Below are 138,819 nucleotides of genomic sequence, written 5' to 3'. Positions count from 1 at the left end.
AAGCGGAGTATATATACTGTGAGGTCAAAAGGTGAGGCCCTCTGAATAGAGTAGCCTGGTATATGAGTCACAAATAAGTCTGTACCCTGGGAATAACAACCACTACGTCAGACTACACAGAGAAGCCATTGAAATTCACAAACACATGGACAACTTCAACCGGAAGGAAGAAACCATGAAAATGAACAGAATTTGGCTGCCAGTGTTGAAAAACTCTAGAATCAAGACAGTGACAAACACAGGACAACTATAGACAATATCAATCAAAGGAAACAAAGACCAGGATACTTCGATTCAGATCCATTCACCTATTGACCTTGCTATCTTCATTGTTACTCCCAGGCTACAGACTTCTTTGTGACTCACATACTAGGCTACTCTATTCAGAGGGCCTCACCTTTTGACCTCACAGTATACATACTCCACTTGCTTTCCATTCCTACTAGCCGATCCTCTGAAGATGCCAGCCACAGATGCAGGCGAAACGTCAGGAGAGAATGCTGCTAGAACACGGCCATACAGCCAGGAAACCACACAGCACCCCAGTGATTCCGGCCGTGAAAGCCTTCGACAATACAGTATCTGTAAAGTTCACATAATTTAACCTAATATGCATAAATACAAAACATTTTGCTTTCCCTTTAGATAAGATTGCTTACTGAAACACACCAAGTCATATTGCCAATTGCACAGCATTAAAATGCGTGTTGACTTGACCTGGATGGGCCAGGCCGGCCTGCTCTCATTAGATCTTGAAAGCTGAGCAGAAAGAGAAGCTGAGCAAGATGGGAGACCACCAGAGAAGTCCAGGGTTGCTACACGGAGGAAGGCCAAGGCAAACTGTTGGGCTCTGCCCTGACCTGGATGGACTAGCCTAGTCCAATCTTCAGATCTTGGAATCTTGGAATCTTCAGATCTTGGATATCACTAGGGAAGTCCAGGGTGGCTACATAGAGGTAGGCAATGGGAATCCACTTCTATTTGTCTCTGCTCTGACTTGCATGGCCCAGGTTTGCCCTATCTTGCTAAATCTCCGAAGCTAAGCAGGGTCGGCCCTGATTAGTATTTGAATGGGAAATCACTAGAGAAGTCTAGGGGTTTTTAACACAGAGGCATGCAATGGCAAAACCATTTCTGTTTGTCTTTGTGCTAATCTGGATGGGCCACGCTAGCTGATTGTTGCCACATCTTGGAAACTAAGCAGGGTTGGCCCCAGTCAGTACTCGGATGGGTGGCCACCAAAGAAGTCCAGGGTTACTCCACAGAGGCAGGCAATGGCAAACCACCTCCAAAGGTCTCTTGCTTAGAAAACCCCAAGGGATTGCCATGAGTCAGCTACGTGTTTGTTGGCTTTCAGTGTGGTCAGCAGTTGCCAAAGTTTTTGTATAGGAACGTATGCAATAGCTCTTGAATTATTCCAGATCTGTTTCTTCTCATTGGAGAAGGTGATGCCCGTGAAGCCAGGCTTTGCGCTTTGCCCATGTTCGGGTGCATGAGGCATTTGCATGGGAATGGGCACAGCTGCTTTACACCGATAGTACTTAGGTTAGACAAGATGCTGAGCGTATGTAAGTTTCACTTTGTAACTTGCTGATTCACTGAATGTTGAAGCTGTATGCTGTTTTACTGAACTAAACGTACAAGAATAGAATTCAATCTCTATTACTACTATATTTACCTGAACGCACTGAAGAAATTACTGTTGAAAACGTGGACTAGCGCGCAACGCGTTCTGCGAATGTGGCTGCTGTCGTGGTGGTGTCTTCATCCACTTGCTGGAGCTGCTGCTGTCTACTACCGCAATTCACTTTAATACTTTTGACTCATAGGAGCAGCAGTGGTGTAGGAGGTTAAGAGCTCGTGTATCTAATCTGGAAAAACCGGGTTTGATTCTCCGCTCTGCCGCCTGAGCTGTGGAGGCTTCTCTGGGGAATTCAGATTAGCCTGTACACTCCCACACACGCCAGCTGGGTGACCTTGAGCTAGTCACAGCTTCTCGGAGTTCTCTCAGCCCCACCCACCTCACAGGGTGTTTGTTGTGAGGGGGGGAAGGGCAAGGAGATTGTAAGGCCCTTTGAGTCTCCTCACAGGAAAAGGGGGATATAAATCCAAACTCTTCTTCTTCTTCTCATTGAACATTGGTGATACCGACTCTTTCAATTTATGGGAACGCAATATGAATGTTACAGGTTTCTTGCCTTATGTACAATGTTTATGAGATCTTATACAATGTTTATGAGAACTTGTTACCAAGTACTGTCCCATTACGCTTCTTAGGTTGCCTAAGTGACCTCATTGTATGTTTTGTTATTACATTTAAATCCAGTTGCATATTATTTATAATATAATCACAATATATCTTTATGAATGGTGTATGACTTATCTATTGACTTTATACTCGAAGTAATTGCATATACCAATTAGTTCATTGCCTTGTGTCTCTATATCTACAGTCCATGCTTCTTAGGCTTGGCTGGCCTCAGAGTTTCTAGCATGTGTAAGTTTACTACAGGTTGTTGCCCACCCTGCATTGTTTTCAGGAAAGGGCAGGATACAAATAAAATAAAATTAAAAACATGTGCTCAGCCAGGTGGGCAAGCTCCTTGCCAGCATGACATTGGAGTCTGGCCTCAATGTCAGAGTTGCCTGTGATATCTCTATCGCTGTAGAGTCCATGGGACACAATGATGAAGGGTTAAAGGTAACACAGCCTCATTCTGGAAACCCCCAACAGAAAAACTGAAGCTGAACTGCTGTGAGGCAGACTTGAAAGGAGAGAGAATATAGCTTTGGATGTTGCAAAGCCCCTACGTAGAGTGCGGGATGGAAAAGCAGGATATAAATTTAATAAAATTTTAACAACTAGTGTGTTGTAAAAACGAATTCTAAACTATTAGGATTTTAACTTTCTCCAGTTGCCAATGATCGGGATGATTGCTAAGAAAGAGGATATGTAAGGAGGATAGAAAAGGAAACCGTAACGTGAATTTTCAGGGTTGATACCTCTGAATCACGCTATTGATAATGGGACCAGATTTTCCACCCCTACAATTAGTTGAAATTGTTAAGATGCCAGAAAGATGGTAAAACCAATCTGAAGTGAAGGAATATCCTGGGTTCAAGATGTTTGCCTGCAAATTTGAAACCTGATTTAGTTAATGAAGACTCCCTCTGTTGGATAGTGGGCTATGAGGGGGCCTGACTTGGATGGCCCAGGTTAGCTCAATCTCATCAGAGTTCAGGAGCTAAGCTGGGTCAAGCCTGATTGATATTTGGATGGGATTTGGATAATATTTGGATCACCAAGACATAGCATGGTTGTTGTCCAGAGGCAGACAACGGCAAACCACCTCTGTTTGGCTCTTGCTATGAAAACCCTATGGGGTTGCCATACGTTGACTGTGACTTGACGGCACTTTACTAATATGCAGGCCGAATCTCCACCATGGAATTCAATCTAGATCAAACCAATTTTGAAAATAAACTGCACCTTTTCATAGAGGTTTCAACCTCCCCACCGCAGCATGTTTCCAGTGAAGACATCTAGGCCTATCTCGGATTCAAGAAATGTAACAATCCCCACTACCACGTGATTGGCTTGGTGGGTCTCTCCTGATTGGTTGTCGTGCCAGGTTGGGGTGGGACCTTTTTTTCTCCCGCAAAAATGTGCTGACGTTATGACGTCAGCACGTCAGCACGACTCCCCTGCCCAAGTTACTGGTTGGTTATCGTTCTCTCGTGCTCTTGCGAGAACAGCACCGTGTGCACTGATTGGTTGTAAGGCATTTGCGTCACGGTCCGCAGCGGGAAATTTGAACCAAGATAAGACCCCCGATCCTCCCCTCCAAACTGGATCGAAGATGTGTTTTTTAAAAAGTAGTACTTTCAAGCAGGTTCGGCAAAGATGCGGGATAAGGGGGAGAATGAGCGCCAGAACCGGAATGAATCCTTGTTCATCGATGAGGCAGTGCGGAGTTCTTCCTGAATTTTTGATATTTCGTGTGAGTATCACGCAATTAATTGGCTGTGGGGAATCGGCAATTCATAAATCTGTCCAAGCCCTTTTTAAAGCTATCCAGGTTAGTGGCCATCACCACCTCCTGTGGCAGTATATTCCAAACACCAATCACGCGTTGTGTGAATAAATGTTTCCTTTTATTAATCCTAATTCTTCCCCCCAGCATTTTCAATGAATGCCCCCTGGTTCTAGTATTGTGAGAAAGAGAAAAAATTATCTGTCAACATTTTCTACCCCATGCATAATTTTACAGATTTCAATCATATCCCCTCTCAGATATCTCCTCTCCAAACTAAAGATTTCCAAACCTCATAAGGAAGGTGCTCCAATCCCTCAATCATCCTCGTTGCCCTTCTCTGCACTTTTTCTATCTCTTCGATATCCTTTTTGGGATGTGGTGACCAGAACTGGACACAGTACTCCAAGTGCGGTCGCACCACTGCTTTATATAAGGGCATGGCAATCTTTGCAGTTTTATTATTTATTTATTTATTTATTTATTTATTTATTTATTTATTTATTTATTTATTTATTTATTTATTTATGGGTTTTTTATACCGCTCTACCCCCGAAGGGCTCTGATCACCAAGACATAGCATGGATCAATTATCAATTCCTTTCCTAATTATCCCCAGCATAGAGTTTGCCTGGGAGTAAGCTGTCTACACCAATGTGCTGTAGAGTTGCCAACTCAGGAAGAGGAAGTTCCTGAAGCTTTAGGGGTGGAGCCTGGAAAGGGCGGGGTTTGGGGTTCTGAGCAGAGCAGTACTAACCTTACGTTGTAACAGCCCCTGTTGCCCTCCTTGGCTGTTTGTGCAAATTGTTCTTTTGTTCACAATACTAGAACCAGGGGGCATACATTGAAAATGCTGGGGGGAAGAATTAGGACTAATAAAAGGAAACACTTCTTCACACAACGTGTGATTGGTGTTTGGAATATGCTGCCACAGGAGGTGGTGATGGCCACTAACCTGGATAGCTTTAAAAAGGGCTTGGACAGATTTATGGAGGAGAAGTCGATCTATGACTACCAATCTTGATCCTCCTTGATCTGAGATTGCAAAGGCCTTAACAGTCCAGGTGCTCAGGAGCAGCAGAAGCAGAAGGCCATTGCTTTCACATCCTGCATGTGAGCTCCCAAAGGCACCTGGTGGGCCACTGCGAGTAGCAGAGAGCTGGACTAGATGGACTCTGGTCTGATCCAGCTGGCTTGTTCTTATGTTCTTATGTTCTTGGGGAGGGATTTCAGCAGGCTATAATACCATAGAGTCCACCATCCAGAGTAGTCATTTCCTCCAGGGGACAGGATCTCTATAATCTGATACAAGCTTTCAGGGAAAGCTTCTTGACCTCCTTTTGGCAGGCCGTGCCACCAGATTGGAGCCACCACAGATGATGTGTGTGAACTGGCAATTGTCAATCTTATCCATCCATAGAGTTGCACATTCCAAAGGCTTTGCTTGGAGAAGTCAAGCTGTTGTGGTAGAGCCCAATGGGAGAGGGGGTCCTGCGGATATACGAGTCCAAGGCTGAAAAAGGTCTCTGTAGCGTTGCAATGCCAACACCACATCCGTTCAAAAAGCGATGGTTGTTTCTTATCATGTTGTGGTGACTGGCTGGTTTGAAGAGTGGCTTTATCAGGACTAACTGCCCTTGGTAACTCCATGACTGTGTGCTTCTGCGTACCCATAGAAGTGGAAGCAGAGTATGTCAGTACAGGGAGATGTTCAGCTTAAAATAGATTTCCATGACTTTCAGACCAGCCTACGCTTTTCCTTGGAAACAAAAAGGTGCTTATGAGCTAGGCTTCCTCTCACACAAAACAGGAGATCTTGGCTTATATCCATACTCATTTGTAAAGTTTTTGCCGGAGCAAGTGTAACCCCCATGCTCAGAATGGGTTGACCCAGTAAGGGGTGGAGACTCAAAGCAGCAAGAGGCTGCAGACCTCGTGTAGTTTGGGGGAGACAAGGCTACCAGATTTGGACCTTGGTTTGTATAAGCCCTTAACACCTTGTTAAGGTAACTGCAAGGTTGTTGGGAACTACTGGGAAGGTGGCAGTTTATTTTTGCTATGTTGTAAATGTTGGAGTTTATTGTTTCAGGGTTGTTTGTGTTTGTAATGGGTGAGAGTTCTCCTGGAAACCTTCATCATGTTGAATCCTGTTCACCAAGCCCTTGGAGTCTTCAGGAGCCAACCCACCAGCAGGAAGAATTGGACTTGGCAATATCAGTAGACTGTAAATATAAGGACTTGAAAATGCAACCTGAACAGGACCTTGAAATGTGACGTTAAATGTTGATGTTTGATGTTATATGTTAAGAAAGTAAACCATTTTGTTTTTAAAAATTGCTGTTGCAAACTCATTCCAAGTTCTGCCCCACAGAACCCACAAGCTGAGGTTACGCAAGTCACTTGCTCACCTTTCTCGTGGAGTGCCTGTTACAAGTATGAATTAAGGCACGTCAAGCAGGCTTTCAGTCAAAAAGTAACCAATAACAAAGCTCCATCTTGCAATAGTGATGCCTGCACGCTATGGCCAATACCCCATGGTCAATTAATCATGTGAGACTCACATGAAATATGTGCTGACATTCTGACATCATAACATGAGCACGTTTTTGCGGGAGAAAAAAAGGTCCCACCCCAACCCGGCACGACAGCCAATCAGGAGAGACCCGCCAAGCCAATTGCGCGGTAGTGGGGATTGTTACATTTCATGAATCCGAGATAGGCCTAGATGTCTTCACTGGAAACATGCTGCGGTGGGGAGGTTGAAACCTCGATGAAAAGGTTCAGTTTATTTTCAAACTTGGTTTGATCAAGATTGATTTTCCCGGTGGGGATTCGGCCAAGGAGAAGTTAATCTATGGCTACCAATCTTGATCCTCCTTGATGTGAGATTGCAAATGCCTTAGCAGGCCAGGTGCTCGGGAGCAGCAGCAGCAGAAGGCCATTGCTTTCACATCTTGGGTGTGAGCTCCCAATGGCATCTGATGGGCCACTGCGAGTAGCAGACTAGATGGACTCTGGTCTGATCCAGCGGGCTCTTTCTTATGTTCTTAATTAGGAGAAAAACGAACCAGAGGAGCCGTGGTTCAGTGATTGAGCATCTACTCGGCGTGTAGAAGGTCCTTGGTTCGTTCTCTGGAACCTCCAGTTAAAAGGAACTAATAGTAGGTAATATGAAATATCCTGCTTAGTCCACTGTCCATGGAGTCTTCATTAACTAAATCAGGTTTCAAATTGGCAGGCAACATCTTGAATTCCAAAGGAGTTGCTGCAAGTCTGAGTATATAATACTGACTTTGATAGACTAATGGTCTGATTTATTATAAGGCAGGATTTATGTCATAGGTGTCAAACTCGTGGCCCTCCAGATGTTATGGACTACACTTCCCATCATCCCCTGCCAGCACAGCGCTGGCAGGGGATGATGGGAACTGTAGTCCATAACATCTGGAGGGGCGTGAGTTTGACACCTGTGATTTATGTGGTCTCTCTGGGAAGATTTAGCCACACTAAAAGGTAAGAGTTAACACATTTGGACTGCATTTTATGCTTTTCCTCTTTTCTTCTTGCAACTTTGCAAGACGATTGTTGCAATCGACACAAATTCCTGTGCAGTTTTTCTTTTTTTAACAGTCAGCAATGGTACTATGGGAATTTTAACCATCTTGAAATGTCCTCATGGTTGCTTTGAAAAAACACCAACTGGAACGGAGTCAACTGTCTGCTAAATCCTAATGATAACGGTACGGCTCTTGCAGTCCATCTTTTACCATATATGAGAGTTATTGCACATCTGCAAATCATCAAAGCCACATGCTTTCCTGGCAGGATAACAGCTGGGCTAGATCCCAGCTGCATTTGAAAAGAAAGAGAGCGGTTGGAGGAAAGAGCAACAGCGCGCCCTTGGCTGCAGAGGTACGTCCTGCAGCTGCTTTCTGAAGAATACACGAAAACACTTCCCCGAGGGTCTGTTCGCTAGAACTCGGGCGAATACCTGCATTTCTAAAATGGAACAATCCGAACAAAATACCTTCAGGTTGACCAAATCCATTCCTGTTCCGCATAAACATTTCCAGAGAAAAGCATTTCCCTGTTCAGAAGTTCAGATGCAAAAAGAACAGGAGGAAATCAAATGAGTGTGTGGCCTCTTTCTGTCCAACCAGGCATTTCTAGAGGGGCATTTCTCAAATAGATTGGAGCAGCAAATGAAGGAATATGTTGTGTTTGGGAGGCTTGAAGCAAAGGGACAGGGCTAAAGGTGCTAGTGGGAGCACAGGGGGTGGGCAAAGGAAAGGGATAAAACTTATATGCTTATGATCCCAAGGGTATCAACGGAAGGGAAGGATCCCACATTTGAACAAAGGCCCTTGCTGCACAGACAAAATAAAACGTTTTCAGGTAGGCAATGAAATGTTTCCTCGAAGGAGTTCCGCAAGGTTTTTAACCCAAAACGTTTGATTACTTGTCTGAAAATGTTTTATTTGCATGCTGTTCCCAAGAGATTCTTTTTCAAAAACAGTTTTCTGGAAGTGTTTCTTTTGTGGAAACGTATTTACTTGCTGTGTGGATCTCTTTAAAATGTTTCCCACACCACTCTGCATTACCTGGACTTTCTCGTTGGCACCATTTTCTGAGCTCTTGCCAGCTGTCTCATGCTGTATTTACATCCGTTTTTTAAAAAAAAATTGGGGAATTATCTCTATGCCCCTAGAGAATTGCAGCGCGAGGCTTCAAAGTCTCGTAGCATCAGATCCATGGAGGTTTTTTAAAAAGAAACAGAATGACCACAAAATGTTAGCCAGGAAGCATTTTCAAGGGGGGAAGTGCGGACAAATGAGGGGTTCTGAAATGATTTTGAAAACGTTGTCTGGGCTTGTGCAGAAAGGGCTAAAGACAAACATTGTTCTGTCACAATGCAGATGAGCGTGAGCAGAGCCGTAGCAAGGGGGAACTGCACCAGGGGCATGTGTGTGCCCTGCACCCCTGCCATGCCCATGCCCACCCCCAAAATGCCCTGGAACACCCCCGCCACACCGCATGCCTGGAACAAGATGCCCTCCCGTCCCCTGGATGCTACACCACTGAGAGTGAGCTATGTTTAATCTGAGATGTGTCATCCAGGACTATTTGTTCCTTCCACCATCTTCATGGTTGCCACCCTCTAGGTGAAAATGGCTACTTTAACAGGAGAAAATGGTGGGTGGATTCCTTTGGATAGAAAATGATCTCCATAGTGACACTCTAGGATTTTCCCCAAGTCTCTATGGTCATTTCCACAGTGATTAGCTGAAATTTGTTGTCTGTTACCCAGAAGTGACATCACAACCGCCTCAGGCACCACCCACAAAATCTCCTGCCGTTTGCACTCATAGCTGCCCACTCATTTGCCATCTTCCTCTGACCTCTCCAGGCTAAGTTAACAGGTAGATAAACAAGCACGGGGCATCTCTTCCTCCACCTTGGCTCTCACTGCTTTTACCCTTATGCCTCAGGAATGTAAAGCCGTAGGTACCTAGAAATTGACTTCTGATTGATTTTCAGGTCCAATGTAAAGGTTTAGATTAGCGATCCTCAATAGGGTGTCCATGGACAACATGGCTCTCACCAACACTTTTCCTGGCACCTGTCAAGTGTTTTGAGAAAGTGGGCAGGGTCTGGTGGGGCTTTTGCCCAGCAGAATCTCTGATAGGCTGATTTGATTGGCTATGCAGTTAAAAAAATATTTTGGCAGCAGCTGCCATCCCAGCATAAGGATCTTCCCTGTGTGACTGAAGGTAGGCGGTGACAGCCATTTTGTGGCTGCCTCTGCCTCCAGAGGTAGCCATCTTGTGTCAGACATTTTATGGCTGTGCTCTCTACCTCATGTCCGAATTCCAAAGGGGCCAGCAGGCTCAAAAAGGTTGGGGACCCCTAGGTGTAAATGGTGTCTCTGTGCCTAGGATATCTAAAGGACTGCCTACTTATCTATGAAGAAGAAGAAGAAGAAGAAGAAGAGGAGGAGGAGGAGGAGAAGAAGAAGAAGAGTTTGGATTTATATCCCCCCTCTCTCTCCTGCAGGAGACTCAAAGGGGCTTACAATCTCCTTGCCCTTCCCCCCTCACAACAAACACCCTGTGAGGTGGGTGGGGCTGAGAGAGCTCCGAGAAGCTGTGACTAGCCCAAGGTCACCCAGCTGGCGTGTGTGGGAGTGCACAGGCTAATCTGAATTCCCCAGATAAGCCTCCACAGCTCAGGCGGCAGAGCTGGGAATCAAACCTGGTTCCTCCGGATTAGATACACGAGCTCTTAACCTCCTACGCCACTGCTGCTCCTGAACCAGCCCACACACAAAATCTCCCCTTCTGACCACAACGTCATAACCTTCCTTTACAGTGGGGCGGACTTTTCTCGCCAAGAAGGTCTTCCCCAGCCCTTCTTTCCTGACTTTCAGAAGACAGGTCAAAGCTCTTTTCTTTCAGAGAGCTACCGTAGTGCCCTAACTTGCTTTAACTGAGGGGTCTGGTCTTTTAATTTGGTTTTTACAGTCTGTTTCTAGCCTGAGGACACTTGCGAGGATCATTTAGGCTGCCAAATGTTTTATGTTTCTGGGCTTTATTGGAGGTTTTTCTTTTTTTTAATTGCTTGTTCATTTTAATGATTTTATGTTTATATGATTTTATCTTATTTAGTGAGCTGCATCAAGGATGTCTCTGAGTAATCAAGCAAGCTGCATCAAACAAGTCTCTAAAGAATCAGGGCATAATAAATATGTAAGGTACCGCAATTTATTTAAGATCTTTGGTCTTCTGTTTTCTTTGATTTATTATTATTATTTTGTATGGCTTCCTTGGAAGTAATACAGTGAGCCAATCAAAAACAAATGTTCTTACTTCGCTGAGACTTTAGGATTGGACAAAAGATAGCCAAACTCTTTCTTTTGGAAATAAAGAGCAAAATAACAGATAATGAAGAGCATCTTCAGTCAATCCCTGGCCAGATATATATTTCTGCTGTTTCGGAGTTTGTGTTTAATAAAATAGCCACTAGCTAACATTTCAGGCCAGTACAAATATTCCCTAAGAACTGTAATGTCAAATCCAACTGATACGAGGTATCGGTTTTATAAGACAGAAGCCATAACTAAATCTATGCAGATGTTACAGTTTCTGTGTCTGTTAACGCCTCCTGTGTCTGTTAATGCCTCCTTTTCAAATTCAGTCCACTAAATATCTTAAAGCAGTGATGGCGAACCTGTGGCACGGGTGCCAGAGGTGGCACTCAGAGCCCTCTCTGTGGGCACGCACACACAGAGTTCGTCATGTGGGGGGTGGAAAATCACCCCCCACATACACATATCTAGCCTGGGCCATTGAGCACAACATGCGCGCACCGTGGTGACTAGGGAGGACTCGGCTGGTGGGCCTGGTGCCTGTGCTCCAGGTGGCTTCTCCCAAGGGGGGGAGGGGGTGCAGAGGAGGCAGAGATGCTTGAGAGGCACAGAGCGGTGCATGCAGGATTTGCTGGAGGCTAGAGCAGCCTGGCCCCTGCTCGAGCGGGTGGGGCAGAGGAAAAAGGAGCCAACTGTTTTTTTTCTAAACTAAAACCTCAGCATTCAGGTTAAATTGCCCGGTTGGCACTTTGCGATAAATAACTGGGGTTTGGGTTGCAATTTGGGCACTCTGTCTCAAAAAGGTTCGCCATCACTGTCTTAAAGGTATCTAGATAAACATATCCATGCGCAGATGATAATTTAAAAGAGTTGACATGCAGCTGCTGGCAATAAACTGAACATTAGGAGGTGATGTTGTGACAGTAGGGTTGGATCCAGACTAAATTTTCCAGTGACAGAACAGAATTTCCCTGCGTCCCACTTTAACCCTCTGGGGGAAGAATGACATGAACAGTGTTTGCAGTGGGAAGGAGGAATGCATGGGAACTGCCAATTTAGACTGGGTCCAACCCATTGTCTGTGAGGCAATAGTTTTGTGTTTTATCCCCTTACAAGGAAGAACAATAGATCTTAGCTCTGCAGCTGGAGTATCAAGCAGTTGAAACAAGTGAATTTTCACACACTGGTTCTGAGTGCTCTCCAAAGATTTAAATCTCTACTAACCCAAATTTCAGCATCAGATGAGATGTAGAACAGGATTTTCCCTGTTAATTTATTTAAGTAAACTGTTTCCTTCGTTTAGGGGAAAACTAAGCAAAGAACAGAACTGGCTGAGAAGCTATTAATCTGCGAGCTGATTTAGGGCTGGCCTTAGAAGCAAATCCACAGACCTTTCAATATTTGAACATGGTACCCTGCGTGCCTTTTGGAGAATATCTCCAGTTCTCCTTGGGTCATTGGGCCTTTCCCCACTCTCCACGATCCCCCCTATGCTACGCGCTGCTCTCAAAAGGCGCCATTTACAAGAGCGCCAGGGATGCCGTGCGCTGAGGGGGAGTGACAGCGGCAGCGTTGCGGCAGCTGCGCTGTTGCCGCCCCTGTCGTGGGGAGTGCCGGGGCACCCCGCGCTACTCTCCTCAAGTAGCGCAGGGCTTAAGGTAAGTGGGGAAAGGCCCACAGCTTATAGAAAAATGTTCACTCTTACAACATCCCCACACTTCCCCAAAAGATTCCCCAGACTACTGGGATTATTCACATGGGGCCGTTCTGCACAGCACAAATAAGATGTCCAAGTTAGGACGTCTTAAAAAGAACTGTCTTGGCTTTTTCTTTGTGCACAGCATAAATGACGGCACTTGAGTCAACAAGGCCCGTAAATGCGACAGGGGGCAGGGCATGTGGTGAACTCCGTGCACGGAGTATGCGTGGCCCTGCGCGGCCGTACAGCGGAGCCTTTCCACCCGGCAACGTCGTGCGTCACACACGGGGCGATGGGTGGAGCACGCGGTGACCTCAGCCTCTTTTGGCGCCTTTGGCAAACTGACCCACCCTCCCTCCCTTTTGGGACGGGGTTGTTAGATGTCCTGCCACTTATGTCACAGCCCTAGCGGCTTGGGCAGAGGAGCACATCCTTGTGAGGCCGAAATCACATGATGGACCTCCCTGCGGTTTGGAGCCTCTGAACGGGGCTTGCGATGGGTCGGGTTCCGCGAGCATGCCAGGAAGGCCTCCGCAAGGGAGCCCGACAACGTAGCAGTTAAGGGGCCGCAAGGGGCAAACGCCAGGTGGCCTGGACCTATCTGTTCACCCCAATAGGGATTGGGGTTGGTGCCAGGTCAGTTGTGATGCTGCCCGGCTGTTAAGATGCGCTCCTCTTGTTCGCTCAGCTTCAGCATTCAATAAAGGGCTTGTGGCCCAATTCAATCCAGAGCGTGTCCTGTGGTTATTCACCTAGATAAGTATCTGCACATCTGGCCGCAGATAAAGTGTCCCTAGGATGTTTTAAAAAGAATTCCTCTTGGCTTTTTTTGTCCGCATAGCAGACGTTTTGTTTCCCCCACCTTCCACCCCCTCCATTAGAGCACTTCCTTTCATTTTCACAGCAGCTTGCATGCGCCATTTTCTGCCGCTTGAGACTCTCTATTTGTGCATTTGTTTCCCACGAGGTTTCTTCTGCTTGCAGCTCATCCAGTCGCTATTTCCTTGTAAAATGTTCGTGAATAAAGCGTGTTTCCCCCGCCAATCCCACAAATTTGTGGGTTTTTCCTTTTTTTGTTTTTGTTTCGAGAGAGGTGTCTTCGTAGCTATACAGACACTGGTCGATTCCCCACCCACCATTACATGCGCTCTCCTCAAGGCTAATACCCCGGGGTCCTGCAGCACTCCCCACTACACCAGCAGTGACAACGCAGTGACAACGCAGTCGCCCCGATTCTGCCGCTCCTCCCACCCCTCAGCGTGCGTCATTTCGGATCCTGGTCCGAAGTACACCTTTTTGAAACTGCACACCGAACATGGAGCAGGGGTCCCCTCCACTTTCACTTTTGAAGTGGGGAAAAGCCCACTATCTCAGAGTCGCAGTCACTCAAGAGGACTGGTCTACCGCCCATTAAGAAGTGTTGGGTCCTCCATGGCTGTAAACCTCTCCTTTACCCAATGCTTCTTAATGCATGGTAATGGCCTTATTTATTTCATTGTGCTTATATTATTTATAGTTAGGGTTGCCAGACCTGGCTTGAGCAATTCTTGGAGATCTGAGGGCAGAGCCTAGGAGGCAAAAATTGGGAAGGGGAGGTTGCTCAGGGGAAATATGATTCCAGGGTCTACCCTCCCTGGTGTGCACTCTAATCTGGAGAACTGGGTTTGATGCACTCTAATCTGGATAACTGCGTTTGATTACCCGTTTTACTACTTGAGCTGTTGAGGCTTATCTGGTGAACTAGATTAGCTTGTGCACTCCAACACATGCCAGCTTGGTGACTATGGGATAGTCACAGTTTTTTTGGAGCTCTCTCAGCCCAACCTACCTCACAGGGTGTTTGTTGTGAGGAGGGAAGAGAAACAAGTTTGTAAGCCCCTTTCAGTTTCCTTACAGGAGAGAAAGGGGGGATATAAATCCAATTCTTCTTCTTCTTCTTCTTCCTCTTCCTCTTCCTCTTCCTCTTCCTCTTCCTCTTCTTCTTCTTCTTCTTCTTCTTCTTCTTCTTCTTCTATTGCCTGGCAATCAGTTGAAATTCTGAGAGAATTAACTAACCTGAAATCTGAAGAGAGAGCTGAAGCAAAGCAAAGCAACCCAGTTTATCATCCGCTTTTCTCACAGGGACTCACAAGTGGATTATTTAAGTAAATAAAGTCGGACCCCAGAGAATTCTGAGTCTTTGTTTACTTCATTGTATACTTCATTAAAGGTAAAGACAGAAAAATGTGTTAGATTTTAGATTATAGATGTTATTTTTTATTTTGTGTTCATTGTTTATGTTTGCATAGATGGAAATGTTGGTATTAGTGGATTTTTGTTCAAAGATCTGTACTAACTTTCCTGGATTTTGTGTAAATCTCCTAATAAATATTTTTATTTGAAAAAGTAGGTTACATTAGTCACTACAGTCAACAGGATGACAATTCAATAAACAATGCAACTGGATTTGTATCAGAAATCAGTAATAAACCAGAAATCTGAAGACAGAGCTAAAGCAAAGGATATGGATTAATGTGGCATGTTAATGATGCAGAAATTACAGAGTAGGATCTTACTTACAACAATGGGCAATAGAAGCTATACAGAGAAGCAGAGACTACAGTCTTTCATCATTTACTGATGTGACTTTTTGACCTTGCTAATAATTTTGTACAGACCAACCCTATGACCCATGTGAAAAAGTGTAAAAGTGAATCAGCCAGAATTCTGCTCCAACACAAAGACAGCAAATTCCACTTAGCTCCAAGAAAACAACATGAATCGTCAATCATCAAATTTTTGATCTACATTCCAACTCAGGTCTGGATTGTTTGTTGGATACGTAAAAGTTACCCCATGAGAATTTTGTGCGCTTCATGATGTTTGTATTATTTAGATGAAGTTTACATCTCTGAAAATGACCTAATTCAACTCAAGGACCTCATTGTTGTGATTTAAACTTATGTTTAGCAGACGTTCTACCTCTAAATTCAGGGTTGAAAAAAACAGACTTTGGCTTTGCAGGGTTTCGATGCTGACATAATCTCTCTCTCGCTCTCTCTTTTTGGTATTGTATAGATAAGGAAGGTTTTCCAAGATCAGCTGCTTCCAATAGCAACTTCTATTTTGTAATTTTTTGGGGGCGCGGTTTTTGCATGAAGTCAGACCAATGGTCCATTTAGCACACTGTTGTCTAATTTGATTGGCAAAGGATTTCCAAAGTTCTTGGTCTTTCCCTATTTCAACAAAAGGCTGCTATCTGAGAACCTTTAACTGGAGATGTCCGGAATTTAATCTGGGACTTTACTGAGCCCTGATTCCTTGACCAGCTTTTCTAGTTGTTGAAACCTTCTTCGATACCCTTGCATGCCACCCCTTACTCCCTCCCCTCCCTTGCATGCCACTCCTCCCTCCCCTCCCCCTCCCCCTGCTAAGGTGGGTGGGCCATGTCCAGATGACGGACCTCCTCCCCTCCCCTTCCCTCCCCTCCCTTGCATGCCACCCTCCCCTCCTTCTAGGGTGGTGGGCCATGTCCAGATGCCGGGCCCCCTTCCCTCCCCTCTGTTGCATGCCACCTCTTACTCCCTGCCCTCCCTTGCATGCCACCCCTCTCTCCCTCCCCTCTCCCTCAGCTAGGGTGGGTGGGTTATGTCCAGATGCCAGGCCCCTCCCTCCCTCCCCTCCCTTGCATGCCACCCCTCACTCTCTCCCCTCCCTCACTCCTCTTCCCTTGCATGCCTCCCCCTCCGTCCCTTCCCTCTCCCTCCCTCTCTTCCCTTGCATGCCACTCCACCCCTCCCTCTCTTCCGTCTCCCTCCGCTAGGGTGGGCGGGTCATGTCCAGAAGTGCTCTCACTTTCCGTGGGGAGAGCGAGAAGCACAGGTGGGGCAAGAGGAAGAAATCTTTCCCCAACGTGCTTCCTCTCACGGTGCACCACAGGGAGGAAGCAGGTCAGGGCAAGATTTTTTGCCCCAATGCACTCCTGGCATCCATCCAAACTCTTGACAAAACTTCATCAAAAAAAATAATGATCTTGTATTACTGATAATACAAATACATGGTTGTTAATAGCTGGTCTGTTGACTCAAATATTGTCATTACAAAAGTTGCACAGCATAATTGTTACAAGTATTTTTTTTCATTTTAATTTATTTTTGGATTTTTACCCCGCCCATCCCTGAGGGGCTCAGGGTGGCAACACAACATCATCAAACACTACTACATTAAACAACAATAAGTATCCTAACCAAATAAATATCCTAAAACATTATTGAGAACATTTAATAAGCAGATGGAGTAATGGTTTCCCAAGAATGTGACAGTGCTTTGCAGTAACTTTGTATCATGTCCAAGTACAACTGTGTGCTGATGCAAAACGCAATAGTATTGATTTCTTCCACTCAGATACTTTTTGCAGCAGACAGCAAGAAATAGCAATAACTTGTTCTCAGTCGGAAGTGCTGTTAATAGATAAAGTCTAGAGAGACTAAAGCCCCTTCCGCACATGCAGAATAATGCACGTTCAATCCACTTTCAATGCACTTTGCAGCTGGATTTTACTGGGTGGAGTAGCAAAATCCACTTTCAAACAATTGTGAAAGTGGATTGGAAGTGCATTATTCTGGATGTGCGGAAGGGGCCAGAGTGTGTAGTGGTTTGAGTGTCAGACTGGGATTTGTGAGATCCTTGTTTGAATCTCCACCGCGGTTGCCAATTGCCAGGTGACGGCTGGAGATCTCCTGGGATTACGGTTAATCTCCAGATGAAAGAGATCAATTCACTTGGAGAAAATAGCCACTTTGGATGGGGGTTTCTATGGCACTGAAGTCCCTCCCCTCCTCAAACCCAGCCTTCCTCAGCCTGTACCCCCCCCCCAAATAACTCCAGGTATTTCCCAACCTGGAGCTGACAACCCTACTCCCCACCCCAGGGAGGGGGTCATTTGTGGGTCGCTCTTAATAACTGGTATGACAAAGCTCTAAGAATGGTCTTTGTTGTAAAAGGTTCTCTTCAGTATTGTTAATAAGGGCCACATAAGGTTGCCAGATTCCAGGTGGAATTAGCAACTGATCTCTGTAGATCGCAGAGATTGGTTCCTTTGGATACAATGACTGCTTTGGAGGATGGACTCTATTGAGGTCCCTCCCTTCCACAACTGCCACTCTCCACAGGCTTCACTCCCAAATTTCCAGGTATTTCCCAAGCCAACGTTGGCAGTCCCAGTGCCAGAAAATGGAAGAGACCTCCCTAATATTTTTTAAAATAATATAAGTTAAATGACCAATGCAAAAAGTGAAGAAGAAGAGGAGGAGAAGGAGGAGTTTGGATTTATACCCCACCATTCTTTCCTCTAAGGAGTCTCAAAACAGCTTACAAACTCCTCCCCTTTGTGAAGCATGTGGGCCTGAGAGAGTTCTGAGAGAACTGTGACTGACCCAAAGTCACCCGGCAGGCTTCATGTGGAGGAGCAGGGAAACAGCTCCAGTTCAACAGATAAGAGCGAAAGAGAATTCTTTGGAGGATGGACTCCCTCTGAATCCAGTTCGCCAGATAAGAGTCTGCCGCTGATGTGAAGGAGAGGGGAATCAAGTCTAGTTCTCAGGTAGCCGGCTCAAGGTTGACTCAGCTTTCATTCCTCCTGAGGTCAGTAAAATGAGCACCCAGCTTGCTGGGGGTCAAGTGGGAACGACTGGGGAAGGCAATGGCAAACCACACCATTAACATAGTCCGCCTGTAATCCTGTCAAGCAGAGTAACGAGCAGAAATGTGGACTGTGAGGCACGTTACGTGCCGCACAATCCACATTTCTGCTCGTTACTCTGCTTGACAGGATTATATATTCTAAATATACCTGTTGCCTTCAGACATCACAACATTTATTAGGCAGACTATGTTAATGGTGTGGTTTGCCATTGCCTTCCCCAGTCATTTCCACTTGACCCCCAGCAAGCTGGGTGCTCATTTTATTGACCTCAGGAGGAATGAAAGCTGAGTCAACTTTGAGTCGGCTACCTGAAACCAACTTCTGTCTGCATTGAACTCAGGTTGTGAGCTGAGTTTTGACTGCAGTCAGTGGTGGGATCCAAAAATTTTAGTGACAGGTTCCCATGGGGGTGGGATTCAAACTGTGGCGTAGTGCCAATGGGGCTGGGCGGGGCACGACGAGGGCATGGCCAGGCATTCCGGGGGCAGGGCATTCCTGGGCAGGGCTGTGGCAAGGACGCAGCCGCTGCGCCGATCCTTGGGCGGGAAACGAATGCACGCAGGCGCAGGCTGCCACGCACGCCGGTGCACCTCCTGCTAGACTGCTTCAAGTTCTGCATGCTACTGCTGAGAGGAGGGGCGTAACTAAGGCAAAAATCACGTGGCAAAATCACCAATTAGTAACCCCCTCTCGGCACACACCAATAATTAGTAACCTACTCTCGGGAACCTGTGAGAACCTGCTGGATCCCACCTCTGACTGCAGTACTTCAGCTCACCACAGGTATCCCTGCTGTACGGACTTCTCCATCAAGACTGCTACTCTGAAGCAGTTTGAGTCTCTCAAGCGAATATCTTGTGCAGCACCAGGAATGTCGGGAAGCCATTTTAATTGCAGGTCCGTCCTCTTTTCCTGGTGGCCGAGAGTACCCCTGTCTTCACACCAGGGAGATCTGTGCGGTTGTGGACTTTGACGCGCTTTTGGTTTGGGAGGAGTTAATATTTTCCTCGTTACCTCATGTTGGCTTCTGGTTGAACGGAAAAAAAAACCCCATATGGTTATAATATATCTTTAATAGCTGTCTGTGTGGGAAAAGTCTGGCTTGATTTCCTACAGAAAGAGAGCAAATTCAGTTTGGGGGAAGGAATTCTGCAGCAGAGGAAACAACTTCAGAAGAAAAAGATCTGGGGTGAACAAAGAGGAATGAGGAACACAAGCAATTATATACCACCACCACCACCACCCCAAAGAAACAGACGAAGGCATCTTGCTTTTGGAAAGTGGGTGGGGATATTCTTTCAACACGCATAATGCTTATAAGAACAGCCCCGACTTGGAACCTGTTGTGAATAATGCTGTAGACTAGTGCTTCCCAACTTCCCAAGGGGTATGGTCCAGAGCACTTGGGGTACACAAAAAATTACATAATGGGTTTGCTCATATGGGGATACAATTTTAGAGAAATGGATTGCCAAAGGGTATGTGAGTGAAAAAATGGTTGGGAACCGCTGTTGTAGACAAAAACCAGCTCAGAGATCAGACATGCTCCTTTACAGTGGTGTAGCACCAAGGGGACGCGTGTGTGTGCCAGTGCAGGGGCATTCTGGGGCGAGGCGCAGGGCGTACGCGTGCCCTGGGCGCAGTTCCCCCTTGCTTTGGCCCTGCTCCTTTATTTCTAGAATTGCCAGCTCTGGATTGGGAAATTCCTGGAGAATTTCATGATGGATCCTGAGAAGGCCAGAACTTGGGGAGGGGCGGGGACATAGCAAAGTATAATGCCATCTGTCCATCCTCAAATCAGCTATTTTCTCCAAGGGATCTGAGTTTTGGCGTCTGGAGAGCAATTGAAAATTCTTTCAGATCTCCAGGCTCTACCTGGAGGTTAGCAACCATATTAATTCCCCAACTTTATGGGTGGTTGGTAGCAAAAATGATGTACATGTACACTGATGTACATATCACCTGTGTCATTATATATACACATTCTGAGCTGTAGTAGCACATGTGAACGCAGAACTTTGTGGTCCCTGAAAGAGTTAGCCTTTAAGGTGTGGCAAAAACTTTCTCTATTCTGTTTGCAGTTTGTTTGCTTTTGTTTTAAGCTTCATGCCCTTAATTAGGAACATCTCCTCGATATGAAGAAGTCTTGTTCGCAGCTTGGTTAAGTAGGACCCCAGGGAGTGGTGTAAAGGGATGTCCGAGAACTCTAGTTTCCCAATTCCTAAACTCATTATTGATCACAATTAAAGCTCTAAGTGCCGAGCAGTCTGGCCTAGCTTTGGTCCAAGAGCTCCTCCTAGTGTTATCCAAGCAATGTTCATTTCAACTTCTTGCAGCTCCAAATTGGCCCACCGACGCAGCCTGATTGTCTAGATCAGTGGTGGCGAACCTATGGCACGCGTGCCAGAGGTGGCACTCAGAGCCCTCTCTGTGGGCACGCACGCACAGAGTTCATCATATAGGGGGAGCAGAAAATCACCCCCCCCACACACACCCCTAGACTGGCCTTGCTCCTGAGTAAACCCTCTTAGGGTTGTGATTCACCCATTGGAAGCACAGTTGATTCATCAAGCTTACTCCTGAGTAACACGCTCCTTGGAGCAAACCGTTTTTTCTAAATGGAAACCTCAGTATTCAGGTTAAATTGCCATGTTGGCACTTTGTGATAAATAAGTGGGTTTTGGGTTGCAATTTGGGCACTCGGTCTCGAAAAGGTTCGCCATCACTGGTTTAGATTCTAAAAGGGACATTGTGCCATTTGCCCCTGGTGTCATTCTTACGTACATTATTTAATGGCTCAACACCCAGCACTGAAAGGCAAAGAGGAAGACAGTTCATCAACCCGTATGTGTGCGGCAAAGACCCACCATGTGGAAACTTCTCTCTATAATCTGGGGAGCAGTTCTAATTCTGGGAGAACTCCAGGCCATACCTGGAGGTTGGCAACATTACAGATTACAGACCGAGTCACACTTGAACGATTTGCAGAAAAGCATCATGGCTCAGCCTCCTCACACCTCTCAAAGTATTTCGGGCTTCTAGCAGTTTTAATTTCTCAACAGCGAGATGGCACATTTGTTTTTAAACTCTGGATATTGGGTTTTCCACAATCCATCAATCATTAATCACGGTACAGTGGAACCTCGGTTTTCGTTGGTAATCCGTCCGAAAAGAATCGATGAAAACCGAAACCGATGAAAACCAAGGCAAACTTTTCCATAGGAATCAATGTAAATCCAATTAATCCGTTCTAGGCACCCCCCCCCCCCCAACATATCAAAACCACATTTTTGGTGAATAAACATAGTGTTTAATGCTGAAAACAGTAACAAACAATAACACTAGCACCAGCTTCAGAGCCAGTGGACCAACGTCGCACCAGAAAGCTGTCCAAAGAGGTCTGTTTCTGACGCCACTTTAAGATTTGTCTGAAATGGGTCAAGACATTGTCATTAACCAAGTTGTGGACATGGCCTGCAACAGCTTTGTCCGGGTGATTGTTCTCCACAAACCCCTGCACCTTACTGCAAATCAATGAAAACCGAGGCAAATCGATGAAAACCGAGACAAATTTTTCACTGAAAAAATCAGTGAAAACCGAAACCAATGAAAACCAAAGGCAATGAAAACCGAGGTTCCACTGTAGTTTGGATAATATCCCAGGTAGATCAGAATAGACTGAAATGTAGGGGAAATAAGTTTGTTGGCCTTGGGTTACAGTTAGTAATGCAGAATATTAGTCAAAGGTGGTGCTTGGGGAATATGTCTACCAAGGCCTGGAGTTATATGCGCCATGAAAATAGATGATTGTGCTAGGGTTGCCAGTTTCCCACCGGCCACCAGTTGGGGGTGGGGGGTAGAGTTGCCAGATCCAGGTTGAGAAGCTTCTGGTGATTTGGGGGTAGAGTCTCGGGAGGACGGGGACCTCAATGGGGTACAAGGCCATATAGTCCACCCTCCAAAGCAGCCATTTTCTCTGGGGGAAGCTGATTTTTGTGGTCTGGAAATGAGCTGTAACTCCAGGGGACATCCAAATCCCAGCTGCAGGACAGCATCTTTACCTTGTATTACCTGATATGATAGTAATTGTGCAGGAACTGGAAGGTGGAGAAGGCAGGAGCCCATCCTCCCCCTCTTAGTCCATGCTCCTGCTCAGAATCAGGACCATCTTCACTTTTTACACAGGAGTTGCTACTGGGATTTGGAGCTGCAATAGAGCTGTAAGTCTCCATGACGTGTTAAAAAAATAGCATCTAGTTTGACCCTTAGATACTCAGGTTCATCCATTTCAGTTATTTCATGAACAGTGTCCTGTACCAAGCAGCTGAGTTAAAGCAGGAAGTAACTGGATTAGAAATTTAAAATTGTAATCTACTGTAAGGGCTGCCATCCTCCAGGTGCTGATTGGAGAACTCCCGGGTTTACAACTCATCTCCAGGTAGCAGTGATCAGTTCATTTCAAGAAAATGGCTGCTTTGGAAAGTGAAGTGTATGGCATTATATCTCATTGAAGCCCCTCCCCCAAATGTGACCATCTTCAGAATCCACCCCCCCCCCAAATCTCCAGGTATTTCCCAACCCAGAGATGGCAACCTGTGATGGAATTGTGCTGTAGACCTAGCAGCATCACACCTACATGTTAAAATGGACTTTGATCTCCAGATGGGGAAACTACAAAGGCCATGGAAACTCACCCAGGGCAGGAAGCTAGCCAAAAGGGGAGCTTCAAAGACTTTGGGGACCGCATGGCAGGAAGGGAAGCTTTCTTGGAGAGTAAAGGACAAAGACCAGGGTCATTCTATCATGGGCTAAGCTAAGAGAAGCGCCTCTTGGCAGGAAGTCCCAACTGAACCGTAAGAATGTACTCAGCTGAGAAATCTCTTTAACTGCATTTATGTTTCATTTCTTCGATTTCTGTTTTTCAATAAATCCTTGAGAACTCAGCTGGCCTGGAGTCATTGGAGGGAAAAGAACCCGAGATTGGGGTGAGATAAGCATGGCTCTCCCAAGCTTGCTCACAGCCTCAATCGTCATATGGTAGGTGTGATGCTACTAGATCTACAGCACAATTCCATCACACAACCCTACCTACTGGTGACCTCTCTGTGATCTGTATCTCTTTGCTTGGGAGGGCTTGGACATCTTCCTTATGGCACAAAGAACAGGTGTGAACTTCAAACTTAGAAGGAAGTTTATAAATCTACATGGAAAGTTGCTTATGTTGCCAACTTGGGAAATTCCAGCAGATTTGGAGGTAGAGCCTGAGGAGAGCAGGGTTTGGGGTGGGGAAGGACCTTGGACAGGATTTATACCTGAGAGTCCACCCTTCCAAGCAGTAATTTTCTCCAGGTAAATAGATCTCTGTAGTCTGGAGATGAGATGGAATTCTGGGACGTCTCCAGGCACTACCTTGAGATTGGCAGCCCCAATAGCAGCAGAAATTTATGCGTATATACCCCTCACTCCCCACTCCAGCTACAGTTCAGTTGACAGAGATGAGAAGCAAAATGTTTTCCTCTTTCCGCCAAGATCAGAGCCAGGAACCAGAAACCACATCAGAGAACTACAACATGTTACTTGGAAACCCAAAAATACCATGCATCCAGATTGAGTATCTCCATTAAAAGCTTAAATCAAAGCACAAAATAAGAGGAGAGACAGCGAAAGAATAGCTGGGTTTTTTCCCCTTCCTAACCAAAGCTGATTTATATGCTCTTTCCTATGACTAATCCTTAAAACTGTGGTAGTTCTGGCAGTTGGTTAGAGTCTGCATCCTGTTTCGCACAGCGACCCCCCAAAAGGCCCACACAGAGAAGCCGAAACCACCTCTACTGTTCCTCTCCAGCGCTAGGCCCCACTGGTTGAACACGGAGGGTTCGTTTATTCAGTGCCCATTGACATAGTGTTGCCAATCCCCAGGTGCAGCCTGGTGAACTTCCCATATTTAGAACTGCTCTCCAAGTGACAGAGATAACTTTCTCTGGAAAAAAAATGGCCGCTTCAGGGGGTGGACTGTATGGCATTATAATCTACTCAGTCCCATTCCTCCCCAAACCCCTCCCTCCCAGGTTCCATTCACCAAAATCTCCAGGTATTTCTCAACCTGCAGTTGGCAGCTCTAGCCAACAGTCATCGATGGACCTACCCTCTTTGCAATGTTAGTTTTAGTTAGTCTAGATTATTGGATTTACTCCCCTTTTGGGCTCGGGGCAGCTCGCACCATATTAACAACAATGTAAAGCAACATAAGAACATAAGAACATAAGAACATAAGAACTAGCCTGCTGGATCAGACCAGAGTCCATCTAGTCCAGCACTCTGCTACTTGCAGTGGCCTACCAGGTGCCTTTGGGAGCTGACGTGCAGGATGTGAAAGCAATGGCCTTCTGCTGCTGCTGCTCCTGAGCACCTGGTCTGCTAAGGCATTTGCAATCTGAGATCAAGGAGGATGAAGATTGATAGCCATAGATCGACTTCTCCTCCATAAATCTGTCCAAGCCCTTTTTAAAGCTATCCAGGTGAGTGGCCATCACCACCTCCTGTGGCAGCATATTCCAAACACCAATCACACGTTGCGTGAAGAAGTGTTTCCTTTTATTAGTCCTAATTCTTCCCCCCAGCATTTTCAATGTATGTCCCCTGGCTCTAGTATTGTGAGAAAGAGAGAAAAATTTCTCTCTGTCAACATTTTCTACCCCATGCATAATTTTATAGATTTCAATCGTATCCCCCCTCAGACGTCTCCTCTCCAAACTAAACATAGAACATTAATATATCAACAACAACACTGAATAAACCTATAAATACGTATTACAGCCAACAAGACGGCAGTCAACAGTATTCAACACCCTCAATGGATTGATGGTGAAACTCAGTAAAAAACTAGAGGCGGCGGCACAATCGTTTTGTGCCTGTTAAAATGACTAAACTGGCACTTTTTGACCACATTCACCAGCCAAGAATTTCAGCCATCCCTGTTCCATGAATCTGTTGCTCATGGATATACTGCCTGTTGTGGGTTTCCTTATTCTACTTCTACAGGCTCCAGTGTTTTGAGAGAGGTGAAAAGTTCTCTCCTGTCCCTTTTCCCCTCCTGAAGCATAGAGGGTCATATCCTTCAGGTGGGTTCTCGAATTCTTCTAGAGTAACAAGTGATCTCCACGCTACAGAGATCTGTTCTTCTGGAGCAAAAAGCTGCTTTGGAGGGCTTCCTGTATGGCATTGTGCCCTGTTGAGGTCCTCCCTCCCAAACCCCACTCATAAGAACATAAGGAAAACCATGCTGGAGCAGAGGAAAGCCCACAAAGTCCAGCAGTCTGTTCACCAGGTGCCTCTAGGAAGCCCATAAGCAAGGTGACTGCAGTAGCTTTATCTTGCCTGTGTTCCACAGCACCTATAATAGTGTCATGCCCCTAACAGTCCTGCAATATTCCTGCTATCCTCCTTTACCACAGGTCTGGGAGTCTTTGTACTGCTGCTTTTCCTGCCAAGAACTTGGGAACTGTTCTTGGTATCTGTATGTCTCTGTGTGTGTGTGCTTGCCTGCTCCTTCCCTTTTTCATGCCCTTACCTCCTTATCGCTCACTCTAGGCAACAAACTCCCAGTTGGCAGTGGCAGCAGTGGCGTAAGAGGCTAAGAGCTCGTGTATCTAATCTGGAGGAACCGGGTTTGATTCCCAGCTCTGCCGCCTGAGCTGTGGAGGCTTATCTGGGGAATTCAGATTAGCCTGTGTACTCCCACACAAGCCAGCTGGGTGACCTTGGGCTAGTCACAGCTTCTCAGGGCTCTCTCAGCCCCACCTACCTCACAGGGTGTTTGTTGTAAGGGGGGAAGGGCAAGGCGATTGTAAGCCCCTTTGAGTCTCCTGCAGGAGAGAAAGGGGGGATATAAATCCAAACTCTTCTTCTTCTGGCATTCCATATGGTTGGTGTAAAGATAACCTAGCTCGCTCTGCCCTGAGAACTCAGCTCCACCGTTATGTAAACATTAGATTATATTATACTGATTGCTTGAACCAGTTCCGCCTGGCACTGGAAAAGTGTGTGTACATGTGTGGGGCTCTTATATGTATATCAATGGGCACCTTGTGATGTATTTCCAGATCTGTCAATGGTTTCCTGCCTGTCAATAATTCCACTGGTTCTCTTCCTTCCAGCAGGCTTCTGTAATGCTCACTCTGGCCATTTATGCACTTGTGATATGGAGTGAGCATGTAGTCCCTTGGGGTCAGATTCTCAGTTGCACACATGTTTTCCCTGCTCCGGAACTCACTGTGCTGCAGATCAGAGAATCCTCATGGTTTCCAAAAGCGGGTAAAGTGCAACTCTGTCCCTGCCTGCACAGGAAAAGTGAAGGAAAACTGAGTGCAGGCTGTCTGCTTTGGGTTTCCCCGTTCCTTCCTCCTCATCCCCCCCATAGCAGCAGCAGTTTCGACCACTCTTCAGGCCAGCATTTCAGAAAGCTCAGAGGGGTTCCTTTTTTTAAAAAAATGCTATACACTGGGGTGCTGTGTGGTTTCCGGGCTGTATGGCCGTGTTCTAGCAGCATTCTTTCCTGACGTTTCGCCTGCATCTGTGGCTGGCATCTTCAGAGGATCTGATAGTAGGAATGGAAAGCAAGTGGAGTATATATACTGTGAGGTCAAAAGGTGAGGCCCTCTGAATAGAGTAGCCTGGTATGTGAGTCACAAAGAAGTCTGTAGCCTGGGAGTAACAATGAAGATAGCAAGGTCAATAGGTGAATGCATCTGAATAGAAGTATCCTGGTCTTTGTTTCCTTGGTTGCTATTGTCTATAGTTGTCCTGTGTTTGTGTGGAGCTGATTAGTCACTGTCTTGATTCTAGAGTTTTTCAACACTGGCAGCCAAATTCTGTTCATTTTCATGGTTTCTTCCTTCCTGTTGAAGTTGTCCATGTGCTTCTTATGTGCCTACTATCAGATCCATGTGCCTACTATCAGATCCTCTGAAGATGCCAGCCACAGATGCAGGCGAAACGTCAGGAGAGAATGCTGCTAGAACACGGCCATACAGCCCGGAAACCACACAGCACCCCAGTGATTCCGGCCGTGAAAGCCTTCGACAATACAAAATGCTATACAGTTTACGGCATGAGTGACAGGCCAAAATAAGCTTTAAAAAAAGGCAAACAGAAGAACCTAAATGGGATGCAACAAGGAATTGGGCTGGGGGGCTGCGGGAATGGCTGCTTGGCTCAGCTTGGCTGTCCCTGGAGTGAACAAGAGAACACGGGGAAAACAGGCTGTGAGGCAAGGCACTGCATGCATACATGGCTTTTCCCTTAAAAAGCAACTACTCTAATCCTCACATTTTTGTTTGGAGGCTTCTGGCACCAACATAGAAACATTCTCTTCCTCAGAGAAGGAGCTCTTGCCTCTAGCAGCTCCCTCAGAAGTCTCTTTATGTATTTACTGGCTGTAAAGGATGCCAGCTCCAAGTTTGGAAATTCCTGGAGACTCGGGGGCAGTGCCAGAGAATGGCAGAGTATGGAGAAGGCAAAGAGCTCACAGGGATATAATGCCATGCAATCTGCCCCTGACTCTGTCATTTCCCTCAGGAGGACCTATCCAGTGGTGGGATCCAAAAATTTTAGTAACAGGTTCCCATGGTGGTGGGATTCAAACTGTGGCGTAGCGCCAATGGGGCTGGGTGGGGAACAATGGGGGCATGGCAGGGCATTCCTGGGCAGGGCTGTGGCAAGGATGCAGCTGCTGCGCCGGTCCTTGGGTGGGAAAGGAATGCACGCAGGCGCAGGCTGCCACGCACGCCGGTGCACCTCCTGCTAGGCTGCTTCAAGTTCTGCGTGCTACTGCTGAGAGGAGGGGTGTAACTAAGGCAAAAATCACGTGGCAAAATCACCAATTAGTAACCCCCTCTCAGCACACACAAATAATGAGTAACCTACTCTCGGGAACCTGTGAGAACCTGCTGGATCCCACCTCTGGACATATCTCGGAATCAGCTGTAATTCTCCAGAACCGCACGTCCCAAGGGGGCAAATACGTTTTCCGAGAGGTAGAAGCACACTGTACCGAGTGCTGGGCCAATCGGCCGACTGTTCTACGCAGATACTGGAAATCCCGCAGCTGCCTTCTGTGTTACAGGAAAGTTTTGGGGTTTCCGTAACTGTGTCGTTGAAGCAGAAGTGTTGATTTAGAACTAGGAAGTTATCCAGTAATAAGCAGAACAGACTCTCAAGTACAGGCGCTTATTTCCTCTGACCTTTCTCAAATGCTTCACTGTAACATTGTTCTTATTTGTAGCACCAGCTAACACTTGGAGCAACGGGCATCCTCCTAGAATAGCTAATCACAGCAGCCAGGGCCTAGCTAATAAAACCGGGTGTGCTGGCAAACTATGATGGCTACCGATCCAGGGAAGAGTAATGATGAAGGGACATGTTCCCCTACAAGGAGCCAAGGGCTGTTCTGATTTGAAACTTGCCTTAACAATAACTTTTAGACTGAAGTCTGCAGTCTGTGGCTGAGTGTGGTACCAAATACGTTTCCGTCTCTCTAGAAAGGAAAAAAATGTTGAGATTTATTGGAAGGACGCTGGAATAACTGGTGCGTGAATGGAATGGCAGTCAAATATTGTGACTGAATAAAGAAGTTTCTGAAATATTAGAAATCTGACCCCATGTCGTTCCATTTAACCTCTTTTAGGCTGATTAGATACTAGCCTCCAGGCCATTCAAAATAAGCACTGTAGCATGGTGACTAGAGTGCCAGACTAATCTATGAGAGACCCAGGTTTGAATCCCCACACTGTCATGGAAGCTTGCTGAGTGACCTTGGGCTAGTCACTGTCTCTCAGCCTAATGGACCTCACAGGGTTGTTGTGAGGAGAAGAGAACAATATAAGCAGCTTTGGAACTGTGCTCTGTTCCTCTCTTGTCTGAGCTTTTATGGCACTACTGGGCTCTTGTATCTAAAATGGCGGGATTCAGGATGGGAGGAACAGATGGCGCCAACTCCAACCATCTCAGTGTATCCCATGGCAACCAAAGAGGCCTAATACTCCACTAGTTCAGATGCAGGCCTTCCTTGAAGTGATCTGTCTCAAGGTTCACACCTCAGCCAGAATAATATGTTTTTGACCCCACACATCCGAGCACCTGGTTCACTTCTCCGAGTGTGTCATTCTACCACTTGAAACCGGTGAAGTGCAAGGGAAACATACGGCCTAATCCCCTCTCGCAGCATCAGTGCCAGCACTATGAAGCACAACACAGAAAACATTTTTTAAGAAGCATTTTCCATGTAGCTTTTGGAAGCAAGTTGCTGTTGGCTCTGAGTGTGAAGTACAGATAGTCCTATTTCAGCAGACAAGCAAATGGAGACAGAGGCCCGGAGCCAGAGCAGGGATTGCAAAGTTCGCCTCTTCGCTTTGATCTGGATTCTTTGACCACAGGAAAGAAGGGGGAATTAAGGTTACCAACTACAGGGTGGTAAATTTCTGGAGATTTGGGGGTAGAACACTTGGGCTGAGAAGCAGTTCATTAGGGATGCCATACAGTGCGCGCTCCAAAGCAGCCATTTCCTTCAGGGTAGCCGATCTCTGGAGTCAAGAGATTGGTCGTAACTCTTGGAGAGCATCAAGCTCCACTTGAGGTTGGTAACTCTAGGAGAAAGCAAACTACTGAGCGTGCAACTCTTGAGTTTCCCACATGGCTGTGTGCTTTGCAGTGGATTTCTCCTGCTGTGAAGGACCCTCGGTCGTGCAGATCTGTCTGCCTGCCCACCCCACTTCCTGGTTCTACCTCTGCTGGAGGCACTGCAGTGGTGTGGGTGGGGAGAGCCAGGCCGAGCAAGAAGACTCGCGGAAAGCGAACCACGCATGTTTACCTTTTGTTTTTTCTGGAAAGGAGGGGGAAGAGTCGAGCTTTTAAAGGTTTTGAAAACCAGTGTGCTTCTCTCAGTTGAGGCACAGTGAGTTTGAAGGAGGGTAAAATTTGTGCATTACGGGGAGATTCCCCCAAAGGGAATGAACACTCACTACAGAGGAACACTACACAAGCATAAATGGCCATTGAAAATGAAGGCTTTGCTCCACCCAGTAGACACATAACTTTGCTGCCCATCATCTCAAGTAATCACAACCACTGTGAGGAGGTATGAATAGACAGTAATCAAACTAATTCTGCATCTGTTGGGCTTCTCAGTCAACTAACTGTATTTCTGAAACAAAAAGTTATTCAGCCCACACGAATGAACAGGGTAGTGGGTAAACAATATATTCTCACCTCTGGCACTAAGCAATTAATTTAATTAATTTAAATTATATTATTATTCATATTATTTATATTTTAACTGTTTAAATATTGCGTACAATTTTATGATGTGACCTGCCCTGAGCCCTCCAGGGATAGGGCGGGATATAAATTGAACAAATAAAATTAATAAATAAAAATAAATTACTGATCTGCAGGCAACCCTGTTCTTGTGTGAAAGCCTAGGAAATTCACACTGAGCATTTTGCCAGTTTATGAAGTTTAAAATCTAAAGCCTATAACATTCACATTGAGAATTTTGTGTGGGTGTTTAAGAAAGCTTATAATTTCACTCAATATACCCCAAGCCTTGTAAATACAGCAGCAACATTTATACAATAACTCGTCAGCTTGAGGGGCGCTTTGAAGCGCATTTTTCCACACACTGTTATTGCACAAAGGTGGTTTGTTACACTTTGAAGTGATTTTTAGAATCAGCTGTTTGCTTCGCTGAACTGCAGGCAGCATGTTCTACTGTACCATCATTAGTCAAAAGACAGCTTTTCTGCCCTAAGCTCACAATGTAGGGCCAAGTTCATTACGTTGATAATCCATCCCCCCCAATTGCTGGAATAAACTAGGACATGGTGGCGAACCTTTGGCACTCCAGATGTTATGGACTACAATTCCCATCAGCCCCTGCCAATTGGCCATGCTGGCAGGGGCTGAAGGGAATTGTAGTCCATAACATCTGATGGGAATTGTAGTCCATAACATCTGATGGGAATTGTAGTCCATAACAATTGTAGTCCATAACATCTGGAGTGCCAAAGGTTCGCCACTACTGAACTAGGACCATCAAAAACTATTTTTCAGGTTGTTGTTGTAGAAGGCCCGAATATCTCTAAAAGCAAGGCCAGAGCGAATCTTAGCTCTATGCTATCATTTGTATTTCGAATAATTTCACTTTGTGTGTGCATTTCGATCATTTGTGATTTCAAGCCTCATCAGTGGAAGCTCTAATCTGAGCCTGAAACAGGGTAGCTACTTGGAGCCCGTGTTTCACTCTGTGCTGGAAGTGTTTTGTCAGCAAGCATCAGAGTTCGTGAGCTTTGCTGTTGTGGTACCTTCGCCGGCCTGGTGGGAGACGTTTCCACTTGGCCAGGGCCTTGGGCTGGGAACGCAGAGTGGCTTTGGCCTGCCGGCCTTTGGCAGAGCAACCGGCCTGTGGAGCCCTGCTGTTCGCAGATGCTCAAGCAGACACTTCCTTTTAATTTTCGGAACATTCCAAGAGCAACACGAATGCTCCCAGGCCGGCGGCGGAGCCTCCTACGTGATTGCTGCAGAACAGTCGACTCCAAAAGGACAGGACAGCACATGCTGGAGAGTCCTTCCTTTGCCTGGAGGGGAGGCGGTCGCCACCGGCAGGCAGCAAGGCTTGATAGCTCACTGGGATGTTTCAATTAGAACCCCTCCAGTAGGAGGCTATGCAAGGCATGGGGCAGGAGTTGCTGAGTTTCTCATCCCCTGAACCTCCCTGGGTGAGGAGAAGAAGAAGAAGAAGAAGAAGAAGAAGAAGAAGAAGAAGAAGAGGAGGAGGAGGAGGAGGAGGAGGAGGAGGAGGAGTTTTGGATTTATATCCCCCCTTTCTCTCCTTGTAGGAGACTCAAAGGGGCTTACAATCTCCTTGCCCTTCCCCCCTCACAACAAACACCCTGTGAGGTAGGTGGGGCTGAGAGAGCTCCGAGAAGCTGTGACTAGCCCAAGGTCACTCAGCTGGCGTGCGTGGGAGTGTACAGGCTAATCTGAATTCCCCAGATAAGCCTCCACAGCTCAAGCGGCAGAGCTGGGAATCAAACCCGGTTCCTCCAGATTAGATACATGAGCTCTTAACCTCCTACGCCACAGAGTTGTAAGGAATTTTTTTTTGCCTTCAAGTAGAAAGTTTCCAGTCTACTGCTCCGAGGGTTGCCCGCTCCGGCTTGGGAAGTTCCTGGAGATCTGGGTGCAGTGCCCGTAGAGAGGGATATCTAGGGAGAATGTTTACCTAAAATCTATGGTAAACCCTAAACAATGCCGAAATTACAGAGTAGAAGTGTATTTACAGCAACAGGCAGTACACAGTAGAATAGTTCCCAGACGCTAGAAGCCAGCATGGTGTAGTGGTTAAGAGCAGGTGCACTCAAATCTGGAGAACAGGGTTTGGTTCCCTGCTCGGCCAATTGAGCTGTGGAAACTTACCTGGTGAACTAGATTGGCTTGTGCTCTCCAACTCATGCCAGCTGGGTGACTTTGGGCTAGAAGTCACAGTTCTTTGGAGTGCTCTCAGCCCCACCCACCTCACAGGGTGTTTGTTGTGGGGTTGGGTGGGGGAACGGAAAGGAGATTGTAAGCCCCTTCAAGTGTGCTTATAGGAGAGAAGGGGGAATATGAATCCAACTCTTCTTCTTCTTCTTCTTCTTCTTCTTCTTCTTCTTCTTCTTCTTCTTCTTCTTCTTCTTCTCCTTCTTCTCCTTCTTCTCCTTCTCCTTCTCCTCCTCCTCCTCCTCCTCCTCCTCTGTATTCTGCCTCTGCGGGGTGTGGTGGTTAAGAACAGGGTGATTCTGGAGAACCGGGTTTGATTCCCCATTCTTCCACCTGAGTGGCAGAAGCTTATCTGCTGAACCAGATGTGTTTCTGCACTCCTACATTCCTGCTGGGTGACCTGGGCTAGTCATAGTTCTCTCAGAACTCTCAGCTCCACCTGCCTCACAAGGTGTCTGTTGTGGGGAAATGAGCTTGTAGGCCGCCACAAGTCTCCTTACAAGAGAGAAAGGTGGAATATAAATCCAAACAACTCCTCCTCCTCCTCCTCCTTCTTCTTCCTCTTCTTCAAGGCATTTATCCAGCCATGAAGAGCATGGCAAAAGGCACCCGGTTCTGCAGGCTATAGCCATTTAACACTCTGTTTATGCTAGGGATGCCAGATTCGTGCTGAGGAGGGAGCTCCCATTGCCTGCCGCCGCTCAGCTGTATTTATATATCCCATAAAACAAGATAGGGATTATGTAAAGAAAAATGGCTGGACAGCTGAGATGGATTAGCCTGGCCTTCAGGTGATTGGACTTTGGCTCCCGTATCAGAGTCTGTGGATGGCTAAGTCCTGCAGAGACTCTCTTGCCTCTTAATACAGAACTGACCACTCCAACAAAGCAGCTGCCAGAATCAGCAAAGGGTTGTTTTTTCAGACTGCATTCATTGGAACTGAATTACATTTTGAGGGGGCCACGTCATTTAGTTTAAGGGAAGGTCTGACCTCCAAGAAATATTGTCCATCTGGAGCTAAAATCCCCATGTTTCTACAGAACACACGGTCATAGCCGAACTGAAATCACTTTAGAGATGGTGAAAAATGAATCATGTATTGCAATTCATTCCAAACCCCCTTCCTTGTGTGTCAGGGCAAAAGGATGAATAGGAATATTACTCTCAGCTGCCAAGTTGTACATTTTGGTGAATTAAACCTGGGAATTAAATTGACCAAAAAAAATCTGTCGAACAGCCCTTTTAACAGCAGTTGTTTTCATTCCCAGTTTTCATTCAACAGTTCAACATGCATCCCACTTATACAATTCACAAATAAAAACATAACTGAGGCCATTTATGTGCCTATGGTCTGCTTTGCATTGAGTGTACAGCAGAAACTGATGGGAATTGTAGTCCATGAACATCTGAAGTGCGAGAGTTGGACACCCCTGCCCTAGAGCATAACCTTCCTACTAAGTCCCTTCCCCCATGAATTTCCCAAGCCACAATTGGTAACCCCAATTTATGCCTACATTCTTTTTCTGTTTTAGCCCTTCACATCCTTATTGGTTCTGCCTTCTTTATAGGGTTGCCAACTCTTTATAGGACTGGGAAATTCCTGGATATTTGGGGATGAATCTGGGGTTTGGGGCGGGGAAGAATCTCAGTGAGCTAAGCACTACATTTCAAATCAACAAAAGTTACTCATCGATGAACTGATGAGATGTTTTTGCAGGTTTTTACCAATAAATGTAGAGATAATACAGAGAGAGATTGCATACAGATTTGTTAAAGTGCCATTCTTTTTACAGAAGATAAAGTTTTGAGTTCAAAAAGAAAACCTCCGGCAGACAAAACAGGGTCAGGACATTTAATTCCATAGCAACAAGTCCTCTCGGGGTTTCTAATTACTATATAAACTACTGGTAATTAGAGGGCTGATAAAATTGGCATCATCAACTAGCTGACATTCAGGCTGCAGACCAAACACCCATTCATACAAACGTGCATCTGGATATTTTTTGTTTCAAATATATATCTGAAAAAAATACTTTATCGGGATTTTTAGATATATCTGGTCACCTCAACTAATATTCAGGGTTCTTGGAATACTGATAACCGGGTCTGAATATTTTTGGGAATATTGAGGTCAGTATTTTAAAGCTCTCAGGCTGTTTTTTCTTCCAATTAACAGGTTTGCAGAGAAACAGGAAGAGGGGGAGAGAAAGGTAGCTCACACAGACAATGGGATCACATATTGTTAGGGATGCCAGCCTCTAGGAGCAGCAGTGGCATAGGAGGTTAAGAGCTCATGTATCTAATCCGGAGGAACCGGGTTTGATTCCCAGCTCTGCCGCCTGAGCTGTGGAGGCTTATCTGGGGAATTCAGATTAGCCTGTGTACTCCCACACACGTCAGCTGGTTGACTTTGGGGTAGTCACAGCTTCTTGGAGCTCTCTCAGCCCCACCTACCTCACAGGGTGTTTGTTGTGGGGGAGGGGGAAGGGCAAGGAGATTGTAAGCCCCTTTGAGTCTCCTGCAGGAGAGAAAGGGGGGATATAAATCCAAACTCCTCCTCCTCCTCCTCCTCCTCCTCTTCTTCTTCTTCTTCTTCTTCTTCTTCTTCTTCTTCTTCTTCTGCTGCTGCTGCTGCTGCTGCTAGGAACTGACCCTGTAGTCTGGAGATCAACTATTTCCGGGAGATCCCACTCAGCTGGCAATCCTAGTCCACTTCCCTCAGGCTTTGCTCTCACGTGCCCTACCCTATTTCTTTACATCTAATAGCATGATCTCTGCAGAGACTGCTGTCCTGTTCCACCCTACTGTATGAGCAATGGGCCATACCCTGCCCACTTAGGGCATTGTCACGTGTAGCAGATGGGGGTGGGGTTGTCCTGGGTCCAGAGGTGTAGCAAGGGGGGAAAGTGCCTGGTGCACTGGTGCGTCCTCTGCCCCCCGCCCTGCCCCGGAATGCCCTTGCCACGTCCCTGGGACGCCCTCGCCATGCCCCCACAGGGGCACGTGCCTGGTGCATCACGCCCCCCTTCCCTTTGGAGCTACGCCTCTGCCTGGGTCTGCTCCTCTCCTTTGTCACCTAGCTCTCTGTCAGGATGAGCCATCCGGACATCAAAGGGAGTTGTTATGTTATTAGATCTTTACTCTCCCTTCCTTACTTCCCCTTGATCTGTACAATGTAGCGTAGAGATGCCCTTATCTTTCACACTGTCCTTGAGAACAGTGAGGGTTGTAACATTCCTGTTCTATTTCACCCTGTCTTTGATATGGGGATGAGAAAGAGGGAGTGGGGAAGAGAGGAGGCCTCAGGGCGATAAAAGGTTTTACCCAAAGACAGTTCGCCAGAACTTGCTTTCTCTAGCCCTGCCACCTGATGTCTGTCAATAAAGGCTTCTGATTTAAAAATCCAGAGTCTGCTGATTGTCTCCAGATCCTGAGCTTGACATTATCCCAGTGCTCTTCCTGGGGCTACCCCATGCCCTTCTGGCTCCTCCACAGGTCCCCTGACTTCTGCCTCAGGCCGGTCCCATTCCATGGAATCCTCAGCCACAGATGGACGCCATACTGAAGTTTTCACTTCATTTGTAGAAGCACCAAGGTTGATATTGGTGAAGGCTAATTGCAAGATCTTTCTGATGGCTGCTTCTCAGCCTCCCAAATCTCTTGGAGGTCCAGCAAAACAATTTCCTAAGGTGACAGAAGATCTCTTTATTCTTGCCACTTTTTATTTATTGATTTCATTTGAAACTCACCTTGGTTTTTGGCAGTCAGAGTTTTTGTCATTTAAAACTCACCATAGTTTTTGGCATCATCATAATATTGGATAATTTTAATGAAATATTTAAGTCACTTTGACTTGCACAGGTTGAGCACTGTAATGTTTAAGAACATAAGAACATAAGAACAAGCCAGCTGGATCAGACCAGAGTCCATCTAGTCCAGCTCTCTGCTACTCGCAGTGGCCCACCAGGTGCCTTTGGGAGCTCACATGCAGGATGTGAAAGCAATGGCCTTCTGCGGCTGTTGCTCCTGATCACCTGGTCTGTTAAGGCATTTGCAATCTCAGATCAAGGAGGATCAAGATTGGTAGCCATAAATCAACTTCATAAATCTGTCCAAGCCCCTTTTAAAGCTATCCAGGTGAGTGGCCATCACCACCTCCTGTGGCAGCATATTCCAAACACCAATCACACGTTGCGTGAAGAAGTGTTTCCTTTTATTAGTCCTAATTCTTCCCCCCAGCATTTTCAATGAATGCCCCCTGGTTCTAGTATTGTGAGAAAGAGAGAAAAAATTCTCTCTGTCAACATTTTCTACCCCATGCATAATTTTATAGACTTCAATCATATCCCCCCTCAGCCGTCTCCTCTCCAAACTAAAGAGTCCCAAACGCTGCAGCCTCTCCTCATAGGGAAGGTGCTCCAGTCCCTCAATCATCCTTGTTGCCCTCCTCTGCACTTTTTCTATCTCCTCAATATCCTTTTTGAGATGCGGCGACCAGAACTGGACACAGTATTCCAAGTGCGGTCGCACCACTGCTTTATATAAGGGCATGACAATCTTTGCATCTCAAGTATAGTGTTTAAAATATAGTGTTTAATATAGTGTGTGGGTCTATTTTGCTTTGGTTGACCATGATTCCCAAAGGACCCACAACAGTTGTTTGTATGTACCGTATTACTATTGTATGGGACTATTTACTTTGGCTTCGTGGCCCTGGGTCCCTGCACTTAATTTCCATTGTGCTCATCCCACACAATCAGCAGTCAGACGATTGGCCTGGAGACAGAGACATGTGGTGTGAATCAATTCAGAGGAAGGCTCGATGCATTTACCAACTTTTCCACTGGCTTGTTAATTATAATAGCTAGAGGACAGTGACACAGGCTGGATCCAAGTTAGAACTTTTCTTAGAACCGGAATTGAACAGCAATGCCACAAGCTGATGGAAATCCAGCAAACGAAGTGGTTAGCAATCGCTGGGTTTCCATCAGCTAATAGCTGTCTGGCTTGGGATTCTTCTTTTCTCTGCAAAAAGAAAAATGGCACCTTCATCCAATAAAGGACTGTGGTTCAGTGTAGAGCAGGGGTCTTCAAACTATGGCCCTCTAGATGTTCATGGACTACAATTCCCATCAGCCCCTGCCAGCATGGCCAAGTGGTAGGGTTCATGGGAATTGTAGTCTATGAACATCTGGAGGGCCATAGTTTGAAGACCCCTGGTGTAGAGCATCCACTTGGCAAGCAGATGGTCACAGGTTCAGTCCATCTCCACTGAACAAAACTGGTAGCAGGTAATGTGAAAGACTGATATCCTGAAGAGTCGTTGCCAGGTGCTTTCACACATGCCAAACAGAGCACTTTGAATGCATTTTGCAGCTGGGTTTTACTGGGTGAAATGGCAAAACCCTCTTGCAGAACATCATTAAAATGCATTGAAAGTGGACTGAAAGTGCATTATTCATAGTGTGACCAGACGTCCCACTTTTGGCGGGACAGTCCCACTTTTTAAAATGACCCGATTTTTGGAAGGCTGCCGCACTGCCTTCTGGAGCGCTCCCGGTTCCAGGGAGCCGGGAAACCGGGGAGCGCCCCAGAAGGCAGTGCACTCCCGTGCGAAACCGGGGAGCGCCCCAGAAGGCAGTGCGCTCTTGCTGCCGCCCGCGCGCGCGTCCCGCCTTAAAAACGTGAAAATCTGGTCACCTTAATTATTCAGCATGTATGAAAGAGCCTTAAATGACTTTGATAGACCAACGGTCTAATTTTGTAGAAGGCAGCATCGTGTGTTCATGTGTCTATCTCCACTTCCTGCTTAAATCTGTTGCCCATACCATTTTAAGCTGCCAAATCAGTATATATTCTTGTTGAGTACATGGCAATTACTTCAGGGTAATTGAAGAAGAATTTGGATTTCCACCCCGCCTTTCTCTCCTGCAAGGAGACTCAAAGCAGCTTACAAACTACTTTCCCTTCTTTCGCCACAACAGACACCTTGTGAGGTAGGTGGATCTGAGAGAGTTCTGAAGAATTGTGACTGGCCCAAGGTCACCCAGCAGGCTTCATGTGGAAGCGTGGGGAAACAAATCCAGTTCACCAGATAAGAGTCTGCCGCTCACGTGGACGAGTGGGGAATCAAACCCAGTTCTCCATCTGCTCTTAACCACTACACAATGCTGGTTAATTGATCAATACTATGCTGACCGCTTTAGATGAGTCCAGCTGATTTACCTATAAATGTCACATGTTTCTGTCAACATTTTCTACTCCATACAAAATTTTATAGACTTAATCATATCCCCCCCTCAGACGTCTCCTCTCCAAACTAAAGAGTCCCAAACGCTGCAGCCTCTCCTCATAAGGAAGGTGCTCCAATCCTTCAATCATCCTCGTTGCCCTTCTCTGCACTTTTTCTATCTCTTCGATATCCTTTTTGAAATGTGGTGACCAGAACTGAACACAGTACTCCAAGTGCGGTCGCACCACAGCTTTATATAAGGGCATGACAATCTTTGCAGTTTTATTATTAACTCCTTTCCTAATTATCCCCAGCATAGAGTTTGCCTTTTTCACAGCTGCCATGCATTGACATTAAGAACATAAGAACATAAGAACAAGCCAGCTGGATCAGACCAAAGTCCATCTAGTCCAGCTCTCTGCTACTCGCAGTGGCCCATCAGGTGCCTTTGGGAGCTCACATGTAGGATGTGAACGCAATGGCCTTCTGCGGCTGTTGCTCCCGATCACCTGGTCTGCTAAGGCATTTGCAATCTCAGATCAAGGAGGATCAAGATTGGTAGCCATAGATCGACTTCTCCTCCATAAATCTGTCCAAGCCCCTTTTAAAGCTATCCAGGTGAGTGGCCATCACCACCTCCTGTGGCAGCATATTCCAAACACCAATCACACGTTGCGTGAAGAAGTGTTTCCTTTTATTAGTCCTAATTCTTCCCCCCAGCATTTTCAATGAATGCCCCCTGGTTCTAGTATTGTGAGAAAGAGAGAAAAATGTCTCTCTGTCAACATTTTCTACCCCATGCATAATTTTATAGACTTCAATCATATCCCCCCTCAGACGTCTCCTCTCCAAACTCAAGAGTCCCAAACGCTGCAGCCTCTCCTCATAGGGAAGGTGCTCCAGTCCCTCAATCATCCTTGTTGCCCTTCTCTGCACTTTTTCTATCTCCTCAATATCCTTTTTGAGATGCGGCGACCAGAACTGGACACAGTACTCCAAGTGCGGTCGCACCACTGCTTTATATAAGGGCATGACAATCTTTGCAGTTTTATTATCAATTCCTTTTCTAATGATCCCCAGCATAGAGTTTGCCTTTTTTACAGCTGCCATGCATTGAGTTGACATTCCCATGGAACTATCAACTAAGACGCCCAAATCCCTTTCCTGGTCTGTGACTGATAGCACTGACCCTTGTAGTGTGTATGTGAAGTTTGGATTTTTTGCCCCTATGTGCATCACTTTGCATTTTGCTACATTGAACTGCATTTGCCATTTCTTAGCCCACTCACCTAATTTATCAAGGTCTACTTGGAGCTCTTCACAATCCTTTGTGGTTCTCACCACCCTACATAGGTGTTGTTTTCCTTTTTCTGTGTATGAAATATGAATAAATATGAGAGCTATCATGGCTTAACCCAAGCAACAGGATATGATTCCATTAAGTAAGACTTGCAACCAGTGAAGAAACCAACAGTGTTGGACTGGGCCACTTGGGATAAGCGCTCCTCGAGTCTAGTTCCATTTATGTTATGGAGTCCCACCAGAGTGTCCTGATCTATTGTTGGAGGTGTCTTGGCACATAGCATCTTTTGGGGCTTTTACGAGGTTCCGCTGAAATGCCAGCTAAAGCTCTTCCTTGAAAAGTAACATTTGGCCAAAGTGGTCTATACCTGGCCACATCCAGGTTAGATTACCATATTGATCTGTACATGGGCCTTTGAAAGTTCTCCAGAAACTTCAGCTGCTCCCAAATGTGATGGCTTGACTACTGCCAGGGGTTGGTCACATGGATTGCACCACCACCCCTATGTGGAAAAATCTTCACTGGCTGCTGGCTGTTTCCAGGCACAGTTCAAAGTCTCGGTTCTTAGGGCAAGGGGGGGTGGAGTTCTGCTATGGAGTCCATCTACAAAGATGCTGTTTTCTCCAGAGGAATTGATATTTGCAGTCCAGAGATCTGTACCGGGAGGGCATGGTGTTTTTGGTGAGTAAAAGGATGACCCATGTCCAGTTCTGTGCATGCTGGCATGGTGGATTCGGCTGGTTCCACATGGGTTGATGCAGAGGTGGGATCCAGCAGGTTCTCACCAGTTCCCGAGAGTGGGTTACTAATTATGTTTGTGTGCCAAGAGAGGGTTACTAATTGGGTCTGCTTTTCCATCTCCACGCCCTCGCCTCCCCGAGAGGCATACTGCCTTTGAACGTGAAGGTTCCATATAGCAATTGCGACTAATAATGTCACTCCCTGAACTGGGTGAATCCCTTCCAGGTACTGCAATTCATTGATTCTCAGCCTTTCGTACCTTTTATCTCACCAGTCTCTATCAAAGAACCTGTGTGTTTCACCATTGCTGTGTTCAGATTTGTGAGTTGGGGCATTTTCTATAATGTGATGATGACTTAGAAATGACCTGGTGCAAAATTTGGGGTGGGGGGCTGTGGTGGGGTGGCTGCCCATGGGGGGCATCCAACTCAGGTTTTGCCCAGGGTTGATGTTTGCCTAGGTACGCCTCTGCCCCCTTTGCTGAGGGGGGGCTGGCGAGGGAACCTGTTACTAAAATTTTTGGATCCCACCACTGGGTTGATGTGTCTTGATTTCACAGTGGCCACGGGCTGAGGTGGTTATGAAACCAGACCCAAATCTTAACATACACTAGTTCCCTTTGGGGGATTCTGTCTCACAGAATTCTAATAACTAGGTGACTAAGTAATCTACCATGGTGGGCAATCTCTGGCTCCCATGTTCTGGGCCCCTACTGCCTCTTGATGGACTTGTTAGAGCAAAAATGGGCGAGGGGTTGTTGTCATGCAACACTGTGATATCTCTTCCAATTATGTTCCAGGAAGTGATGTTAGACCACCATATGATTAGGTTTGCCCTAGAGGTGGAGTGCTCACGGGGACATGTGGGGTCACATGTTCCTGGGCGCACGCCAGCTGGTCACATGGGGGTGCCCCCACACCCCTCCCATCGGCCTGGCTCCACCAGGCTGCTCCTTCAGCCAGTGGAGCCTCTGCCAGCCGAAGGAGCAGCCTGGCTGGGCGGCCGCGGGGCGCCCCTCGCCCCTGCCTCGCCAGGCTGCTCCTTCGACTGGCAGAGCAGCCTGGTGGGGTGGGGCCAAGGGGTGCCTGGCAGCAGCCCAATCACATAACTGGGGCGTGGGGGTGGGGCACCCACAGCAGGTTTTGCCCCAGGTGGCATTCCCCCCCACCCACCTCTGGTTGAACACTCTTGGTTGTGAAATTCCTGGGGATTTGGGGAATGAAGCGTGAGAAAGGTCAAGTCTGGAGGAGTGAGGGAACCAGTGGGGTATAGTGACATAGATCAGTGATGGCAAACCTATGGCACGGGTGCCAGAGGTGGCACTCAGAGCCCTCTCTGTGGGCACGCACAAACAGAGTTCATCATGTGAAGGGGAAATCGCCGCCCCCCCACACACATCTAGGCTGGCCTGGGCCGCTGGGCTTGATTATTAGCATTAAACCTAAGACCTAATTTTGGGGAAGCAGTATAAGTAACCCTATTAAGCGCTGTTAAACCCCACTGATTTTCATGCAAAGAACTAAAACGCGATCTTTAGTTCTTTGGGAGTAAGCTCGGTTGCTGGCAATGTGGCTTGCTTCTGAGTAAACCCTCCTAGGGTCGTGATTCACCCATTGGAAGAGTTGCACAGTTGCTTCAAAGCAAAGCAACCGACTACCACCAAGCTTACTCCTAAGTAACGCATGCCTCAGAGCCAAACATTTTTTCTAAACTAAAACCTCAGTATTCAGGTTAAATTGCTGTGTTGGCACTTTGCGATAAATAAGTGGGTTTTGGGTTGTAATTTGGGCACTCGGTCTCAAAAAAGTCCACCATCACTGACATAGATCCATCCTACAAGCTGGGGAAACTGATCTTTGTTGTCCGAAGATCAGTTGTAGTTCTGAGAGATCTCCAGGCACCATCTGGTGGTTGGCAACTCTACGTGTGATACCAATGTCTACAGCAGGGGTGTCCAACTCTGGCGTTTCAGATGTTCATGGTCTACAATTCCCAATTGGCCATGCCAGCAGGGGCTGATGGGAATTGTAGTCCACGAACATCTGAAGCGCCAGAGTTGGACACCTCTGGTCTGCAGCCTTTACCCTCCCTCAGTGGTCCTACTAATGAACTGAATTCTTCTTTCCTCATAGCCGATCCACTTATTGGCTTTATTGTAGTCAGAGTTTGATTTTGAGTGGAAAGCAGAATTGGAAGCATACAAAGGATCCAGAAGATACTAAAGAGAGCATGAAGAAGAACACAGAGACACAACGCAGAAGCTGTTACTAGCAGAGCTGCACAGACATTTATTGAATACAAACAATGGCAAACACAGCCGGCTCTGTGAGACTGAAGCGTCCTGAGCTAAATCCAAAGTTTGTGGGCTGTTGCTTTAAAAATGTTTTCAGCTGTCCCTGCCACACTACCAGAACCTCAATTCCCACTTATTTTACGTCAGTATTTAAAGAAATAACACCCACCCCATCCCCGTTCTCTGCTTGTTACCAATGTTGGCTCACTTTGGCTCTGCCACACTGGAAGCAACAGAAACCATGCCGGAACCTGTGGGGACCCCCTATTTGTATTCACCAGTGGAGACCACCTGTTTATATTCACTGGCTCCAGCATGTTCCGCTTCCAACAGGCCACATTCTTAGGACGTAATGTCAAATGTTTCAAAGTCGCCAAGGGCAAGGAGGGCTCGAAGGGGGCAGGAATATGGGGAAGAACAGGTGAGATGGCTATTTCCAAGCTGCCACTGCTCTAGATGAGGCCAGATCTCCCCTACTACAGGAGCCGTAAGCAAATTAAAAAGGAAAATGCTAAGATAGTCATCTTAGCTAAATAGCGCTAAATAGAGATGAGAAAGAGAGAGAGAGAGAAAGAAAAAAGCGACTGCAAGAGAAAGAACAATCAACCTTCTTCTGAAATCTTGCCAAGAGGATCCCTGGCAATGCCTATGGAAAATAATTAGCACTGTACATCTGAAACATAGACTGATCTGCAGCATAAATTAAAAATTCAGGAACAGAACTAGGAGCACAGAATGCAATTTGCAGAGAAACTCAGTATGTGAATATGCAGTACACGTGCATAGACATAGACCTATATGCACATATATACACATTCACATATATTTGTTACCAAAGAGAAGTATCCAAAGAGATAGAAGGGTGTGGATCAAGGAAGTATAGAGGTTGTAGATGCTGGGTGAAGTGTCATTGGTTGGATAGGGTCAGGTGGTGCACAGTGAAATAAGAAGAGTAGAAATTTAGAGTGCACCCATTCCAGTGACCTCAGACGTCAGCCTAGAATAGAGGAAGGTAAAAAGAAATTGAAGGAAAAGTGCTTTAGGTATCATCCACTATCCATGAGATGACATATTTACTACAGATCCCACATTAACAAAAAAAACCGTGCATCATAAACTTTGCCGATCATGCTAATCTGCAATCATGAGTCGTAGAGTTTCGAACTAGGATCTCAGCAACTCAGGTTCGAATCTCTACTCTGCCACGGAAGCTAGCTGGGTGACCCTGGGCCAGTCACATACTCTCAGCCTGGCCTACCTCACAGGGTCATTGTGAGGATAAAACGAAGAGGAGAATGATGTCAGCCTCTTTGGGTCCCATTTGGGAGAAAGGCAGGGTATAAATATAGTAAATAAAATAAATTAATACATGTGGCGTTTCGGGAAAAGTGGCCGAATTTTTTAAACAAACAACCTTATTGTAAAGTACTGCAATTAGCAATTTTGAAGGAAAAAAGGGCTGTCGTTTAGTCTTGACTGTCATAGTACCTTTTCTAACAAGAATGTTCATTTTTTCATGCTAGGAAGCCCCAGAATTCAAATGATAGAGACAGATGTTTCGTTGCTTAGGAAAAGGTGGTCTGGAACTACTTTGGCTTTGATGGAATCACTGGGTCCACCTACTTCTCCTAATTTGAATCCTTACTCCCCACATCACCGATTGCTGGGGATGTCCAACTTTCATGGGTTCTCGTCCACATGGTCCATCAAAGGAAACCAGATATGCTAGGCTACCCAGGAGATGCAGGTCATTGGCGGCCAATAGTTTTCCAAGAGTGCCAAAGTCCAAGAGGAACTGGCTCGTGATGATTAGTTTGACCCTGAGATGTTCCCCTCGGAGGGCGCTCGCTCCTTTTACTTCAAAAGCTGGTCATGGAAGTGAAGCTAGAGGAGCATCAATGTGGCCTTTGTTAGCACAGCTCACCTGGCATTGATGAGGTACTGGGCAAGGCTGATGTTTGCTGGGGTTCCTGTGATGGTAATTTGGCGTTCCGATGAACCTTCTGTGGCATTGGCAATTTTGATCTGTGCTCCAGACATCTGTCTAATTTCATTGATTTTGGTCCCTTGGCGTCCGATTATGCAACCTATTAGCTAGAAAAAAGCATTGGAGTGTTTCTTAAATCGGCCCCTCGAGTATTACAGTTACCATTTCAGAGATTGCTAGACACCTCAGAGCACGTTCCTTTTTATTCTAATACTCAGGGGAACTATGTTCCATCTCTGCCCCATGCACTCATCTAGATGTTTATTTTGTATTTATTTTAGATTTTAGATTTATATCCCACCCTCCCCCAGGGGTCAGGGCAGGTAACCATAAGTCAAATATACATTTAAAAACAGAAAAAAATAAATAAAACAGATTTAAATCCATAACACACAAATAATAAGATGGCACCCTATTGCTCCAAGCAAAGATGACTCTTGAAAATAACAGACCCTTGGCAAAATAAATTGGAATATGAGGGTCTCAGACTGCTCTCTCAGGCAGTTTCCCTATCACAATGAAAGCTTTGCACCCTGAGGTAACTGTTCACTTTCTAAACTGTGTTGTGTAGTCTGTCATGGACACCAAGCATTGAGGGATGAAAAAATATATGGCTTTGTCTCTTCGGGCATTTCCCCACTCTCCACGATCTCCCCCCCCCCCCATGCCACGCACTGCTCTCAGCGCGCGGCATCTCTGGTGTGCGCCCGGGCGTCCCCATCATCAAAAGGCGCCATTTACAAGAGTGCCAGGGATGCTGCGCGCTGAGGGGGCACGACAGCGGCAGCATCAGGGCGGCTGCGCTGTCGCCGCCCCTGTCATGGGGAGTGCCGGAGGACCCCGCGCTACTTGAGGAGAGCAGCATGGGGCTTAAGGTAAGTGGGGAAAGGCCCTTCAAATGTTTAGGGGTTCTTTAGGGTCTCCCCCCACTAGGACTTTGCTGGGTTTACTTGGCCAAGAGCTGTGAGGCACCAAAGTGAGGTAATTTCCATTTTGCCATCTCACAGGGATCGCCCAATTGTCAAACTAGCCAAGGAATGGGCAAGCAGATCTGTGCCCCATTGTTCACATTCTATGAGGCAAAGCACTGAATGAGGCAAGGGGGCAGGCTTGGATTGTGGGCCATAAATAGTAAATATGAGAAGATTGTGGATTCTTTATGCTCCATCGTGCCTTGGCTCTTCTCACGTAATCTACTATAATCAAAAGGGGATCCTCAATAATTTAAACAACTGCCATGAATGGACCAAGCTTCTTACATGCAAAACCCCACTAAGTATGTACAACAAACAGAAACAGGCCAAGTCTTATGAAGCATGAAACACACTTTAAGGAAAAGACACTGCCAAACTTTTCAGACACAAAGGACTTGCTAAAAAATATAGGCAAGTCCAAAGTACAGAAGGGTTATGGTTATTCTTAACCATAAGATATTAAGAAAAGGGCTCTAGTTAACAGCTGGATACCACTTTTTTATCCTGGGGTAAGAATTTAAATTGATCAGATAACCCTTTCTCCATTTTCTGAGTGTCAATCTTCTAGATTGTGCCTCACTGAATCTTAAACAGGCAGGGTGAAGTGAAGATCTTAACCATCAGTTTGGTCCACTGGACTGTGTGCCACGCTGGGACTTAGGAGACTTGGGTCAAAAATCCCTGCTCAGCCACGAAGAAGCTCACCAGGTGATACTTCCCTCTACTCATAGCCTGCCAGCCCTAAAATAAATTCGTTGAGCACCAGTTCATTTCTAAACAAATACAAGGTCTCGATTCATACATTTTTTACCCTACCCAGGGGTCTGCAACCTGCAGCTCTCCATATGTTCATGGACTACAAATCCCATCAGCCCCTGCCAGCATGGCCAATTGGGAATTGTAGTCCATGAACATCTGGAGAGCCGCAGGTTGCAGACCCTTGTTCTAGGACAGTGATGGCGAACCTATGGCATGGGTGCCAGAGGTGGCACTCAGAACCCTCTCTGTGGGCACGCACAGAGTTCGTCATGTGAAGGGGAAATCGCCGCCCCCCCCCCCCCCACACATCTAGGCTGGCCTGGGCCGCTGGGCTTGATTATTAGCATTAAACCTAAGACCTAGTTTTGGGGAAGCAGTGTAGGTAACCCTGTTAAGTGCTGTTAAACCCCACTGATTTTCATGCAAAGAACTAAAGCGCGATCCTTTACCTGGGAGTAAGCTTGGTTGCTGGCAATGGGGCTTGCTTCTAAGTAAACCCTCCTAGGGTCGTGATTCACCCATTGGAAGAGTTGCACAGTTGCTTCAAAGCAAAGCCACCGACTACCACCAAGCTTACTCCTAAGTAACGCATGCCTCAGAGCCAACCATTTTTTATAAACTAAAACCTCAGTATTCAGGTTAAATTGCCGTGTTGGCACTTTGCGATAAACAAGTGGGTTTGGGGTTGCAATTTGGGCACTCGGTCTCGAAAAGGTTCCCCATCACTGTTCTAGGATCAGGGGACTTCAAGGGCTGCCTAGTCTTGTAAGAGCCCGCATGTCAATTAAGGTCAGTATCAGAGGCCTTGCTGTGGGTCTCCTCGCTTCACCTCAGCAGGCAGATGTTGGCAAAGCCTTTTCTATGGCAGTGCCTCAGCGATGCGATGCTTGCGGCCTAGTCTGAGCGAAAAAAAAAGTGGAGGGCTGCGCCAAGCAAAAGGAAAAGCAAAAAACAATGGTGCTTGAGAGAATTTATTTATTGTCTATACACTCCAATAGACAATACATTACCTCAAGACACCCCAAATAAACAATGAATACATTCCTTCAAGCACCATTGTTTTACTGCCCAGTTTGCCAAGCTGCGGGCCCTTCTTGAAGTCTGCCCCGGTGTCTGGTTAATTTGTCATCCTTGACAGTTTCAAGCTCCTGATGTTCTCGGTGTTTCTTTTATTCTTTCAAATGCTGTGTTTATATTGTTTTTGGACCCGCTGTTTTATTTTGCTGCTCCTTTTGCGATTGATACTACTTTTGTTCTAGCTTTTGACATTTCCTGCAATGTTGAAAGCTTCCTTGAGTGTTTGCAACTGAAAGGCGGCCGCTAAATATTTCAAACAAAGACAGCTGTGAATCACCACGGGCTGCAGTTGCCGCTCGAGGTGGGTAGGTGAAGCTAAGCTGGCTGTTTCTGCCCAAGTAAGGGCGGAAGCAGAGCCCTGGCCATGTTAAGCCAGGGCAGACGTCACTGGAAGTGGGAAGGCTGGCCCGAGCCTTTAAAGGACCAAGCCCTCCTTTGTGCCGGCCATGTGCTTCGGCCGGCTGACCATTTGCCTGCCCGCCTCTCCCCATCTTTACAAGTTTGTTAATGCTTGTTATCTCTGTCATAGCCATGAATGGTTTGACGCATGGGTATTGATCTGGAAGGGCCAGGGGAAGGGGAGCTAGGGAGCTATCTCTTCCCCTTGGGAGTAGCCGACGGCGGCAAGAGGCAACCGCCCTGCCGATCAGGGCAGATGGGGAATACCTCTCGCCAGGAGCGTCTGCCCGGCAGAGCCCCACGGTGGAGCAAAGCTCCAGTATGGGGCATCCCCCCGCAGGAGCTTCGCCATGATGCAGATATGACCAGATCGAGACCCTTGCTACGCCTCACGCTTCTGCTTGATTAATAAAATGGCTATGACCAATTGGCTTAAACCAGCAAAAGGAGTGGTGGGGTTATTGGGAGAGGGCTTCGGACAGGAGGTTCCCACCCTCGGACGGCAAACAAATAGAAGACCAGAGAGGAGGAGAGACCGGGTATTCAATGAGGAATCAGAAGAGCAAGAAGCTGAATTGTTGGTAAAGGAGTTTCTAGGAAGCCTAGGGCACTGCACTATTCTAAAGAAAGAGGTCAAATTAGACCAAACGTCGGAAGTAACAGAAAAAAGAATAGTCAAAGATAATGTCAAGGATCAAGTTTCAGTAATTTTATCTCTGTTCAGACTGATGTGTTTGGGATACAATTTCCAGCTTGGGGTTTATACTACAGGGTCCTATATAATGGCTCATGCATTTTCATATTCGTGCAAGTCTGTTAATTAAGATGATCTGAAGCACTGATTTGTCCACACACAGAAACAGAAAATGATGGCCTGGAATTGTTTCAAAGGGTGAGTACAAACAAAACAGGGGATTAAAAATGTTTCAGAAATGTTTCAGGAGATTTTTGCAGAAAAGGCCTCTTAAATCGTGGCATCTTAAATCGTGTGCTGGGATTTTGTCAGTTTAGGAAAGAAACTGGTTATCTAAATAGGGTTGCCAACTCTGCTTTAGGAAAGTCCTGGAGATCTGGGGCAATGTCTGGGGAAGCTGAGGTTTAGGGAGGGGAGGGAACTCAGCAGGATGTGATGTCACTTGAGAACTTCTGTTTCTCTAGGAATCTATAGTATACCGAACAGTCCACCCTCTGAAGCTTTCATTTCCTCTAGGGAACTCTGTACAGTGCAGTCCAGAGTTGCGGCAGGTGGGGACGGTGCTGATTAAGGGTTTTCCCATAAAGCTCCCAAAAGCTTTTTTTTTAAAGACCACTCCAATTCCCTCATAGGGGAGAATAGAGACATGCCGTGAAAATTGCAGCATATCTCTGCTGGCAGTTCCATCAGCATATGGGTGGTGGTGGTGGTGAGAGGGGCTTGGAGCCCAACTAAGGTTGGCCTCACCTGCTGGAGCACCCGCAGAATGCCCCTGGAACTCTGGTGTAGCTGGAGGCGGCGGTGTGCAAGTCCCGGTGTGTGGCCAGGTGTCATGGCCGGGCTAGTGGGGCACTGCAGTGGCTGGGGGCCAGCAGATTTGTCACTCCACCAGCATAAGTGCCCTGGAGAGGCCATTTGCACCAGCAGAAGCCCACACCGCATCCAGAGGGGCATTCCCCCTGCCTCCCGGATTGCACTGCCCATCTTCAGATATTTTGTAATGCCAACAGAACCTCAAAGAGGAAGGAGGTTTCCTTGCTTTCCTTTCTCATTGCAATCTTCTGTGGCAGTTGTCTTCCCCAGGAACAATGTGCATTTGTGAAAGAGCAGAGTGTGAGACTGCAGTGAGAGGGAGGAATTAACAGAAGATGCCTCCTGAATCTTCCGCTTAGGCCCCTTCCACACAGCACTTGGGAGAGCAGGTTGCAGGGTTACCCGCTCTCCTGTTTTCCCATTTGCATGCCTCCGTGCAGGCAGTGAAAGGAACCCATGGAAGCAATGCGGGCTGCCGTTGTGCCTTCACACAGAGATGCGCCTTAAAAAAAACCCCTCACCTCCCATGCTGTGTAGCTGCGTGAGAAGGACCTTTAAGCCTGCTTCCCGAGACAGCCCTTTGCTTAGGAGAGGCTGCAATCCACGCTAAAACTAAAGACAGGAAGTGCCCCTTAGTGTCCCGGGGAGAGGGGAGGAGGGAGGATCTGGGGCGGACTCGGTTCTGTGCAAAGTTTCCTCCCAACACAGGTTTTATACCTTGGTTGTTAGCCCACGTTTATTGGCCTGTGTAGAAGGGGCCTTAGAGTGGCTGGATAAGAAGCTCAATTTCCCACAGTTGCAGAATAATGAGCCAAACAGCAGGATGCTTTCTTTGTGATGGATTTGGGGGTGGGGGTGGTTGAAGCCTATATAACAGAGGGCCTGAGTCCCACCCTTTCCTATTTTTGACCATTGATGAGGGAGACTGGTACACAGTACAGCTTAGGTGAGCACCTTGGGGCATCAATTGGTGGGAGAAGTGTTAACCCTCAGATCAGACCTGGGGTCTTGGGTGCCTTTGTGGACCAGGGACAGGAAGTTCTTGAGGGGTTTCATTACCCTTGACCCACGGACCCTGCAGCTGTGGGGACAGGAAGTGGCACACTTGAGCTACATCACAAAGACTTGGCAAGGAGGGGTCTGAGCTTTATGTATGTGATGGCTCATTGTTTGAAGCTAAAGTGGCCTCACACATAAATTCAGGGTTGTGCAATGAAGAAGAGACCCAATGTCCCAGGCTGCATCAAAGTTTAGAATAGGGTTTGGCCTGCAGGGCTGCAGATTCCCTTTGATCAATGTAAATAAATAAAAAAGACCAACTAGGCACATTTTATTACCCAACTGCAGTGTCAGCTCTTCTTATTTGGCATCTATAGGCAAATCACTCTCCTTTCTTCTGCCAATGGAAATGCTCTTCCTTCAGCTGAACCAGACTCGCATCTAGGCTTGGAGATTCGTGTGCAACAAATTCAGCCCAAATCTGAGCATATTCGGGCAAAAATTGGCCGAATATGTCCTGCCTGAATATGATCGAATCCGAATGCAAGGTATTTGGGCTTTTTTTGGGGGGGGGTTGGTGTTTTTTTGCATTTCGGCCTGCAGGGGGTGCATTTTTAAAGCCCAGCTGGCTCTGTGCTGGAGATTTGGGGCGGCCTCTGGGGGTTGTTCTGGGTAGGAGCTTCTGATGTGACTCTTCTGAAAGGAACCAGCCAACTTTGCTAAAGTTTGCTTGGGAGGGGCAAATGCTGTGGATATCAGGTTCACCTTCAACTGGGTGCCCACAGCATTTGCCCCTCCCAAGCAAACTTTAGCAAAGTTGGCTGGTTAGTTCCCATTGGTAACAATGGGAAATGGGGCACCCCCTTTGGGGGTCCATAACGTTGCCCCCGTAAACCAAACTTCACCAAACTTGGGTGGTATCATCAGGACAGTCTCCAGATGATACCGTGAAAGTTAGGTGCTGCTAGCTTTAAAATGCACCCCTGCAGGCCAAAACGCAAAAACCCCCCAAAAAACCCCCAAAAATCAGACGGACTCGAATTTTTTTAGGTATACCCAAATATTCGGGCATATCCAAATATGTTATTTGTCTTATTTGCGCATACAGATAATTGTATGCCTGAATAAATCCAAATCCGAATTTTTCTACATTTCTAGGGTATTGACCAAGCCTACTAGATCGATTTTGTGAATAGATTACTTTACCAACAACCTGGCTGTTTCTGATAACTCAGTTATGCAAGTTTGCCCCACCAGGACCCAGAAAACAAACCAGAAGACCAAGATTACTTGGGGAGATTTTTCTTATCTCTGGGGGGATTCCCACTGCTTTGAGATGGGACATCAGACAGACCAAACAGTAATGGCCTTTTCATTGAAAAAAAATATCAACATCACTAAGGGACACTTCCTGACCTCAAAGATGCATTACTTTTTATCCTTTATGGAGAAACTCACATGGAACCTGTTCTAATTCTGAATAATCATTCTTTGGACTTCTGTGCACCTGTTCCCAGGCTAATTAATGCTAATTAATTTGGAGGCAGCATCAAAAACATCAAAATCCTCAATTCAGCAGTTTCAGTGTATTCATGCCTATAACTTACACAGTGTGTGAAGGCACAGTGCACTAATTCACCATACTAGGATTGTTTTCATTTACTCAAAAACACACATGAAAATAGGGGACTTCTGACACATTCAAACTGAACTGATGGTTTGAGACTCAGCTGTAGAATGTAAAAAAATGACAACCCAATATAAAAGAACAAGGAGGATCAAGGGAGTTACTGGAGAAGATAGGCTTGTTTCGAATAGGACAGAAAAAGGAAATGAAAACGCTTAAGGTGACCTGAATGTGGGAGAGGGAGAGTGTATTTGTAAGGCATGGTAGCATGGTAGAAGAGATAAGCTTTGCCCTTCCTGCACCTGCAGATAATCTCTTGAAATATCCCCCCACCCCCGCCAAAATGTGGTTTTCCTCCAGCTAGATTTTATTCCAGGGAAGAATAAATACACATGGGAAGGTTTAAACTAGCAAAAAAAAGTCACTGGGTTTGTATTCCCATGGGCAGTTTCCTTGCATCGCTGCCCACGGGAATACAAATGCTTTATTGAAAATACTGCTGTTCTTCTATTTTGTCACGGATAGCCAAGACACTCGAAAACAGTGTAAACAAGACAAAAAAGACAAACGAAAAACCTCCAAAGCAAAACGGGTTTTCTAAATTTAGTTGGATGCACGTGCAAAGTGTTCCCACCCACTGTGCCTATACTTGCTCCTCTTCCTTTTCTCAAAGGCTCTGTCCTGCAGAAGGCTTCCTTCTAACTTGCTTTAGAAGGATAGACTTATAAGGTTTGAGTTTCCGATTGAGGAATGTGGAAATAACATGAATCCCACCCCTCATCAAGAAACAGCCTGATTTCTAGTCGTGATACAAGGCATGCCTCATAACACTGAAATGAGAAACAGACCTTTTCCATTGTTTCCTTCTGCTTCCCTTGCAAAATAAGGCATGACTTCCTCCCCGCCCCCGCTGATCATTTGTGATGGAGTTGTGTTTTTTTAATCTCTTTCAGGTCAGTTCACAACAAACCACATGGGTTAAATCATCACACAACCCAAAGGCAGGGATCAGGACAGGAAAGGACAAGAGAAGCAACTCTGTTCCCATCCCATAATGCCTCTTGGCGAGCTGCTGAGGAAGGAGCTACCAGGTTGTTACCTGAACTCACACTGGTGCTTCAGATGTGCATGGACTACAATCCCCATCAGCCCCTGCCAGGAGTGGCCAACCTGTGGTGCTTCAGATGTGCATGGACTATAATTCCCATCAGCCCCTGCCAGGAGTGGCCAACCTATGGTGCTTCAGATGTGCATGGACTACAATTCCCATCAGCCGCTGCCAGGTGTGCAGATGCTGATGGGAACTTATGGTGCAAGGGTGGCCAACCTATGGTGCTTCTTTGGCTATGTGGCCAGTTAATTCCTCCAGCAGCTGGGCTGTGGAATCGGTTTGCTCTAGGGGACAGCACTCATGTTGCCCAGATGCTTGGATCACCCCCCATGCTGCGCCATCTTGTTCTTCCTATGCTTTCTGTTAATGCTTTCTTTGGCTATGGCTCAGCATATTCCAGGTGTGGACAACGGCATCGCAGATGCCCTCTCCAGGTTTCAGATGGAGAGGTTTCGTCAACTGGCTTTTTCAGCATCCTTGGCTCCAGGACCCTTTCCACAGGAGCCATTCTCGAAGGAGCTGATGGGAATTGTAGTCCAATTGGCCATGCTTGCAGGAGCTGATGGGAATTGTAGTCCATGCACATCTGGAGCACCATAGGTTGTCCACCCCTAGAGAGATAGATTGGTGGGGTCATTCTCTAGACTTGTTAGCAAGGCAGATTTCAAAACCACTACATTTGCAAATGCAACCCCCATCCCACCCCCATGATCCCAATCTTCTGTTTCACACCTCACAGCTGAGTACTCATACTTCGCCCAAAGACCTTGAAACAACATGTCTAGAGTAACTAACCGGCTTCTCTCAAGCTGCCTCGCCTGAATGACCTTTGAAGACCAACAAGTCTATAAGATGGTAACGGAGATCATTGAGATGGGATACTCACATCATTGGGAATGGTGAGTTCATGAGTACTGGCCGGGGGACTGGCATCCAGACCTGGGCATATGCAAGGGAAAATGGTTATCGCTCAAAGAGAAAGCACTTCGCGCTGTCTGGTTTTTCACCAAAATAGCAGACCTTGTGAATGTCTCAGATTGCACCAGGGCCAGAGGGGAAAGGAAGGAACACACTTTGGTCAAATAGCCAGGAAAGCACGTCCTAACACTAATACCTTAGTCAGCACTTCGGACTCCCAAACTAATAATGCTTCAGTAAGCACTTATCTTGTCCGTTGGTTTAAAGTTTATAATCTAAATGCCAATAAAAAGATGAACTTTTAACTCTGTCCACCTGTTTCTGTAACCTCACCTCTTGCCTATTTGTGTGTGTGTGTGTGTGAGAGAGAAACAGAGAGAGAGAGAGAGAGAGAGAGAGAGAGAGAGAGAGGTGTGGGTGTGAGAGAGAGGTGGGGAATAGAACCATCCCTGCTCTGTGTTGTTGTTAATCAGTGGTGCTGCATATACTGACCAAACACCTAGAACCCTTGGGAAGCTTGGGGGTCTAACATGTTTAAGTCATGAACAATTGCATCAACATCCATTTGGTAGAAGGGCAGGCTACATCTACAAAAGTGAGGGTTGAACTAGAGTTGCCAACTGTGGGTTGGAAAATCCCTGGAGATTTGGAAGGTGGAGCCTGTGGAAAGCAAAGCTTGGGGACCTGGGTGGGGTCTAATGCTATAGAGCATAGGTGTCAGACTTGTGGCCCTCCAGATGTTATGGACTACAGTTCCAGAACATCTGGAGGGCCACAAGTCTGACACCTATGCTATAGAGTCCACCCTCCAAAGCAGACATTTCCTCCAAGGAAACTGATCTATGTAGTCTGGAAGTCAGCTATAATTCTGGGAGGTCTCCAGGCCTCACCTGGGGGTTGGCAACGGTAACCTCACCACACGACATTCTGCGTCTCCACTTGACAATTGTGTGGGTGCTGCCCCAAATGGAAAGTTGACATCCCCAATTACTTGCTACATATTACACAGATGCCAACTGCAAGCAGGAACGTGTCCTCACACCGCATCTGGTGTGAGAACAGAGCACTAGGAAAGAGTACCCTTCACTGAGGTGAGTCCAGAACCATCCATGGTACAACCTGAGGGAAAAATGGAAAGCGGCAAGGTGGGCGCAGAGCCTCCTGGGATGGCTTGGAGCAAGAAACAGGCTCTCTTGTTTCAAATTTGGTCAGGAAACAAGTTAACAACAAGCACAACCGAGAGCAGCACAAAAACTTTAGCCTGAGGGAAATGTTCAGCACCACAGAGCAGACAGTTAAGGCAAGCATGAAGAAAGGAGGGCTGGCAAATAGACCATGGCTTTCAGTGTCATCCTTAGCAGAGTTACACCCTTCCAAGCTTGCTGACAAATGGAGTTAGATGGGTGTAACTCCACATTGGACATCTCTATTTGTCCAGGAACTCCGATAGTGCCACATTTCTTGCATTTTTCTGAACCCTTCAGTTTTCTTCAGTTTGTGTCACAGCTACAGTTTTACAACCCTTATCTATTTGCTGCTGAACTATGTCTGGGAGGCAGGGATTTTCAGACTGACGTGTTAGGGGGAGTGTTCAGTCCTCACACACACAACACACACACATACAACCCTCGTACAATGTATATTTTCCATGTCAAATAAAAACCTGCATTCCTCTTTTCTACAGACATCAATCCCTGAAACTGCAAGTCCAAGACAAAACAGAGGGCGTTTCCCCACTCACCATGACCCCCCCTATGGTGTGTGCCCAGGCGGCCCCATGACCCTGCGCGGGGTCATCAAAAGGCGCCGTTTACAAGAGCGCCAGGAATGACGCGCGCTGAGGGGGCGCGACAGCAGCAGTGTCGGGGCGGCTGCGTTGTCGCCGCCCCTGTCGTGGGGAGTGCCGGGGGACCCTGCCTTAAGCCGGGGCTTAAGGTAAGTGGGGAAAGGCCCAGAGAGGTGTTTCTTAACTGAGTGAATCCAGTTCAGTCACCTCACTGTCTATACTAAGTAGCACAAGATGGAAAATGCTTCCAATAATCTCAGTCCTTATAAAATCCAGTGCCGCCTCAACAGTTGGCGAGCCACCGAATCCCCCTTAAGATAAAGAATGTTTACCTGTCATGATCTGCAATGGGAATGAGTTACATTAAGAACATGAGGCAAGTTTTCATCATTCACTTTTTAGTGTGCTTCTTCTGAAAATGTGGACAATAAATAGGGTTACCAGCACCAGGGTTGGGAATTCCTGGACATTTGGAGGAGGAGCCTGGAAAGCGGAGGCATAACTTGTTAGCTGCCCCATTGCACAGTGGGCAGTGCAGTGCACATGGGCAGTGCAGCTGAGCACCACGTGAAGATTGGGAGCAGGGCCTGCTGGGCTCATCCTGTCCCATTTCCACGTGGAGGTCAGATGTGAGGCCAACCACACCCAATCTCTTTGTGGAGATCGGAGCTGCAAGGGTCCGTTTGAGCCTAGCATTAGCCAGGCATGGCGCCAGCTCTAAGCAGCACAGCTGAATCCAAGGTCAGGCTCAGACTGAGCATGCAGCTGGTCCTCCTCTACATTTATCGTGTCGGCTCAGCCCTGGCAGTGCACCACCCAGGAAGTGGCACCCAGAGCATTAGGCCCCCTAGTGCCCCCTCACTATGCCAGTGCTGGGAAGAGCAGAGTTTGAGGAGGGGGAAAGACCTCAGTAGGGTATTGTTTGTTTGTTTGTTTGTTTGTTTATTGATTGATTGATTGATTGTTTAGACTTTTATACAGCCCCATCCCCGTAATGTCAGATAGTTCATGTTGGATTTAAGCCCAGGAGTTCTTGCAAGGAAAGAAGGACTGACGTTCAGTCCTAGCCACAGTACTGAATGGGGGGGGGGGTGGAGAGGTTGGTTCTTTTTCCTAGTGTTTGACAGAAGTTTGTTTTTAACAATAACAATGCAGCAAGTTTGAGGGGTGAGGGTGGAAGAACTCAGCAGGGATGTGATGTCACAGTGGCCATTTCCACACAGACATTTTAAAACGTTTTGGGGCACGGAATAAAACATTCCCTCCAAGGAGTTCTGCATTGTCCCCCCCCCCCCAAAAGCGTTTTATTTGCAGTCTCAAAATGTTTTATGTGTATCCTCTATTCTAGCAATTCTTTTGGCTGAAACCTTTTTAAAAAAGGCTTTGTTTGTGTGCTGCCCCTTTTAAGGTGCCATTTTGTGAATTCACTCCTTATCTCCCAAAGCTTCTTGCCCTGTTTTTGGAGTGTTTCAGAGTGCTTTAGAGATTTGCGGGGGGGGGGGGGGCTTAATCTTCACAGCATCGACTACAGAAGACTCGGGGAACTGCAGAATGAGGCTTGTGATGCATGAAGCACTGATTTGTCCACACACTGAAAAAACCCCAAGGAAAAACATAAAATGGCGGCCAGGAATAATTTCAAGGGCTGAGTGCAAACAAAAGTGGGGGACAGGAACTGAAAACACTTCACAAACATTTTACAAAAGTTTTAGGAGATTTGGGGAGGCCGACGTGAACTGCCCAAAAAGCTACCATTTTCTACAAGGAAACAGATCTCTGTAGTCTGGAGACCAGAAGATCTCCAGCTACAGCCTGGACATTGGAAACCCTATGGGGGAGTCAGCTGATGAGGGAAAGCATGCATGTGTCTTCCATAGCTACTTGATCTGCAAACACCAGCAGGTCAAGCCTTTCATAGCCTGCAGACAAACGCCCTTTGCAGGACCAGACTACTATGAAGAAAAGAAGTTTGGATTTATACCCCACCTTTCTCTCCTGTAAGGAGACTCAAGGTGGCTTACAAGCTCCTTTCCCTTCCTCTCCCTACAATAGACACCTGGTGAGGTAGGTGGGGCTGAGAGAGTTCTGAAGAACTGTGACTGACCCAAGGTCACCCAGCAGAAATGAAGGAGTGCAGAAACACATCTGGTTCACCAGATAAGCTTCTGCTACTCAGGTTCTCCAGATTAGAATCCACCTGCTCTTAACCACTACACCAGGGGTAGGGAACCTGCGGCTCTCCAGATGTTCAGGAACTACAATTCCCATCAGCCCCTACCAGCATGGCCAATTGGCCATGCTGACAGAGGCTGATGGGAATTGTAGTTCCTGAACATCTGGAGAGCCGCAGGTTCCCTACCCCTGCACTACACCATGCTGGCTAAGGGAATTGAGTCACAGAGGCCAGTGAAAAGATGGGCAACTGCACCAAAGCGAAGTGGTAAATGGGGTCTTCCCAGTTCTAGCAACACCATTAGAAGGCACGTTGCATCCTGTTCCAAGAACAGGTTTTCAAAGGGTTGATCTACCTTCATCTGGTACAGAGGAAAGCACAAAGCAGCTGGCTGTATTACAGAGGCACACCTGTTTCCTGGAGAGTTGCTCCGAATTTCCAAGGTAGCAAAGGAGATGTGAGACAGTATGGCGGGTGGTGGTGCTTAATGATTTAATCACAGTTTAGAATCCTGGTTTGTAGACAGGAAACAAATTACAGCCTGATGAGGACATCACACACATTGTGATTTGCTCTAAACCAGGTAGTAGAGTTGTCAACACCAGGTAGGGAAATTCCCATAGATTTGGGGAGGGAGCCAGGGTAGGCTGTGGTATAGGGAGGGACCACAGCAAGGGATAATGCCCAAATGTCTTCACGGTCAGAGAAGGCCGAAAGAAGGAGAGCACATGCAGTGCCGAAAACTTCCTATCTCCAATTCACAGCTTGTTCCTCACATGTAAAGGCAGCTACATATATTTATTTGTATGTATGCCCTAGTAATATTTAAAGCAGAGCATATATGTGTAGGGAGTCTTATTTCATATATTAAAAGAAAGGCACACTTCATGTCACTGGACTGAGTTGGTTTTTGGTGGGTTTCTACCAACCAAATTCACGTCAAAGCTGGTCTGGGAGAACAATGTATTGAGCAACTAAACCTTGGTCCATTCTGCACAAACGCTTGAAAACGTTTTGCAAACGTTTGCAAAACATTTTCAAACCCCACCCTCAAATTGTCTGCACTCAACGCCTTGAAAACACTTCCTGGCTGCCATTTTGGTGGCCGTTCCATTTTTTAAACTTATTCTTAGATTCAACAAATTCTTAGATTGAACAAAGTTCAAAGGCTTGTGCTGTGATTCTCTAGGGGTCATTTCTACATCGCTACATAGATATAACTCTCTGAAATTTTAAAAGAACCCTGATGGAAATACTGCGCAAGCTAGTAGGCGTGAGCTCAGAAAATAGTGCAATGAGGGAGTACAGGTGACTGCTGAGAGGCCTAGGAGACATTTTTAAAAGATTGCATAGCAAGTGAAAACATTTTCAAAAAAGAATCGCTAGGGAACAGCATGCAAATAAAATGTCTTCAGGAAGGAAACAAAACGTTTCGGGCTAAAGCCCATATGGAACTCCATGGAAGTGCTTTAGTTCCTGCCTCAAAACATATTATTTGGTTTGAGTAGAATGGGCCATAGTGATGTAAGGCTGGTAAAGGGACAGTATTCTTCTCTCACACCCATGCTCAGTTATCCTGACCCCATTTGAATGCCCAGTTCAGCTAGGGTTGCCAATCCTGGGCTGGGAAATCCCTGGATATTTGTGGGAGGAGCCTAGGGAAAGCAAGATTTGGTGAGGGAAGGGACCTAAGTGAGCTGTAATGCCATAAGTCCACCCTCCAAAGCTGCTGTTTTCTCCATGGGAGCTGATATCTCCAATCTGGAGATATAATTCTAGGAGATCTGCAGGATCTACCAGGCACTCCTCAAATGTAGAACTGCATGGGCAAACAGAAATTCTAAAAAGCCTTTACTGACAAAGCAGCATCCTGTGTAATAAGCCATGGCTGATGAACCAGCCCCACCACTGCAAAACAGAAGAATATCCAGAAACCCTATTTTGTCTTAGGTTCCACTTTGAAGAATGGGCATTCCATTAATTCTACAGAGCTTTGGAAACTTTACTGAACTCTGTTGGTTTTCATTAAAAGGCTGAAGTACTGGGATCTTCCTGTGTTGAGGCGTGTTGCCCCAGAACTTACCTGGCTCTGCTCAATGACTATTTTTTATCAGGCTCTGATAGATTTTTTTGTTCATGCTTGTAATTGTGTTTTACATTGTGGCATATCTACAATGGTTCATGTGTTTTTTGACACATGTTCACATAAAGAGTTGTTCATTAATTAAATCAGGACTTTTAGATTGGTTTGGCTAGGGTGTAGCAGGTTTTTTCCCCTTTCTGCTGGGCCCATAACCTTTTTTTTGTTAGTGTTTATCCCTGAAATGTAGTCAGGGCTTCAACCACGTGAAGGAGTGGGGAATCAAACCCAGTTCTCCAGATTAAAGTCCACTGTTCTTAACCACTACACCACGCTTGTTCTCAATATTCTCTCGAAAATGGCTATTTCAAGTCTGAAATTCCATTCTAGCACAGGGATGTTTTAAAGTATAAGAGGTCCCAGTCTTCTGCAGGACTCAGTATAAACTGGGGCCCATTCTGTGTCCCGTTGCTTTCTTCCGACTCACTGAAAGGCAATTACTTTATCTCACAAACACAACGAGGAAGGCAACTGGCAGATGGCTAACGACAGTGGCAGGGTCCGATTCAAGGAAGAGTTCCCATCGCACCAAAGAGCCTATGAATTTCCCTGCAGCCTTTATTTTACCTGCTGATTGGCCCATCAGATTTTGAGCTTCTTCGGAGGAATGTAAGGGCAGCTTTTCTCCTGAAGAGCAAAGAAGAAACAGATTTAAGGGTGTTTGCCTTCGAGGAGAGAAGCAATGTCACTTCATCTAGGAAGCTCAAAATATGATGAACAAAACTAGTAGAAGAACAGGCATTTTTGTGATCGTCCTTATGACAGGAAGATACATTCTGTGACACACACATGCTGTAGTCTCTGCCAGCATAGGGATCTTGTGGCTGAGAATTTACATTATGCTGCATTTGCTGGCATTTGCCAGGACACGGTGGCCCATGAGACCTTTGATGAATGCCCTTGTAGGCTTGCTTCAAAGAAAGGGCTTGCCCGCTAGAATCACGGACCTTTCCCGGCATTCCTCCTGAGCAACCCATTCTGCAGGTTCATTATCAACCTTCAGCACTGTTGAAGGCTTTCACAGCCGGAATCACTGGGGTGTTGTAGGGTTTCTGGGTTGTATGGCCATGTTCCAGTAGCATTTTCTCCTGTTGTTTCACCTGCATCTGTGGCTGGCATCTTCAGAGGATCTGATGATAGTAAAGCAAGTGCAGTATATATACCTGTGGAATGTCCAGGATGCTTTACTACCATCAGATCCTCTGAAGATGCCAGCCTCAGATGCAGGTGAAACGACAGGAGAAAATGCTACTGGAACACAGCCATACAACCCGGAAACCCTCAACAACCTTCAGCATCTTTGAACATATGGATGAAATGTTACAGGCAGTCACTAAAAACACCAGAGAGGTCTGAGGGAACTGCCACTCTTTTTCTGACTGTCCCTGCTGATATGCTTTCATGTACGGAGCTACGGCCACACCACCCTGGACACACCTGATCTCATCTCCGAAGCTAAGCAGGTTCGGGCCTGGTTAGTGCTTGGATGGGAGACGGCCAGGGACACAGCGGGCACCGCAAACATGTGGCGTGCAAGCATTTAACCCATTCGTTTCCCCACGAAGCAAAGCAATTTAAACTTCTCCCCCAGGAGTAGGCTGGACTCACGAACAATTAATCTGACATATCGATCTTGTGGCTTCAACCTTTCCCCCACTGATAGTTGCCACTTCAGTTTAAATATATAGATATAGATATAGATATTCTATTTCCTTTTCATTCAACAAAACGAGCTTAGAAAGAAGAGAGAAACTGCACAGGTAAGAAGAGAAGGAAATCCATAAAGGGAATCTGGGTACGTACCAGGGAAAGCAGGGGTGGTCTGTCCAAGGGGAGTAAAGGGGGTTTGCTGCATAGCCAACTGGTGGAGCTTGGTCAACTGCTGGTGGGGTAGGAGGGACATTAGAACTAAGAAGGTTATTGTTATAGAGTACAAGAACAAAATTATAATCAAAAAAATAACAACGACAGGAAGCCATTTGGGAACATGGCGAACACAGCTTTAACAGAAGGACTTGGCCTGGGTAAATACAATCGGGCCCACATTTGGGGCAAATTGTGCTCGAGCAGGGTCTGAAATACACAAGCCTAGTTTGGGTTGTCTCAATCGTGACAGGGATGAGAGGAAAAATGAGGTAAACCACCCACACTGGATCCCCACTGGGGAGAAAGGTGTGGTATGAATGTGGTATGTCAGTCAGTCAATCAATCTATAAAATTCTGCCCTTAGAATTATCCTTTTCTGTCCAGTTTGGCTACTCTGGCCGAGGAGCTCTGTTGCCACAGGCAAATAACGTGTGTCTAGTTACATGGTGATAAACATTTTGGGAGCTCAAACAATTGTTCAATAGCACAATTATTAGCACAAAAGGCCGTAATAAATAGCACAAAAGGCTGTAATAAATATCTATCTAATTATGGGGCAAGTGTGTGCCTTGGCCAAAATAGGTGTGTATTTCAGACCCTGTTCACCCCTTGTTGTGCTTGCAAATTTTAATCGCTCCTTTACAAAGACCCTGTAAAGAGGCCTGTATTTTGGAAATACATTTTGTGCTGTATCTCTGATTGTTATTGAAGTATCAAAAGAAATCGACAAGTCCCTTTCAAAATTCTCTTAGGTAGACCGAAGGAGCAATATCGATAGTGTTTACATGCTGAAACCTGAACAGAACGACAGAAATCAGCCAGAGGAACGCATCTCAAGTCTATACGGCCAGCCCTCCAAATTAAAAAAAAACAAAAAAAACTAAGATGGGGCTGCTTGTAATTGGAATTGTGGGCAAAAATATTTGAAAATCTCTTGCTCCTGCAGCATGTCTGAGGGAAGGGATGGAGGGAAATCTGACATCGGCGATAGTGAGGGTGGAACACTGGCAGGCAGAACAGCCAGGGACTGAAGACAGGTAGGAAAGTTGAGGGGAGTTCGAGAAACAGAGCAGCCCCCTCAGTGATTAGAGTTGGCAAACTGATCACCGGAAGCAGACGGCATGCAAAGAAAGTCCAGTTGAAGAAGCAAAACGGTGAAAGAAACATTTTAAAGGCACTGAAAGAGAGTTACAAGTCCAGTTTACATTCTAAACAAAATGCTGTCAACGTTGCTATTTGAAACTCTGGCGTGGATTCCTATCCAGATTTTTCATTTAAACAGTTCAATCCAAAGCAGGATTACACTATTCGAGGCCCACAGACGGATTTAGAAAGGGTAACTCTGCTTGGGACTGGCACTCAAAGTTGACCACATTACATCCTAAAGTCACATGCGACAAAACTATGTGAAAATCAGGTCATTTAGCATTTGTTCGCACGGCATCCCAGTTCAATTTGCCTCATTTCTGTTAATATCTCAACATTTGTACCACCTTTATAAAATTCAAGACTGCACCACAATGTTTGGCAGGAATTTGTTTTGGCAAGAGAGTAGAAGATCACATGAAAGGGGTCTGTGTGAACAGATGCTAACAGATGTTAATGCGCTAATCTTGCTTTTATAAATAAGAACCGCCTGGCTTGATCTCGGAACCTCTTCATTTCCAAGATGCAAAGTGAGACCCCCTACCTTTCCCCTCAGTTCCAGTTAGAACTATTTTTCCTTCCTGAAGTGTTTGGATTTATTCACAACTTTTCCCAGCCATACAGAGTCTCAAAGTGGCTTCCAAACTGCTTCCCTTCCTCTCCCCACAATAGACACCTTGTGAGGTAGGTGGGGCTGAGAGAGTTCTGAGAGAACTGTGACTGGTCCAAGCCCACCCAGCAGGCTTCACGTGGACAAGCGGGGAAACAAATCCCGTTTACCAGATTAGAATCCACGACTCTTAACCACTGCACCACATTGGCTCTCTGGCTCATTCCGCACATGCAGAACAATCCACTTTCAGTGCTCTTTGAAGCTGTGCGGAATAGCAAAATCAACTTGCAAACAGTTTCGAAAGTGGTTTGAAAACACATTATTTTGCGTGTGCGGAAGGGGCCTCTGTTTCCTGATGTGGAAAAAATCATCTTTTGTTCGTTTGCTTACTAGTACTGGGGCTTTGAAGAAAATGTGAGCAAGTGCTTGGGAAAGAGGAACCTGACCGGTGACTCATTCATCAGTCCATTTTTAAAAGTGTATATTTATATTCTGCCCCCCCTGGCCAGAGCCAAGATCAGGGCAGCGTACAAACACATTTGAAACAGTATAGGTAAAATACAACCCCAAGGCAATTACATTTAATTCAGGGCAAGGGGTATCATGTTAGAAGAAAAGAAAATGAACATCTGCAAAATGTATATTAAGAACAAGACTTGAGAGGCTCAGATCAATTCTCCAAGTAGAAGAAGCTTTGGGACTGAGGTGAATGCCATGCTGCATATTTTCAGCAGTAGAAGAAGAAGAAGAGTTGGATTTATATCCCCACTTTCTCTCCTATAGGAGACTCAAAGGGGCTTACAAACTCCTTACCCTTCCCCCCTCACAACAAACACCTTGTGAGGTAGGTGGGGCTGAGAGAGCTCAGAAGAACTGTGACTAGCCCAAGGTCACCCAGCTGGCCTGTGTTGGAATGTACAGGCTAATCTGAATTCCCCAGATAAGCCCCCACAGCTCAGGTGGCAGAGCGGGGAATCACACCCGGTTCCTCCAGATTAGAGTACACCTGCTTTTAACCACTACGCCACTGCTGCTCCCAGAAAGTCACAGAAATCTCATGGATTACAACCCTGTAAGAGAACTGACCGCTCTGGCAACCAGCTCTCAGGGTCTAAGGTCCAGTTCGGATGCTTTGAAACTGTGAGCTCAATCATACTGATGCACTTGTACCCACCTGGTTTCAGGCCTGCTTTGAATGGGACACAGGTAAGGTGAAAAAGCTCACCTGTTCCTTCTTTTAAAGTGGGTATCTACCCAGGCAAAGCTGCTCTGAGGGCTGAAGTTAATATACCAGCATAACACCCAGACTTGACAGGAATGCTAGAGAAGTAGGCACAGCTGATTGGATTGGAAGAGGTCCAGTTTAAAGGAGATGTCGGACACAAATGTAAATGAAGCCCCAGACAGAAAGCTGAATGGTCTTTGCACCTCACTAGTCTTTGCACCTCCCTAGTGTCACATTCAAATCAGTCCCCAGTGCCACTTCCCATTGAAAGAGTGTCCATTTTCCACCTTGACCCATTTTTTCACCTTGCTGCAGATGTACAATTTACCACTGGTTAAATTATTGGGGCTGACCAGACTTCCCAACTTTCATGCAGTCATGTCTGCAAGAACTAGGGTTGCTCACCCCCAGGTGGGACACGGAGATTTTCTGGAATCACGACTGATCTCCAATCTACAGAAATCAGTACCTCAGGGGAAAAAATGGCTGATTTGAGTGGACTCTATAGCATTTTCCCCTCTGGGGTCTCTCAGATTCCCAAACCTTTGTCTCCGAAGGCTCCACTATCTAAATTTTCAGAAATGTCTCGGTATGGAGTTGGCATTCCTCACAAAGGTTGAATCCCCACTACCGTCTTAGCCAGGTTTCAGAACACAAACTAACCAGGTTTGAGGTCGTTTGTGTGCTGAAACCTGGCTAAGACGGTAGTGGGAATTCGACCGGGGAGGTCATCCCTCAAACCTGGTTAGTTTGTGTTCAGAAACCTGGCTAAGATGGTAGTGGGGATTCGACCAGTGACTGTCCACATAGAGGATTTTAGATGTTTTGAAACAGCCAGATAGGGTAGTGATACAGTAGAGGCCATCGATAAAATGATCATTTTTCCTCTCATGGGCCAAATTTGCATATTTTTTTGATTCCGTAGCATGTAAGAAACTTTGCTGCCAAATGTTATGGTTCTGCTTGGATTGGTAATAATGGTTCACAAGTAATCCATTTTAGAGTACATGGCAATGCAGAAGAAGACTGAGAAACTGAGGCAAATGTGCCTCTTCTTGCAAACAGACAAACTTAAGTTCCATCGGTATATATGCACTGAGGAAAGCTAGGTATGTATAATAAAGGATAATGGATCTCTTAATTTAGTTGGTAGATAAATCAGTAAAAGCTTACATGTGAGGAGAAATTTTACCTGGCATAGCTGTGGATTCGGGAATTACCTCAGACTTTCTTTCGTTTCTCAGAAAGTTTGAGAGTTGGCTGATATGCAAAGTTATTGATTATCAAACTGTGAAAAGAACGTCGGTTTACATTTTTTAAAGCTATCCCGCCGGATATTTACTGCATATTGTATATACATTAATAAAAGCATGCTACGCCGGCTATAGAATGCTCGTATTGTCGAAGGCTTTCACGGCCAGATTCAACTGGTTGTGGTAAGTTTTCCGGGCTGTGTGGCCGTGGTCTGGTGGATCTTGTTCCTAATGTTTTGCCTGCATCCGTGTCCCGCATCTCCAGAGGCGTAATTCAGAGGGAAGCCCAGATATTATTAGGTCAAATCCCCACTTCGATCATTATCTAAATTTCAGAACAGCTGGGCTGGTTCCAGGTTTGAGGAACGACCTCCCTGGTCGAATTCCCACTACCGTCTTAGCCAGGTTTCAGAACACAAACTAACGGTCATGTGTGTTCTGAAACCTGGCTAAGACGGTAGTGGGGATTCGACCAGGGAGGTTGTCCCTCAAACCTGGTTAGTTTGTGTTCTGAAACCTGGCTAAGACAGAAGTGGGGATTCGACCATTGTGTCCAGTGAGAAGGGAATGTTTTAGTGGGATATAAATTGTCATGTCCCTAGATTGGTTCCCCACCTGGGTTCAATCAAAAGGCAGGGGTGGACATGCTTACACATCTAACGTTATTATGTGATCACGTCATGACGTGATCACGTTTTTTTGCGGGAAAGAAGGGACCGGCCCAAACATGGCACGACAGCCAATTGGGAGAGGCAAAAAACGGAGATTAATTTGTTGTGGGGAGTGCTGCATTTCCGGAACCCGATGTAGACCTACATTTCTTCGAAGAATAAATCGGCAGTGGGGAGGTTGAAACCCTGATGAAAAGGTGCAGTTTATTTTAAAACTTGGTTTAAACTATATTAAATTTCCAGTGGGGAATCGACCCTGCGCAAATATCTCACTTTCCAGCAACCAAGCAGGAACAGTTTATCGCTGGGGGCAAGGAATGAGTCTTTCCCAATGAGCCCTTTCCACTGCTATCATCAGTGCCTGCATAAAGGTCAAAGGCCCCTACTGGTCTGTATCTGTGACATCACAAATTATTTTCTCTCCAAATGTGGGGAGGGTGTATTATATGGGGGTATGGGAAAAGTAGAAAGCTTGCTTGTGGATTCTGTGATCTTAACTATTTAAAAAATATCAAATATTTTAAAATATCTAAAAGTATCACATGCTCTTGTCACCTCTGGTGGTATCTACACTATCTTGGGTAAAATCAAGAGGGAACAACAGTGAACAGTCTGCTGCTTGTGCTATTGTGGCCAGTTTCACCTCCTTCTTGTGCATAGAACTATTTTTCCATCAAGTGAGAAACACACAGTTCTTTATCACTTAGGCTCCTTCCGCACTTAGCTGTGCGGAATAGCAAAATCCACTTGCAAACAATTGTGAAACTTGATGAAAGAATAGTTCCATGCGTAAGGAGGAGGTGAAATTGGCCACAATAGCACAAAGGGGCTTAGTGCTGGAAACATAGTCGTGTATGCCTTGTATTTGTTCACTTACAGAAGTGAAAAGGCACTGTCCTCCACCAACCCAGAAATATCGTAACTCTGTGCATGTTCAACGTGTATGGAGGGGAAGCGAGAATTAGCACACCAGCCATACCTTCTCTTACAAGTTGGAAGTGAAGGACTTTGGCTGTCTCTTCACTCCAAACTTGAGAGTGGGATTGCAGGAGAGTCAGAGATAGGTCAGGACACTGGCCATCCTTTCCTGTATTGCTCTGATGGTATCCCTTTGGCATGTAGATCCCTGCTCTCCAGGAAAACTTCCTTCTGCTTTCACACCTCCTCTCTCCACACCTCTCTCTTCCCCATCTTGGGCACAATGAATGCAGGCAGTGGCGTATCTGCCAGAGGAACATGGGGGGTCAACCGACCCCAGGCACCACCCATTCAATCACGGGAGCCATTCCTCAGCCCGGCCCTGCCAGGCTGCTCCTTCAGCCAGTGGAGGAAGGCAGCCTGTGGCAGACTCCCGGCCCAGCCTCCGCCAGCTGAAGGATCAGCCTGGTGGAGCCAGGCCAAGGGGCGGCCCATGGCAGGCTGGGACCTGCCGTGAGACCACTGCATGCCCCCTCAGCTCAGCCCTGCCATGCTGCCCGGGACTGCTGCTGCCCTCCTCCGCCAGCTAAGGTAAGTGGGGCATGTGGGTACAAGGGTATGGGAGTGGGGAGCACCGGGCAGTGGGGGGCCCCAGGGCGCCATTTCCCCCCCGTAAGCCTCTGAATGCAGGACAAGAATTCTGCATCTCTATCCATCCCAGGTAGCCTAGTTTAGGAACCTACCTCTACCCCATAGGTGTCAAACTCGCGGCCCTCCTGACGTTATGGACTACAGTTCCCATCATCCCTTGCCAGCATGATGCTGGCAGTGGATGATGGGAATTGTAGTCCATAACATCTGGAGGGCCACAAGTTTGACACCTGTGCTCTACCCTGTCCTATGTAGAAATGGTGTTCCTTACAACAAAGGACTCATTAGTTTGCAAAAGAGGCTCTGTGTGTAAGTTTGTTCTCAGCACAGCACACAGACCACAATTTGTACCATAATTTGCCTTTGTATGCTCTGCTTACTTCGGGGAGCCAGAAATCCATCTCCACACATGTTTACCGACTATCGACAAAAGGCCTATGAAATGTACTTACTCCAGTTCCATCCCTGTGATCAGGTATGTAATTCTTTGCCAAAGATGGGGGCAGAGTTGACACATGTACAGCCTGCAAAGGCGCTGTATTTATGACTGGGTGAATATTCTGGCGGTGGGATCAGAATGCTAGGCTACAAGCTGGAGGCAGGACCTGTGCATTCGCTCCATTATTCTCTTTGTACATGCTAGCCCTGTATGCAAATATTCTACTGGCACAGAAGCCAGTGGGAAGAGTGTTCAACCCTGATTTTAAAACAACATGGGACTCTCTCAACGCTAGGGTTACTATCCTCCAGGTGAGGCCCAGCATTATAACAGATCTCCAAGCTACAGAGAGCAGTTTACTCGGCAGAAATGGCAGCTTCAGAGGTTGGACTCTATGACATCATGTCCCGGCTGAGCTCTTCCCCTCCAAACCTTGCTTTCTCCAGCCATTGGCCCCTGAACCGCCAGGATTTTCCCAAGCCGGAGTTGGCAACCCTATCTCATGCCTACCTGAGCCTCTAGAGAATGTGTCTAGAATTCTGAAAAGTGCTTCTTGCAGTTCTCAAACATGTTTTCTGAGTACAAAGGTACTCAGGCGTTATTTTCACTTCTTTCAGATGCAGGTGAACATAACTCGATAGTCATGATAGAGGTTTGATTTACACAGGGTCCTTCTCAAGCTCAGTGCCCTCTTCTACAGTTCTGAATAATTCCTGTGATTTTGTTGGTGTTGGGGTAGCCTTATGTCGAATGTACACCCCTAGCTCAATACCAGGGTTAGGGTTACAACATTGTCCAGTGTCTTTATCCCCACATTTGACTCCATCTTCCCCGCTCGCAAGCTTCCCTGCGGCATGTGGTTGGCCACTGTGTGAAACAAAATGCAAGACTTGATGGACCACTCAGTTGATCCAACATGGCTTTTCTTATCTTCTGACCTCTACGTCCATGTTGCTATAAACATGCCCAATGGACTCCTACTAAGATGACAACATCTGGGACTAAGTGCTCCTCCACAAAATAAAGCAAACAGCCTTGTCTATTGAAAATCCAGTCTGTCATAGCGAAGGCTTGGCTAGACCCTTTTGTACTTGTTGTGCTAGCTTTCTAGATGTGGGTGCGATTTTGGAACTAGTAAAGTGTTCAGCATGAGTCTCCAACTGCAGCTGATGTGGTATAGACAGATGACCAACTGAGTAAGAAAATAAAGGAAAGGTAACCTTTAATCCACACCCAAGAGCACTTCCAATAATATCTAGGCCTAGTGTCCTCAACATGGCCACCAAGTGTTTTTAGAAAATGGGTGGGCCCAGATGGGGCTTCGGCCCAGCAAGGCTTCTGGATAGCCACTGGCGATTTGACCGGCTGGTCAGATATTTAAAACTGTTGCTTCAACAGCAAATGCCACCACAGAACCACAGTGTGACTGAAGGTAAACTGCGGCGGCCATTTTGTGACTGGCTCGGCCTAGTCTGGCCGCTATTTTGTGGCAGGCCTTTTTAGGCTGCACTCATTATGCTGAGTCAATCTTCCAAAGGTGTCCACAGGATCTGACTTCTTCCCCCCTTGTGACTGAGGATCTGCTCATCAACAGACCAACTGGCAGATTCATCTTAGCAAGCAGTCCGAAAGAAACGCATCATGCACACAAACCCAGGGGTGTCTCTATAAGCACATGTATCATTAAAGCGATGCCTCTGATTGCAAGTTATGTTTCAAGAGGGAGGAGAAGCGGGCAAAGATTTTCGACAGCCAGTCCGTGAGGCACAAAATGCACATTTATCCAGAGAGACTTCCAAGTTTTAGCTTAGCAAAGGGATAGCACAGAAGAACACAAAGAATTTGACAACAGGCCAAGTCCTCGGTGCGAAATAAAGTTGAGCACTAATAGGTTAAAAGATCATTGCCAAGACTACAATTGGCCAATTACTCTGAGCAAAATAGTATTAATATTATGGTCTAATATTAATATTAGTAGTATTCAACAGTAGTAGCATGCAGGTGACATAAGATATCAACATACAAAAGGGCAACTCACATCTGGGTGTGGAATAGCATACTGTCCCTGAATTGTATAGGCCTGCAAAAGAAAAAGAAAAAATAGAGAGCGTCAGGATGGGGCCTTGGTTGGTCTCCTTGGGTAACTGCTTACTCTGGAGCAAAGAAATGGCATTCTCTCAGAATCCCACTGACCCCTTTGACTTTGGTATTTGCAGGTCTGATTCAAACAAGTACAGCGATCTATCATTACAGGGTAGCTGGAGATTTGGGGTGGGGCCTTGGGAATTTGGTGTTTGGAAAGGAGTGGGACTTTTATGGGATGTAATGCCAGAGAATCCACCCTCCAAAGCAGCCATTTTAGTCCAGGGAGCAGATCTCTATTGTTTGCTGGTGAGTTGCAATTCCAAGAGATCGCCAGGCCTGACCTGGAGGTTGGCAAGCTTTTCAAATGCAGGTCATAAAGAAAGAGTGATTGGCAGCCTCAAGTACTCATTTTCAAGCTGCTACACACACGTTTAGATTGTTTCACGAAGTCCGGTTTCACGAAGAATGATATATTTATTTATTTTTAGATTTGTACTTCACCGTTTCCCGCATGGGCTTAGCCTCAGCACTTCTTGATAAATACTGGTTTGTATCTTACCCCTTCTCAGCCTCAGTGGAGCGCGACCCAAGACTGTGCGGAACAGTAGTAGGATATAGGTGGTTGAGTTTCTGCCTGAGACAACTGTGACAATGCAAGGCCTAGGCCACTGGACAATTTGAGAGCTGTAGCCTGTTTAAAATGATGACTGAGTGCCCTCTGACAACCTGTAGGGAGCCCCTCTGTTGTTACAATTCCAGGGACATCTGCAAAGCTAATTTATTTTCCCCCTACTAGAAGAGGAGGAGGTGGTGGAGGAGGTGGTGGAGGAGGAGAATTTGGATTTATATCCCACCTTTCTCTCTTGTAAGGAGACTCAAGGCGGCTTACAAGCTCCTTTCCCTTCCTCTCCCCACAACAGATACTTTGTGAGGTAAATGGAGCTGAGAGAGGTCCAAAGAACTTTGACTAGCCCAAGGTCACCCAGTAGGAGTGAGGAAACACATCTGGTTCACAAGTTCCCCCCTGGCCACTGTTGGGGGAGATAGGGGGTAGGGTTACCAGATCCAGGTTGGAAAACGACTAGAGATTTGGGGATGATGCCAGGGTAGGGCAGGGACAGTGGATACAATGCCACAGTCCACCCTCCAAAGCAGCCATTTTCTCCAGTGAAATGGATCTCTGTAGTCTAGAGATGGGCTTTAATTCCAGTGCCACCTGGAGGCTGCCATTCCTGATTTAATCCTGCGTCCTGTCCCACCCAGTGGCCAGCGTTTTTTTAACAGGTGTTATCTATTTTCAACTGTTTTACATAAATTTTACTGCATTTATTTTCCAATAAAAAGGCACGGCACGAATATTCTAATTTAACGACAGGCAGAATTCCTTCCCTGATACGAGACCACAGTCGGGTGCCGCAGGCTTCTGTGGCTGAGGGGTGTGTTCTGTTGTTTCCTTTCGCTAGCACTGATAATAAGAAATAATGATCTCACAACCTGCTGAAAGGTGATTTGCTGACATATACGCTCAATGGCACAGTTCCCACTATTTTAACTTATTTTGTGTCCTCTTATGGTTAAATGTAGCTTCAGATGGGTAAAAAACTGCTCAACCCCAATTTTTATTGGTGAGCTACACTCCCTGTAACCGGAAGAAGAAGAAGAAGAAGAAGAAGAAGAAGAAGAAGAAGAAGAAGAAGAAGAAGAAGAAGAAGAAGAAGAAGAAGAAGAAGAAGAAGAAGAAGAAGAAGAAGAAGAAGAAGAAGAGTTGGATTTATATCCCCCCTTTCTCTCCTGCAGGAGACTCAAAGGGGCTGACAATCTCCTTGCCTTTCCCCCCTCACAACAAACACCCTGTGAGGTAGGTGGGGCTGAGAGAGCTCCGAGAAGCTGTGACTAGCCCAAGATGAAGACAGTTCGTTATTTACGGGATACCTTGTTCATCTATGGTATGTTTACTGCTCCGCATGCCTCTCCTGTTCTGAGAACTACAAAAATGTTTTTCTTTTCCTTTGAAACATTGAAAACAATCCACACACCCATAGAAGGAGCTATAAATGGAAATACCCTTATTTATGTAGGACAGCATTTCTCATCAATTAAAATGACTTCAAGACAAATGCAATATACATGGGATTACGAAACGGACAACCATTTGTTAAGGGAGAGTAAAGACAGTAAAGGAAAACAGATGTCTAAACCTTGACAAAGTACGGTTGGAGTGCAAAATAAAACAACCATGATACAGGAAACCCCCAAATGAGGGTCAAAGATGGCGCCTCAGGAAGGCTGAATGGAACTGAGGAGGCAAACTCTGCCAAATATTCACTTTCAAACACCCACCGCGACTTCTTTTTCTCGCCACTTTTAAATGGGCCTGTTTCTCCTCATCATACCTGTCGGAAACACTGTCATTTGGGTCTGTTTCCCAGCTTACACTGAGACTTGGTGTTTATAGGTCTCAGGCAGGGCACCCGACTGAGGCACTGCGGGTGGCAAAGAAGAAGAAAGAGAGGCAGTCCTACACTGCTCTCTGCTTTGCCTGGCCATATTGTGGGTTGAGCCAACCCCAGAGCCAACGTGAGGGGCCCTGAAATGAAGGATAGGAAACTGGGAGGAGAGCAGAAAGATTTTTTAAAAAATAACTGCAAAAACAAATAGGATGAATAAGGACCACAAATAATGTCTTTTTAAACTTTTTTTTTTTTAAAATCACACTGCTTTGCATGCTCTCCTGTCCTGAAGTCTACAAAAGGCTCTTGTTTAGCATTCAAGCAGGGGAAAAATGAGTTAAGATGGTGAACTAATTATAATTTATTGACGTTGTTGTCAAGTCACAGCTGACTTATGGCAAGAGACATTCAGAGATGGTCTGCCATTGCCTGCCTCTAGGTCATTCCTTGGTGGTCTCCCATCCAAATACTTGCCAAGGTCAAGGCTGCAAATGTGTGACTCACTAGCCCAAGGTCACCTAGCAGGCTTCAGTGGCAGAGTGGGATTTTGAACCTGGGTTTCCCAGATCCTAGTCCTGTGGTGGCGAACCTTTGGCACTCCAGATGTTATGGACTACAATTCCCATCAGCCCCTTCCAGCATGGCCAATTGGCCATGCTGGCAGGGGCTGATGGGAATTGTAGTCCATAACATATGGAGTGCCAAAGGTTCGCCACCACTGTCCTAGTCCAACACCTTAACTACCCCACCACACTGGCACCTCGGGCACCATTCTGAAAACACTAGGGCAGCACTTGAAACATCTTCAAATTGACAGAATTAACATCTGTCAGATTCAGAACGTGGTCCTGCTGGGATCCGCACGAATACTACACCGATACATTACAACTTCCTAGGCCTCTGGATGAGGCTCCAATTGCAAGGAAAGGCCAACAACCAGCTAAAGAACTGGCAGCTGTGATATCAAACATGATGATCATGTGCCGTTAAGTCACCCCGCAAATTAGGGTGTTTCCCCACTTACCTTTGCTGCCCTTTGCTGCGCGCTACTCTCAGCACGCGGCATCTCTGGCGCCCGCCCGTGCGTCCCCATGACCCCAAGCTCTGCGTGGGGTCATCAGAGGGTGCTGTTTCGAGGAGCGCCAGGGATGCCGCGTGCTGAGGGGGCGCGAGAGCGGCAGCGTCAGGGCAGCTGCGTTGTCGCCGCCCCTGTAGTGGGGAGTGCCCCGAGACCCCGTGCTACTTGAGGAGAGTAGCGCGGGGTTTAAGGTAAGTGGGGAAAGGGCCTTACTGAGACTCCTAAAGGGGTTTTCAAGACAAGAGAGGAGCAGAGGTGGTTTGCCACTGTCTTCCTCTGCATGGCGACCCCAGTCTTCTTGAGTGGTCTCCATGCAAGTACGAACCAGGGCCAACTCAGCTTAGCTTCTGACCTCGGAGAAGCTTACTGGTATCATTTTTGGTGGATGACAGAATTAATGCCAGGCTCTGTAATTTTTAGCCAGTGATCACAACTGGTTCCAAATTGGCGACTGTGAAACGTGAAAATCGATTTTGAGACATGAAAATCTAGTCGTGGGTAGCAGAAAAATGGTGAAAACCATCCCATTCCAAAGGGCACTGGATTGTTTGCAGTTCTGCTTAAAAGAGGGATGGAACCCCTTTGGCTGTTACTGAGTGTCTTAACCTACTGCATCTGTGTATGGTTCTCCAGTTGCACAGTGGCAGATAGGAAGACGCTCCAAAGGGTGATCACTACTGCTCAGAGGATTATCGGCTGCCCTCTCCCCTCCTTGGAAGAACTCTATAATTCCCGAAGCCTAAAGAAAGCCCAAAATATTCTGAGAGACCCGTCTCATCCAGCACACTCTCTTTTTGAACTGTTACCATCCGGCAGATGATACAGGTCTATCAAAACTAGGACAAAGAGGCTTAGAGACAGCTTCTACTCTAGAGCTGTGGCTATGCTAAACTCCATTGCTTCGTGTTGATGTGTTTGGGGCTGTGTAGGGATGGGTGGAGGAAGGGGAAAGTGAGGATGGGGTATGTCTGAAATTGTGTGCATCGAGGAATGCTGCTGTAAATTTTGTTGTGCGTGCACAATGACAATACAATGCTTATGCTTATGCTTATGAAATGGATTCTCCTCTTTCCTCACTGATTGGCATGCTGGTAGTTAGATAGTGTCTGGAAAACCGAGGTTCGAATCCCCACTCTTGCTGGGTGTCCTTGGGCCAGTTACGCACTCTCAGCATTGGCCCTGGCAATCGTTTGGATGGTAGACCTCCAAGGAATTCTAGGAGCCTGATGCAGTGGCAGACAATGGAAAGCCACCTCTAAACGTCTCTTGCCTACAGGGTCGCCATAAATCAGCTGTGACCTGACGGCAAAAAAAATATGTTCGCAATGTAGTTTGCTGCTTTGTTATGATGCGAGTGCATTTTCTGCTGAACATCAGGGCCAACTACAGCAGCCTTGGCTAAGAGGCCTCTCTATGATTGCTCTCCATGTCACATCAGAAACCTTTAGATTGGCCATGCCAGCAGGGACTGATGGGAATTGTAGTCCATGGACATCTGAAGCGCCAGAGTTGGACACCCCTGCTTTAGAGGACACTAACGGAAAAGGAGCCCTCATCTCCTCCTTAAGAACATAAGAACATAAGAACAAGCCAGCTGGATCAGACCAGAGTCCATCTAGTCCAGCTCTCTGCTACTCGCAGTGGCCCACCAGGTGCCTTTGGGAGCTCACATGCAGGATATGAAAGCAATGGCCTTCTGCGGCTGTTGCTCCCGAGCACCTGGACTGTTAAGACATTTGCAATCTCAGATCAAAGAGGATCAAGATTGGTAGCCATAAAACCTTGACTTGAGATAACTTTTTTTTCCACACTGATGTTGAAAAGTGTTCCTTCTGTCTTACTTTCCCTTTTGAAAAGCAAAAGCTGGACCCAAAGCTCTTTTACCCAGTTGCTGTTTGACAAAAGAGGCTGTAGATATAACATCGATCAAAAATTGGATGCCTTGGTATCACCAGTAACAAGCACAGCAGCAGCATTCAAAATTCAACTCTGATAATTTTGAGGATTATAAAGCATTCTTAACTTCAGCATATTTGTAGGACCAAGATAATAAATGTGCAAGACCCTGCTTAGGACTATAGAGAATGCTCTATCAGTGATGTGTGACTGACTCAGTGTCCCTCTCTGGCAACCCGCATTTGAGCAGAACAACACACATTTCCCCTGTGATATTTCTTGGCGACTGGTAAAAAATACATTTCAAACAGCTGCTCATTCTTACCCTGCTGTGAAGACACGTGTCTAGCTCACGTGCTTCCACATTTTGTTTTTTGTGGAAATAATTCATCGTGATTTTGGAGATATAAAATATAGGTCTGCTAAAGGGTGCTGGTTTTGATAGTATTTGCTCAGATTTTTACAAAAGAAAATCCTGAATTATAGTACGCAATGGCTGATTACACACAATGTGCTTGCTGCGTGGTTGGGGCGAATGTTTCTTGTACGGACCTATTTCCTGGAGTCTCGCTTTCACTTTCCATTCTTCCATAGCAAGGAAGACCACTTTTAGCACAACTTTTAATTTGCTTTGCCACCACAGGGGGGAGATTTGCCAGTGAGCACAGCTTTGCCCTAGAGATCTTCCCTCCATCCATGGCCAGCCTTCCCTCTCCTTTGCACTGCTGCCCATGCCTTCCCCCTCACCTCCCCTTTCATGTTGCCAGCTACTTCAAGTTAAAGAAAAGAGTTCACTCACACAGACTTAGCCAAAACACACTGATCTCTGCATTTCATGTTAATGGATTGATATCTCATCATATTATTTTTTAGAGAGTGCTTGGAAATAACACGCCTCTCTGTCCTCTGGCAGCAGCAGCAGCAGCAGCAGGAAGTGGAAGGGAGGGAGGTAATATCGGCTCCAGCAGGGCTCTAGCACAAAGTCTCCTTTGGCAGCGCCTCCACACATGTAAATAGAAAAACATAAAGAGACCCCTCTGCAAGCCCACTGCACACTGAGGAGCTCAAAGAGAAGTGTTCTATACATTATGGGCCAATCAATTCATTGGAAGGCTGAGCTAATGTCAGCTGTGGATGCTTTCCCAATGTGCATCACACAGTAAGTGGAAACCAAACTTAAAGTTAATTTTAAAAGTAAACAGGGTTTTCTACCTCATCCTTTGAGTACCAATTCTGGACACTTAATTTTTACAGAGTATTTAGTTTAATTTGATGGCATCTGAATTAGAATACTGCCTGTTCCATTTAGTCTCGAAATGATTGGCTGTGAGCAAGGGTTTCTATGCAGTGCAACCAATGGTGGCGGCAGCTGCCGTTCAACATTCAGTCCCTCTGGGAAAAAGAGCTTTGAATCCATTTGCTTAGGCACAAGATGAATTGGGACGACACCATGCAAGTGAGAAGACGAGAAAACCTGTGTGCACTAACGGGCAGCGGCTGGTGCTGCAGTAAAAGGCTGAGGTTGGCAGTGGAGGCCGCAAGCGGGTCGGCTCTTACCTGACCACCTGCAAAAATGACAGGGGTGGAGGCGGGCTTTGGGCGATAGGGGATGGTGGCACCTTTCGGTGGGGACTAGGAAAAGGGACAAGGAGAGGGAGAGAGAACATTAGGCCAACGTTCCTGAAACAGGAGCAGAAAAAGAATTAGAGCGCAACCAAACGCAGAAACGGCACATCGGACATGCTGCATGTGGATTTTTGCTAGAGTCAAATTTACGAAGCCCCAATCTGCACTTGGGTTGTCCTTGTAACAACTCTGTAAGGTAAGTTTGAGCCCTGCAGTTTTTAAGACATTTACAATTAAAAGGTTTATTGGTATGTAGCAAAACTAGCATTAACTTGCTTTTGTTACTGAGGCAGCTAGTTAACTCAGTGGAATTTCCATCCCCTCTGTTTCTTGAAGCAACTACTACCTTCAGAGTGAACTACATTTACTTCTTCTGTCGTAATCAGCTTGCAAGCTCAAAATCAACCAGAACTATCAGTGTGACCTCTTTCCTAATTTTGTTCGTCTAACCCAGGGGTAGGGAACCTGTGGCTCGAGAGCCGCATGCGGCTCTTCTGCCCTTGCACTGTGGCTCCACGAGCCGAGCTGCCAGCCCCATCCTTGCCTGCCCTGCAGGCAGCACGGCGGGTGCATCAACTGCCCGCGGTCGGCTGGGCCGTGCCACGGGCTTCCCCTCTCGCCCGCTCCGTTGGAGCAGGGCGGGTGCTTTCCCGGCGGCCGGCGAGGCCGAGCCACCGGCTTCATCCTTGCCCGCCCTGCAGGCAGCAGGGCGGGCGCATTCATGCGCTTCTCAGAATGAGCGGAGTAAAAGGCAAAAAACCCCAATATATATATAGTGTTATCTTTATTTTAAATGTCAAAAATTATTTGCGGCTCCAAGTGTTTTCTTTTCTTGTGGAAAAAGGGTGCAAATGGCTCTTTGAGTGTTAAAGGTTCCCCACCGCTGGACTCTAACCAAATGGCAACAATACGATAAAATTAACCAGGACCTTGTGAAAAGCGTTCCTATGGTTTAAATGAGACTATACTCAGCATTACAGTGATATTTTCATGATCTGTTCTCTTAAAGCTCTGGGCCCCTTCCGCACATACAGAATAATGCACTTTCAATCCACTTTCACAATTGTTTGCAAGTGGATTTTGCTATTCTGCACAGTAAAATCCAGCTTCAAAGTGGATTGAAAGTGGATTGAAAGTGCATTATTCTGTATGTGCGGAAGGGGCCTAAAAGATAGATGGAAACTATGGGCAATTCTAATGTTTGAATTATCTTCTAGGGATAAAGAATAAGTTGCAATTTTGGTGCAAATGTAGGAAGATTATTGAATGCAAATGTAGGAAGACTATTGAATTAATTCAATAACTTCCCACCTCTAATATTTCCTATCTGTTGCCTTGGGTTTAACATACAAGACATTAAGTATTTCACACACCCCACATTCTCTCTTACAGTGCCCCTCCCCCCGAAATGCTTAATTTTCTACACTTTCCTCTGGACACCATAAGAAAATGTTCTCTTCTCTGGCTGCTCTATCTTATGTGTCTTTTTAAATCAGAGGCTGATTATATCACTTTACATCTTTTCAGTGTCACTGAAAAGATGTATTACTTTACATCTTTTCTATGACACTTCCACCAACCAAGGACATGCTAAACCACCAGTAGTTGAAAGCTTCAGAAGGTGAGCACATGCGACGCTACCAGATAACAATCTAGTTACGAACGGCGAGAAATGCAGCTTGCCCAAACTTGGAGTCGGTACTGTTTTTCTGTATACTTTACCCCTATTGTTACAGACTGTACCTCCAGCATCACCACACAGATCTGTTTGACACACTGGATAATAGCATCAGGGGTTCCTGAGATGGTCACTGCCCTCTCTGTGGAGTTGGGCAGCATGTCCCCCGCCACTTGAACCTGCGCACCTGTTGACTGGGGAAAAACAGGAAGAAATAGAGAGAAATAAAGCGCTGAGTATAGACCCCGAACACTCTAACCCCGTGGTAGCGAACCTTTGGCACTCCAGATGTTATGGACTACAATTCCCATCAGCCCCTGCCAGCATGGCCAATTGGCCGTGCTGGCAGGGGCTGATGGGAATTGAAGTCCATAACATCTGGAGTGCCAAAGGTTCACCACCACTGCTCTAGCCCTTTGAAGGTCATGGGAAAAGAGGGGACAATCAACCCATGGAGAAAGGATTAGGATAAAGTCAGTACCAGTGTGTCATTCCTGCCCTCCACACATGGCCTAGATCAGTGTTTCCCAACCTTTTTGATGCCGCGGTACCCTTAACCTCGCTCTTCATATCTCAGGGTATCCTTGAGGTTCGTTTGATTTTTTTTGCATTTTTTAGGTTTTTCCCCGGTTTTGGCCTGTAGGTGGCGGGAGTGGCAAGCAGGGGGAGGGGAGGGGAGGGAAAACAGCATTGACAGCCGCGTTGTTTGTTTGCCTAAATTCGGCATGGATTGGGAGGATTTAAAGGGAGAGTTCCCTTTAAATCTACCCCCCCCCCCCGCTCCATGCTGAATTTAGGCAAATAAAACAATGCTGTTTTTCAATGTTGTTTAAAGGGAGCCCATGAGGCTTCCAACCGCCCCCTTCAAAATCCATTTGATTCTGGTGTGGGAGGGCAGACGGTAGTATTGCTCATGGCACCCTAGGGTACCATGGAACCTTGGTTGGGAATCACTGGCCTAGACATTCTGCTTAGAATCTGCACATCCCTACATGCCACTCCAGTGCTGAAAAGCTCGTCATGTAGAGAGTATTGCCATAGAGTGCCTGTGGGGGCAATCCAGTTGCCCTGTCTGGACAATGATTATCCCTGCTTTTCAGCCATTTGGCCAGGGAGAACAAAAATCATCATTCACCTGGTTTCTCCTTGCCAGAAGCTTGAATAGACTGCTCAACATGGTGTGAAGGCAATGAATAGAACTCGTGCTGCTGTGACTCTCGGCTCCGCCACACAGATATAGCAGATTTCTCATCAAATATCTCAGGCAAAAAGTGCCGTTAAGTCACTGCTAACTTAGGCCAACCCCATAAGGTTTTCAAGGCAAGAGACATTCAGGGTTATTGCCATTGCCTGCCTCCTCTCTGGGAGACCAGACTTCTTTGGTGGTCTCCCATCCAAGTACTAACCAGGGTTGATCCTGCTTAGCTTCCAACATCTGACAAGGTTGAGCTATCCTAGGCCATCAAGGTCCAGTCTGCTAAACAAACAGGATCATTTGCATTTTTGGAGTTTGGATTATTCCTCCACCTTTTTCAACTGTAAGAAGTCTCAAAGTGGCTTAAAAGTCCTTCCCATTCTCTTCCCACAACCAGGGGTGTATCGCCTAGAGGGACACATGGGGTCAGATTTCCCTATGCTGTGGCCATTTAGTCACATGGGGGGGCACGGAAAATCACCCCCCAGACCCCTCCTCCTTCCTCCTGGGTCCATACACTGACTTCAAGACCTGGTGCAAAAAAAGTTGTTTGGCGGGAGGGGAGGGTGGCTGCCCATATGGGGGGGGGGGTGGGGGGCATGGAAAACTCAGATTTTGTACCGGGCTACATTTTCCCGAGATACGCCTTTGCCCACAACAGACATCTTGTGAGGTATGTGGGGCTGAGAGAGTTCAGAGAGAACTGCAACTAGCCCAAGGTCACCCAGCAGGCTTCATGTGGAGGAAACAAACCTGGTTCACTAGATTAGAGTCCACCGCTCATATGGAGGAGCTGGGAATTAATCTGGTTCCCCAGATTAGAGTCCACTGTTCTTAGCCACTACGCCATGCTGGCTTTCTTTTGCCATTTTGGTTCAAGTCTATCACAACTGCTGTATGGATTGCAGCTAAAGGGCTGTGTCCAGACATTTGGTTCTGGTTTTTCCTTCTGAAGGATAGCTTCCATCTTCCCCCCACCACTTACTTTGGGATAGCAGCTCTATGTAAGGCTCATTCTGCACATGCAGAATAATGCACTTTCAAACTGCTTTCAGTGCTCTTTGAAGCTGTGCAGAATAGCAAAATCCACTTGCAAACAGTTGTGAAAGTGGTTTGAAAACGCATTATTTTGCATGTGCGGAAAGGGCCTAAGTCTCTAGCAGCAAGAGAATTTGCAAAACCAATTCTTTATGCCAGGCCTTGAAGAAAATGTGTCCAGAAGAAAGATGCAGACTTTACCTCCCTGATTTCCTTAATCTTGGAGCCTCCTTTGCCAATCAGTGACCCACACTGGCTAGCAGGCACGACCAACCTCAGTGTTACCGGTGGCTTACTTGTAGCTGTGCTGTTGCTCATGGAGTTGATTATATCCTTTGGAAAGAGAGAAAGAATGGCTTCCGTTAGTGAAATGCAGCATCATTTTTGTGGCATAAGAAGATCACCAGGCAGCGAGCGAACAGAATTGTCTTTCTTCTGCCAAACTGATAAGATGGGCAGATGAGCCCAGTGGTGGGATCCAAAAATGTTAGTAACAGGTTCCCATGGTGGTGGGATTCAAACAGTGGCATAGCACCAATGGGGCAGGGCAGGGCATTCCGGGGGCGTGGCCGGGCATTCCGGGGGCGGGGCATTAATAATTTCTCTGTTACTGTAAAAAACTCTTACTGTAAAAAAAAAGTTCCTAATTTCCAGCTGGTATCTTTCTGTCCATAATTTAAACTCATTATAGCAAGTCCTATCGTCTACTGCCAACAGAAACAACTACTTCTCCTCTAATTGACTGCCTGTCAAATACTTAATACTTTCAAATACTTAATTTTGTTTCTTGTGAAATCAAAAAGAAGTATACTTCCCTTAAACAAGGCACTTTACCATATTACTAAAACATGTTTTTTAAAACAGCCCAACAGGAAGAATTATCCCGCTTTCTACCTTCGCTAACCAGCCATGCCATAGGAAACAACAGGACTTTATGATTTTTGGACCTAATGGAATTTCTAACGGAAAAGCAGACCCAATTAGTAACCCCCTCTCGGCACACACAAATGATTAGTAACCCACTCTCGGGAACTGGTGAGAACCTGCTGGATCCCACCTCTGGATGAGCCCCATATCATGCCCTTCCCTTCCCTTTTCCTATTAGTGGATGTATGAATGTTTGAATTATGGGGAATTAAAGGCCCTTTGTGCACTTACAGTTTGCAGCGCACCTCCGTGCTGCACGGCGGGGTCTCACCATGTTTCTTCATTTACAAGAGAGGAGGTGCCCCACTGCTTCCCCCGAGCTTAGTCACCTTTTTGCTTGACTCCTGCTTCTGAGTCAGAAAGCTGTTCACTGACTATTTTTGTTTTTATGATCTACCACAGGAGTAATAGATCAAAATATCTTTTTAAAAAAAGAATCCCTACAGATCCTCCAGAAATGCCAGCAGGGGACTGGATTGTAAAAAAAAAACCAGTTTGGGGAAAATAACATTTTGGGGGGCAGGATTTGTGCAAAATTCCCCACCACCACCACCACCACAGGTTTTTTAACATCCTACACCCATGTTTATCGGCCCATGCAGAAAGGGCTCTAGTTTTCCATGACAGCCACCACATCGCACTGGCTGTCTAAAATGCTTCATTCTGAGAAGATTTCACCAAGGAGATGTCTGCAAAGTTACTTGAAACACAATTACTATAGCTGACTTTCTCTCTCATGTCCCACCCCTTCTCCTTGTCATACTGTTATAGTTTCAACAAGCCGGGAACTAGCTTGGTGGAGGGGGACGTGTGCAACCTTCCAGCAACAAGCTGTTTGTTAATCTATTGATTTCGAGTGGAATTGTTGATTTTCTTACCTCTTCGAATTTGTAAGCGATCATGGCAAAAGCTTTGAAGATGGCATCTGTGGGGCCAGTAATGGTCACGATCCTCTCTGGACAATTTCCTTCTGAGATATTGATTCGTGCGCCACTCTACAATGGAACATCCACATCTTGTCAAATCAATAGATGCCACATTTATACAATTCAGGCTTTATGTGCCACATTTAAAAATAAATGTCACAGGACTAATTTCTTTTGCATTCTTTTTCATGCTTAATCATGCCATAAGAACATAAGAACAAGCCAGCTGGATCAGACCAGAGTCCATCTAGTCCAGCACTCTGCTACTCGCAGTGGCCCACCAGGTGCCTGTTTGGGAGCTCACGTGCAGGATGTGAAAGCAATGGCCTTCTGCTGCTGCTGCTCCCGAGCACCTGGTCTGCTAAGGCATTTGCAATCTCAGATCAAGGAGGATCAAGATTGGTAGCCATAGATCGACTTCTCCTCCATAAATCTGTCCAAGCTCCTTTTAAAGCTATCCAGGTTAGTGGCCATCACCACCTCCTGTGGCAGCATATTCCAAACACCAATCACACGTTGCGTGAAGAAGTGTTTCCTTTTATTAGTCCTAATTCTCCCCCACCCAGCATTTTCAATTTTTGTCCCCTTGTTCTAGTATTGTGAGAAAGAAGAAAATCGCAAAGACATTATATTAAAACAAGTAAAACAATCATAGCCCCCCTCCTGCACTACTTCGGCCATTGGTTTGACTAAGGAATGTAGCGGCCCTGCAAGAAGGATAAGATAAGACCTTCAAAATCTCGGTGGTTTCTTCTAACCTTTAAAGTGAAAGCAACTCTTGAGCAATGGGGTATGTTCACATTCTGTGAATTCAGCCCTGAACACCTTCACAGGATTCTTCTCAGCCTTTGCACCCACCCACCTTAAGCAAAGCTTCTACTTTATGGGTGGGGCAGGACAGAGTTGTAGCAAGGTGAAACTGCACCAAGCACTGCGGTGTCTTCTGCGGCCTCTAATCTCACCTTTGGAATATTCCCGGAACGCTTCCTGCTACACCAATTAATCAAATGCGTGCTCGGGGCAAGAAACACCCCCCCCCCTGCCCCCTGGGCATTACGCCACTGGGGCAGATCTAGTCTGACCTGGGTATAACAAAAATCATTGCAATGGATCCACATGCCCACACTGAAGATGGCATTTCTGCTGTGCAGCTATAGAACATTTCTGAGTGCTAGAGGTGATCTGCTCTACAGGCGGATTGACTCTTCTGCACAGAATGTTTGGCTCAGCAGGTGTAGCTGGGGCAGAGGGACGGAAGGTTTCCGTTGGGGACTCGGGAGGGAAGGGCTTTTTGGAGGGTTTTTTCTTTTTCTTTTAAAACAAGTTGGGCTGTCCGAGGCCCGATTTGGTAATGGTGCCGAATCGGACACCATCGATTCAGATGGCTCCGATACGGACACCATTGATTCGGACCTGGTTCGGTCTGGATCTGTCCGAATCAGAGGCGATTTGGACCAAATCGTTGATTTGGCTGAGCTGAATCGCCAACCCTATTTGCCGCTTCATTTCAGGAACTATTTCATTGTAAAATTTCATCCTTGATGCATGCTCTTTGATGATGTAAAGCCTGTACTAGAGTAGTCCAATCCAATCCAATCCAAAAACCTTTATTAGGCATAAACCAGAAGTACCATACATTCCAAATACAAAAACAGGATCATTGTTACATATCATGTAGAACATGAATTAAAAATGTAGCAACTGCTTCAGAAATTTCTACATTAGGGCTGTTCAATAGCTTAGACATTTTTTGTTTGTCTGAGTGAAACATAAATTCTAGAGGTAGTAAAGCTCCCAGATCGGTTCTAATATAATTATACCTCGAACAGTAAAGCAGGACTGGAGTAGTCAATTACAGCCCCACAGGCATGGGATAGTGAAAAGTACAATCATAGAATCATAGAGTTGGAAGAGACCACAAGAGCCATCAAGTCCAACCCCATGCCATGCAGTTTAGGAATAATGTCCTGGAAGACATGGGTTGGAATTCATGGAAGCTCATGGGATGACGTTGGGGCCCAGCACCACCTATCAGCCTGGACTACCTCACAGAGTTGTTGTGAGATAACAGAGGAGGGGAGAGCAATATTCTTAGTTGCTTTAAGTCCAAGCTGGGGAGAAATGTATATAATATATATATATTCAGCAGCCCTGTGGATATCCCACCCACTCCATCTATTATGCAGAAATACTTTATTGCACTATAGCTGGATTGCTGGATTTAGTAATATAAGGAAGGTATTCAGGGATAAATCCCACTTTTCAACTCTTGGAAAGACAGCCTCCATTTTATTATTTTATTTATATTTATATCAGTGCTTACCTCTTCACGCATCTTTTTCACCGTTTCTCCCTTCTGAAATCAGACAAAAACAACCAACCATCAAAAGACGATACCGTTGACATTTTCAAACCAAACTGAATACAAGTTTCATCACTCTTTTAGTAAAGACAAGAACCTTAGCATGAGTCTGTCTTGTCCAATGTCCAGGTAAAAGAGAGTTATACCTTTTAGACATCTAATCTTCGCAGGCATACATCTTTGACCCCCTGTATGATGGAAATGTGGCAATATAATTCCTCTAAAGAAAACTGACCTCAACTGAAATGAATAGGTTTAAGATGGAGTAACTCTGTTTAGGATTGCACTTTTAGTGTTCATATTTTTATTTATTTATTATTTTATTAAATTTATAGGCCGCCTCATCCCCGAAGGGGATGTTCAAGGATTAGGAGGGAGTGTGTCTGTTCTTTGCCAACCCCTATGAATTTAGCATCTATGTACACATGGCAATACATATGTAGCTTCTGATGGCATGAACAGGAGCCCTTTAAAAGACAAAGTCCCCAAGTATACAGACTGTCCAGGCAGCATATTAGTTTAGCGGTCAGAATGCCAGATTAGAACTAAGGAGACCTAGCTTCAAATTCCTACAGAGATCACTGTATGACTTTGGGCCAGGCACGTTCCCACAGGATTGCTGTGGGAATACAATGAGAAAAGGAAGAAACACCTAAAAAAGGATTGAGACCACTTTACCACAGAGTTTCCAGTGTGTCTTCGAGCAGTATGATGTAAATTCTGACCATTTACCTGGGCATTCTGACCGCTAAACTAATATGCTGCCTGGACAGTCTGTATACTTGGGGACCTTGTCTTTTAAAGGGCTCCTGTTCATAACCCTAACTCATAACCCCACCAGATTCCTGCTGGCAACCCTAGCGATGATCACCACAGAGGCACAGCAAATGTATAACAGGTTGCTGTCAGGACTGCAACTCCCAACTAGGGTTGGTAAATGGGAAAAAAATTCGGCCCCGGTTCGGATTCGGGTCCAGTTCGGATGTATGGGGTCGGATCCCCCCATATCTGAGCCTGCCAGGCTCGGATACACCCGAATTTCCGAGATTCTCGGGTTCGTTTTTATTTTTTTGCTGTTTTTCCCTGTTTTGGCCTGCAGGGGGCGCATTTTTGAAGATATTGGCATGAAAATTCCCAGGGTATCTTCAGAATACTGTTCTGATTATGCACTCCAAGTTTGGTGCAGTTTGGGTCAGGGGGGCCTAAGTTATGGGATCTCAAAGATATCTACATATTCCATTGTTGTCAACGGAAGCCAATGGAATATAGAAGATATCTTTGAGGATCCATAATATGGTCTTCTGAACCGAACTGTAATAAACTTGGGGTGCATGATCAGAACAGTATTCCGAAGATACCCTTAATTTTCATAAAGGATACCTTTAAAGGTGCGCACTCCTACAGGCACCCTGGTAGGATTTTTGCCTAAGATTCTGGTGGTTTTGCATTGAATCTCCTTTCAATTGCTTTCAATGGGGAATTCCTGGGACGCCTGCAGAGGGGCGACATTTTGTAAAGGTATCATCACCAAACTTCTTCAGGGTGTCTCCCAGACGCTTATTCCTGACTCATACACCCCATGCTTTGGTGCAGTTTGGTTCAGGGGGGCCCAAGTTATGGACCCACAAACAGGTGGTCCATTATCACCCCAATGTCGAGGAGGGGGATGAAAACGCCAAAACCATTTTTTTTTTTTAAAGCCTTCGACAATACATTTTTTTAAAGCTTTCAGAGACACCTCAAAATTTCAGAGGGTATCATCTGGAGGACTTTCAATGATCCATAACCCCTAGGTTTGAATTACCCAGTTTGGTTCCCGAGGGGCCAAAGGATCCTTTGAGGAACCTTTGCTTTTTTAAACAGATTTTTGTGCTACTGTGCTTGATGTTTTGTGTGTGGATTTTGGGAATTTGACTAAGAGAAAAAAATCTCATTAGGATCGGTGAGGGATCCATTCTTTTGATCATGTTTTGGGGCAACTGTTGGGCCATGAAGCGTGGGATGTGTGACTGCTTTGTGCAGACATGTGTCTAAGGACTTTGTGCCATGATGTGGTGGGTGGATTTTGGGTGACCAAGTGAAAAAAACCATGCGGATCCTTGAGGATCCATGCTTTTTAACCATGCTTTTGGGGCACTGTTGGGCCATGAAGCGTGGGATGTGTGACTGCTTTGTGCAGACATGTGTCTCCCACAAGGACTTGTGCCATGATGCTGGGTGGTAGATTTTGGGTGATCAAGTGAAAAAACCATGTGGATCCTTGAGGATCCATGCTTTTTTAACCATGTTTTTGGGGCACTGTTGGGCCCGTAGCGAAGCATGGGATGTGCTTACTGTTTTGTTCAGACATGTGTCCTAAGGACTTCGTGCCATGTTGTGGTGAGTGGGATTTGAGGTGACCAAGAGAAAAAACCATGCGGATCCTTGAGGATCCATGCTTTTAACCATGTTTTTAGTGCATTGTGGTAAGAAACTCCTGCAGGCAGATTAGGAATTCACACATACAAATCTCTATTAAAGTTTTAGTTAGTTGTTCAGTTAAAGTAGTTGATTTTTTCAGTTAAAGGCATGCTGTTTTGCCACATTTCTAACATTGGGGATGTGGATTCTCTGCTTTGTTTCTTTTTCTCCCCAGCACTTTTTTCTTCCAGCTGCTTACTGTGCTGTCCTGCCTTCCACTGGAGTGGAGAAGCCACTGTGGACAGTGCGGCTTTCCCCACTCCCTTCCATCCCCTCTCTGCATGCCACGCTGCTGCTCCTCAGCCAGCCTTGCTGACATCCCAGGCGCGCGTCAAGGCGTCCAGCCCACGACCCACAGCGCCTGTGCTTGAAGTGCGTCCAAAAGGCGCTGCTCGTTCAGAAGAGCGCCTGGGATGCCAAGCAACAGCTTCGAGGGGCACCTGGCTCTATTAGCTGACAGCTGGTGGGAGGCGATCTTCGCCTGTAGCCGCCCTCCCTGCTCGTGTCAGGGAGGGAGGAGGAACCCCGCACTACCTCCCCTCAAGTAAGCCGTGGGAGCTTACGGTAAGTGGGGGAAAGGAGCCCAGCGGCAGCTGCAGAGCTGCTGTGCTGGCCGCCCCTGCCGTGAGGATGGAGGAGGAACCCCGTGCTACTCTCCTCAAGTGGCCCGGAGCTTACGGTAAGTGGGGAAAGGCCCAGCCCGGCAGTGGCCGAGGCGGCCCTAGCTGTGGCACGCCCCTGCCCGTGAGGAGGGAGGAGGAACCCCGCGCTACTCACCTCCAAGTAGCACGGGGTTCACGGTAAGTGGGAAAGGCCCAGCTGACAGCCCGGTGGGAAGCCCGGCTAAGCTGTAGCCGCCCTGCGTCGAGGAGGGAGGGGGGGAGGAACCCAGCTACTCTCCTCAACGAGGGTTGCAGTAGAAGTGGGGGAAAGGAGAAGCCCAGTGACAGCTGACAGAGGCCGGCTGGCGCTGTGGCTTGCAGCCCACCTGCGCCGTGGGGAGGAGATAAGGAACCCCGCGCTACTCTCCTCAAGTAGCTGGGGCTTCACGGTAAAAGTGGGGAAAGGCTCCAGCGTGACAGCCAGTAAGGGAAGCGGCTGTACGCCTGAGGAGATGGAACTCCCGCTACGCATTTCCTGCAGCAGCGCCAGTTTAAATGGAGGAGGAAGAGGCCCATTGCATGTAATGGCTGCGCTTCGTGCCTGCCGTAGAGATAAACCCCGCCGCTACTCTCCTCAAGTAGCCCGGGGCTTACGGTAAGATGGGGAAAGTGCCCGCGGCAGCAAAGTGACCGCGCTGTGGCCGCCCCTGCCGTGAGGAGGGAGGAGGAACCCCGCGCTACTCTCCTCAAGTAGCCCAGCGGGGCTTACGGTAAGTGGGGAAAGGCCCAGCCCGGCAGCGGCAGGGCGGCTGCATTGTGGCCGCCCCTGCCGTCAGGGAGGGAGGGAGGAACCCCGCGCTACTCTCCTGGCGAAATAGCGCGGGGCTTCACGGTAAGTAAGGAGAGGCCCAGCTGACAGCAGCGCGGCGGCTGCGCTGTGGCCACGCCCTGCCGTGAGAGGAGAGAAGGAACCCCGCGCTACTCTCCTCAGAAGTAGTGCATGGGGCTTCACGGTAAGTGGGGAAAGGCCCAGTGACACTGTGGGTAAGAAGAGTGGGGTCTCTTTGGGTGGGAAACTTTGTGAGGACCTTATTCTGTGGAGTTTTATTTTTGTAGTTTGAAGCCCCACTCGTCCCACCGCCTACTCTGCCAGGGAGCGGCATGGGAGTTCCGGGGGTCTTGGGGTTTTAGATGTCTCTGCAAGCGTTGGTTGGGTGGGAAATGAGGCTGGGTGGGGGTAGGTGCCCCATGTAGGACTTGGCGGAGTGGGGTGGGGGAGCCGGCAGCTTGGCGGGCGGAGTAGGGTTTATTTTTGTTTTTTTACTTGGGAAGCTGCTGCAGTCCCAAGCTTACTTGGAAGCTCCGCTCGTCCCAAGCTTGCCAGGAGGCGGAGCTGGGCCAGAAGGAGTTAAATTTTATTTTCCCCAGGCTGGCTCGGAGAAGCCGCTGGCTCGGGGGAAGGGCCAACTTCGGATTGCGTTTAGTGAGGAGGGGGCAGGCTCGGCTCCTCGGCCCTCCGACCCCCTCCGAACTGACTGATCTCGGCCTGATTTGCCGTTCGGGAGGGGCCGAACCGCCAACCCTACTCCCAACATGCACTGGTTCCTGCCTTTTCACAAAAAAGTGTGGGAAAACAAACTGAGAAGCTACATTCCACCAGAGCTTCGGAGCCAATGGGAGACCAGGAGCTGGGAGGAGGGGAAGAGTTCATTGGTTGCTGTCTGTTTTTGTAAATAGTTTAAATACTGGAACGGAAGACAAGAATCCTCAGTTCCAGCACCTGCACTTAGGGCGACATAAATCAATAAAGTTCTTCTTTTTTAAGCTGCTTTGTTTGAGTGTGCTCAGCCTTACAGGTTGCAGTTGGGATAAAGTAACCTGCTTTCCTGTTTTCGAATTCACATGCATCCGTGCAGGCAATGATTAGAGGCCACGGAAACAATGCGGGTTGCTGTCGAGCAGTGGTGGGATTCAGCAGGTTCGCACCACTTCGGCAGAATCGGTTGTTAAAATGGTTAAATTATTTGAATCTCACCACCGGACCCAGTTGTTAAATTATTTGAATCCCACAACTGCTGTCGAGCCTTTGCATGGAGGCATGTCTATTTTTTTATTTACCTCCACTGATGCGTAGCTACACAGGCATGCACAAATGAACCCCCACAGCCACACTGATGTCTCATGATACCACGATACGACCATCTGCACTTGCGTGGCTACGCAGATGTATGCTGGGATTTTTTTAAAAAAGGAAAACGCAGCTGAATAAAGTGCCTCCACCCCAGCCATTTGCTCGCAAGCAGCTGCAACCTGGGATTTTTCAAAAGACTCGTAGATAGTGCGATTCTCAAAAAGCCCAGTTTGGGGGAAATACAGGGCAGACTCGCTTTAGGGATGGGATCCATGTGAAGTTCCCCCACAAAATGGGTTTTTCACCATCCTTAACCTGCATTTATTGGCCCATGCAGAAGGGGCCTCAGTGAGATAACCTAAAGAGAGAGCAACTGGGAAGTCTATGACTGAAATTCCTAGAGCATTTGGTGAGTAGGGACAAGCACATGGGTGTTGGGAGTACCACTCTAGGATGTGGGATTGGTGTTTGAGGTAAGACCAGGTAAGGCCATGGCCCTTTCCACAAGGGCCAAATAAAGCATTCCAGGGATGGCAAAAATGCTGTCCCTGGGAGAGCGCTCGCACAGAACGCGTTGTTGCTGTGCAGCAGCGCCGTCCTGGCTTTCCCCGGGCGGCATGAAGCCACCCCTGAAAACCTCGCTCAATGAGGGAGGTTATTGATAAACAGCGTCTTCCTGAATCGCACCGTCTTCCCGAATCGCACCATCGGGAAGCCTCTGCTTTCCCCATTGGCTCCACTCACCTTCTTGTGCAGCATCCCTCTGGAGGGCTGCAGAGACCCGCCCACGCTGCCCTGCGACCTCTGGAGGTCACAGGGCAGGGTGGGTGGGTCTCTGCAGTCCTCCAAACGGACGCTGCACAAGAAGGTGAGTGGAGGGGGGCTTCATTCTCGAGAGGCCCGGCTCCGCTGCGTGGGAGCCGCCTCTCTGGCTTAACAAGGAGGACGATCAGGGGCTACTGCAGCGCACGCTTTGCGTCGCAGAGGCGGTCCCTGAGCCTCCACCGGTATATTTCATGCCAGTGGAGGTGTGTTTCTGCACATGTGTGGAAAGGGCCCATGTCCAGATGCTATAGTCTACCACTTTCAAAGTCCCCCTAAAGTTCCTACCATTTTCTTCCCACTTTTTGAAGCCAGCCGGAAACAACAGGGGTTAGCATCCCCGCATATGAGTCTACCACATTCAGTCTGCTCTGTTGTGCAACCACTCAACAGCCATCTTTGGAGGAGTGGGAGAGATGAATGAGATCTCAGTGGGGATCACCTCCTACATATGCTGCTGTTCTCAGAGAGTAGGATGAAGATGATGCACTTGGTAATCACAATATTGAAAGATTTAAAAGTACAATTTAAGAAATTACCTTGCCGATGATGCTTCCGACTTCCTGTTTTAAAAGAAAAATGGGCGTGAAATGAGCAAATTAAAGAATACTTCATAGCAAAAGATATTGCTTGCATTGCTCAGGATATGCTTGGTTCAACAAATGAGTCATTTCATTTAGCCGTGAGGGAAAATGCAATGTTTTTTTTATAATTAAACCAGAAAAGGGACTCCAACAAGCTCTTTTGGGGCATTCTCCAGGGGCTGGGTCCACCAGGGGGATTTCTGGGGTGAGAACCTCTTGCGGACGCTCAGGTTTTGCTCTCTGTAGATGCTTGGGTTGCCAACTTTGGGTTGAGAAATTCCTGGAGATTTGGGGGTGGAGCCTGGGGAAGAGCAAGGTTTGGGAAGGAGCAGGGCCTCATCTGGGTCTACGGCCAGAGGTGGGATCCAGCAGGTTCTCACAGGTTCCCGAGAGTAGGTTACTAATTATTTGTGTATGTGTTACGCCCCTCCTCTCAGCAGTAGCGCACAGAACTTGAAGCAGTCTAGCAGGAGGTGCACCGGCGTGCGTGGCAGCCTGCGCCTGCGTGCATTCGTTTCCCACCCAAGGACCGGCGCAGCGGCTGCGTTCTTGCCACAGCCCCGCCCAGGAATGCCCCGCCCCTGGAATGCCTGGCCACGCCCCCGTCGTGCCCTGCCCAGCCCCGTTGGCGCTACACCACAGTTTGAATCCCACCACCATGGGAACCTGTTACTAACATTTTTGGATCCCACCACTGTCTACGGCCATAGAGTCCATGCACCAAAGTAGCCATTTCCTCCAAGAGATCTGAAAACTGTAGCCTGGAGATCAGTAGTAAATCCAAGAGAACTCCAGGCCACACTTGGAAGTTGGCAACTCCAATATATACGGAGAAATCCACAACCACCATTTCTCTTTCCAAAGAAAAAGGGCACATCTAGTTACAGTTCTCCCACAGAGCATCTACAACACCATGTTTTATAATCAAACTAAGAAGTTATGTAGCGGGAGGACTTCTACTACCACTAGGCACTGAGTCTGTACAGAAAGGAAGGGCATGAATATTTTAAGTAACAATTTTACCAAGTCACCCCTCGCCGAGGAGGAGGAAAATGAGAACTCTTGTTTTCAGCTACTCCAGTAAACTCCCTGTGGAAACCTATTGTTCAGGACCAACCGTCTCCCAGTAGAGTTGCCAACTTCCAGGGGGTGGTTGGAGAATCTCCCAGAATTCTGGTTGATCTCCAGACAAACAGAGATCCATTGCCCTGGACAAAATTGATACTTTCAAAGTTGTACTGTATGGCATTATACCCTGCGGAGGTCCTCCCCATCCCTAAATGCCACCCTCCCTAAATTCCGCCCCCAAACCTACAGGAATTACCCAATCTGGAGCTGGTAGTCTTATCTCCCAGTCACCCTAGTCCAGTGGTGGCGAACCTTTGGCACTCCAGAAGTTATGGACTACAATTCCCATCAGACCCCGCCAGCATGGCACCTCTGGAGTGCCAAAGGTTCACCACCACGGCCCTAGTCTAAACCCTAGAACTTAACAAAGTAGATTTCACTCTTCCCATAAGGATCACAAACTGCGTTCGCCCTAAGTGCTCCGCACAACCACTGGGATCAATGTGGTTTTGTACCAGTTTCACCCCGTGTAATGGTCAAATTTCCAACTCCAGTTGGGAACTACTACTTTTTCAGGGAACCATGCTCGAACTCAGCTCGATTCCAGTAAAGTGCGGAATCTCTGGTGCCAGGAGTCCCCCATTCAGCCAATCACAGCTGAGTGTTTCGGGCATGCATACAGCTGGCCAATCAAAAAACGCCACCTTCATCCCTCCATTCCTGTGGCAGTTTTTTTTAATAATGTGTGTGGGGATAGACGGAACATGGCCGTAGAACAGTAGCCAATCAGAATGGAGCAGTGAAGAGGCACAGGATGATTCCGCCCTCCGAGCTGGGATCAAGCTGGTTGCAGTGGGGAACAACAATGGCTTCGACCTAGGTCAGTACCCTTCTCAGGGAACTGGGTTGAACCTATTTTACTCGTGTGCGGAATCGCCCTAAGAGAGGGAATTTCAGTAAGGCCCTGTCCCTTTAAGAAATTTCCCTAGAGGCAGTCTTCCTTTAATTATCCAGCAATGCCCTTTTTAGTTCAGTCAGTTTAAGGTGCCTAGGGAGTTGGAAGGCTGCAATATCTGTTATGTTTATGGTGCTTAGACTAAAGTGTATGGAGTCTAGAGAACATAAAGTTGAGGTGTCAACAGGAATTAGAATCCAGATAAAAGAGTGAAAGAACCAGGAGGAAGCAAGACAAGAGGACTTTCTTGAAAGGAGACAAGAAAGAATAAAAGTCTACAGCTTTAAGTTTGTTCACCAGTCAAGCAAGTGCCTTAGTTAGACCCTGGGAGGAGTTAGGGGCTCAATTCTTCTAAGCAGTAAACTTTGTTTTTGAACTGTTACACCCTGCTTGTGTGTCTCGGTCTCCCGCTCTGTTCCAGCCAAGAACAGGGCACCTTTAGATCATTTTACTTGGGGAACAGAACAATGCTTATGGTGAATGACTGCTTTGCTTATAAACCGTGGGATGTGGGCTAGGATTAATATCATTTTGCCATAGTAATAATAATATTTAGGATCAGTCAACGACAGAAAGGAAAGCCAAAGGTCTCATTAAACAGGAGCCTGACGAGCTACTGAACAGGTGGCAGGCAAAGGCCAAACAACTCCCGGGCATTGCTGGGTGAACAAGATGACTTTGCAAAGTGCAGGAAATCCCGAGTGCCACAGGCAACTCTGAGGAACACCGGCCCCCTCAGTAGGACAGCTTTCTGAAAGATACCATCTGCTCCAAGCTCTGTTGGAAGCAGAGAGAGGCTCCCATGTGACAAGGACTTTCAAAAGACAATGTTTTGAAATGTGCTGCAGAAAAGACGGCCGTGAATCACCACGGGCCGAAGTTACCTCTCCGTAACTTTGCTTGGCTTTGTTAATGCATGCTAACTTGTCATAGCCATCGGCGGTTTGGAGCATGGGTATTGATCTGGAAGGGTCAGGGGAAGGGAGCTAGCGAGCTACCCCTTCCCCTCGGGAATGGCTGATAGCGGCAAGGGGCAACCGCCCTGCCAAACAGGGCATCTGGGGAGCACCTCTTGCCAGGAACAACCGCCTGGCAGAGCCCCACAGCGGAGTGGAGCTCCAGTATGAGGCATCCGCCCACGGGAGCTTCGCTGTGATGTTTATACGATCAGATGAATACCCATGCTGTGCCTCACGCTTCTGCTTGATTAATAAAGAATGGCTATGGCCAATTGATTTACACCAGCCAAAAAGTGTAGTGTGATTATTGGGCAGGGACTTCATCCTGAATGAATTCCACCCTCGGATGGCAAAGCCGTTGCAGTATGGAGCCCTGAAACGAATTTGATGGGAATTAAGGTTCCAAATGCATGTACCAGAAGGTCAAGGGCATTTGTTAGAGAGCTATAACCTGTTTCTTTCTCTGAGGGTATAAAACTTTTAATAAACTGCCTGGTCCCTTTGAACCCTGTATCTAACTTTGCTGCCTTTCTGTCTTTGTTTATCTCAGGGACTGAGTCGTCTTCCATGTCAAAGAAGGAGGAGGAGGATAAGAAAAAGAAAAGGAGGAGGAGTTTGCATTTATACCCCGCCTTTCTCTTCTGTAAGGAGACTCAAGGTGGCTTACAAGCTCCTTTCCCTTCCTCTCCCCACAACAGACACCTTGTGAGGTAGGTGGGGCTGAGAGAGAACTGTGAGAACTGAGAGAACTGTGACTAGCCCAAGGTCACCTAGCAGGAATGTAGGAGTGTGGCAACACATCTGGTTCACCAGACAAGTCTCGGCCACTCAGGCAGAGGAGTGGGGAATCAAACCCAGTTCTCCAGACTAGAGTCCACCAGCTCTTAACCACTACACCATGCTGGCTCTCTGCTTTGATGCTGCCACCAAATCAGGTTTGAGTATGGGATTTCTCCTGCTAAGCCAGCCAGCCGCTACCCCAAAAGCTGTGTGTAGAAATGGCTCTGAATCACGGCACACAACATCCTTCCTGACAAAGTGGAAATTCAAGCTTGGGCATGTTGTGGGTCATGCACTTCTCATGGAACAAAACGTAACAGGTATGTTAGGCACACACCAGCTTGTTTTGCACCGCCCCCAATTTGAGTGAGAGATCATTGCCCGGAAACGCTGGCTCCTCCACTCACCTTGCCGTGCATCAGCAGTCGAATTGTGAGGGTCACATTTAGACCACCCTCAGAGACTTTGGATTCCATCTTCTACTGAGGTATGGTGACAATCAGAGTCTTGGGAGATCCAAGGGAAGACAATGTTTCTCTCACCTGGAAAGAGAGACAGAGAAAGACTGAGCAGTGCTTTTGTTTACTTGCTGAAAAATGATGAAAATGTTATCAGTTTGACACTTGACACCATTTTTTTAATGACATATGAGAAACCCTTCTTGCCCATACTTCCATTCTGGGGCATTGAAACTATGGTGGGTTCCACACAGGGCAAATATAGGTCGAATCCCCACTACCGTCTTAGCCAGGTTTCAAAACACAAACGACCTCAAACCTGGTTAGTTTGTGTTCTGAAACCTGGCTAAGACGGTAGTGGGGATTCGACCATAATGGGTGTAGGGTGCTGATTCACTTTCTCATATTCTGCTTCACTGTTCAAAATACAACAACATCAGAACTGATTTGAGAACTGTATTACCAACAGGATTTATGCGCCTTTCTGATAAGTTAAAAATGGCTAAGCTTCTAAATAACTCTAATGCTGAAATCTCTGAAGCTGTTGCTACATTTTTTTACTCTGTGTACTGCAAGTTGTGCAATAATGATCTTTTTATTGTATTTGGAATTCATGACACACACTGGTTTTATGCCTAATAAAGGTTTTGGATTTGGATTTGGATTTGGGTGTAGGGTGCAATAAAACTATTAATTTTGTGTGTGTGTGGGGGGGACACTTCACACATGTCCTGTTTCCAAAATGAGTCTGTCCCGTTTTATTTCCCTCAACCTGGGATTTTACAAAATCACTAAACCAGTGATTCTTCTGCAAAATTCGGATTGAAGCCGCTCTCCCGCATGAATGGCCGGGCAGGAGACACTTTATTCCCCTCCCTTCTACCTGTTCACTAGAAGTTCCGCACCATCCACTATCAGGGAGAATCCACCTGCCTGCCAGGTCACCCAGCAGGTTGTGGGCAGATTCTCTGAGCATTCGGCAGGGTACAAAGTCCCCCAATCATGTTCTCTCCCCGTAGCAGCGAATATGACCAATCTACGGGAGCACGTTCATTACTACCTAGCCTTTGCAGGGCGGTCCTTTTTTTTTTCCTTTTGTGTGTTGCACATGCACAGCTATGCAGGTGCAGCCGATCATCTTATGAGACGATCGGCATGGCTGCAGGGGTTCATTTCTGTATGCCTGCTCAGCTAGGCATGTGTTCTGGGACATAAAAAAAGAGAGAAGCATCTCTGTGCGAAGGCACCAAAAGCAACCTGGTTTGTTTTATGGGCTCCAATCACTGCCTACATTTGAACAGAAAAAAAGTAGTTCCTTTATGACAATTGCAACCCATTATACATTGGCTGTCTGGAATCCACCTATGAGAGACTGGAGAGAAAGAGCGGCCGCAATTTAGCGTGGCTGCCATTGCTGCCTGGAAAAGGGCACAGTGAAGAGGCCCCACCACACCGGGCCCTTAGAAGAAGAAGAAGAAGAAAAAGAAGAAGAAGAAGAAGAAGAAGAAGAAGAAGAAGAAGAAGAAGAAGAAGAAGAAGAAGAAGAAGAAGAAGAAGAAGAAGAAGAAGAAGAAGAAGAGGAGGAGGGGAGGAGGAGGAGGAGGAGGAGGAGGAGGAGGAGGAGGAGGAAGAGGAAGAGGAAGAGGAAGAGGAAGAGGAAGAGGAAGAGGAAGAGGAAGAGGAAGAGGAAGAGGAAGAAGGAGGAGGAGGAGGAGGAGGAGGAGGAGGAGGAGGGGAGGAGGAGGAGGAGGAGGAGGAGGAGTTTGGATTTATATCCTCCCTTTCTCTCCTGTAGGAGACTCCAAAAGGGGAGCTTTGGCTAATCTCCTTTGCCTCTTCCCCTCACAACAAACACCCTGGTGAGGTGGTGGTGGGAGCTGAGAGGAGGAGTCTCGAGAAGCAACTGTGACTAGCCCAAGGTCACCCAGCTGGCATGTGTGGGAGTGCACAGGCTAATCTGAATTCCCCAGATAAGCCTCCACAGCTCAAGCGGCAGAGCTGGGAATCAAACCCGGTTCCTCCAGATCAGAGTGCACCTGCTCTTAGTCACTGCTCTTAGCCACTACGCCACTGCTGGGAAGAAGGGAAGGGAAGAAGGCTGCCGCCGGCCACGCCCAGAAGGGGCAAGACGTTGTGACGCAGCACAGCGTCACAACGACATCAAGAGGGGCCTCTATAAGGCATTGCCCAGCCCTGGGTCCCTCCTTTCCAAGTGTGGCAGCAACAAGTTTCCCATGCACCTCTCCCCTGTTAGTCAATGTTAATGCATGTGTTCGCTGTCATAGCCAGGTCAGCGGGTTGCGCCTGGGAACTGATCGAATGGTGAGGGGAGCTGGGGAACTACCCTCTCTTGTGGTACCTCATTAAGAGGCTTGGGGCAGAGCAAGCCATGGGTCAGGATACCCAGACAGGGTCTACTGAGGCTTGGGCCGCTGAGCAATAAAACGGTTCTTCAGCATGGGGCCTTCTGCCCAGGTGAGTTTCATGGTTTGCTGCGCAAGGTTAATGGTTTCCTCCAACAGGGGGGTTGGAGGATTGCTTCATTGGGGGGCAGCACTCAGGCAGACCAGTGTACAGATCAGACCCCCATGCTGCGCCTCACGCTTCTTCTCATCCTTTGTCAATAAAACGGTTCAGCTATGGCCAATTTTTTTACCCGGAATGGATAACCGAGTTGGCACACTAACTTGGACTTATATGTCTATACCAATTGTAATAAATATTCAAACGTCCGTTTGTACAGAGTTATTATTTCGATTATTCTTCATATAAATAATAACACAATTATGCTAATACTGACCCTATTCTAATATATTCATGAGAATCATAAAGGGCAATACATTTATGTAAAGTGCCAGTGTCAATAAAACAATGTCAATGTACAAGTTTCATCATATCATTTGTCAAGTGTATATCCAAAAGTCCATATGAGACGACTAAATGCTGAATTTCAAGAAATATTTACATATCCATTTTCATGTGATTCCCAAATGGAACTTCGCAAATTTATCAAATGTATATCCAAAAGTCCATATGAGACTTCAAACTGATGAATTCCAAGGAATATTTACATTTCCATTGTCACGTGATTCCCAAATGGAACATCACAAAGGAGCTATTATATCCCATGCCTTGAGTCCATACATGGATGGTACATTGAAACTGAGAGACCTGTATTGAATCGCACCACGTGTCTGAATGCGTTTGCGAAGGTATCTTCGAGTGTTCTTTCATTATTGTGGGTTGGGGTTTCTGAGCAGGAACAGTTCCACACTCGGGTGGCAAATGAATTATCTTTGGTGCTCAGATTTTGAACTTCTCTTTTGTCTCATCCCCTTTATTCAAATGGTGAATCCTTTGGGAGACATGTGCTGCCACTATTAAAATATTTGTTTCTATCGTTCAGCAATGTGCTAGAAGCATTTTTTTCCTTTGCTGTCAAGTCACAGCTGACATGACAACCCTGTAGGGTTTTCAAGGCAAGAGTTGTTGGGAGGTGGGCTTCCATTGGCGGCCTCCAAGTCACGCCCCTGGTATTCCTTGGAGGTCTCCCATCCAAATACTAGCCAATGTCAGCGATGAGAGTGAGTGACTAATCCAAGGTCATCCAGCAACCTTCCACAGCAGAATAGGAATTTGAACCTGGTTTTCCCAGGTCCTGGTCTGACTCCTTCAGCACTACACCATGATGGATTTCTACGCTTGAAGCATAGCAATCAATCAATCAATCAATCAATCAATCAATCAATCAATCAATCAATCAATCAATCAATCAATCAATCAATGTTTATTTCTGAGTGTCAGTTAGCACTTGATATAAAAATTATAAAGATATGCTGGTTGCAAGACCACAGTTGAGAAATATTCATAGCTGAAAATACATTTTGCGGTTGCACTCAGGAAATCAGTGACTGAGTGCTATTGGAACCGCCATGTTGGCTATTTTGCAAGAACCAGCAGATACTTGCTTATGAGTGAAAGGGCAACAGTGAGCACTGACCTAGGAGTCTGAAGTATATGGAGATGGTTCACCCAACTGGTTAGGCTTTTTGCTGATCATACTTGTTGGACAGAAAACATACGTAGCCCCATACGTAACCAAGTCAGGTGATGCTGAATGTATTCTTTTAAAAATATATCTTGGAAATGTGCTGATTTGCAACAAGTCAAGATTGTGAGCCTGCGTGGACAGCCAGCCAGGATTGGCCAGAAGGTCTGTTCAGAAATGTCTTCAAATGAGCTGTATTGTGATGCAGACTTCAGAGAGTTGATACCACAGTGTTGCTCTCTCCATGTCTGCAGACATGTTAATAAACCTAGCTTGCTATTAGCCAACTTGGTTTGGAGTTTTCAATGGGTAAAAACTTCCATAACACACTCAGACAGCCCCATTGCCTTCAGAGCTCATGTGATAATTTACCTCACATTTTTGCCTGTTTTCCTTGCATAAAAGACAATCTCCCGTATTCTCAGTTCAAAACCAGATATCATGCAGAATCTTTTCTAGGTGACATTGGTTGCTTAGTTATTCCCTGTATGTCATTAAAAAGCAAAAACATGTGTACCTATTGTAGTAAAGTGTGGCTAAGTCGTACGTTTTAAAGGACTGTTCCTAACATTGCAGGTTTTCCGGTGGCGCGGCGTCTTTTCTGACTTCTAGTAATATGACTTCCCAGCCCTGCTGATGCCAAAATAATAATGATGATCGACATAGCAATACCTGATGACAGCAGGGTCGATGAAAAAGAACATGAGAAGGTCGCTAAGTATCATGATTTGAAGATTGAGATCAGTGGTGGGATCCAAAAATGTTAATAACAGGTTCCGATGGTGGTGGATTCAGACAGTGGCGCATCCGCACACACGCACCTCCAGTCCCTATTGGGCAGGGCGGTTGATTTAGTAACCTCTTCTTGGCACTCAGAAAAAATTAGTAACCCCTTCTAGAGAAGTGGTGAGAACTGGTTGGATCCCACCTCTGATTGAGACTCAGCAACTATGGCACAAACCAGTTGAGGTTGTCCAGTGGTAATCGGCACCCTGGGCACCATTTTGAAAACATTTTGAAAGCACTTGAAACATCTTTAAACTGACAAAATCAACAGATTCAAAAGGCAGCCCTGCTGGGATCCGCGCGAATATCACATCAATACATTACAACATTTTGGACCTCTGGGTGGGGCTCGAATTGTAATGAAGGGCCAAGAACCAGCTAAAGAACTGGCAGCTGCAATATTCAACAAAATTAAATAACAACAACAACAACATGAGACGGTCACTAAATACCATGATTTGAAAATCAAGATTCAGCAACTAGGACACAAACCAATTGAAGACGTTTCAGTGGTAATCGGTATCCTGGGCACCATTCCGAAAACACATCTTCAAATTGACAAAATCAACATCTGTCAGATTCAGAAGGCAGCCTTGCTGGGATATGCACAAATACGACACTGATACATTACAGTGTCCTAGGACTGTGGTGGCGAACCTTTGGCCCTCCAGACGTTATGGACTACAATTCCCATCAGCCCCTGCCAGCATGGCCAATGGCCATGCTAGCAAGGGCTGGTGGGAATTGTAGTCCATAACGTCTGGAGGGCCAAAGGTTCGCCACCACGGTCCTAGGCCTCTGGGAAAGGCTTGAATTGTAATGAAAGACCAACAGCCAACTAAAGAACTGGAAGCTGTGAGATTAAACAAAATAAAAATAATAATAACCTGTTTTTTGAAATACTTTTTGCTCAGAGTTTTTATCGTACAGTATTTTTAGTTCACTCCGTTTTCCTTTACGTCTGAATTTATTTTGTACTATCTATATCCTGCCTTTCTTCTGAGTTACTTATTACAACAAGATCTGTCCAATACCTTCTTTACAATACAACTCAATAAGACACAGCCACTAGAAAGTAAATTGAAAACACTGAACACCTTATCTCACGTTTCAGACAGAAATGATCTCCCACAGAGGGTCAGAGAGACTCTAATACGATCTATAATGCTGTTGGCAAGTCTGCATATAAATGGGGAAAAAAAACTATCTGGGTCCTAACTGCAGCCTACAAGTGAAAGAGGGGGGCAGCAGAAGAGGGGAATAGTCCTGTCTAGCCAGGGTTCTCAGGTGTGAGTTTTATTTTATGTTGTTAGAAGGAATGGGCAGATGCTGGGGTGGACACAAACTGTTTCAATAAATGATATCTCAAGATATCAAAAGCTAGTTCTCTGGAGAGGGAGGAGAGATCTTTTCAAAGTAAATAAATAAATGGTGGAAGGAATTTTAAAGCTAATCTGATAAGAATGGGCTAGAAAGAAGAAGAGGAGTAGTAGTAATTTTGAATTTATACCCCACCTTTCTCTCTTGTAAGGAGACTCAAGGTAGCTTACACGCTCATTTCCCTACCCACCAGGGCCAGAGCAAGGGGGAACTGTGCCCGGAGAATGCATGCACACTGTGCCCTGCCATGCCTTTGCCCACCCTGGAACGCCCCCGCCATGCCCCCATACCGGCGCATGCCTGGTGCATCGCATACCCCCCTTTTCCCCTTTGTGCTACACCACTGCTCCCCACAACAGACACCTTGTGGGATAGGTGAGGCTGAGAGAAGTGTGACTAGCCCAAGGTCACCAAGCAAGAATGTAGGAGAGTGGAAACACATCTGGTTCATCAGATAAGCTTCTGCCTAGGTTAGGTCAATACCTTAGCAATTCAGTAAAATTCAGATTTGGATTTATTCGGGCATAAAATTATCTGTATGCCCAAATAAGACTAATAACATATTCAGATATACATGAATATTCAGATATAACTGAAAAATTCAGGTCCATCTGATTTTTTTTTGTATTTTTGGTGTTTTTTCGCGTCTTAGCCTGCAAGGGGCGCATTTTTAAAGGTAGCAGCATCAAAATTTCAGGGTATCATCTGGAAGCTGTCCGGATTATCCACCCAGGTTGGTGAAATTTGGTTCAGGGGGACCAAGGTTATGGACCTCCAAAGGGGGTGCCCCATCCCCCATTGTTTCCAATGGGAGTTAACAGGAGATGGGGCTACACCTTTGAGGGCTACCCATTTGCCCCCCTGAACCAAACTTCACCAAACTTGGGCGATATCATCAGGACAGTCTCTGGATGATACCCAGAGATTTTGGTGTCACTAGCTTTAAAAATGCACCCCTGACAGGCACCCCAGGAAATTGCCCAAGATTCTCTGATCTGCAGTGCCTTGGCTCCATTGTATCCAATGGGGAATTTCCAGGCTTGGTGAACTTTGCTTCTAGGGGTTCAATTTTATGGGCCACCAAAAATACAAAAAAAGCCTGAATACCTTGCATTCGGATTTGTTCATATTCGGGCAGGACATATTTGGCCAATTTTTGCCCCAATATGCCCGAATTCACCCATATTTGGGCCGAATCTGGTATTTGTTGCACCCAAATCTCCAAGCTACCTTCTGCCACTCAGGTGGAGGAATGGGGAATCAAACCCAGTTCTCCAGATTAGAATCCACCGGCTCTTAATCACTACATGCCAGTCCTTGATTCATCAAATACAGGGAAGAGAAGGATTTTATATATCAACACAACAGCATTCGGGCCCTGGTCACATTGTAGACACCAACATTTTCCTACATATCCTTAAGCATCCCCTGGGTTGTAAAATTCCTGGAGATTTGGTGTCGGAGGTTGGTGGAGAAGAGTTTGAGAATGAGAGCAACCTCAAAGGGTATAATGTGATAGAGCCTACTCTCCAAAGTGGCCATTTTCTCTAGGGAGCTGATCTCTGTTGTCTGGAGTTGTAATTCGGAGACATTTTCTGGCCTCACATGGAGACTATCTGGGGACAAGTCATCATGACGAAAGCAGAGCAAAAGAGCAGGAAGTCCAGGAATGATGGGGACCAAGCAGGAGCAAGAAGGAACATGAGTAAGAGGGAATGAAGGGGTGATTAATCTGCTCCCAACCCAGACTGTGGAGAGACAGTCTGAAACAGGGAACAAACACACCATTGGCTTCTACATGTGAACATTTCTCCAAGTGTTAAGGGATTAGTAACTGCTACTCGTGGATACATACAGAGAAAGAGGAGATCGCAACCAGGCCTTGGTTGGCCTTCATCTCATACTCTGCTGTTTCCCACGTAGGGCTATTAATGTCCAAGTGGGGCCTGCAGCTTCCCTAGAATTACAGCTGATCTGTAGACCCCAGAGACAAGTTCTCCTGGATGAAATGGTGGCCTCTGAGGTCGGCTCTAAAGCGCTGCAGCCCCACTAAGTCCTCCCCTTCCCTAAACTTCACTCGACCTAAGGATCTACCCCAAATCTCCAGGAATTTCCCAAGTCAGAGCTGGGAACCCCATCCCAGAGTTCAGAATTACCTCCCCATCAATGCTGCCGCCAGTAAATGCCCCCATTTTTCCAATGCACGTTAAGTGGCTACACAAAATAAATCCAGCGAGTCCTTCATTGTGGGACTCATCGGCAATATTTCAACTTCAGGGCGTTGTTCAAATGGGCTTCGTTCCTTTCTTTATATCTAGGAAACAGAAAGCCTACATTAGACAGTTATGTAAATGTTTCCAATTGATTGAAAAAGTGGGTCATGTGTTAGCCAAATGCTCCTGGCTTTAAGATTTATCAGCGTTATTAAATTATACATGCTTCAGAGTGCAGGAAAGCTTACATTAGCCCTTTTAAAAATCATGCTGGTGAAAGGTAAACGCTTTGTTTTCGAATTTAGAAGAAGCGTTTTAAAAAAACTTCTTCTTCCACATATTGGTAATGGGAACGCTTTTCTTTATGTACCATTCAACATATTGGTAATGCCCTTCAGACACAGATGTACAGCTCAACACAGATTACACAAAAATACCATTTGGGATGCATCACAACAATAGCCCGGGTTCTTTTTTTCTTTTCTTTCTTTTTTTTGCCCAAAGCTGTCCATCTAGTTTTTATTCTTCACGGATTCTTTTGTCTTCTGCATATTTTAAAACATTTTGATTTTTTGATTTTTATTTCTTCAAGAGAGCCTGGAGGTTCCATTATATGCAAGTCAGTAAATATGTTAGAAACAGGATGAATGACAGTGCGATCGAGTCCAGCTCTGATTTGTTCAGCCAGGCTGCAGCAGCAGCAGCAGCAGCAGCAGAGTTTGGATTTATATCCCCCCTTTCTCTCCTGCAGGAGACTCAAAGGGGTTTACAATCTCCTTGCCCTTCCCCCCTCACAACAAACACCCTTTGAGGTGGGTGGGGCTGAGAGAGCTCTGAAAAGCTGTGACTAGCCCAAGGTCACCCAGCTGGCATGTGTGGGAGTGCACAGGCTAATCTGAATTCCCCAGATAAGCCTCCACAGCTCAGGCGGCAGAGCTGGGAATCAAACCCGGTTCCTCCAGATTAGATACACGAGCTCTTAACCTCCTACACTACTGCTGCTCAGATGGGAGACCACTTAGATGGGAGACCACAAGGATGTCCAGGAAGATGAGAGACTACAAGGAAGTTCAGGGCTACACAGAGGCAAGCAATGGCAACCCCCCTCTCTTCATCTCTTGCTTTGAAAACCTTATGGGATAACCATAAATGGGCTGCGACTTGAAGGCAAAGAAAAAGAGAAGAAGAATATAGGACATATGTTGGTGGGCTGCTGCACCCCCAAACCAGCATACCACAACATTAAGGTCTAACATGAAAATACATATTTTAGGTTCTCAGAAAGGATGCTTGAACACTTGCCAGTTTGGTTGACAAGTCTGCCAACGGAAAGCAGAGCCCATCTTTTGCCAAGTGGTTTGGCTGTTCCTTAGCAGTTTGAGCCTGTTTGTTGGGTTACTTTCCGTGAGCTCAAACAGTTCAGAAAATAAAATGCAATCTGCGGTGTTTCATGCACAGACGTTCTCACACAACCCGATGGGAGTTCCCTTTGTCCCTTTCCTGCAAACCTGCTATCATTGCATGAGGCTCAGTGGCTAATAGTATAAACAGTGAGCAAATAGATCCGTCACTCAGCCATAAATCTGGGAAAGCCAGATTGAAATCTTCACCCTCACTTTGGAAGCTTGCTGGGTGACCTTGGGCCAGTCATACATATTCAGCTTTGACTCTGGTTAGTATTTGGACAGGAGACCTCCAAGGACTACCAAGGCCGTGACACAGAGGAAGGCAGAGGCAAACCACCTCTGAACGTCCCTTGTCTTGAAAACCCATGGGATCGCCATAAGTCAGCTGTGATTTGATGACAAAAAGCAACACCAATAGGACTGTCCGTCCACCACACAAGAAGCACAAGGGTTCTCAATGTCCAAGTGCAGCCTGGAGCTCTTCCAGAATTACATCTTCAAGATTACAGAGACTAGTTTCCCTGGAGGAAGCGGCAGCTTTAGAGGACAGATTCTTTACATCACAACCCTGCTGAGCTCCCTGCCCTCCCCTGACTCCGCCCCCCAGAAATTTCCCAACCCAGATTTGGAAGCTCTAACCACAGCAGGTATGGGTGGGGTTGCAGGAAAGCTATGCAAAATGTATCGGGACAATTCCAATTCCCAGTCTTGAGTCACCATCAACATTCCCTGTAAGCTGAGTGTGTTCACAGCTGCACGGCCACCATACTGGTGCTGTGCAGATAATGGGCTGCCCAGCAGGGGAAGCCCTCCTGATTGGCTCAGTTCCACGCACGGTTTTGGAACTTCCACGCAGCACCCGGGAAGGATTAGAGGGTAAGCTGGTCATCACAGACAACTCAAGCACCAATTTAATATTCAGTGATCCCATCTGCATGTCAGTTTATTTAAAACGATCCATTCCTCATCTTCTGGCAATTTTTTGTGCGCACTTGGCATCTAGTTTTAAAACTGCTGCCTTTATCCATACTGTTCCGTAAATGAGGGTCTGGTTAGACAAAATGGTAAACCCAAGTTTAACCTATCTCCAATCCAACTTGGGTTTCATGTATGGTGGAACAGCACTCGCCTCCAAAACGTTGTGTATGTTGGGGGATGGACTCCTAGGCATGGCACAGTAACAGAGGGAGCTTCATAATTCCTGCGTACTTTCACTCGTAGAAAAGAGCTGGGGGGAGGGGCAGACTATTACCAGCTCACACTCCGAGGCCCTTTCTACTAGCAAAAGTGCACAGAGTGGCAAGAGGGTTGAAAGATCCTTCCTGTCCACCAGCGGGAGTTGGAGGGTTGCCAGATCTAGACTGGGAGATTCATGGAGATTTCGGGGTGGAACAACCAAAGAAAAGGCATAGCCATAAAATAAACCCGATTAGACAGAAACACACCTACTACACATTGGCACAACAATATTATTATTATTATTATTATTATTATTATTATTACTACTACTACTACTACTACTACTACTACTACTACTACTACTACTACAATAATAATAATAATAATATTGTTGTGCCAATGTGTAGTAGGTTAAATATTAAATATTAAATATTATTATTATTATTATTATTACTACTACTACTACTACTACTACTACTACTACTACTACTACTACAACAACAACAACAACAACAACAACAATAATAATAATATTTAATAAAGCGCCCACCCCCTAAGGGCTCTGGGCAGTGTACAACAAAACAGTGCATAACTACAATACATAATAAATAAAACAAAATATACACGTGATATTAAAACCTTTAAAACACAGCAGCGTTAACACAACCACCATTGGTCGACCTCAATTTGTTGACGGCGCCCGATCCCAAGACTGGGAGGGGGCCCGGCAGTGCCAGATAAGATCTTACATTGGCAGTGCTGGAGATGGCACAACAAGGGGCGCGGGGGCATCAGAGGGGGCAGGCAATCCGTGGCCAGCCTCCCCAAAGGACTCCCCAATAGGCTGAGAACAACCCAATATGACCTGAACATTTAATATGTGCAGTGCAAACTATAGTGCTAAACAGAGAACCATAAAAGACATCACACTGCAACAAATAAGATGCACGGACCAAACACTGAGTCCACAAAAAGCAGGAAGAACCTGCTGCAGAAATATATAAGAAGGTGTCCAGACTCACAATGTCCTAAATGATCAGGTAAGTCTTTGACACATTCAAAGTAGAGTCAAAGGTGGATAAATCTGGATTCTTCAAAAAATGGGAATTCCTGATAAAATGCCCGTTTCACAGCATAAAGCAGTTTCCTCAGCGGTAGAATCCAAAAAGGTTACGAATGAACTTGCCCAGCACAGCAATAAATACCTTCAAACCATAATACGAAAGCCTTGTCAATTTCCCATAGTAACTACTGGCTAAGCTTTCCTAGTATAGACCATCTAGCAAGTGGGGCCCAGGGAGGACAGAGAACTCAGTGGGACACCATAGAGACCGCCCTCCAAAACATCAACTTCACAAAGGGAACATTGGATCATGACACTGTACTCCTCAGAGGTGCCTGTTCTCCTCAAGCTCCATCTCCAAATCTTTAGGAGTTTCCAAATCTGGATCTGAGAACCCTACCCCCAACCCCCCACCGGTGGCCAGGGGGGCACTTGGCAACCCTAGGTTCAATATATACCCAGCTCTGAAATGAATACAAAAACTGGGCACGCCTATCTCTCCTCACTTGGGCCAAGGCCCAAGCCAAGTGGGACTTGCAGTACTACCAGTTATGGCTTGTTCAGTCTGCTACTGGCACATGGACAGTCAATGGCCTGCCAACCACCTAGAGAACTCCAGCTATTACTATTGATCTCCAGACAACCAAGATTTCTCCTGGAGAAAATTGCTGCTTAGAACACTGGACTCTATAGCATTACGTCGCTTCCCTTCCCCTCCCCAGGCTTTACCCTCAAAATCTCCAGATACTTGCCAACTCAGAGCCAGCAACCCTACTGGGAGCATTGAATCCTGCCCCAGTGATCTGTCGCCCAAGATGTATGCCAGCAAGTTGGAACAACCTTTTTGCCCTGTTACCGACAGATGTTAAATTGGTCATGGATGGTCACGTATATCTTTTAATCTCACGTTTTTATGAGACATTTAATCAGATTTACATGTATATTTCAGCAGTAATGGTAATTCATTTTCTTTGAAGCCAAAAGATTTTAAAAAAAGAGGCTGCTCTCTGAATCAGGTGTGCGGGTGCCCAATTCTAGCCACGCTACAGTTCTCTGTCCCTTCCTAAGGAAGATTCAAGGATTCTCCTGGGGAAAAGAAAGGTCCCTTCTGCACAGGCAACACAAATGGGCTAAATAAACCTGTGTCGCCTGTGTCACTGTTTGCACGGTGGGTGCGGGAGCCATCCAGGATCGCTGGGATCCCGGCGTCAGGATGTGGCATGGTTTGCACAGGAAACGCTGTGTTTCCCTGTGAGCCGCACATCTGAGGACCCCCCCCCCCCCACACCGAGAATCCCTCACTGGAGAATTCCATACACACGCTTAATGGTGCAAAATGGCGGCTGCCTAAAGAATCCACTCTAATGGTGGCCACCTGGAGAATCCATCATAATGGTGGACGGAAGGGAAAGAATAGAACGCTCCCTGCTTGCCGTAGTTCACACAAGCAATCAGGAAACCGCTAAAACCTGGGTTAAAGGGGGAAAGTCGCGAATTTAGTGACATTTATTTACTTGAGTTCCAGCCAAATATAGCTCGTTTCCCCGTTTACTTTGTTGAGTGAACATGCAGCCTTCCTCCGAGTACAAAACTTTCTCTGATGCGCGCCCGGGCTTCCCCGTGACATCAAAAGGCACCGTTTCAAAAGGCGCCAGGAATGTCGTGCGCTAAGGGGGGAAACATTGACAATGACTTCAGCGTCGGGGCAGCTTCACATTGTTGCCGCCTATACAATGGGGGGAGTGCAGAGGTTGGCGCTACTTGGGGAGAGTAGTCACGCAGCGAAAACGGTAGAAGGGGAAACGCTCATAGTGGGTTAGAAGCAGGGGGGGGGGGTGGTGTTCTGTGGGAATGTCTTCCCCATAATGGCTTTTCCACACCCCTGAGCCCATTATATTTGGCCTGTTCGGAATTACCCAAAGAGAGCCAAGAATTTGACTTTAGCTTTGCTTTCACCAGGATGGGACTCAGGTACAGAGGTCACCCTGCCAAGGTCTCCAAATCCAGCTACTGCTTCCCTGTCCAGTTTCCAGTTCATGAACAGACAGCAAGTGTTGTGCCTTTGTTTCAGTGAGCAGGGATGGGAGATAGATTAATATTTGCAGCTTGGCACGCCCTCTGCACTACAAAGTCTGATCCTCCCATTAGATCCTAATCCTGAGATTACCAGCCTTACAGTTTAACATCAAAGGCAGCACAGAAAACAAACAATTTGGGATTATTGTTGAGTGCAGTTATATTATGATCAAGTCAGAAATGGCAACTGTGAAAAGCAAAAAAAATTCTAGTTCAGTAATCTCTGACATGCAGCTCCCCCCCCAAACAAATGTGAATGTTTTTATAGTGAACAAAAAAGTATGACTGAACATTGAACAAACCCCCACCCACCCACCCACATACTCACACATACACAAACACACACACAAACACAAACACTAGATGGGAAAAAGCTGCTCTGTACCCAGAATTAATTGCCAAAGATGGTGATAGCCAGTGTGCATAGCAGTTAAGAGCAGGTGTACTCAGTGGTGGGATCCAAAAATTTTAGTAACAGGTTCCCATGGTGGTGGGATTCAAACTGTGGCACAGCGCCAATGGGGCTGGGTGGGGCACAATGGGGGCATGGCCAGGCATTCCTGGGGCAGGGCATTCCTGGGCGGGGCTGTGGCAAGGACGCAGCCGCTGTGCTGGTCCTTGGGTGGGAAACGAATGCACACAGGCGCAGGCCACCACGCATGCCAGTGCACCTCCTGCTAGACTGCTTCAAGTTCTGTGCGCTACTGCTGAGAGGAGGGGCGTAACTAAGGCAAAAATCATGTGGCAAAATCACCAATTAGTAACCCCCTCTCGGCACACACAAATAATTAGTAACCTACTCTCAGGAACCTGTGAGAACCTGCTGGATCCCACCTCTGGGTGTACTCTAATCTGGAGAACCAGGTTTTATTCCCTCCTCCTTCACATGAGCAGTAGACTCTTATCTGGTGAGCTGAATTTGTTTTCCCACTCCTACACAAGAAGTTTGCTGAGAGACTTTGGGCTAGTCACAGTTCTCTCAGAACTCTCTCAGCCCCACCAACGTCACGACTTGTGTCCATTGTGAGGAAAGGAAGAAAAAAGTCTATAAGTTCCTTTGAATCTTTTTACAGGAAAGAAAAGTGGGGTATAAATCCAAACTTTTGTTCTTCAAAGATGCAAACCAGAACTCCCCAACCTTTTCCAGCCTGCGGGTGCATTTGGAATTCTGACATAGCATGTTGGGCCCAGCAACAAAATGGCTGCCACGAAACAGCTGCTGCAGAAAGCAGAACCACCCACAAAATGACTGCCACAGCTTAACTTCAGTCACACAGTGAGTGTTTCCCCACTTACCTTCTGCCCCGCGCTATTCTCCCCAAGTAGCGCGGGGTCCCCCGGCACTCCCCATTACATGGGCGGCGACAACCCAGCCGCATTGACGCTGCCGCTGTCGCACCCCCTCAGCGCGCGACATTCCTGGCACCTTTTGAAACGGCGCCTTTTGATGACCCCACGCTCGTGGGGAAGCCCGGGCGCGCGTCAGAAATGATGTGCACTGGGAGTAGCGCGCAGCAACCACTCTCCCAGGTAAGTGGGGAAACGACCATCGACAATCCTTGTGTGGCGGCTGCTGACAAAGCAACATGTTTAAAAATCTACATGGTCAATCATACCTCCAGTAGTAAATCAGAAGCCTTGCTGGGTAGAAATCCTACCTGGTCCCACCCATTTCCTGAAAACACTTGGAGGCACCATAAAAGGTGTCAGCAGGACCATGGTGCCCATGGGCATCACATTGGAGATCCCAATGTGTTGATTAGGTAAGAAAAATTAAGATAGTTGTTGGTAAGGAGACCCAGTTGGGCGGCTGCTTGGAACCTGAGGATAGGCAAGAACTATGCATAAATCCAGTGCCATCTGTTGAATCTCTTCTCAATTTTCCACTCCTGTTTTTTTTTTTTTGAACACTGAACTAGGCAGCAAGGGACTAGAATAATAATTTCTCATGGGCTAATACCGCTGTTTACAACTTTTTACTAGAATAATAGGTCTGAATGTTTTTGAATATTACCGACTCTAGTGAATTGCTTAAAAGAAGTATACTAAAGCAATATATTACCTAAACGGAATGCCACTGCTTTCCATTGAGCTGATTTATAGGAATTTGTGTCTAGATTACAGGGTTAAAAGTGCCACACATTAAGTTTCAAGATTATGGCTCAGCAAAGTCCTCTGTGGCTCCTTCCGCACATGCAGAATAATGCACTTTCAAACTGCTTTCAATGCTCTTTAAAGCTGTGCGGAATAGCAAAATCCACTTGCAAACAGTTGTGAAAGTGGTTTGAAAATGCATTATTCTGCGTGTGCAGAAGGAGCCTGTGTTAATCTGTTTCTCAACTCAGTTCCATAAATGGTGGTGAAAATTGCAGTCAAGTTACGGTAACCATGGAAGGTTTTCGAGGTCAGAGATGTTCAGAGGTGGTGTCAATAGTTTACGTCTCGTGCTAAAAACTGCAAAAGGATCTGGCTTGTCATCCATAGTTAAGTGTTAGTTTGTCTACTGATGTGCAGTCAGACCTGCTTTCAAGTATTTAATTTATTCATTGACTAAAATGCTTATATCCTGCTCTATCTTGAGGCCCAAGGCAATGAACAAGTTACAATACATAGACTGCAATGCTGTGCAGATGGTCAGCATCATCTTCCTTCCTTCCTTCCTTCCTTCCTTCCTTCCTTCCTTCCTTCCTTCCTTCCTTCCTGCCTGCCTGCCTGCCTGCCTGCCTGCCTGCCTGCCTGCCTGCCTGCCTTCCTTCCTATCTATAGCGGAGTCAGAAGTGATTTTATTCCATTTCTGATCTTGCTTTTAAATAAAAATGGAACTATGTTTTATTTCTGTGTAAGTTAGGTAGGAACAAACTGTATTAGGTAGAAAGTAGGAATTATAGCTATCTTTTGTATTTGTGTCTGCATGGAACCTCCTTGGCTCAAGGCAGGAATCCACCTCAGCTCCACCTGAGCATGTCCCTTTCGTTTGCTAAAAGCATGGATGGACGTTGACAAAAGGGACCCCGGAAGAAGCGCCTCAATCTGCCTAATCCCACCAGCATGGCAGATAAGGGTGCCATCGTCGTTGCTTCCTTTCCCTGGACCCCAAGCACTCCAAAGGGACTCTTTTTTGTATGTTGTTTTCCCGCCAGTGCCTACGTCATACCTCACCTCTGCCTCTGCTTTCTTGAATTGAAGAAGGGACTGCCCACTGGAACTCCTCTAATTGGTTCCTATGTACTTATAGCTGTATGGATTGGTTGTTGCTAAGTGTATTTTGTGAATGAATGGTTGTAGGCTGTCCTAGATATTCCCACGGACTGGCGTGGAGAAAGGAGTGTATATAAGTTATTGTAAAGCCTGCTAAGCAAGCGCTTAGGTTGTGTCGTATGTGGAGATGCTGACACGTAGGTCAGCATCTCAATAAAACCTTTTACTATTTCACAATACTCGCTGTGTTGGGTCCCGTTTCTGTTCCTCTGCACTGCCAAGAGCTGGTAGATCTGAGAGAATAAAAGTTACCCAGGCAGCGCGGTAACAGTTCCTTCCTTCCTTCCTTCCTTCCTTCCTTCCTTCCTTCCTTCCTTCCTTCCTTCCTTCCTTCCTTCCTTCCTTCCTTCCTTCCTTCCTTCCTTCCTTCCTTCCTTCCTTCCTTCCTTCCTTCCTTCCTTCCTCCTTCCTTCCTTCCTTCCTTCCCCCCTTGGGAACCCATGCATAACAGCAAGAGGTAAGCGCTCTCCACTCCTGCCAAACAGAGGCCAGTAAGGGGGAACACCTTCTGCTCCAGGGAGCGGCCTCCGCCTGGCAGAGCCCTGCAGAAGAGCGAAGCTCGGGTACGGGGCGCCCGTCCTGCGGAGCTTCAGCATGTTACCCACATGACCAGATCCAGACCCATACTTAGCCTCACGCTTCTGCTCAATAAAATGGCTATGGCCAATTTATTACCTCAGCAAATGGAGTGATGTGTATTATTGGGAAAGGGTTTCGCACAGAATAGGTCCACCCTCGGACAGCAACTCTTAGTGGGGTTTCAAGACAAGACTTGTTCAGAGGTGATTTTCCATTGCCTGCCTCCTTGTCATGCCTCTGGTATTCCTTGGAAGTCTCCCATTCGAATATGTCCCAGGGTCAGGGCTGAGTTTGTGACAGGCCAAAAGTCACCCAGCAAATTTTCATGGCAGAGTAGGAATTCGATCCTGGGTTTCCCAGATCCTCACCCAAAATCTTGCCCACTATACCACGCTGGCTCTCTGGGGTATATATCAATAGTTCCCGATTCAGAGAATCTCTTTCTGGAGTGGGGTGCTGATTTTCTTGGTACTTGGATGTACAGTGTAACCTGCTGATCCAAAGTCTGGATCATTGTTTGTTTCCTCGAGATATATTCCAGCTACTGCATTGATAAAGGAATCCAGTGCCCCACTTAATATACCCATCAGAAAAAGAGCTTGGAAATGGAGAATAGAGCTCTGATTTATTGTGTTTAACAGTTCAGTACCCACATCTTCCTGTGTGTGGCCCAGGCTAGCAGAAACTGACAGAGCTTATTAGAGGGTTTATAATCCTGCAGAAAGACTTCATGATAAATTATGGCCGCAGGGAGGGGGGTGGGAGGAAAGAAGAGGAGAGAAAGGAAGAGAAAAATCCGGCAAGGGAGAGCTTGGCACATCATGTTTTGATAAAAATAAAAGCCACACATTCTGAACTGGGTAAGGAGAGGAGTATATTTAGGAGTCAGCGGACTGCTGAACTAAATCGAGTGCCTCAATGAAACAAACATTTCAGAACATCCAATATTGATCACTGAAGTTCACATAATGGTCTTCTTATGGGAGTCTTCTGAGACTACTCTATATACATACATAAGCCTTTATTGGCATAGTCAGAAAAAAGTTACATGAATTGGGAACAATTACATGGATACATGATAGATAAAAGGCCCCACAGGGAGCACAACAAATACGTCCTACTGGGAACTCTCAACTATCTCCGCAATGAAACTGGTGATCTCTTCACAAAGACCGGGGTCCAAGAGTTGTTTAACAATAGAGATAACCTAGTCAGATCAGGCAGCCTAGATTGGAAGAAAAAAATGTAGGTTGGTATATTTAGATCTGATGTTATCAAATCTGGTGCAGTGCAAGAGTAGGTGAGTCAGGGTTTCAACCACATTAAGTTTGCAACTGCATAACCTTGCAGATGTATCTAAATTGCTGAACCTACCCTTTAATAGGGCAGAGGGCATAACATTAAAACGCGCAATGGTAAGGGCTCTCCTTGGGCGTGGGCTCGTTAAGGTATGGAGGTAATAGGCCATACGTCTCTGCTCAAATGGAATTAGGAGTTGTGTTGGAGAGCAGGTTCGTTTGGGACTACTCTATATCTTGGGAGCTCCTTGTGGTGACTACATTATGCCAGAACTTTTAGCCATCAATCGCATGGAGACACGGAATCTCTTGCTGATGACACCAGCCTCCAGCAGGAATGGACAGTGCTATCCTAGATCAGGGGATCCTTACGTGATGCCATGGGTGCCATAGCACTTGCTGACACTTTTTCTGGCACCCACCAAGAGTTTTTAGGAAGTGGGTGGGGCTAGGTAGGGCTTTTGCCCAGAAAGGATTCTGAGTGATTATTGGATATTTGATTGACTGTGTAGTGACAGTATGTTACTGAAGTAAATCTGTGGCAGCCATTTTGTGGCTAGCTCCTGTGGCAGCCATTGTGTGGCAGCCATTTTGTTGCTGGGCCCATCGTGCTTCATCAGAATTCCAAATGCGCCCACAGGGTCGAAAAGGTTGGGGACCCCTGTCCTAGACACTCTTCCAAGGTTGCTCATTTCCAGAAAGGCTTTCACGTCCACAAATCTGGGTCTGCGGTGTTCATTATTTCTCAAGGGTGATCCTTTGACACCCGCAGAGTCAAGGCATAACCACATTCTTTGAAAAGACATCTTTACCTTTAGGCCATACTTCAAGCAGTCTCCTTGATTGCCCTCATGAGATCGTCTTCTCCCCTGCCCCTGGCATTCTGGAAAGGCTCCTCATTGTTGTTTCCCCATAGCTGGGAAGCATTGCTGAGTGCCACAGTGCCCTTTGTTAGCCCTGCCCACTGCAGCTCCCATTGCCTTCTTCCATCGCAGTTGTCCTGGCTGGGCTCACTTGTTGCTTCTGCCCAGTGTGAAGGGGATGCGGCTTAGAAGAAGAAGAAGAAGAGTTTGGATTTATATCCCCCCTTTCTCTCCTGCAAGAGACTAAAAGGGGCTGACAATCTCCTTGCCCTTCACCCCTCACAACAAACACCCTGTGAGGTGGGTGAGGCTGAGAGAGCTCCGAGAAGCTGTGACTAGCCCAAGGTCACCCAGCTGGAGTGTGTGGAAGTGTACAGGCTAATCTGAATTCCCCAGATAAGCCTCCACAGCTCAGGCGGCAGAGCTGGGAATCAAACCCAGTTCCTCCAGATTAGATACACGAGCTCTTAACCTCCTACGCCACTGCTGCTCTTCTTAGTGGTAGAGAATCTGTTTGATATGCAGAGGGTCACAGGTTCTGTCCCTGGCATCTCCAACTGAAAAGATCAGGGAGGAGGTGGTGTGCAGTGGTGTAGCACCGAGGGGGAAGGAGTGCGCGTGATGCACCGGGTGCATGCTGGTGTGGGGGCGTGGCGGGGGCATGGCAGGGGGACAGGACACACACGTGCCCTGGGCACAATTCCCCCTCGCTCTGGCCCTGGTGGTGTGAAAGGCCTCTACCAAGACCCTGAAGAACTGCTGCCAATCTGTGTAGCACTGATCTTGATGGAGAAGAAGAGAATAAAAGTCTGGATTTACATCCCGCTTTTCTCAACTGTAAGGAGTTTCAAAACGGCTTACAAACTCCTTTCTTTCCTCTCCCCATTTCAGATAACTTGTGAGGTAGGTGGGGCTGAGAGAGTTCTGAGAGAACAATGATGTCATCCGTCTTCTTAGCCAAGTTTTTCCATTTTGCTGTGTGATGTGGCTTTTTATTGACTTTGGGAAGTCATGACTTGCAGAAACTTTGCCTGACCACTGTGCCTTGTCTGGGGGCTTTCTGGTTGCAGCAGTTTGTGGGCCAGATTTTCTAAGATGGAGGCCGTCTCATAGCAGCAGCTCCAGTTTTTACTCACATGTAATGGAATTATCTAATTATGAATAGGATACTTCCAGAACTTTTAAAAGTTCTGAAAACTTTTCCCTGTCTTCATGGCCCCGCACTAATTGACCAATTACCACCAGAAATGCTTAATTGTTTTCCAAAAACCATGCCTCAAAATATGACAATAACTCTTTCAAAGGAACGCATTGGTGGAATTCAGCCCACTGAGGCTCATGTGTTTGGTTGTGCATGTATTCATGTGCACACATGTACATATTTGGATTTGGGTGATTGACCGAAAGCAATATTAAACCTTGGGGGGTTTAATCCTGAAGAGCTAGATTCTTAAATCTGAAGCTGAAGCGATTGCTAAAAATAAAAGAATGTTGGGAATTTGTACTTCTGCCCTTAAGATGGGGAACTCAAAATGTACCTTACAACGATTCAGTTGCTGCCACAGTTATCTTGGACAATGACATCTGGCATAGGCACAAGCCAGGGAACTCCAGTGACTAGTGAAGTCTGAAGGTGAAACATTTGAGTTCTTTCCGTTAAAAAAAGGTGCGAACACCAGAGTAGCTCAAACTATTTCTGCCCTAGCTAGGAAAGTGAAATTACATTGATGCGTAGCCGAATGCATCAGAATTCCTCTGCATTGTACATTTCCGTTTTCAAATAAGCGCCACAAATTAAAGTGCCAAACAGTTGTCAGCCTTTGATCAACGTTCTTTAGATCTTTAGAGCCAGCCTGGAACTTTAAAAAGCCAGACTAACGATTAAAACGGCACATGAAGCAAGCCGTCCGTATTTTAAACAAATAACGCTAACCTTCACATGTGTGGATTTTAAATTTCATATTTCACTGTGAACAATGTTAAGGACTTATTTATGCCAGCGTTCCACGGATAAATGGAAACATGTGTTTTCCAGTGTTGGCTCTGGGTCTTTTCCTTATGGCTGAAATTGGGGCAGAGGATGCCTGTTCCTAAAGGGAAATATTTTGTTCATCTAATTCTGGCAAAGGAGTCTTCTCTCTATTTGTCATTTAGCTATCTGCATGGTACACACACAAAAAAAATAGAACATTCTCCATTTCACAGAACATTTGTGCACCCATGTTTCAGATGCAGTCATTTCGCAATATCTGGCTGAGCAGTCAGCCGGCAATCGCAGGTCACCTAAGGTATAAACAAGAGTGTCTTTTCCTGATTTAGGCATTCTACCAGTGTGTCAATGGCTGTTAGCTGTGATGTATATTAATGGAGCCTCCATGCTAAAAGGACGCTGAGCACTAAGGGTGCTGCAGGGGAGGACTATTGCCTGTCTCTATTGCTGATGGGTTTCCTGGCAGCATTTCGCAGGCCCTTCTGCAGAGGTGGGATCCAGCAGGTTCTCACAGGTTCCCGAGAGTAGGTTACTAATTATTTGTGTGTGCCGAGAGGGGGTTATGAATTGGCGATTTTGCCACGTGATTTTTGCCTTAGTTGCACCCCTCCTCTCAGCAGTAGCGCGCAGAACTTGAAGCAGTCTAGCAGGAGGTGCACCGGCGTGCGTGGCAGCCTGCGCCTGCGTACATTCGTTTCCCGCCCAAGGACCGGCGCAGCGGCTACGTCCTCGCCACAGCCCCGCCCCTGTCGTGCCCCACCCCATTGGCGCTACGCCACAGTTTGAATCCTACCACCATGGGAACCTGTTACTAAAATTTTTGGATCCCACCACTGCCCTTCTGTAGAAACAGCCCTGCTGGATCAAACCAAAAACCCTCTCCCTTGCTCTCTATATCCAGGGAATATCACTACATTATGCCAGTTCATTCCGATGCCCAGAGGCCCACTCCACACAGGCCAGTGAAGCAGCTGCGCAACGGGATAAGAGGAAGAAGAAGAAGAAGAAGAAGAAGAAGAAGAAGAAGAAGAAGAAGAAGAAGAAGAAGAAGAAGAAGAAGAAGAAGAAGAAGAAGAAGAAGAAGAAGAGGAGGAGGAGGAGGAGGAGGAGGAGGAGGAGGAGGAGGAGGAGGAGGAGGAGGAGTTTGGATTTATATCCTCCCTTTCTCTCCTGTAGGAGACTCAAAGGGGCTTACAATCTCCTTGCCCTTCCCCCCCCACAACAAACACCCTGTGAGGTAGGTGGGGCTGAGAGAGCTCCGAGAAGCTGTGACTCGCCCAAGGTCACCCAGCTGGCGTGTGCGGGAGTGCACAGGCTAATCTGAATTCCCCAGATAACCCTCCACAGCTCAGGCGGCAGAGCTGGGAATCAAACCCGGTTCCTCCAGATTAGATACACCAGCTCTTAACCTCCTACGCCACTACTGCTCCCGGTGCAGCTCCGGGGCCATTCGCACGCTTCCACGCGGCCTGCAGAGGTGCCTCCACATGGAGGGGCATCCTTTGTTTTAAAAAAACATACCTTCTCTCCCTGTGCAGCTCCACAGGAATGAGGAGACATGCGCCCGCGGCCATGGCAACACCTGGGGGGTCGGAGGGCCCGGGGGCATGTCTCCTCACCCCTGCAGAGCTGTGTAGGGAGAAAAGGTACTTTTTTTAAAAAAAAAGGATGCATCTAAAAGCGACTCCTCCCACCAGGTGCCATTTGTTTGGCACTGGGTACAAATCAGTGTTTTTAAGAAAACTTACTCAGGAGCAGCAGTGGCGTAGGAGGTTAAGAACTCATGTATCTAATCTGGAGGAACCGGGTTGGATTCCCAGCTCTGCCGCCTGAGCCGTGGAGGCTTATCTGGGGAATTCAGATTAGCCTGTGCACTCCCACACACGCCAGCTGGGTGACCTTGGGCTAGCCACAGCTCTTCTGAGCTCTCTCAGCCCCACCCACCTCACAGGGTGTTTGTTGTGAGGGGGGAAGGGCAAGGAGATTGTAAGCCCCTTGAGTCTCCTGCAGGAGAGAAAGGGGGGATATAAATCCAAACTCTTCTTCTTCTTCATTTAGCGGGTTTCGAAAACACAGGTGGGGGGGAAGCACAGTGCTGCCTCATTTCAGGGGCGGCAGCCGTGCAAAGTTCTCCCCCCAACTGGTGTTTTTACCGGCCCTGCACCAGTGTTGTTGGCCCATGTGGAGTTGGTCAGAGTCATGCTAAGCTCCTGGAGAAAAATGGTCACTGTAGAAGATGGACTCTGGCATTATACCCCTTCCCAAACTCCATCTTCCTCAGGCTCTATCCCCCCAAATCTCCAATTGTTTTCCAACCTGGAGTTGGCAACCCTAACTAGTAAGAAATGTACAGCCCATTCCAGACTGGGCGGGTGGAGACGGCACCACTCCTGCACCACCCCGCCCTCTCCAAAGGGCTTCCCCACAGCACAGAAAGGGCTTCCCCAAGCCAGAAACTGGCAGTGAGAATCCCCAGAGGAAATAACAGAGATACACCACAAAAAAATGTCCCCATATTGCTAGTAACATTGATGCTTCACCAGTAACAGAGAGCATAGGTCTCAGTTTGCTGCTGGGAAATTTCCCCCTGCCCCCACCGACCAACTGAACGGCACCAAAGGAGGGTCTTCTAAACAGGGGGTCCCCCACCCTGGTGGAGCTCCAGCAACCCTAGTATGAAGCCTTGGAATGGCAGGGTTTGGTGAGGGTAGGGACTAAAGTACAGTGTTATAGTCCATTGAGTCCATTCTCCATTTGCTCTAGGGCCGTGGTGGCAAACCTTTGGCACTCCAGATGTTATGGACTACAATTCCCATCAGCCCCTCCCAGTATGGCCAATTGGTCATGCTGGCAGTGGCCGATGGGAATTGTAGTCCATAACATCTGGAGTGCCAAAAGTTCGCCACCACTGCTCTAGGGAAACTGATTTCTGTAGACTGGAGATCAGTTATAACTCCAGAAGATCTCCAGGTCTCACCTGGATACTGGCAACCTGCTTCCACTGGGGTCTCAGTTGTTCAGCTGAGCTTCAACCCTGCAAGGGCCACCTGGGTCTGATAGTCCCACAAGCGCCCTGAGGCAGGACACACAGAACCTAAACCAACAAAGCCAAGTGTGCATTTCTGTCTCTCTCCACGCCAGAAATGGAACCTCTCCAGCAGCCCCGTGAGACGAGTCTCCTTCCAGCTGATTCTTTTCCAGAGCTCCTTTCAGACATTGCCCAACAGTTTAACCTGCTCGTCGCAGACTTGCAAGCTTTCTGTCACGGTTGCAAGACTCTTTTTTTTAAAAAAATCAAAGTTTTAATTTAAAACATTCAGATTAAGTCAAAATAAACTAATGAACTGAAATACCCAATCAACATTCTGATTTAACTGAGACGACGTTCTGAGCAACGGTGCATGCTTAATCCGAGGGATGTTTCTAAACAATTTCAGACGGGGCTGCCGGGTTTCTTTAGGAAATTACAATTCCTGCTGACCCAAGGAAGTATTTAGCAATGCAAGAAAGTGGGTTGGCGGCATAAGTAACGAACGAGGAACCCTACATAAATATTACAACAGCCTGAATGGCCCTGATTAGGCGTTTGCAAAAGTGATGCCAGTGAGCTTGTTAGAGGTCGGAAGCTAAGCAGGGTTGCCCGAGGTTCAGTGACAAAAGGAGGGGAAACTGTGCCCGGGGCATGAACTGCCCGTGGGCCCCCTCCCCAACAAGCCCTTGACACGTGACTGCAATGTGGCACCTGGGGCGAGTGCCCCAGATGTCCCTGTTGCAGCTACACCTCTGCTGTGGTTAGCACTTGGATGAGAGACCACCCAGGAATACCAGAATTGCTATGCAGTTACCTCTGTTAATCTCTTGCCTTGAAAACCCCAGGGTCTTGGGGGTCCCATGAGTCAGTTGTAACTCGACAGTGTGCAGTTATTATTATATATCGCATATATATCCAGAAGTCCTTTGGTATCTGAGGTGGGGGTTTAATATTACAGGTGAGGGTTTAAGTTCCTCCTTCCCCTCCTCCATTCCTGCCTCATCTTGGTGTGCTCTGTGCTGGAGGCATGTTTCTTTCTGGCTATCTCAGACGCTGCAAGAGAGATGAACTGGGAGGAAAATACTGAATGAAACAAAGCACAGGCCCCTTCCACACTCTCAATCCACTTTCAGTGCACTTTGCAGCTGGATTTTACTATGTGGAAGAGCAAAATCCACTTGCAAACAATTGTGAAAGTGGATTGAAAGTGCATTATTCTGCATGTGCGGAAAGGGCCACAGTGAAGTATGGCATGGGAGGGGTCCCTTTGCCCAGCTTTGCCCTTGATCCCCGTTTTTGTTGCACACGAATGTGTGGACTCTTATAAATACATGAGGATACGTGCACCACGTCTCATTTGGTAAAGTAGAGAAGCTACAAGCTTCATGGTGAACACACCAAGTTCAAGGGCCCAATACCTTGAGAGTGATGGCCAATGGGTTTTACTGCCATCTGCCTCAATTAGCGGCCAAACAGTGTTGTAGGAGCACAGTAGTTATGGTGGTGGAGTTTAATCTCTGGTCCTTCAGGGGTTTTACAGGTACGCAACAGCAGGAACAGATCCTTTTAGCCAACGTCATGAATGATCAGGTCAGGGAATTAAATGACACAGGAGAAGGGGGATGCATGAAATAATAATAATAATAATAATAATAATAATAATAATAATAATAATAATAATAATAGTAGTAGTAGTAGTAGTAGTAGTAGTAGTAGTAGTAGTAGTAGTAGTAGTTGTTATTATTATTAATTCGGCTTGATAGACTGCCCAACCCCCGAAGGGCTCTGAGACATAAAACAAAACCCCCGAAGGGCTCTGAGACATAAAACAAAACCCCCGAAGGGCTCTGAGACATACAATGAGACATAAAACAAATACAATGTAAGGTCTCATAAATACAATATAACGATAAAACATTAGCATATACATTATAGCATATATTAATGTTGATAACATGGATTTGAATCCCAAATGGGGAAACTTATTTTTAAAATACAACATTTATTGTATTGTCGAAGGCTTTCATGGCCGGAATCACTGGGGTGCTGTGTGGCTTCCGGGCTGTATGGCCGTGTTCTAGCAGCATTCTCTCCTGACGTTTCGCCTGCATCTGTGGCTGGCATCCATCAGATCCTCTGAAGATGCCAGCCATAGATGCAGGCGAAACGTCAGGAGAGAATGCTGCTAGAACACGGCCATACAGCCCGGAAACCACACAGCACCCCACAACATTTATTTATAATCACTGGAGGACTTACCCACTATTTATACCCACTGGAGAATTTGCCCACTATTTATTTAAGGAAAATCAGGGTCATGACGCAGAGGCAAGCAACGGCAAACCACTTCTGAAAATCTCATGCCTTGAAAACCCTGTGGGGTGGCCATAAGGTGGCTGTGGCCATATACATACATTCTCTTCAGGTTTGATGCTCAGACCCCTTACATACAGACAGCAACGGGTTCATGAAGCCTGTTTCTGCTGCGCTGCTGCCGTTTACACAGCAGCTGCAGGAATCAGTTGGGATTGCTGGGATTCCAGAGGCAGAAGGCTGCGTGGTTTGCACAGAAATGTTGTGTTGTTGTGTGAACCATGCAGCTGAGATTTCCCTACCACCACCACCCGAGAATCCATCCCCATCCAAAAATCCCCCACCTATCTACATGGCCTATTAGAGTATCCCCTCTAATGACAGCTGCCTGTGGAATCCACCATAATGGTGAAGGGAAGGGTGTGGGGATTGAACGTTGGTGCTTGCCATAGTTTGCACAGGCAAGCAGGAAGCGTTTGCAACCTGGGTTTAAGGAAAAATCTCGCAGAATTAGCGAGTTTCATTAAACCCAGGTTCTGGCCATTAAAACGGGTTAGCAGCATTTTGGGGATGAGTTCTGTGTGAACTCCCCCCCCCCCAAAAAAACACTTTTAAAAAGGCCTCAACCCATTTTAATTGGCTCGTGCGGAATGGGGCTCTGTTACACATTTTCCCCTCTTTCGCGGTCACCCCCACATTCAGATCAGAGAATCCCAACAATTCCCGAAAGCTCTGAAAATGCCACTTTCCCTCTCCATTCGAAGGGAAAGCAAATAATATCAGCACACATTTAGCTTTCCCTGGGTTTTCTCACTCCTGCCTACACTACAGCCATTCCTCCTACTCTTCAGATCATCATTTCAGAAGGATCAAAAGGAATTCATTTTTATTTTCATGTTAACAATTGACAAGAAATTGACACCGTCTAGCAATAACGCTGGACCAAAGGCGGGGGGGGGGGGGGAGAAAGGCAGCAAGTAACTAACTCCCCTGACAAGGAACTGTGGGGCAGGCAAAATGACAGATTGGCTTGGCTAGGGGATGCATCACAGGAGGAGAATCCCTGTGTGAAACTATGGGAAAAACTCACTGCTAAGGAAACAGCCATGGGGCAAGTAGTGTATGGCTTGTGACATGATGATACTTTACACACGCAACTTTGTTCTGGTTCTTCTAGAATTGCTTTGGTGTTTGGGAGGATGAAAGGCAGGTTATCTTTTGTTTTTAAAGCTGCCAGCCGCCTGCTTCCAAAAATCTCTCCTTGTCTGGTTGCCCTGGTGTTTCCTCGTAGAGTCCAAATTCCAGCCCCTTTAATCTGATCAAGTAGAGCCACTTCCCTTGGCAACAGGAACCAGGCTTTGAATTTCCTCTGTTCTCAGCCAGCCTATGTGTTCAGCCCAGTCAGTTCCGTACGACTCAAGCATGGCTGCCGTTGTAACCCACACAATGCGTATGAAGCAATGTTGGTGATGTTGAAAGCTTTGCAGATTTCTCTCTCTCTCTCTCTCTCTCTCTCTCTCTCTCTCTCTCAAGATAGAGTCTGTTCTTTCAGAAGCCGCATTGCAGGCAGTCATTTCATGGCTCTAGATTCTTTCCAGCAGTCTATGAGAAATGCAATACTATCTTGCTAAGAGCAGCAGTGGCGTGGTGGCTAAGACCAGGTGCACTCTGATCTGGAGGAACTGGGTTTGATTCCCAGCTCTGCTGCCTGAGTTGTGGAGGCTTATCTGAGGAATTCAGATTAGCCTGTGCACTCCCACACATGCCAGCTGGGCGACCTTGGGCTAGTCACAGCTTTTCCGGAGCTCTCTCAGCCCCACTTACCTCACAGAGTGTTTGTTGTGAGGGGGGAAGGGCAAGGAGATTGTAAGCCCCTTTGAGTCTCCTATAGGAGAGAAAGGGGGGAATATAAATCCAAACTCTTCTTCTACTCTTCTTCTAAGTTACAGACCAAGCAGAGGCAAAATAAGTTCTTTCCTCAGTGAAAATTCCATCCCAGGGGTTCACAGCATGGTGGCCAGTGACCTTTTCTGGTGTTCACCAAATGCTTTTAGGAATTGGGTGGAACTGGGCCACGTTTGAATGGAAACTGGAGATTCGATTGGTTGTGCCGAGTTTTAAAAATGTTGCTTTGGCAGCAGCTACCATCACAGCACAAGAACTTCACTACGTGACTGAAGTAAAGCTATGGCAGCCATTTTTTGGATGGCTCCACCTCCTATAGCAGCCATTTTGGCAGCCATTTTGGGGCTGCTGTACCCATTGTACCATGCCAGAATTCCAAAGGTGTTTGAAAGCTCAAAAAGGTTGGAGACCCCTATCCTTTGACCAGTGTTTGGAGTGCTAGTGTGGTGTAGTGGTTATCTGAGTGGCATAGGTTCCATTCCACACTCTGCGATGGTACTCACTGGATGATCTTGGACCAGCCACTCACTCAGACTAGCCTACTTGTTGTGAAGATAACATGGAGGGGAGATGCTCTAACCACCTTGAAGGAAGGACTGAGTAAAAATAGACTAAAGAAATAAATGGTATACAGCTCACTTTTGTGGGTTTCCCGGGTTCCGTTGTCATATTTGGTCCTAATGTTTCCTCTGGAAAACTACCAGACCATGGCCACTCAGCCCAGAAAACCCACAATCACCATTTATTCTGCCCCTGAAAACCTTGGACAATACAATTTGTATACAGGTGGCATAAAATCTGGGTCCCTAATTTATTTCTAATCCTCTTCCTACGAGCCAGAAATACATATTGCCCAGAAAGAAAGTATGTCATTATTCGGTGACATTGTGTGTTTAGTGTATGCGAACAAGGAACTCTTAGTAAAACCATACTGAGAAAAGATTAATACCCCAAAGTAGCCTAGAGATCCAGATGCCCAATGAAGCTTCTGTCTTATTTATCTTAACAGCAAAATGGGAAAACAACAACTCCTCTGATTTTCACTGGCACAAAAGAGAAAATTAGAGCCTGAAGTCAAACTTGAAGTTTGGCACATTAATATCAGCATGCCTACTCTAAGTATGCCTAATATTGTGTGGCCTGATGATCATAATCTACTTCCCCTAGGGCTGCCAAGCCCCCAGTGTGCATGGATCCTCAACTTTCAGGTCCTCAACTTGCCAGCCACTGAAAGCAGCACAGGGGTGGTGGTGGGGAGTTAGGATTAAAAACTTTTAAAAGGCCTCTTTCAAACAGGGAGCTCTTACCATAAAATTCTTGATTCCCAGAGCTACCCAGTTGTTCTAGGCATTGTTGGACACTATGAAGAATGTGGAAACATACAATTTTCTCGACCACTAGTATCGTTATCTGAGCATAGATTTATGTATAACCCCACTCCATATTTTGCAGTTGGCTCCACCTCCTGTGCTATCAGAGGCGAAAAGGAAACCCGCCTCAACAATATGATCACATGCTATGTGTGTAATGAATTACTTGCATTTTTGTATCCCATTTGAAAGGCACATGAAACTCCCACCTCTCAGTACAAGACTGCCTATTACCTGATGTCTCTCTGTTCTGGAGCTCACACAACCGGGTCTGTCAGTTCCTGTTTTACTCCTTCTCCAAAGACAATAGCATTGCTAGGACATCCCAGAGTGACGTTGGATAGTATTAGGAACGGCCTGAAACTCGATGGTAAAACCGCAGAGTTTTTAGTGATTCCTAGAGCTACGCAATGTCAGTTGTGGAATTTCTCTAGAAGTGACATCACGGTGCAGACAATGCTGATTTTTGTGTCTCCTCTTGTGGCTCAGAAAGGTTGCAGGCCACACAGGCTGGCGGGAGGTGGCTTCTCTCCAGAGTGAGGCCTGAAAACCCGAAGACAAGGCCCCTTCCGCACACGCAAAATAATGCGTTTTCAAACCACTTTCACAACTGTTTGCAAGTGGATTTTGCCATTCCGCACAGCTTCAAAGAGCACTGAAAGCAGTTTGAAAGTGCATTATTCTGCCTGTGCGGAATGAGCCTAAGAGTCAGGACTAGTCAGCTGGAACGGGGCCTTTGCTTCTTTGGTGGGTTTGTGAAAATATCTGCAGCTACAGTGTGCAAAGGGGACTTTGAGATACATTGTTTAAATATATCATCTGGCGAACTTCCATGCAATTTGTAATTGCAATATTGCTGCCCCTCCCATCGCTAAAAGCCCCCTTCCCCACATCTGTTAGCACAGTGGATGAAGTCACTCTGCTCGACTGTGGCACAGTTCCATTGCTTTTTATTATTAACTGAGCCAATGACCTCCACATCTGGGACTCTCTCTGCCTGAGCCCATTTGCTGCTCTCCCTTTAATCCCGCAGGCAATATCTCCCAAATAATCGGCCTTGGCTTTCAATCTCCTCATCTAGTCACGTCCCCTCAAATCCTCTCGTTTCCCAAGCAAAGCAATCTTTATGGCCTCGTTTTTCCTCGTTTTTGCTTGCTTTTTTTTTAATCTCCGAAAATGCACAGGGGGATCCGCACGCATGTGCCGCGCAAACCTAATGAAGATTAGCATAACTATATTTTTTCGCGTTTCAGGACCAAGAGCTTTTACATAAGCTCACGTGCAAACCTTTACATAATCACTGCGCGTGTGCATATATTTACCGTTTATGCACGGAGGAATATTGCTCTTCTGATGCGGCCCAGCCACGTGCGATGGGCAGTAAAAGAATCTAATGTGAATCTGAACGCTGTAAGGTTGCCCCAAGTTGCAGCACATTTGACCCAAAGCTGTCCTGTGACACTTCTGTCATCAGAGGGGGCAAAATTGGTGTTGTCGACCTGAGTGAATATGGGCAAAGAGGACACAATTGCTGTCATCTTCTCTTCTTGCCTGTTGGGCCAGTGGGAACAAGCCTTATGAGATGCATCAATCCTTGAGAAGAGCCCTTCTGGTCAATAGTTAGGCTTGCCAGCTTTCAGGTGGTGGCTGGAGATCTCCTGGGATTACAACTGACCTCCAGGTGACCAGGATCAGTTCACCTGGAGAAAATGGCCACGCCCACTTTGGAAGGTGCACTATATCAACAATGTTTTGTGGAAAATTTTCTTTGCTGGTGTTAGTTATATAGGTTGTTTAGATTTAGCTTAGTGATAGGATATTGTATTTTTTTTAATTACTCGCTAGGTTAGGCTATTTATACCATCACAGTTGCAGACTGTTGAGGGTTAGCTCTTAGGCCATTATGTTCTCTATGATTATGCTACAGAAGGGGCAAGTCACCAACTATGTTTATTATTGTCTATTCATGCTGCTTATGCACGTTGCTATGAATATGGTTGTTTATGGTTTATGAATTTTAACTATTGATGTCTGTTATTTACAAGATTATGTTATTGTAAGTTGATGTCTATTGCTCATAATGTCACATTTCTGGTGCTATATCTATTGATGTTATAATGTTTATGATGCTGATGTTATAATGTTAACAGACCAGGTGATCGGGAGCAACAGCCGCAGAAGGCCATTGCTTTCACATCCTGCATGTGAGCTCCCAAAGGCACCTGGTGGGCCACTGCGAGAAGCAGAGAGCTGGACTAGATGGACTCTGGTCTGATCCAGCTGGCTTGTTCTTATGTTCTTATGTTCTTAATGTTATGAGCAGCAGTGGCATAGGAGGTTAAGAGCTCATGTATCTAATCTGGAGGAACCGGGTTTCCCTGCTCTGCCGCCTGAGCTGTGGAGGCTTATCTGGGGAATTCAGGTTAGCCTGTGCACTCCCACACATGCCAGCTGGGTGACCTTGGGCTAGTCACAGCTTTTCGGAGCTCTCTCAGCCCCACCTACCTCACAGGGTGTTTGTTGTGAGGGGGGAAGGGCAAGGAGATTGTAAGCCCCTTTGAGTCTCCTGCAGGAGAGAAAGGGGGAATATAAATCCAAACTCACTCTCCCTCCCTCCTCCCTCCCTCCTCCTCCTCCTCCTCCTCCTCCTCCTCCTCCTTCTTCTTCTTCTTCTTCTTCTTCTTCTTCTTCTTCTTCTTCTTCTTCTTCCTAATGTTATGCTTGTGATCATGTAGGATACTGTGTTTTGATCCGGTGTTTATTTTGATCCGGTGCCATGTTTTGATAGTTTTGTTTGATGTTATGAGTACTGATGTTGCTATTGTATTACTGTGCACCGCCCTGAGTCTTTCAGGGGAGGGCGGTATATAAATTAAATATACAAATACAGTACACTCCATTGAAGTCCAGGTCAGGCGAAAACTACCAGTCCATGGCAACAAAGCCTGGAAACCCACAACAGCCAGTAGTCAGTAGTCTGAGACGGAGAAGCTGTGGCTAGCTTAAGCTAAGTCTGCTGCTGAGTTCAAAGCTAGCATAGCCAACCTCCGGGTGGTAGCTGGGGATCTCCAGGGTTTACAATTAATCTCCAGGGAGCTGAGATCAGTTCACCTGCGGAAAATGTCCACTTTGGAAGGTAGATTCTATGACATTATACCCCCCTTTCCGAAATCCTACGCTCTTCAGGCTCCACCCAGTGGCATAGCACCAAGGGGGGGTGCACAATGCAAGCCCCGGGCACAGTTCCCCCTCGTTCCAACCCTGGCTCCGCCCCTGAAATCTCCAGGTATTTCCCAACTCAGAGCTGACAACCTTATCGATAGTCCATTGAGGATTCTTGCAGGGGAACATCAGTCTTCCGAAGACAGTGCTAGCAACTGGGAAGATAATGGTTTTCAAAGGAAGCTGCCTCATATTCAGACTGTGGCTCCCCATAACATCTCTCTGGCTGGCAGCCGCTCTTTGTTGAGGCTGCCAAATCCGTTCTTGGAAATATCTGGAGATTGGGTGGTGGAGTCTGGAGAATGCCTTTGAGGGAGGGATACAGTTCAGCAGGGATGCTAGAGTCCACGTTCCAAAGCTGCCATTTTCTCTGAAGGAAAATGATCCAACTAACTGAAGGAAAATGATCCAACTAACTGAAGGAAAGTGATCCAACTAACTGAAGGAAAATGATCCAACCATTTTCAACTGAAGGAAAATGTAATTCCAACTAACCCCACCTTGAGACTGATAGTCCTATCTTCAAGCACAGGTGGAGTTTCAATGGGGCACACTGGACAAAAGCGCCCCAGTCGGCCGCCATTAGGGTCACATGGGGGGTGAAAAATCACCCCACCCCCTCCTCCTTCCCTCCGCTCCCCTCCCCAGCCTAGCCCTGCCCCACCAGGCCTGGCTGAGGCCTCTGCTAGGCTCCCCTCATGCCTGCCGGGCTCCCCTTGACCCCGTCCCAGGTGCCATTTTGCCCCGGGCGCAATTTTGCCTCACTACGCCACTGTCTTCAAGGCCTCAAGCAGAAAAAAGCTTTCCAGTTCCTTTCCCAGCTTTTTAACATACCAAGAATTGCCTCTTCTAACTACCAAGTGCCCTGACCTGGATGACCCAAGCTAGTCTGATCTTCTCTGTTCTCAGAAGCTACAAAAGAGATAAGATACACAGTACAAGTAATCACAGCGCCATCAGAAAAGGTGCACTTACACAGTTCTCCCCCCTTTTTTGGTGTTTTTTTGATATCTCACAAGCTAAGCAGGTTCAGGCCTGATTAGTATTTGGTTGGGAGCAGTGGTGGGATCCAAAAATTTTAGTAACAGGTTCCCATGGTGGTGGGATTCAAACTGTGGTGTAGCGCCAATGGGGATGGACGGGGCACAACAGGGGCAGGGGCGGGGCATTCCTGGGCAGGGCTGTGGCAAGGACGCAGCCGCTGCGCCAGTCCTTGGGCAGGAAATGAACGCACGCAGGCGCAGGCTGCCACGCACGCCGGTGCACCTCCTGCTAGACTGCTTCAAGTTCTGCCCGCTACTGCTGAGAGGAGGGGTGTAACTAACGCAAAAATCACGTGGCAAAATCACCCATTAGTAACCCCCTCTGGGCACACACAAATAATTAGTAACCTACTCTCGGGAACCTGTGAGAACCTGCTGGATCCCACCTCTGGTTGGGAGACTAGCAAGGAAAGAGTTGCGACGCAGAGGAAGACATTGGCAACCCATCTCTTGCCTTGAAAAACCTACTGGGCTGCGGCTTAATGGCACTTAGCACACAAATGTAACTCCCCAGCACCAGGCTGAATTCGTGCACTGAAGCTCCCTCCGCACATGCAGAATAATAAACTTTCAATCCACTTTGTCAGCTGGATTTTACCGTGTGGAATAGCAGAATCCATTTGCAAACAATTGTGAAAGTGGATTGAAAGTGCCTTTTTCTGCATGGTTGGAAGGGGCCTGAGAGTGTGCCATACATTTCAGCTTTAAAGGAACTGGCTTAATTCGGACTAGCACTCCCCCTCAGAAACCCATTTTCAGTGCCAGGCAATGCAGTGGTGGCTGAGCCAACCATTTTTGGAATGTGAATCACTGGTCCAATCCAAGGGATAAGACAATGTCACTCATGTGTGCAAATGAATGCACGCAGAGACACATATCAAGCACTTTGATTTAGCTTCTAATCTGCTGAGCTGGAGTGGGGAGCAAACTGGCAGGAGGGAAGACTTGATCCCAGCCCCAAAGCAGCCTCATAGGCCGCCACCCCACCCCCACAGCTTCATTGTGATGCTGCTAAATATTCGACAACTAGGACAAAACCTTTGAATAGCTGCTAGTTCTCCCCAGGAACTAGGTTGAAAAGCACCATTCTATGTGTTAGGATGCATTAAATTGAAAAAAATATATATATGCCAGAACGGAAAGTAAAATGGTAGTTCGCTAACCCTTTAAACCTTTTTAGCTCTTATTATTTCCTAGCTAAGACAATAGATTCCGGAGATCTGAAGTGGCTCTTTAGCATCCACCGCTTTCTAAACAGAGCATGCTCAGACTTCAGGCTCTGACAGCAAGCTCTAAAACTGTCACTCTAGATCTGTTTTCACTTCACCTAAATCTCAGCCTGGATTAAACTCAAAAGCAGATTTTTTTTTAAAAAAAAATCTTATTCTTTGGGTGCAATCCAGTTCAGTTGTGTCTACTTCATTTTCATAGATATCAGCAAGGATTAACCGTGTACTGGACTGTTTCTGTAGAAAGCAGTTTTTAAAAAAAAGATAACCAAAAATTAATTTGCTTATTTTGATGAAAAGGCATTGTCTGATTGATCAGCTGTCTGATGAAGCAGGCTGAAAAGACAGCGAAGGAATCAGGGCAATTTGTTCAATTGTCAGTAGATAACTTTGCTGGAAGGGGTAATTTTGTGCACAGTTCATTACTGGTTTATCGTATATAGATTTGAATGACATTGGGCTGGATTGGGTAGCTTTTTTTTCCGAACGAGCCCATCTCCAGGTGCACAGATAGGATTTTTCAGATTGCAAATGCTCTCCCGTAACATACTTGTGCCTCTAGAAACCATCCCTTATAGTCCTGGGCACATGATTGTGACAACCTGACCCAAATTTTGCTTCTTCCTGCACTCGGCAGACCAGCCCTTGGCAAGTGTCTCTCTCAACTGTATCTGAGGTTTAATACTGACCTACCTTGCAGGACTGTTGTAATAAAGATGATAACACAATAGTTATGTGGAAATGCTCGGAAAAACAAATTGGCTTCTTTTTAAGGATAATTCCAGTCACCTTAGTGCTGCAGAGAAGAAACTGCTTTCTTTAAAAAAAAAAAATAAACAGGGCAAATAGTTTTAATGGCTTAAAGGTCCAGAAATAATTCTAGGATAAGGAGTGAACTGTAGCTTTGATGTATTCCATTAGGGTCGTTTCTGTGGTTCTCAGAAGTGACCCTCTCTACACACAGTCAAAGAAGAGGTGTGTACCTATGACTCCTGTCTGCCAAAGGATTCTCTTGAGGGAGAGCAGTCTGCCCTCATTCCCATGAGTCGAAATTCTCTCAGGAGTGTCTCTACACAGGAGGGCTGTTGTGCTAAACAATGTATGGGGCTTTGCAGAAGATACTCTTAGCTAAACTATTAGTAGCTGATTGGTGAGACCAAGTGAAACATGGCTGCTATTATGCAAGAGAAGCATGTACACGATCATCATCATCCTCATCATCATCCTCATCATCATTATTAATTACGTTTGTATACCGCCCTCCCCTGAAGGGCGCAGGGCGGTGAACACAGAGTATACAGTCAGAGCACAAAGTAAAATCAACAAACAACCAGGAATAATTAAATTATGGCTCTGTACATATTAAAACTAAACCCCGTTAAAACACAGCGTTCTAATTACAAACACAATAGATGGTGTCCCACATCCTAAACCCCTTAAGACAGGAGGGACGGCAGGGTCTACTGATGTTATGAAGAAGGGGGGGCAATCAGCGGCCGGCCTCCCCAAAAGCCCGGTGGAACAGCTCGGTTTTACAGGCCCTGCGGAACTCACTAAGTGTATATGAGCACACATTGAGATCCACAGAGGATCATGAATGTGCAGCTAAGGTGCTAGATTTGTGATTTCCTTCCCTTCCATTCTTCATTTGGATGGAGCACACTGCCTGTCTAGTGTCTGCCAGCCACCAGCAGCTATAACTATGTCTTGTAAGCAATTTTTTTAAAGCTGGAGAGTGCATTAATTGATTTCCAAACCTATGTCCTGACTATGTACTGTTCCAAAAAAAAAATCAATCACCCAAAACGTATAAACTAATTTAATGCTGTAAAGAGTAAAGGCAGAAGCCATCGACTGATATCCTTCATTAATTTTCCAAAGTCCAACTGACCTGAAGCTAGATTCTGACAGAGCAAAGACCGGCTCACATTTAAACCAGGAGTAACCGTTCATACCATGAAAAAATGTGAAGAAGCAGGAGTATGGTGGTGACAAAGAAACATATATTCCATTCCAGAAAGCAATGTGTGCATCACAACTGATACAATTTAGGCTGTCAGTTAACACATTTTTAGCTATGGGAAGCCATTTTTCTATCCCATTATTCAAAACCCAGGAGTTTCATTTTTGCACTCGTAGTTATATACATGCCTGAGAAGTTCTGGATCTCAAAACAAAAATAAACAAAAGAAAGCCGAACAGCGTTACTTTCTGGGGGAAACTATAATGTTGCACCAAAATATACATTTCATTGGTAAATCACCCTAATTTCACACAGAAGAGAACAGCCCTTTAAACATCCTAACCTTCCAATGACAACTGAGAGAATCACTTAAAATTCAGGCTATAAGGACATTATACTTATAAAAATGTTAAATATTTATATTCCCTGATCTATGGATACTATATAATTTTATCTATCTATCTATCTATCTATCTATCTATCTATCTATCTATCTATCTATCTATCTATCTATCTATCTATCTATCTATCTATCTATCTATCTATCTATCTATCTATCTATCTATCTATCTATCTATCTATCTATCTATCTATCTATCTATCTATCTATCTATATCAATATCACAACCGTTTTTTGAATTAAAAGAAGACATAGTATGGTAGATATTATGAACATATTTTCCTCATAAAGCCAATAAACTGGAAAGGAATCTAGCAGCAAATAACATTCCACCGCAATCTAAGATAAAAATTAGAAATGTGATAGAAATTTTTAGCCAGGTGGTACATTTTTATTCTGCATTTTTCCCTACATGAATTTTCAAAGCAATTTTAATCTTTGTTTTGACAATATAATAATTTATATATATAAATTATTTAATGCTGTAAAATAAAATAAAATAAAATAAAAGTGTTCTTAGTTTAATTTTGATTAATGGTAAATCAGATCTCTTACTATAAAAGTTATATATATATATATATATATATAAAAGAGATTATAGTAAGTTATATATATATATATATAACTTTTATAGTAAGAGGTCTGATTTACCATTAATCAAAATTAAACTAAGAACAATTGTAAACAGGTCTACTCAGAATCGTACTGAAGTCCGTTCTATGGGACTTACTCCTATGAAAGTATTCTTAGCATTGCATTGTCAGTAACTTGCAAGGGAAAACTACAGAAAGGAAACTGTCATGGCCAACGGGTCTGTGGTCCTTGACATAATTTTTCGCAAATTATGTAACGGGAATCTAAACAACTCGAACTTCAAATTTAGACACTATTTACTACAGCTCTATATGTCAAAATATTTTGTTATTATTTACATAATAACTGAGATAGAAGCCCAGTTTTTAAACATGCAGTTTGATCTTCTATTAGAATCCTTTGTGTTCAACCCTTACCCACCCCCTGTTATTAATTGGTAATCTTTTCCTGAAAATCTCTTTTAATTTATTCTTTCCTTATACAAGAGAAAAAAAAACAAAATATTAGCCTACTTAGTTTTTCCATATATATCAAATGCAAGATGAACAATAAGGCAGGCAACCATGATCATAGTGAGGTTCAGGATTCGTTTGAATTATTTGGTATGTCATATTTTTTTATCAGAATTATGGTTTTTCTAGATATGACACAGAAAATTTCTCCCTTCAATTCCATGCCTGCGATGCTACATGCTCAGTCATACATGGAAAGATATGCTGAAAACGAATGTCCTCTGATACATATACGTATCAAGTTTTTGTACGAAGATGCTATGTAAAAATAAAGACGTTCTCTGATACGATACCCATTCCTGCATTTACAGTGCAATGCTATGCAGAATTACTCCAGTTGAAGTCCATTCAAATCAATTGGCTTAGCCTGGTGTAAGTGCACGTGGGATCACACTGCCTGTGATTTTCTGTCAATTTCCTTTCCAAGAGAAAACATTACATCCATTATACCTTCTTTTAGAGGTACTACCCATACAAGCTCCTTGAGAAGGTCACCTAACGGATCTCTTAGAAGACTTCAGGAATCTTTCCATTCACGTTCTACAGAATATTCTCTTCATACTTCACGATTCTCAGGAATGAACCCGATGGTGGGAGACTCCTTTTTTTTTAAAAAAAAAAAATAGCAGTTGTGGTCCACCAAAACAAGATATTAAATCTTCTTACCTCCAAAAAGCAGCTTTGGAAATGATTGAGTTTGATTGTGGGTTTCAAACAGATGGTCCCTCTTTCCACGATGAGAAAAGATAAAAATACAAATGGATAAAATTACATGGGTACCTTGTTCAAATGCAGAGAGGACTAAAACCCTATTGGCCTCTGGATGGGCATCATGTGATGGGAGATGAAGTGCATGTGACCTATTTTCCCAAATCCTTTGGTTTCCTTGAGATAGGATTCAACCAACAGCGATCTTTTTTGGGGGTAATTCTGATGACATTTTTTTAAATAAAAAAAGCCACTGAGCAAACTGACTGCCCTCGGGCCAAGAGGCTTCACCAGTCAGGATATTCCCCATGAATGGACAGGCAGATCTGGCAATTAGCCAGATATTACTCCTCCGTCTTATGGAATTCCCTCCCCCCCATCTTTTTAGGTGGCAGATGAAAAACAAATGTTCTGATTGGGAACATAAGCATGGACAGATATCGGCCTGACCTGTGAAACATTTGTACGTTTCTGGTTCAATCAAATGTCTTGCTGTGTGATGCAAAGAACTTCAATGTATGCGCTGACTTGCTGTGACTCACCCATAGCTACATAAAGGAATTTTAAGGCTGGTACATGATGATGATGATGCATGCCCCTTGTTCCCCTATGGAAAATTTCTGATTGCCTAAAATGTTTGGAAGCTTCTTTCTGGATGTCAAAGGAATCGAAACAAAAGAATTTAA

The 138,819-nt window shown here is 46.3% G+C and overlaps 1 protein-coding gene across 24 annotated transcripts; it reads right to left on the bottom strand.

The window, feature by feature from the left end:
* Positions 1-43,354: 43,354 nt before the first annotated feature.
* Positions 43,355-138,284, bottom strand: PCBP3 (poly(rC) binding protein 3). 24 transcript variants are annotated; one of them, XM_048500542.1, is made up of 14 exons: positions 138,092-138,274; positions 97,654-97,788; positions 93,440-93,463; positions 86,847-86,879; positions 84,476-84,592; positions 82,872-83,003; positions 80,482-80,631; positions 78,622-78,765; positions 71,663-71,704; positions 62,646-62,724; positions 61,410-61,469; positions 54,712-54,764; positions 45,310-45,479; positions 43,355-44,382 (listed from the first exon to the last, which is right to left on the bottom strand). In XM_048500542.1, the coding sequence occupies exons 2-14, from the start codon at positions 97,720-97,722 to the stop codon at positions 44,346-44,348; spliced, it is 1,110 nt and encodes a 369-aa protein (XP_048356499.1). In that variant the 5' UTR covers positions 97,723-97,788; positions 138,092-138,274; the 3' UTR covers positions 43,355-44,345. The 24 variants fall into 24 exon arrangements, with proteins under 24 accessions (XP_048356499.1, XP_048356514.1, XP_048356562.1 ...); XM_048500557.1 differs by having other exon boundaries at positions 62,646-62,721; XM_048500605.1 differs by having other exon boundaries at positions 78,691-78,765.
* Positions 138,285-138,819: the final 535 nt, after the last annotated feature.

This window comes from Sphaerodactylus townsendi, linkage group LG01 (assembly GCF_021028975.2).
Source record: "Sphaerodactylus townsendi isolate TG3544 linkage group LG01, MPM_Stown_v2.3, whole genome shotgun sequence".
NCBI classification, from domain to species: Eukaryota; Metazoa; Chordata; class Lepidosauria; order Squamata; family Sphaerodactylidae; genus Sphaerodactylus; species Sphaerodactylus townsendi.
The sequence above is the reverse complement of the archived record's forward strand: the minus strand, read 5'-3'. Positions and strand labels throughout refer to the sequence as shown.

Bases quoted from the DNA above. Each gene is read 5' to 3' on its own strand.
- PCBP3 (XM_048500542.1), bottom strand. From the start codon at position 97,722: ATGGAATCCAAAGTCTCTGAGGGTGGTCTAAATGTGACCCTCACAATT. The intron at 86,880-93,439 runs GTAATTTCTTAA...GTCTGATTTCAG, and splicing joins TCGGAAGCATCATCGGCAAG to AAGGGAGAAACGGTGAAAAA. The intron at 62,725-71,662 runs GTGAGTTGCCCT...CTACCCCACCAG, and splicing joins ATGCTATTCCACACCCAGAT to CAGTTGACCAAGCTCCACCA.